Below are 140,267 nucleotides of genomic sequence, written 5' to 3'. Positions count from 1 at the left end.
GACAGCTATAATGGCAGGGCACTAATGACTTTGGAGAAGTGTTACTTGTGTAATTGGAAATGATACAAACACTGTCATTATAACAGATTGTTGATGCCACCTTTATTCTTTTCATAGACTTAGTTACAAGAATGGATGCACTCTAAGGAGATGATATCAGAATTTTTATGCTTCCCACAACTAGATGGGTAGATCATGACACTTTAAAATATGAAATGTTTTTCCAGAGCACCAGCTAAAGGAAGTATGGATTTGAATGACTGCATACTTTTCCTTCATTGGAACAGGAGCACTGGGAAGGTGAAATGTCATTGACATGTGATTCTGAAACATGGAGTAAGAGCTGAGAGCTCTGACTTGAGCTGTAATTTTCTTGCATTTTTTGATGCTAGCAGAAAATTTTTTATAGCTCAGTGTTCAGTATAAAATATAAGAAGACAAAATCCATCTCTCTTCCCTTCAAGAAACATCTCATTTTGCAAGTAACTGCTGTTTTAATCCTTTCAGTTTCCACTCATTCTGTCTTTTTTAGAATAAGTCCATACAAGAAGTTAGCAGCAGAAAGGGATGGTGATGCGGAGAGACTGCAGCACAGAAGGCCTCCTAGAATACTTCTAATGCAACACTATCAATTTTTTGCTTAATCCATCCTTTTATATTATTTTAAAAAAACTAATAGGTTTGTTAGGCCTACTGTCAGACCTCCACTGTTGGTGACTGCACACTCGTTGACACACTCAGCATCTGTTTTAGTATCTGTCTTACTTCATGAGAAGAAGGTAGCACCAGGGATATGTTCTCCTGGAATAAATGGCAAACAGGGGCAAGGGATGGTGTTTGTGTGTCTGTGTGTGTGTGTAACCCAGACTTGTATTCAAGACTTCCTATGTCCATTTTCTAAATGTTTCATCCACTGACGATTTGAATAGTCTGCCTCTGGCTGAGCAAGAGAGAGCATTCCTGGAAGTTCCTAGAAGTGAAGTGTTCCTGGAAGTTTCTTTCCAGAAATGGCAGAAAGCCTGAGTCTAGGCCAGACTAGAGACATGCAGATAGATACAAAACTAGAAATTTTGGACAGACCTAGTTACAGTTTTTGGCATCTGACTGCTGCTGTTTCTTTCCACAGCCCTGTGGAAAGAGCCATCTAGCAAGTCTGATAGATTGGCTTAAGTCAAATAAACAGCTGAGTTTTCAATGCTGAGAAACTGATATGGAATAGCTGATCAGAAAAAAATAAACCCTCAGTCTATCCCCTTCCATACTAAAATTCCGTTGAATCTGCTCTGAAAAGGATGAAGGATGCTGATAATCACAAACCATCTGAGCTGTGAGTACTGCAGATTTCTTGTCTTCATTCTAAACAATAAAAAACCTTTAATATTAATGCAACAAGGCAACTATTCATATGTGTCCGATAAAGTTTTCTGTTTGTTTCCCACACTGATACTCTGAGCAGGTGTCTTAACACAGTAGCAGAATTTTGGTTAAAATGTATGCCTTGTATTTTGTTTCTGGTTTAGGTGGGGAAATAAGACAACATTTCTATGTAAGCCTTATGTTACCCAGAGATCCCTGACTTGCTGCAGTGACTAGAGATAGGGCAGCAGCAAAATCCTGCTGGGAAGTCAGAAACTCACTGTAAGGGACTCCTGAACAGGGTTACAGCCACTTGCTGCTGGTGTTCTGTGAGCAATTTTCCAAACTGAGATGGAACCCATGCTTGCAGAGAGGCTTTTGTATTTTACACTCGGAAGGCTCCTGGATGCACTCTCAATAAATGTTCAGTATGTTTAAGTTCCTCAGGTGGTTACACTCTGCCGTGGCCAAACAGGCAGATTTTCGATGCTGGTGATGAACTGAATTCCCGTGTGTTCAGTCCATCCGGGCTGTGTGAATCAGCCGCATAGCGCTAGCTTCCCCTTCTGGCCAGAAGAGGTAAAGGAAGCCTCATGGCGACAGTCTCGGGAATTGTTTCTCAATTTTATTCCTCTGCACTCAGATTTTCAGACAACAAAATAATGGCTAATTTCCAGTGGGGGGAAGTGCAGGTGGAACATCTTTGATTCGTGCAGCATAATATAATGATATATTGAGATGGAGTTGCTGCTTGAATGTAGAATTCTTTTCTAAACCTGGACCTAGTTGGGAAAGCAATTAGATGACAATACCAACTTCTGAACAAAAAGATTCCAAATTTCCCTACTGGACCTCTATTAGCTGGTCCTCAAAATAAATATTTGACTTTTTTCCATATGCTCTATGCTAATTTTCCCCATGCAGCTGCATCAGTTATGACTGCAGTGGTGTTTGTTGTTTGGACATTGGAGTTTTTTGCTTCCCTTTTTGTCTTATTTAAGGATTCTTCTTTAATCTTAGTTCTGTGGTGCAATATTTTGTATCATTAGGCTAAGCTTTGTAAATGTAGGGTGTACTTACATGAAGGTGTTTGTTTACTTTGTGGTAAAGCAGTGACACACAGTATGATCCAACAGGCTTTTTAGCAAGCCCTTTCTGAGTCAGACAGCCTTTCAGAATGCTGTTGTGCTCTGTTTCTGGATGGGTTGATCATACAGCATTAAATCTTAGCAGAATCTACCCTTTTTGTCCTTTTCACACCCATCTGCTACAGCTGCCTGGAAAAATGGGACATTTAGCTTGCACACAATTTTGGATTGCAAGACCAAAGTCTTGCTTTTGTGGGCATTTTGGAGAGTAAGCAAGCAAATGTCCACCCAACAGAGACTTCTAGCATGAGTTTTTGGCAACTACAGAACTTAAAAACTGCAACCAATTAGGCCTTTCCTTAAGCAAAAAGTAGCTGGGAATGAGGGTGTCTCAGCAAAGTCAGGTGTCAGATTATATTATATTTTTTATGTTTACAAATATGCTTAGTACGGTTTAATTGCTGTATTAAAAAAAAAAAAAACAGGAAGAGGCAATTCATTATTTCCTTTTCAACTGTGTAATAATGAACTACATGAGAAATATTTTGATATCATGAGTCATTGGTGGCCATGGAGAAAAACATACTCTTTAAGCCAAGCTTTTAAATACTTTTTTAATTGAAAGAAAGAGAAATATTATTTTACTGGCAAGTGACTTGCTCTTCCAGGTTTATAATTTTAACAATGAACTGATCTTGGAGAACATTATTTAAACAGCTTTTACAACCAGCAGTAGTATAGGAATAATGTTTGGGGGTTTTGCCTATATAGTAAATGTCTTTCCTTTTTTTACAGAAAAGACAGTGGCTTTTGTAAGAAAAGATGGTTTTATCTGTCCCCTTTAAAAATCATTTCACATCAGGCAGTGCATCATTAACAATTAAAAAACTTGTGCATAAACAGTAGAAAACTTTCCTGTAATGGCTGATGTCATTTCTCACTAATGTGCAATCACTGCTCAGTTCATACCAACAAGGAAACACTGAAGTCACTGCTCTAAGATTTTGTCAAGAAGCTTCAGCTTCCTTGTTTATAAAATTGTTACACAAATAAAAACCATAATTATTTAAGATCATTTTTCCTTCTGCTTTCTTCAGATGCTCTCTTGTAGGTCTCAGCCAAAGCTCAAAGAGCAAATTTCCTTCTCCAGGCTTTCAGGCTCCAGCAGCCCTGACAACCTTATGGTTCCCCATCAGCACAGGTACAGAGAATCTGCTCAGCCATGGAGTTGTCCTCCTGTGTAGGTGGCTGGCCCTGGGAAGCTGTGGAAAGGCTGTTTTCTCCACACCTAGCCAGGCAGCTGTCCTGCTGCTCTGTCCTGGTCTTTGTAAAAACACCTTGGGATGCTCACAGTCAGCAAACACCTATTGGTGTAACAGTTGCAGAGCTTTTGGCCTTTTTTTCTGGTGTTTCCTTGCCTGAGGAAATCTTGTAACTGCAGATCTGAGGCCTGGGCTCAAGTTGCATTTCAACAGGCAAACTTTCAGCTGTGAATATGCTTTCTAGTGATTTCATTTCAGGTGTCCAATTATCTTCTAAGATAAGGTAGAAGGTATATTTTGTCTAGAGTGCTAAGACTGGCCTTGAAAAGCTTAGCCTTCATTCTTGAAAGGAAGGCTGTAATCAGTAGTTACCTTGCTTCCTGTTTTCTGTAAAGAGGTGGTTGGATCAAACTTCTCTGCTTCTGTGAAAACTGAAATGAATTGAAGGCTGCCTTCTGAAATAAAGGTCAAATGGTCTCACTTGGTCCCACTGTCTTTTCAGTTTGTACCATGGCAAGGACTGTGGTTTTGTATTGGCCTTTACAGCACATTGCTGTAGAGAAATGTCTGTGATGATATTAAGTATCATTGTATTAATTATGTGCACAAAGATTACTTTGGGTTTTCTTAAAGAGGAGGTGAACAGAGCAAGGAAATCAGCGTTGCCAGAGAAAGAAAGAATGAACTAATCCAACTAAAACTGCAAGGGGAAGCCAGTTAGACGGAATGTAAATTTGCATGGTTGAATTTGGCAGATTCTAGTGTTAATACTATTCCTGCTGTGAGAAGTTACAGAAGGGTCTTTTTCTATTCTTTTGTAACGATCTGGATTCGGTTGCACATTTTGCCTGAATGTCTGTGCCTCCCTGCACCTTTAGCTCATGGCACAATATTTATAACACTTTACAGGATGTTTGATTTAGTATTGGCTCAGAAGGAAGACTCCTATTTCATGAGTTACCAGCAGTACCCTTTTCTTTAACACTGGGATAAATTTGCAGCAAGGAGGTTAAACCAAATAATTTTCTTAAATCTTGGAGAAGTTTGCAGACTGTGATGGAATAACTATGCAGGGTGCATTTTTATTCTTCTGACACCCTTGGGGAAAAGAAGCAAAGAGAACACAGAATATGACTTAATTTTGAAATTAAAAAAAGCCCAAATCCACAAACATACTCTCCCCCCCCCCCCCCCCAATTTGAAAGATAATTTTTAAGAAAAAGGAGAAACAGAGCCTGATGCAGAAAGCTACTGAATTACTCTCCTGAATAGCTCAGCAACAATGTTATGTAAATTAATGATGAACAGATAAAGAATACAGAAGCCAAGAGAAATCTCTCTGTTGGAGAGTATAAAGCACAAATGCAGTGAGTCTGCCCAAAATTTATTGGGCTGTGTGTAATAACAACCAAACCCCCCCCTCTTTGGTTGCATGCATTACAAGACTATAGGAGAAACACAAGAATACTGTGTAGCATGGCAGGATGTAGATTAAGAAGACTCTAGATATGATCCAGCCTCTAAGAGAGTATTTTGCATATTTTGGATGAGGTTATAGTAAAAAGAAATCAGAGGTGGTAGAAGTGCATATAGTTCTAGCAGACCTATATAATCCCTGATATATGAGAGACTATGGAAAGAAAGGGTGTATATCATTGACAAGGCAATAGGAAGTCTTCCTCATATCTGGCATTTGGAGACTGTAGCCTCTGACTGGTGAAAAGCAAACTTGTTGAATAACAGAGCTGGGGGGAAAGGGGAACAAAAAAAGAGGATGACTTGAGCAAGTTGGAGTTCCAGACCTCATCAGTGTGCAAAGTCTTGAAAACAGTTCTCGCAGGGAGATGACTCTAGAGCACATTCATGCCTGTTTGTGGCCATATCAGATTGGCAGTACAGCTGGTGGGCTGTATAAAAGAGCAGCAGTTTTGTTCTGAACTGCTGAGTGCACACTTTAATCTCACTCCTATTATTCCGGTCCACAAGGTTATCATAGAGAACTGAACAATCCCCTCTCCTCTTCAGCATTGATGAAATGTGCACTTTTCCATGCCTGTTCACCAAGGTCACTGACAAAAGTATTCAATTTCAGAGAACACAAAGGGGCATAAACTGAAGGATAAATTAAGCAGTAGTAGAATGGTTTTTTTGTTGTTTCTGCTGCCATTAAAATAGTAGTGGGGATGTGCTACCTAGGTGTAAGTACAGCACTTGAAACAGAGAGCCTTAGAAAGCTTGTTAATGAAGAGATTATAGTGACCCAGGCTAACTCTGGTGAATAAAGACCTGGTTAAACAGAAAGACCTCATGAGGCTATTTCAAAATGGAACCTCTTGTCTCTTTCTGCTGTGGTTTCATCCCATGCTGATAGGCACACAAAATTGCATATTTTCTTAGCCCTGAAGTGTTCAGTTCTCTGTGTATCATCATCTTCTGGACCGGAATAACAGCAGCGAGATAAATTGTGCATTCAGCAGTTCAGAACAAAACTCCTGCTATTTAATAGTCTCTCACTTTCACTGCCCGTGTGATGGAACTGTGAAAAAGTCTTTGCGGGACAGTGCAAGGCACTGGGAACAGCTCAGCCACTGGATTCTGTGTGTTCACATTCACTGGAAATAGATCTGTGTACCTTAACAAGAAGACGGGCAGAAAAAGGGTTGTGAGATGACTGGAGAAATAACAATAGTTTAAAAAAAATAAGCAAAACAAACCCCGCCTCACGATAAACCAACATTCCACGACAGGAAACTAAATTTGAAGAGGAAGTTTAATAAGGCCAGAGCAGGGAGACTGTGACTCCCCGGCCATGGAAGTTTGCGTACACATGGAATGGCCAGATCCGAGGCCTGAGGCCTTGACCCCTCGCTCTGGGAGGCCCGGGCAATGGCGGGGTAGCTCCTTGCCCTTCGGCACCCTCCCTTCCCGGCCCTGTTCGGCCCTTTCCCAGCCCTTTCCCTGCGGGGCAGCGGGTTCCGGCTCAGCCTGAGGGCGTCACTTCCCGGGGCGGAGCGGGGCGGCTCCGGTAGGTGCCGGGAATGGCGGGTAGCGGCCGGGAATGTCGGGCATCGGCCGGGAATGGCGGCTTTTCCCTGCCCTCCTCCCCTCAGCGGCCGCCCTGGGCTGAGGCGGCGGGGCTGGGGCCGCCCGGGCGCCTCGGGGAGGCCTCAGCTCCTCCTGTTTATTTCTAAATGTTCTTGTGTCTGAACTCTCTCCCACTCCCCTTTATTCCTCTTTCTGGTGGAAATAAGTGCCAATGTGCCCTCGATCCTAATAATTGTTAAAAACACCCCTAAAAATAGTCCGTCAAACTAGAATGTGCCACCATTTCCGTAAGCATAAGGATTGATTGCTCCTGGATTTGTAGTGTGCTGCGTGTGCTCCCAGAGGCGTATTTAAAAGTACTTTTTTGATATTTTCATTTATGAAGTATGATAATAAAGAGATGCTGTGCTTTTGATTCTGTAGCGTGTTTTTATTGGGTCTGTTTGACGGGAAAAGGGGGTGGTCATTTTTTTATTTAAGGCAGAGGATACAGATAAAATCAAAGCTGAGGATCAGGGGTGTACATAAACTTAATTTGCGTCTTCACACGTGCTTTGAGGAAAGTAAAAATGTTTTTCCTTCTCTTTAGAGTGTCTGCAAACAGAGGTGAACTGACAACTCTGGTACTTTTTGGTCCCAGCCAAGATGAAGATCTCCTGTTTGCTGCTGAGATTCCCTCGTTGTTATTTCTCCAGAAGAACTTACTTCGTGACCTTTCGCTTCACTTCCCGAGCAGATTTCCTGGGCCTTGAGTCTCCTGGGCCGGCGCACGGCTGTCACACCAAATGGATTTGCTCATCAAACACTTTGAGGAGAGAGCTGTGCCAGCAAGCAGCCCCTGAGCAGCAAGCAGAGGAGCTTTCTGACCGGGAGCAGAGACTTGTAGACAGACTTTACCAGGGGCTAATCCAGGGCCACAGAGCCTGCTTAGCTGAATCCATTACACTCATAGAATCAACTCAGAGTAGGAAGAAGAAAGTAGCCCAGGTGCTCCTTCAGAAGGTATTATCCTACCACAGGGAACAAGAAAAGTTAAATCAAGGAAAGCCACTTGCCTTTAGAGTGGGTTAGTCCTTTTATGTCTTGTCTAGTAGTTGCTTACACATAATTACTGTCCTCACCTTTTATTATCACTGTTGTTTGTGGTCTGTGGTCTTGCATTGTTATATTTTTGTGGTTTATAACCAATCTAGATTACTTCTGTTGTCCAGTGGAATTATGGCTTGAGATGAAAAATGCTTTTGAAAATGCTTTAGAAATTATCATTGCTTCTTGGGAGTGTGTTATTCAGGGTCGGTTGTGTAACCATTATAAGGTGAAACATTAGTTACTTTGCAGATTGATGCAGATGTTATCTACACTTAGGGAAAGATGTGTTCAAGCACACCTGGTCTTTTCCTAAAGGTGTTTTTTGGACATTTCCTGAATCCCTTTTTTAGTCTACAGAAGGAAAAACATGCACCTTCCTGTTTTATGGCCCTCTGTTAAGCAGCCTGATTTTCAGCTGAAGGAGACTTGAACCTGCTTCTCCTGGAAGCTGTAAAATGTTTTTCCCTTAACAAAGAGAAGGACTGCTAACATGTGTCATGCCCAGCTGTCATCTCTCCTGTCTGTACAAAGGTAGTAAGAACAAGAACTGGGGCATGGGAGTGAGAAAAGTTTGGTGCTAATCTTAGTTTGTGAGCTTTGACATGCAAATAAATGGCCTCATTTTTTGGAAAGAACAGCTCTTCAAGGTACAGCCTTGCTTTTCCTTTTGGAATGTTTCTTTTGTAGTAAATCTGAAAAATCCAGTTGTAATAGATAACATTTTGAAAGTTCTGAAGGATAAGTCATACAGTACAAGTAATTTTATTTGGAAGGGAAGAAATAGATGTGGATAAACCCAGTGTTATGTTGGTGTCAATAGGAGGAGGGGTGGTGAAGTGCTGCTTTGTTGCCAAGCTCCTATTTTGTTTTGGCATAGCTTTTATTTGCTTTTATTTTATTTTGCTGTGTTAGAGTATGAATTGTTATCAACTAGATGTTGATGGTATTCATGAGATGTATTATTTATTTGACTAACAAAATGGTTTTTTCTTCCTAATGTGATTATTTAGGGTTGTCTGGTCCTCCTGGTGCTGGAAAGTCAACCTTCATAGAATGCTTTGGGAAGATGCTTACGGAAAGAAGCCACAAAGTGTCTGTGTTGGCTGTAGACCCTTCCTCTAGTACAAGTGGTGGTGAGTGGGAATTAAAGTTTGAGTCAAGTTTCTAATACCTTGTCAACTACTGAAGTATCCCTTTGGGCCAAGTGGAAGAAGATTTGGCGCCTATAACAGTAAAATGTAAAAGAAATTAAGTTTTCATATTTTTTTCCTATGTGATACAAAATTGGAAAATTTGTATCAGTGTTGTAATTCTTTCAGACTTCCTCTTTTCTAATATTTTACAATTTATTTTTCTAAATTTGAATTTTTTGAAGTTGTGCAGGATTACTGATGACAGGCTGTGATCTCTAACTCTCCAATAAAAAATTGTAGGGAAATTACAAGTTGAACATGCCTGATTCTTGATATCTCTGATACAAATAATACAGTCTTGATTTTGATCTTTCCATAAGGGGCAGCTGCCAAGCAGCATCATTAATTTTTCCAGCTTCTGTGCTGTTAGAGGTGTGTAACTATTTATAAAGAAATAACTAGAGCATTGCAATGAGATGGAGCTAAGATGGACTGTGTTCTTTGATGCATGCCTTCAGGATGCATGAGTAGAGTAGCAAAATGTGGAAGAAAATGTGTTGGAAGAATCGATCATCTCTCATCTTTTGGAGCGTGCATTGAGTGCGTAGATCTCGCTGAATCTGATTTGCAGTTTGTTTGAGTAGAAGGAAGGCAGGGACACGTGTCAGCTCTCCTAAAACAAAACATCCAGCATCAAGGTGTGTCAGAATTATGATGCAGAGATTTGTCCCTTTGGGCAGGAGCAGACACGAATCAGCTGTGTGGCCTGATGTGCGTAGGCTTCAAAAAGCCATTCAGGAGTTGTAGAATTCATTCTGACCTAGCACAAATTCTTCATATTTGGTAGCTGTAAGGTCTGCCTGTCAGGCCTTTCCAGCTTCTGGGAAGTAGAAGAACCAGACAGTAGCTTCCTAGTCCTCAGTTAAGTCTTGAGCAACTATAACTAGGATATTCTTATTTGACTGACTTTTTACGAGAGATCTGTCTTGTCTTTTCTCACTCATTTATTGGTGGGGAGGGGGGAGAAGGGGGACTTTGGCTGTGTTGCACTTCTGAAACAATTTAACATTAAGGTTCCCTGCTGGGTGATAAAACACGGATGACTGAGTTGTCAAGAGACATGAATGCATACATCAGACCATCTCCAACCAGTGGGACGCTGGGAGGTGTCACAAGGACCACAAATGAAGCCATTCTGCTCTGCGAGGGAGGAGGCTACGATGTTGTTCTTGTGGAAACAGTAGGTATGTGCTTAGGGATTGCTTTGATTGCCCTGTTGTGATATGGAAATAAGCTGTGCTAATAATTGCATATCCCTGCCTTGATTTTGCCCGTGTTTTCGTACATGGTCACTGCTTGAACACAAATGCTCATTCTGTCTTGTTTTCTAGTTCTGTATGTCTTTTACTAAACTGTTGTGTTTTCTGTTCTCTTTGTTTTGTTATAGTGGAATTTGTTTGTGGGGCAGTGCTGGGATATGTCACAATTACTGTTATTAATGGGACTGAAAGTTTGTAGTAAATGGTAAATTCTGAATTTAATTTTTTAGGTGTGGGCCAGTCAGAATTTGCTGTGGCTGATATGGTTGATATGTTTATATTACTGCTACCACCTGCGGGTGGAGATGAATTACAGGTATTTTTCAGTTTCTCTTATTGGTTACTGCCTGGGACTAGAAAGAGAAACTTAAATTCAGCATGTAGTAGCTGTGCAGAAAGTTCATATCAATAGTGTTTTGTCCATTACACTGTTATTATTAAGTATTTTCAGTGTCATCCACTTACTGCACAGCTAAGCTCCCTTTTTAATTTTAAAAGTATTAGGATGTAAACTTTTGATACTCTGTAGCTTAACTTTGACATGTTTACTACTTATATATATTTTTGGGGAGAAAACTAGAAACTACCAAATCATTTTGACCTGCTTTTTGTGCTGAATCAGCGTGTCGCAGCCCCTCTGGGTACTCCTGATTGCTGTCCCTGCTGCATTTAGGGCATCAAACGGGGCATCATTGAGATGGCAGACCTGGTTGCTATCAACAAGGCTGATGGTGATTTGGTTGTGCCTGCCCGGAGGATCCAGGCTGAGTACGTCAGTGCCATGAAGCTGCTCCGCAAGCGTTCCAAGGTTTGGAGGCCAAAGGTTTGTGGACTTCCCTGTGTTTTGTGGGGCTTTTTGGGTCTGGTTTGGTTTTGTTTGGGTATTGGAGATGTGTTTGGGGTTTTTTTTGTATTTTTTCCCCCCAGAAAACATGCTGAATGAGTTAAGATTGGTATCTTCTCACCTAGCTGTCCTAGTGTCCTTGGGCTCTTTTTAAAAACTGCAGATGGTTGTTCAGTCTCAGTGTGCTGGAGAGGTGATTGCTGCTGTCTATGCCTCACCTCTGATCCCAGGGTGTGCCACATGAAACACTGCAAAGCCAGTTCTCCTCCCCAGGATTTCTGCCCCGAGCTGCAATCTCTGCACTAGCAGAGCTATTACTGACATCAGAAGTGGTGCAAACTTCACTTGCTTTTTGTAAACTGTGCCTATCTAAAAATGTCCCTTAATCTGCTTCTCCCTCTCTTATAACTCTGAAGCCTGTGATTATCTTTGCTCTTTCACTAGTTCATGTGTTTCCTTTATGGCTTTAATTTTTTTTTAGTTTCTCACATAATAAAAATGGCTAGAAAATGGGAATTTTTATCCTGTAGGTCTTCAGTTTTAAAGCTATTTTTCTGTATTTTATCTATTAAAAGGTTTTGGTGGATTTTTAAGGAGAAGATTCAGTACTAGTTTTTAATATCTGTATATACAATAAGCACACACTCTCACTTCCTTTATAAATAAACTATCTGTAAAGGAGGTTTGTTCTACCCTGGTGTTGAAATTGACCCATTAAGCTGAGTTTAAATCAGCTGGGCTGCCTGAGGATTAGCCTTTCTTTTCTAAGTGTGGAAAAGGAGAGAAGCTTTTTTTTAAAAAAAAAGCAAAAAAAAAAAGCAAACAAAAAACAACCACCAGGTTGTTCTATTTGAAAGATTGTGCTGGATTTCTGGAATATTATTGGCAACATTAATTCCTGGTCTGGAAAGCAAAGATTAAAAAAAATAAAATTTAAAATACCTTGTTTCTGGCATATTTTAAGTGAAAGAATAGCTACCAGAATATGCACTTAACTCTACATTTAAGTAAAGGAGCACTAATGTGCTTCTTAGCTGAAGGACTTACTAAAAATGATTCTCATAACAAGCAGTTGGACAAATATCCCAAATAGTATGGGTCTCAGGGTCTGCTTCTAGTCAGTAGAATCCCAGATTTTTGGGGGGTTGGAGGGAAAGGCACAGAAATGCTTAGAGCCTCATGAAGCAGGTATTGAAGGAAGCTTCCCTCACACATGTCTTGATTTCCATGCAATCTGCCTGCTGCAGTCCTGGCAGCCTCGAGGCCAGCAGGTAACCTGGCTTTGGCCATTCCCTGAACCCCCCAGGTCATGCGCATCTCCGCCAAAACGGGCGAGGGCATCTCGGAGATGTGGGATAAAATGGCCGAGTTCCGCGACCTCATGCTCAGCAGCGGCGAGCTGCTGGCCAAGCGGCGCCGGCAGCAGAAGGTGTGGATGTGGAACCTCATCCAGGAGAACATGCTGCAGCACTTCCGCACTCACCTGGCCGTCAAGGATAAGATCCCACTTCTGGAGGAAAAAGTTCTTGCAGGGGTCTTGTCTCCTGGGCTGGCAGCTGACCTGCTGCTGAAGGCATTCAAAGATGGTCTCTAAGTGTTGTTTGTAGTCTGTTCTTGATGAATGCTTTATGTAAACATGAACATTAAATGCACTTTTCCTATGTGTGGATTCTGATGTTTTGCTGCAGCAGAAATGAATGGAAAACCTATCCAGTACTCTGCAGAAGAATTCTGTTGGATTCTGTATATGCAGTGATCATGATAAATCTAAACACTCACTAAGAGACTCCTACACGCTATTGGAAAAAAAATAAACTTCCAAATCTTCTATTTCTACATGCCTTAGATCTGTTGATAAAAACTGGATGCCCGTGTAAAATGATTGGGTTTGGGGAGGGCGGGAGAGCGAGGTTTGTGGTGGTGCAGGGTTGGACTCTGGTTGTGGGGTCATCTCAGAGCAGTTGACACTGCAGCTTTCCATTCTAATATAGCAGCAGCTGTTGCCAGAATGGATTGCATTTTCTTTCCTCACCTTGAGTGACAGCAAGAACATTGCACTGCCTGACAGCACCAGACCACAGCTTTAGTTTTAAATAAATTGTGTGCATATAAATAGAACATAGTGGTGTTTGGTCCCTCTTTGGAAGCTGTAGTTAGTTATTACACACTGTACAGTAGGAGAAGGGAATTTTAGCCATCTGGTTTCAAAATAGATGTTTTATTAAAAAGCAAAATGTAGTTAGACTTTTTTTTCATGCAGACGTCACATTAGACAAATGTTACCCATAATGTTTTAATAGCAAATGCCTTTATACTAGAATAATTTGTCTCTAAAAATAATGCTTTGTGGCTTTATGATCTGACTTACATTTTTTGGATTCAAACAAAATGGCCAGTTGTGTTTGGTATTTTTTTCTTTATCTCTTGCAGAAGACAGGACTGCTTCCAACCAAAAGCACTTTTATTTTCTATTTTCCCTTGAGAAAAATCTGGAGGAAACATTTTCCTGATCTATGATCTAGAAGGCAGAGCTCATCTGGTACCCACTAAATGTGAAGGATAAAGTGGAAAAGTGCTGATTTTTGGAGATCTGACAGTAAAACCATTAAAACAGGAGACTTTGTGAGCCTGTTGGTACTTAGGTAAATTAATTTTTAAAGAAATACATTGGAAGTGATAATTTTCACAGTTGTGATTTTCTAGACATGTGTGTAAAAGGTATGGTGACTTCAGCTCAATTTCACCTGTTTGGCTTCTGGCAACCCAATTCCAGTAAAGCAGTGAATTGGGTTACTTAAATCCTCTTTTTACCTTCATGGTGTTTGGTTTTGTTCAGGGTTTTTTCCCCCTCTAAATATTTTTTGCTCTTCATTCCCCTTGTCCCAGTTGTTACGCGGTGATCCCAACTTTTGCCTGCTAGGCCCTGTTTGCAGTGAAACACTAAGGAAGGGCATTGTGGTGTTTTGGGGGCCATACAGCTGTGGCATTTCTTTGGTAAGAAAGTTTGCACAGGGGTAGCTGGTGGTAGTGGTTTCCATCACCTAAATTGTCAGAACTCCTGACCACTTTCTCCTGTTTCTTAATCACTGCTTTGGGATTGTTGCAATGAGTTACAAAGAGGCATCTGAAGGAATGTATGGAGTGGCAGAAGCACAATGACTTTGTAATGACCATGCTGAATTGTGAGAGAAATGCAGTACTTACAGTTTCTTTTTTTATTTAAACAGCCTCTATTGAATATGACAGAGTGCCCTGAACCAAAAGCAACTTCTTGGGTCCTTTGAGTCCTTTCAGCTTTAAATACTGACTGTATTTTATAATACTGTATAGAAGAAATGACAGTCAGATGGGGAACGAATTAATGAGAGCAGCAGCGTTTTAACCAGTGAGTTCTCAATTTTTTGATAGTTCCTTTGTTTCAGGTGGCAGTTTTTGAGGTGACCTCATTTGTGTTTATCTGTTAGATCAAACCCTTATTATGGTCATTGCTTCTTCTGTCAGGACTGCTGTTTTCTTTGTCTGTCATACATGAGCTGCCAAGCAAGTAAAACAGAACCTGCAGCTTTGTTTAAATGACACCTGCTCAAGCAGAATATGTTTTACAGCTTCTTCAGTATTTATTTTCTGGATGCAGATCTACTGATCCACTCAAGCCATGGGCTATCATTATTTTCTCATTTTGTTGCTTCTTTTATAATATTGTTAATTTACAAATGAACTCTTAGCAGAAGTAGAATGGCTTAAGCAGGTTCTTCAAACTGCATTTTCCTTTTAAAGCAGAACATTAAATGAAAATCTGATTTGCCTTCTTTATGTGTTCAATTATGCCACATGCTTCAGTAGATGGAGAAATATCCTTATATTGAAAGGAGTCTTTGGAAATGAAAGAGTAAATGAGGGTCCCTGTTTTGTTTTTCAGTGATTTCCCTACCAAACTGAAAAGCTGTCCTGTGCAAACTATGAATTGAGCCTTCCATGTGGTAATGAAATAGTTTGTTTTACAGCCTGTAAAATTTTGCTGTGATGTGTTTTGGAGTCAGCTGCTGCTCAGTTTATTGTGCAGTTTTGTTCATGTTCTTGTGGGCTGGGCAGATGCATTGTCTTCAGAAGGGCTGCAGAGCTTCAGCTGGTCAGCTACAACTCCATAAACAATCCACTATGTCCCAAGATAGGGAGGAATGTTTCCAGCTCATAATTTTTAGCTCTGTGGGATTAACTTGGCTAAAATGCATTAAAATATTGTTATTCAAGTAAACAGGCTTCTGAAAAAAGATAGTAAACAAATCTGTTGAGTAGGATGTTGACATATTCTTAGTTTCTGGAGTTGTCAAACTGCTCTCATGTTAACGCTTAAACCCACAGCTATTGCGGAATAGTATGGGAAAATAATATAACTTCTTGAGAAGCCAATAGCAAAAGGGAGTTTGTAGCTGGAGGCATGACAAACTGAGACAACTGAGAGACAAATGAGTTAGGGAGGTAAGGAATAAACTGTTTAGATACACAAAGTCGTTTTCTACAAAGTCTTGCAGTTGTCTGTAAGTGTGAAACTTTTCCCCAGGTCCCTGTGTAATAGATGTTGCTGGTGTTTCACAGCTGGCAAAAACAAGTGTGGTGAGATCAAGTGATTTACCCAGGACTCTGAAATGGGTCAGAGAGGGTAAGGGTTACAGTTCAATAATCTTTACTCTGAGCCCCATGTATATTTACAGCCACGTTACTTAAGGTTGGAAAAATGCTCTTAGCAAGTTCATGCTCTTAGTGTGACTTATTCCTTTCATATCTAATCTCTCTGTTTTCAGTGACAGGACCCAGTGACCCCTTCTTGACTACTGTTCTGTTGTAATGTCCTGCTTTAAGTAATAAAAAACTTTCCTTTGATATCTAATCTGCCCTTGCCTTCTGCAAATGCATTACATCCTGTTGTGCATGCTGCTTCAGCCTTTATGTTCTCCTCACATATATTGCTTATTTGTGAAATCTGCAATGTGTTGGCTGTTTGAGATTTTGGGGCATGGGAGTTGAGTAAAGCTAAAGAATACAAAGAAACTTTTTTTTTTTTTAACTGTACGCAGTTCCCTTCCTAAAGTTTTCTTTCGTTACGTGGCAAGAGTCAATTACTGACTTGCTCTGTACTGGTACAAACATCCTTATTTCCTTTTTATTTTCCTTTTTCAGAGTGCTCTGTTGCTCCCCCTTGGATGCACAGTCAATAAGTAACATACTCCATGACTTAAAATCAGAAAAACGTTTTTACAGAGTTTAGTGCTTCTGTAACTATTCCTGCTAGACTGTTCTAAAACATTTATAATTTGATGAAAGATTGAACAAAAGTTGGTAAAGAATGTATTTAAGGAAACATTAGTGTGTTCTCCTGAGAAGTTGGACAGTCATCAGTGCACAGACTGACTAGCAACAGGATTCCTCTTCCAAAAACCAGTTCATCTACTCCACAGTCATATTCTTACAGTTTATTTAAAAGTAGCCCAACCCCCTCATAATGGAACATTTGAAAATTGAGAATAAAATTTCAAAATTAAAAACTCAGAAGCAATTAGAGTCCATTCTTAGAATGGAAGTATGACAGACATACTCTGTTCCCTCCTGTCATACTAAGGTATGGTTCAGCTTATGAACAAGGAAGGAGAAGAGGGCTGACATTCATGACATTGTATGGAGAAGGTACATTAGGGAGCAGCAAGAGGAATGTGTATTTTTCTCTATTTTTCCTCCCGTGGGAGCATAAGAATTATCTTGGATAATTCACTGTGAAGCCACGGAAACTGATGTGACTGACAGTGTTTGCTGTGTGAGGCTTACAAAAATTATAAATTCAATGCCTGTTCCTATCTTTTGGATTTGTGTGTTGCATGGGACCATGGGATGCTTGTCCTTTGGCACTAGGCGGGTTTGTTTGTAATTGTGCTTGAAGTGGGGAATAGTTAGAAGTTCTTGTAGTTTGAGTAAAAGATTGTTTACTTGTAAGAACTTAAAAGCTTCACCTTTCAGAATGCATTATAAGATTGCTGTATTCTTCCTTAAAATACTGTGGCAAAGTGAGTTCCTTCTCTGTGTCACTATGTCTTCATTTCCTCTTACATCTCTTCCACTGTTAGAGTAGCCTGTAAAAGCTTTAGTTATGCACCTTTTACCGTGACTCAAATATTCCTGAAGTTAATCAGGGGCTGACAACACTTCTGCTTTGTTTCTTCAACTGAAAGGGACCACTACAACCTAAAGATTACAACCTGTGAGAAGCCAAAGGCTATTACAGCTTCAGAGGCCTGGGCTGACCTGCCCTGTGCAGGCTGCAATGGCTGGGGATGCTGGCGTGTGTCTAATGAGAAGTTGCTGCACGGGCTGTGTGGCTGGGAGCAGTGCACACTCACACTGCTAAAGGTTTTCTCCCAGCCCTGAATCTGTGATCCTGTTTGTAGTTCCCTAATTGCAACCAGCAGAAGACAAGGGTGATGTTGGTTTTTATGACTTGTTGCTTAGCAGCGTTGTACAACCTTTTCTTTTGCTGTGACCTCGGTGAACCCGGGCTTGGACGGAGCTCACCAGCGGGGAACAAGGGTTTCTGAAGCTGTGTGAAACTCCTGTGCTGTGCCTTGTTAGTAGTGTCTGAGGGAAAGCATCTCTTCTTGACCTCTTTGTTGCCTTTGCCCTTTACTCCTCTTTCTCTCTCTCATCACATCTTAGAAGAAAGCAGGCACCGTCCTAGGAAGATTTGGAGGATGGGAAATACAGGGACAAGTCAACTATACTAAGATGTATCCTGCCTCTTTTCAGGAAAAGGAGCTAAGCTGGTTGCCAGACTGTGATGTCAGACCCTCCTCTCATGGAAGAAGTACTTCAGCCATCACAGTAAGGTCTATTCTTATTTAGAGAAGCTTTCCTAGTGTTTCAAAGTAGGCAAAATAATCCATAGAGGAAAGGGAAATTAGGGTGCTAAGAATTTCTTGGTTTACGTCTTTTAGAAAAGATTTCACAAACTGAACCAGAAGTGGTATTGAACGTGGTTGGAAATGATTGAGGGTTTGCACTGAATGTGTGCCTTTATCTGATCACATCTGGCAAAGCCTGTAAAATAAGAGCAAGGAGTAGGTTGCTTGTTTCACCTTAAGTCTAAACTGTAAATTGTTAGTTTGACTGGACAAAGGCTCTTTAGTGACACCAGAAGCTGCAACATTTAATGTGCCTTACCACATCAGAAGCTTAGAACCAGGAGCTTTTACTGTTGCTCAGATGCTTGTCTTTTACACCCAGGTCTGAGTAAGAAACAGCTGAGTATTTGTATACTTTTTCTGCCAGAAATGTTGTTATCCTGAGCCACTTTTATGCTCATGGACACTAGGTCACTGTACCTTGTCAGTGTGGTGGCTTTCTCCTTTCCAGCTTGTCACCTCCAGCACTGGCTTCTCTCCTCTATTCGTTGGTGGCTTTTCAGAGCACTACAGGCCAATGTGTTAAAAGGTCAGCATGTGTTGCACAAGCCTTTTATGCTCTGGTGTCCCTCCTCTTCTGAAGTTTAAAGAGAAGCTCTGCTGTTCAGCTATCCTGATCTTGTAAAATTCATGGAGGGGACAAATATTGCTGTAACTGCAAAACAGATCAGATAGATCAGGTGTTCATTCCAGAACAGGCAGCTACATAAGAAACTGGTTTCTGCCCTACATGCCATATCAAAAGCATGGCAAGTGCATGGTATCTGGCAGAGCTCAATCTAGTAAAATAATCAGCAAATGGGAATGGGAATTACATTGCAAATAGCGTTCCTTTTATTTTATTTATATTGCATGAATCTTAACAAAGTTATCTACCTGGAAATCCTGACTGCTATCTGAGGCTGAGAGGAATGACTTTTCATGCCCTTGCTTGATGAACAGAGCAAATTGTGTTCACCCAAACAGGATTTCTTTATTTTGAGCTGTGAGTATGATTTGTCTGTCTTCACTGAACAACAGCTGCTAATATCTGATATCTGCAGGACTCAAAACAAGAGGGTGAAGTAATGTTCTTAACTTCTGATTTACAGAAGTGGGGAACTCTGGTTAAGATCAATAAGCTTTTAGAAACAGTTTCAGAAAAAGTAAAAAAACCCTTTTTTGTTGTTTATGAGTGGTACAATGCAGCATTTATAACCTGATTGGTTCTTTCTGCGTGCAGTGGCAATAGAAACTGATTAGATTTGAAAATTAATGTTTCAAGCCTTCAAATATTGTTGTCCTTCACTTTTCACTATCCATTAGAGTGTGACATTCTTAGAAATGAAGGAGTCTTTAATGTCGGCCTCTTTAGTACTGTCATTTCCACACCTGCAGCAATGGAGCAGAGCATGGCTACTGTACAGCACTGAATGCTGTATTTATATAAAAGCCACTGAATGCTTTATTTCTGTACTGACATTAAAGAGTTATTTTGGATTATGATGTGTTGAAAGTCCCAGTTTTATGTCTTGCGCATTGCATGTGGCTTTCAGTTTAGCTGGAGACACTGCTCCAGACACTCATTTTCACCACTCACAATTCCTTCCATGTTAGAAATGCTGCTGCTTCTCCACACCCTGAGGTCAGGAGAGGTCAGCAGTGGAGCATGTGCCTACACGTGATGGAATAAGGTCCTAGAATAAAGGCTGCCTGAGGTCTGTCCTGCTAGGCAGGTCAGTTTTCCTTTTTTGGGGTGGTAAACTTCATATGCAACGAGACAGGAAATTTCAGAGGGAAACTGGGATAATTAAAATAATCTTGTTTGGCCCGTTGCCAATTCTTTCATCTCAGAAAACATAGCTGTGGAGACAGGCACAGATCTTGTAAACTAGTCCAGTCTGAATAGCTCTCATCTAACATTTTTGAACATTGAACCCTGGTGAACACCTAACATGCAAGGGCAGTTCTGTGGGACAGTTTGAATACTTTTACTTTCACAGGGTTTTTTTCCTTTATTGGGTGTTCCTTGAGATTAAGGCTGGACCAAGTGGATCTTCAGGTTAGTGTGGTATTTCCTTATGTAGATTGCATCACATAACCACTCCAGAAGAAGATATTTTTATGAGCAAGATTCGTATAAATTATGAAGAAAAAAAGATTGCCTGGAAATAGAAATTAGCTGAAATAGGGATTTAAATACTGCACAAGCTGGATAGAATTAAAGCTACTCTTGTTTTTCAGTTTCTAAATCTTGAAGCAATAATATTTTCTCATCCTGTGCTTAATCTAGAGTGTTTGTAGCAAACCACCTTGTCTGCATGCCAAGAGATTGCCACAGAGAGAAGCAAATTGCTGATGATGACAGAGGTAAATCTTGTTATTCTGAAAATTATTTCTTGGGCAGCTTCTCGGTAACTTCCTTTTCCAGATGATTCCTGATGAATCAGAGGCAGCGACTCAGAGGGGAAACAGTTGCTCAGAGTTGTGCTGTGGTGCCACTGCTGTGTGCTGGGAGCCTGGCAGCTGGCTGGGAGCATCCAGGAGCCAATCCATGGGTCTCATTCCATACATCCCCTCAGCAGTACTTATGGAGAGCCCTTAGATGGTGCTGTATGGCAGCGCTCGGCCCGCCGGCACCGCTGCTGCCTTAGGGATGCCTGTGCCCCACCTCAGCGCTCACATTTGGCCACGGTTCAGTCTGAGGAAGGTGAAACAGCAGTCTCTGGGCACTGTTAATTAGGATGAGTAAGTGAAATCTGTCAGAGGAGACATATTAAATATTAAATTCAAACATGGATTTCAATAGCTGCTGTAATTTAATCCTTATAAACTTGAATCATGTCGTGCTTAAACTTCCATGCCAAATGTATTGCTGTCTGTCCGTAAAACAAAGGGCTTTTAAATAATAGTTAAGGAATTTTTAAAGGGCATTTGAGGATCATCCTGATGGAAGAGTGGTGCTCACCCTGGGAACTTCCTAATGTAAATATGGGTGTGGTGGTGTGGCTTTCGGGTTAAATCTTCCAGGCTGTGAAAGTCTCTTCATTTCTGAAGAACTAGGGATGCAGATTTAGGAATTTGAGTTGTGATGTCAATTACAATGGAATTGAAATGGAATTTCCTCTAGCAGGATGGGTTTCAAGCCACAAAGTAAATTTTATTTGGAAACTGTTGGTTAAATTATTAAAGAGAGTTATTAGACAACTCTAAAATACTGATGGTATCTTTTGTAACAACACAGGAGAGAAGTGACGTGTGGAAAACGAATTGATCTCTGGCCCTTGGAAAAGAGTTATGTGACTGTTTTTTTTCCTAAGTTGAGAATGTAGACTTCCTATAGTTTCTCTGCGTGCTTATGCACGTTCCTGTATTCTGGTAGTGCTTTCCACCTGTTCCTGCAGCTTGAGGGGGTTAAGCCTGGGAATATTCTGCCAAAGCAAATGAAATATGAAATAATTCATGTTTTCAGAATGACTTCATTTAGTCATGACTTTTATTTATTTAGAGCGAGAGAGAAAGAGCTGGTGTTGTTACAGTCTCCACTCTCTCCACTCTCTCTGCTCTATTTTTTCAATCTCTGGAACTTCCTATAACCCAGCTTTTTTTTTTTTTTTTTGACATTTGAAATGTCCCAGGCTGCATAAACTGAGTATCTGCATAAACGAGAGTTCCTCTCGTCCCAGTAATTCTCATCCTGTGGTTCCTGTGTGCTGTTATTTTAGGTGTATCCTTTACCATCATGTGGGTTGTTAACATTACCCTGAATCCTGCTGCCATGTAGGTGGGACCAAGCACTGAGATTTTCTTTCTTGTGAGTTGAGAAAGAAACTCTGGCTTGAAAACACTGACAGGTTACTGGGTGGTGATTTGTAGCCTAAAGCTGGTGGCTATAAATTCTCACCTGCGAAAAGAGAACTTTGTGGCTCTGCACAATATGTTCTTCCAGCTGCAGCTGAATTTCTGCACTGTTAATATCCTTAAGCAGCTGCAGCAGTGTGTCACACTGATCTGGCATTTTGCATCCCCAAAGCTCTGCTCAAATATTTGGACTTAGTAAGGCACTCCACTGAGCCAAGAGGGAGGCCAGTGTCACTGCAGCTTTAGAGAAAAAGAAACAGCACCTGGGAGGTTAAAGCAGTTTTCCCTCACCATGCAGCAAGTCAATGGTAGAGCTGGAATTACAGCTCAGGAGGTTCCTGGCTCGTGCTACACCGGGCTGTGGAGAAAGGTCATTTCCCAAAATAGTGCAGGAGGTTTGTTATTGATAATAGGGCAACAAAGGGCTCTAGATGTATTAATAGATGACTGTGTGCCACTCTTAGTAATACATAATTTAGCAACATTGCAAAATGGGCTACATCATATTTTTCTGCAGCAGTATCACTTTCACAGTTAGCTTTGTCTGCTTTACTCTGGACAGGTATTTTTGTTTTGGCTCTTCTAACACAGTTTTATTTAAAGTAAATAGGGACATTTACTTAGTAGGCATGAAAAGCCTCCTGATTAGCAGCCACATTAAACTGCAATACCCAGCTCACCTTTCAGGTCAGCACAGCTCCTCTGCCCCTTGGAAGCCACTGAGCACAGCTCTGTCTGCCTGAGGGGAGCAGAGTGACAGAGGATTTTGGTGGCAGTCATACCTGGCAGTGCAGGAGCTGGGGTGCAAGGATGGGAGCCCACAGGGCTGCCAGGTTGGGTGATGCCTTGGGGAGGCAGGCAAACCCCATCCCCTCCCAGTGGGACAGGGTAGAGGGTGCTGATACTTGTGAAGGGGTTTTCATTGAGATTTGGTCCCAGCTGTTCCTCAAAAGACCTTGGGGATGGGGTATTTGGTAGCTATTGTTGGATCTTGTAGATTTCTATTTCATTTTGCCTTTTATAAAATGCTGTTGATCCCCTTTGAACTCTTTTACTTCAGCAGTTTACTTACTGAAGGATTTTATTTCTTCTCAAAATGAATTATTTGACCTGCTAGGTTATTCAGCAAATTCAGAAGTACTATGTAGGAAACAAGTTTATTTTTTCACCAAGCACCTGGATCTGTGTATCTGCAATTGAAAGAAGAACAAAATGGTATTTTGCCTTAGCCAGGTCTGAGGAATTGCAGTGAATAATGGTGGGAAGAATGACAAAGCAAATAGGTATTGAATCAATTTATTCAGTCTCATTATGGTTTGAGTTTGGGTGAAGAGTCTCCAAACAGGGAAACACTAGGGAAAGGAATGTGGAAACCAAAATGTGTAAGGAAAGTTAAGCAGAGCACAGCAGCATCCAGAGATGGCAAGGGTGCTGTTCTCTCCTCTTTGTGTCTGTGGATCCATGTATTGGAATTACCAGAGCAATGTCAGCTGTATGTGCTGCAGGTGCCTTTTAATGCTTGTTGGTTGAAGTAATTGGATCCATTGTTGTGGGCATTGGGAATGCCAGCTTGGCTCCAAGGTCACTGACTTGTGAACATGACCTGCTGGAGGTCCAAGCACTGGAGAGCTTGCTCTGTTTGATCCTCAGAGGTACCAGCCATAATAGTCACTGCTTTGAAAAAGCAATGTCAGTGTTCCCTGCCCTCTTCTAGTTTGCTGTTTGTGCTGAATTATGGTGTCTTTTGTTTTGTTCTTGTTTTACTAATTCATCTCTTAAACTATTTTCTGGTGGATTCAGAGTTTTTGAAGTTTGGTTGACTTTTTTTTTCTTTCCCCTGTGTGTGTTTTGGTTTTTTTGAACTACAGTTGAGTTTTCACAACTGAAACTGGTTGATCAGAAATTGAATTGTAAATGTTAGTGGTTTTGTTTGATACTTGATTGGGCATCCTGCTTTCATTCTTGCAGATGATGAAGTCAGCCAGATGTAGTCAAGCGGTGCCACACAGGAAAACCAGTACACTTTCTGGGAGAGACAAAAACCTCTTCTTGTGATTGAGCCAAATGATTCATGGCAAATGCTAAAGGATGCATAATTTCAGCCTTGACTACATCTGCCTTCCCTACGAGGGAACTCGAGAGAGACCCAGTAAAACATCCTGTACAAAAAGAGACAAATGATCTCTCTAGAGTGTCTCAGTTCATGCTCCTGGTCTGGAGCATGCTTGAGCTCTTATAGCAGAAAGGGAGGTTTCAAGGTCCGTGTGGTTTGTATTTTCTGGCATCAAATGGTTTTGTGGTTCTTCACAGTATGAATCCTTTCCAGGAGCTCGGGGAGTAGCTGTCAGTCCTCAACTTTCCTGTAAAAACCTGTCACAACATCCAGGATTCAAGTACCAAGCATGGCATGGAACAACCCATAGATTTTGTGGCCCATCTGGGTTGGCTGGACTTGGAGCAAAGCAATCATGGTGCTGGTGATTAGATTGCCCACCATCAAATTCCTGGATGGTTTACATGGGGACAGCTGTGCTTCCTCAGAGCCTCTTTAATTCTCCCTAAAAACTCACCAGGCTATAACTATCATGTTGCTCCTATCAAAGATTCTGTTTCAGCTGATTTGAATATGTTTTTTCCCAATCTTCAGCCTTCTTGCACCACACTGCTCCTTAAAAATGCTCACATTACCAGCTGAAATTTGCATCTGCTATAGGAATTCTGTTTGGGACAGAATTTTTCCCAATCTTTAGCCTTCTTGCACCACACTGCTCCTTAAAAATGCTCACATTACCAGCTGAAATTTCCATATGCTATAGGAATTCTGTTTGGGACTGTGGGTGGGCTTACTCTGTCTAGGAAGTGGTGTAGTTTTTCTGGAGTTAGGAGAGTTCAGACCTCCTTAAAACTGAACTCCTGCTTACAATGGATTTGAGTATTTTTATGTCTTGCTAGAGAGCCTTATTTTTTTATGCTGCTCTGTGGCGTGATCAGGGCAAGCAGCACGTTGTATATCTGCCTGCACTTGTTTGGAATTGATGCTGTGCCCTGGGTGTTGTGCACAGATTTACAGCTGAGGTAAAAAGAACAACCACTTGTTACCATCTTTTCTTTTTCCCCCCCTCCTCAATGTGTCAAACTGCTCCATGGTCCGTTGGAAGCCTATTGGGATATCCAGAACCAGGGGGAAAAAAAATGGTGAGCAGAGTCCTAAATCAGTTGTCTCAGGTCTCATTTTCTTCAGGGTTCTGCATTTCTGACTCTTTTGGCAAGGGGTTTTTCACTACTTTGCAATGGGCAAGAGCTACTGAAGATATAAAATGTTTTGTTGCTGGAGAAGAAGCAGGGCTGGGAAAGTTAGGAGTCACAACTGTTGTGTAAATAGCTTTAAGGGCATAACTTCTTTGAAAGAAGAGGCCTGTTTGTGGTTAAGTAGTTCAAGGCATTCTCTTAGTCAGGAAACCTGTTTTCTGTAGCCCAAACAGAATAAAATCCACTTGGATCATCTCACAAACACCTTTTTTTTTTTTTTTTTTTTTTCTGGATATCTTTTGTTTATGTGATATGGCCTTGCTAAAACTATCCATTTGTCAAAGCTTCCTTCTGCTCATACTTCTAGATTCTTAGGAAGGTGTATTGTATAATTCACACAATAAATTGTATTGTGTATTGTTCTCCTTTTCCTTATTTCTCCCTGTAGATGGAAAGCTGCTAGAGCTGGGGTGAAATCCATGCTACCTTTAATTACTAAGGGCAAAGTCCCACTTTTGCAAAGCACTTCTCTCTTCATTTCTTTCCACTCTGGATCTTTGCATCTCTGTCTTGTGAGTTGTTTGGCATTTCTAGCCTGACAGGGCAATGCTGGCAGGGCTACCTCACAGGTGCAGCCCTCTGCACCACTGTTAGATGAGGGAAAATGCATTTTTCATCTGGAGCTAGAAAATGATCCACACTATAGTCTCTTGCTCAAAATCCAGGCTGTTTCTCTTCAAGAGATGCTGAAGTTTTATCATGCATCTGACTGGCTGATGCCGCAGTATGGAGCCTTTATTTATAGATGTGTATAAATAAAATCAATCTTCCTCTACAAACTGTCAAATTGTATTGCCCAAAAGCTGAGGAATCTGCAGTTCATTAAATCTGGAGATAATGAATGACCCCAACTCTCTAGAAAGAGCACCTTCTGTTCAGAAAGACTGGTTTGTTTTAATCTGGCTGCTGACATGAGTTGTCTACAGTTTTTTTCCTGCAAAAAATGAAACTATTGTTTTTGATGTGTTAAAAAAGTTACTGCACGATGGTATTTAGTGTAATTATGTTAATTCATGTTATGAATTAAAGAGATCCTGAATAGTTGAAGGTGTGTGTGGTGATATGAGCACAGACAAACCAAGATGTGCAGGCAGATGAGGGAGGGGAATTACTTAAAGAACCTCTTCATCTTCTGACATTATTTGTTCAAGGGAGAGGGCAGATCATTGGCAGCAGGTGCCCTGAGCACTTGGTATGGCTGGCTGCTGCTCACCTTTTTGGGATCTAGGTTTGAATTACAGTGTTCTCTTTCATCTTTATCAGGAAAAAAGAACCACATTTTGAACTGAAGTACCTCAAGGTTAACTCCCATGCCTTATAAATTAAGAAAAAAACCAATTGCTTGTCTTCATGGCCAGCCTATGACATGGAGGATGCATTACCCATTTCCTAGTTAAGCTGCATTAATCTGTTTTCTGACTCCTCTCATGTCCAAAACAACCTGCAGGCCCTGTCAGGGCACAGCCATTTTGAGCTGGCTGGAGAAAGGGTTGGTTTCAGGACCCTCCAACAGGTTTTTAATTAGAGTCTGGAACTCCTGCCTCTCCATTCCTGGAGAGTTTTATTGCCAGGTCCTCCCTGTAATGAGCTGAAACTGGATGGGTTTTGGCATATGCCTGATTGTCCATTAGCAAGAGAACCTGTGCTAATTGCCTAGAACCCCCCAAGATCCATAGGGCTGAGCAGATGGATGGTGTGGGACAGGCTGCTGTCTCCTCTTGCCTCTGCCCAGGCTCCCAATTGCCTGCTGGGGTCAAAGAGGGTGAGACCTTTCCCTGCAGCCAGCAGCAGTCTCTGTGGCTGGAAGGTTCCCTGTGCTCTCTCACCTTGCTGGGAGACCTTCCAAAGGTCTTTGGAAGAGGTGGGAAAGTATCTTTCCTTGAGGGTGGCTTTCTTTGCTGGCTGTCCTCTTTATAGCCAGGAGGGAAAGGGTAAACAAGGATACTGTCAGAATTCAAGCTGAACACATCCTTGGGATGGTGTAAGATGTCAGATTTCACTTGGCTTGACTGACAATATTAATTGTGTTCTTGGGTAAGTGCTTTTTGCCTTTTTGTTTACAGGAAAAGAGTCTTCAGAAAGTCCCTCTCAGAAAGCTTGTGATGAGATGATGTGAGGGACATGGCAGTCTTACATTGGAAGCAAGATAATTGATTTGAGTTTATTCTGACACTGAGCTGGTTACAACAAGCAGTCTGCCCTCTGCAAAAGCAGAGCAACAGGAGAGCGGGTCTGAGCACTTCTGCTGGGGTGAAATTCTCTGGCTTTCAGTGTTTGCACAGTGAATTCAGTGTCAACATACACACAGACAGCAGATCTCAGAGGAGTCAGAGGTAAGTAGCCTGGCTTTTTGAGGTTTCTAGAAAGAGCTGCAGAGCTAAGGGATTTCTTCTGAGTTTTTGGTCTGTCATGAACTGGCAGATGACATGGGAGGAGGAAGTCCCTGGTCATTTGGCAGTGCCAAGAGCAAGCTTTGAACCATGCAAGCTTCTGGCGGGTTAGGAAACATTGCCACTGGACATTTCAGAATCCTGGCCTCTTGGCTGCCAGTGACAGTTTTGGGTGATCTTTTTGTTTATAAATGGTTGCTACTATTGAGTTGTCTCAGTTCCTGTCTTAGACTAGCCCAAGAAACTGAAAAAGTTCAATGGGGAACAGATTTTCTGAACAGTGCAAAACCATACCCCATGCGTTTTCTTGTGGCTCTCTAAATGTGGAGGATTCTTGAAGTCTCTACCACCAAATAAGAGCCTGGATCTTGACAAACTGTTGATTAGGTGACAGAAAAAACTATTGACAACACTCATGTGACTTGGGCTGAATGGCAAATACAAAAGTTGAGTGCAGTTATTAGTTTTAATAGAGCAGCCAGAGGAGAGTAATAGTGTGAAGATGGGGAAGAAGACTGACCTGGCTGAATAGGGATCTTTTGGTGAACTCAGGGAAGGAAAATAATTTCTGACCTTTAGAAGAAGAGGCAGACAACTCAGGAAAAGTACAAGGATGTCATTAGGTCATGTAGAGAGAAAATTAGAAAGGTGAAAGCTCAGCTGCAACTCCATCTGGCCTTCCCTGTGAACGATAATAAAGAAGTGTCTTAATAAATTCATTAATAACAAAAGGAGGGCCTTGGAGGTCTTTTCCCACCTTAGTGATTATAGGACTCTGTGAAATGCATTTATCCTTGAAACATGATACCCTAATTTTTGTGAAGTACTTAAATTCACCCTCAGTTATATTTTCCTGGTTGGAGTTGCTGGAGGACTGAATTTCCTGGCTCTGACTTTGAGAAATCTGTCACTTTGAGTAGGAATGAAACTTGACTGATGCAATCTTATCACAGTATCACCATATAAATGGATCTTATTTATTTTTAATTGAAATGTCAACTTAAAAGATGCAGTGCATATTTTTAAATCACACTGACATTATATTTAGATATTTTCATTAAGTTCTGGGTATGCAGTCCCATTAAAAATAGGGAGCTAAGTATAAAAACATGAAGTCTTAATGCTTGCTTACTAAATATTCAAGTGCAAGTGGGCATTGCTCTGGTAACACCTGTGAATAGAGCTATTCTGGTACATTTAAAAAGTGTCACTGCCATGAGTGACAGCCACCAATGTATTCATAGTACTTCAGAGCCCTGCTGATGGAAGGAGCTTTCCTGCAACCATTTATCTTCACTTACATTCCCATCCCATTTTAAATGTTTTTCTCTGTTTCAGGAAAGAGAGGTCCAGTGATATTTTTATTGTTAAAACAAGCACTGCTTCTAACTCTGCTGGAATGCAGCTGCACACTGTGTACTGGAAGTCTGGATGCCAGGGAAGTGTTAATCCCTGCAGTCGAGGGATACTTTAGTTTGTCTTCATTTGTTTTGCTGGTTCTTGCCCCAGGCAGGGCCTAGACCAGGCTCATGTGCTAATTTGTGGCAACTTGAGGCAGTGAGCAGTGAGAGCAAACTGGGAGAAACCTGCTCCCGTTCATGGATGCAGTCCAGCACCTATGGCTCCATGTGTGAGCACCTTAGTTAGGGCTTTGACCCTCCCACCTGGCTTCCTGGTAAATCTCTTAAAAAGCAAATTCTTCGGCCTGGTGTGTGAATGAACATTCCAGCCTTAAATAGCAGGGAAAGAATCAAGAAAGTATTTGATGCTTTGTTGATCAGCCAGGAAGCAAGGCCTATTTTTGGGTTTGGTCACTTTAGGCTGTGCTGCAAGCATTGGCATGAAGGTCTAGGGGCTCAGTGAGAGAACATTTTTCTCTTCTTTATTTAAACAGGCAAATTCCCAGAAAAGTAACAATCCAAAGTTTACACTTCCAGTGAAATGCTGTCTGAGAAGTGCTGGAAAAAGAAAGGTATGTGATAGAAAGTAGAGGTCTGAAAAGTAAAGTAGAGCAGAGCTAAATGCAAACAGAAGAGGAACTTCTACTACAGAAACTTGAAGTTTTTTTTAAATTAACTATAGCCTAAACTGGAAAAAAATGGGGTGGGTTTAACTTTTTTTAGAGTTGTACCATATGTTGATTTTAATCATGATTAAGGTGTCAAGAAATGAAACAATTACAAAGAAAACCAAAACAAAGCAAAACCAAGCAGGGAAAGCCCTTCCCATTTTAAATAGGGAAATAGGCTGCCACAGGCTGCAAAAATAGTGCCATGCTATCACTTGATGCTCTTCTCTTCTCCTGTACAGTTGTTGGGATTTTTTGGGGTGATGCTTTCTTTTTCTTTTTTTTGACTTAATGAAACATTTCCAGTCAGTGTGTTCCCCTACTCCTGCTACTGCTTAGTTCCAGCCATAAGTTTCCTTCCTTTCCCTTTCCCTTTCCCTTTCCCTTTCCCTTTCCCTTTCCCTTTCCCTTTCCCTTTCCCTTTCCCTGTCAGATATGTAAATCAAGCCCCTGCCAGGCTGCTCAAAGGCAGGTGTTGTGGAAGCCCAACAGCTGCATTCCTGATGTACTGCCTGGCATCCACCTGCATGGCTTTCTAGGATATGTTCCCAAGAACCCTGCAAGGAGCCCAGCAGCCAGGAAAAATCCCAGTATTTGGTTCAAATGGAACCTGTGGGTTCAGTCAAGGTGTGCCCCCATCCCTTTTCCAAGGGCTGTGCTGGGCACTGAGGCATTGGCTGCCCCATGTTCAAGGTTAGCTGTTAGTTCAGGGATTTTTTAATTGCATCTCAGGGAGTTTTTCAAAGTTTGGTGCAGGAGAAGATGCCTTTTTCCTTTGCAGACTCCTTGAGTGCTCTGCACTGGGGAGATGATGTTCCATTTGCTGCAGCTCCACAGACCCCGTGGTGGCTGGCAGACTCCAGGCAGGAGTGATTGCCCTGGTGTTTTATTAGCTCCCAGAAAATATATAGCAGGGAAAGAGGCCATGCAGGCTCCAGCACAGTCTGCCTGAGCTCTGACCCCTCGGGCAAGAGGCTACATTGCTTTTACAGCCAGCACTTAACCTTGCTGCTAAGACTTGTCAACAAGGAGGCCAATTAGCAGCAGATAAGATGGTGGATGATATAATGCAGATGTCTGTCTGGTAGGAGCATAACTGATGTATTTTTAACACAACAAGGATCTTAAAACCTGGCTCTGCATAAATGATGCCATCCCCTCCACTGTAGAGAAGCCCTCTCGACAGTGAAGAGTTACAGAAAATTGTAGGTTTGTTGTTTTAGTTTGGTTTGGCTTTTTTTTCCCTTCCCACAAATTCTCTCTTAAAGCCTTGTTCTGCTGGGCTCATGATGACTATGGCATGTGTAGGATTGTAAGAAATAGCTATGAAATGATGGCAATTTTAAGCTTATTTTTTTTAAACATAGATTAAAAATGTACGTAGATTCAGAATGAAAACAGGGCACTTCTTGTTTTCCTGAAAGAGTCAGTTCACAACTGGAGCTGTTTTCTGTAATCACACATGGATATTGGAATATTATCAGAAAATACAGACTAGGGAAATTTGAGCTAGTTGATTAAAGGTCGACAAGGCTGTTCTAGCCTCCTGCTGGAAAGGGCAGGGGCTCCTCATCACATCTCAGCATGTCACACTGACACCCCTGCTTGGGTGAACACAGGGCTTTCCTGTCACTCTAAAGCTACAGGGGCTGATTGCAGGCAGTTTATGTTTTGGTTGAGACTGGCAGCCAGGATAATTCAGTGATATAATTCAGGCCCCTCCCAGCTTATTTTAAGTAATTCTTCAGTCTGGTTTTAGTGGTTTAGAACTTATTTAAACAATTAAGCCACTTCTTCATAGAATCACAGAATGGTTTGCACTGGAAGGGACCTTAAAGCCATCCAGTTCCAATCCTCCTGCCATGAACAGGGACACCTTCTGCTGGCCCAGATTGCTCAGAGTCCCCTCCAGGCTGGCCTGGAACATTTACAGGGATGGGGCATCCACAGCTGCTCTGGGCATGATTTGCATGATTGCCTTTTAATTGCTAGGATAACTATTTATGTCTAGTGCAAAAATCTCCACAGAGAGTCTCACTGTATATTTTCTATTATAGTGTGGGCAGGAAGAGAGGGAGACACCACATCTTCTTGAGAGACACCATGACTTACCAACTTTGTGTCAAAGGTTTTCTTTCAGCTAAGGAGCCAGCAGCAGAAGAGGAGCAGTGAATTCCAACACCCAGCAACATGTACAAGGTACTGATAAAGGCCCTGAAAATTAGTATTCACACCTCAGGAGAGTAGAAATAACTGTAAGAAGTTTTTTTTCAGTTGAGTAGACATTAACACTGCCCTAACTGCAGGAAAAGGGCAGTCCAGATATATTTAATGTTAACATTAATATATGTGAGGGTAATTCTTATCTAATGAACAACCAGATTATTTTCTTTCCTCGGTTAGTGTTTAAGTAGTCTAACTTCCTTTTAGGATGTTGGGTATCTTTTCTTGTTCAGTGGAGTCAATTGTACCTTTGCTTCTTGGAAATTTGTCTGCTCTTAGGGTTTCCTTCTTTAGTGTGCTCTGTGCATTTTAATTGTTCCAATAATCTCTGGTAAAAAACCCCAGGTTTTTCTAAAATGCTGATGAAATGAGTACACAATATTTTTATAATTAAAAAGGAATTATTTTTGTGACAATGTTTTAGTGCACCATGTTCTTTCGTTCCCTGCTTAGTTTATCTTCAAGGAAATTTCCTTGACTTCACTTGGTTTACTTCCAAGCAAGAGCAAGTCCACCAAACTACTGCTTAAGGATCTAATTTGTTTGAAATGCTTGACTGAGCAGAGTGTGCAGAAGAGGAATTATCCCCCTTGCAGAACTGACCTGGAAGGTTGCTACAAGCACAGAGCCCACAGAGTAAAGTCCTGGAGCTGTCCTCGGACTATGTGCTGTATTTTCTCATTGGGAGTGAGAGACAGAGCTTTCCTTTTCAATTTCAAAATTAAAGATTAATATCATTGATAAGAAGAAAAAACGTGAAGACATTATCTTCTTGTCTTGTAGGAGAATCCTATACTCCTCCCTCCAAATCAACTCTAAATATATTTAAGGTGAAAAAAAAAGAGAGAAAGGAAAACCAAAAGAAACCAGAATATAGCCAACCTTTTTAATTAGAGTATATTGTACTTCCAAACTGGATACACTAGAAATTGGCAATGCAACATAAGATGCAAAGAAATATACCAGTTACTGTCAAAATGACCCTGTACAGCCTTATAATGCAAAAAGCTTTATACAATACAAATTTTTATTAATGTACACAAACCTTGACAGAATGATATTTGAACATAATACAACAAGTAAAAAAAAAAAAAAAAAAAAGAAGAAGAAAGAAAAAAGTGCTGAGAACTTTAACTGAATTACTGAATGGAAAAACACGCCAGCTTTCATTAAAGAATGCATAGTGAAAACCAGTATGAAATTACCTTTATGGCAGGGGGAATTTATCAGAACTGTTGGTCATTAATCAGTAGGGGGAACCTCTGGAGAACATTCCTGTCTTTAGTCTTGAACTGCAAACAAATTATTTTAATATGCAAGAGCTCTGATAAATAGGGTATTTTTTTTTTTCTTAAAAAAATAAAAACCTCCTAACACACTTTTCCTTACAGAGAAAACTTCTGTAACTTGCCAGAAAGGATGAATTTATCCTTTCCAAAGTGCTAAACAAATTTCCCAGGTACGCTAAACATTGCCAGGTCAGATACTGGTGCAGTGGAACATGCTCAAAACACGTGGCGGTCGCATGCGGGCAGCTCATTCTTGGAAGCTCCAGCCCCATTTATCTGCCATTTGGGTTTAGGTACAGTGGCCTACAAGTATAACATTCCTCCTTCTTCTTCCTCCTGGACAGCTGTACCTTACCTGGAGTTGGTGTGAAAAACAAGCTTCTTGATTTGGGAGTGTTTGGTTTTCAGTGGTGTGGTCAGAGATGCGCGTGTGGAGCGTGTTTTACAGAACTGGTAGAGCTGCTGGATACAGATTGCAGATTTCATGCTGTCAAGATAGCAACTATTTTATGCTCTGAGTACTTCCCAACACAGTATTTTCTATTTAGTCTGTGCTCCCAGGGAGGTGTGAGCAGGAGCTCTGATGGAGTAAAGCATGGTGAGCAGGGCCCTGAGTTAGGTAAGTTGTTTACAGAGGTTTACACGCAGTTTGGAGCAGCTGGGTTCTCTGCACTGCATAGACAGACCTGCCAAGTGCTCATCTGAACCAAAACTGTCTGCTGGAATGTAAACAAATGGTGAGACTTCTCTGTCCTGTAATTAATAATGCCAAAGGATAACCTGCTATGGTTTTGGATATTTCCCCCTTGTAACTAGCTTCCAGTATGGTAACAGGAGCGTGCAGATTAGGATGGGATGTCCTCCATATACAGGAAGAATTTGGTCATGACAGTGGAGAATGTTTGGCTATCTCAGTACAAAACAAATGTAGGAATCTTGCAAATAGGTTAAAGTGATGCAAGTTTTGCATCCAGAAAGTCTTTCTACACAAGCTTCATTTAAGAACTAATGAAGACTGAGTTACATTTCTACTTGTCCATATGGCTAAAAGCCCTTGTGGACAAGAAATGCCTTCCTGCACCGGGTCGTTGCTTTCCTGCTGGGGTGCTTGGATCCCCCCCATCCCACAACAACCTGCAGAGGAAGTTCCTTCAGGACAGCACAGGGTGGGCAGATAGCATGAAAGATGTGACTCAGGGCACCTCCTACAGTGGCTTGGCCAAGGGACAGGGAGGGGACTGTGGCAAAAGCTAGGTCAGACACTTCTAATAGCTGGTAAAAGACAGCCAGATCCAAATCCAAGAGACACCACGGGAAACAGTAATTCAGTATGAAGGCATTCCTGTACATCACATGATCATTTTGAAAGGCTTCGCATTTTATACTTCCAATTGTAAAACAGAGTGCTTTTAATCCCAGTCTTTCTTCCCACATATTAAGTTGTCTAAGGAACAGAAATCAATTAATGATCAGTTAGCTTCTCTTACATTAAGATCACTCTTGGCATTTTGAGATTAAGAAAGGTTATACAACCAATCTGCATTTGCTTCTTCCTGCAATAAAGTGCTACATATAACATGTCATTTTAATGACCACAAGTAGGAGCATTAAATAAGTACAAAGTTAGCTTCCTAGCAGGACACACTCTATCTGCCATCAACAGAAAGGAATAAAGTATTACTGATGACATGGAGGGGAGTGAGAGGACTGTCAAATTTTGCAAGTACAATTGAAATACTGAGGGTATAAAAGAGAACTTTATGGTTCCAAAAGCATCTTTTTATAGCTTTATATTTCAAAGAAGTTACTGGTACCTTTTCAAATAAACAGTCTTATTAACTTCAGCCCACAATTTGTTTTTGTTCTTTTTTTTTTTTGCAAGTGAGAAACAAACTAGTGCAAGACTAAAGCACTGTGCAAAACTGCCTTTTTTTTTAGTCTGAGTATTTATACCCAGAATTTATCCATACCCTTTTTTAAATCCCCTTGTTGGATTTTTTTTCCACCATAGAATTCTAGTTATACAAGTTGTTCCTGCAAAGTAAAAGGTAACCACTGCATAATACAGTATATATATATAATATTTATATGCCCTTTTAAAACAAAAGATGTATGCTGTGGCCCAGAGGCAGGTGTTTGTCACACCTGTGTAAGAGCTGAGAGTTGGGCCTGCTGTGTGGGTGTGTAGGCTGCACACACTGCATGTGTGTGGACATACACACTCTTTTCATTGTCATGCTCTCATCCTGCAGTGCTGAAAGCAACTTTTTTTTCCTCACCAGTTCTACCCCAAATCCTCAAACCTTGATGACTGAATACAAGGCATCAAACAAGTAAAGGAAGCTGCAAACAGCACTGAAATAAAACACCAGTTCTCGCCCTGCCCCGCCCCAAACATTGCTCCTGAACAGCTCCACGGTTCAGGGGGAGGCCGGGGGAAGGCAGGGAGCGAGTGTGTGGAAAGGGGAAAAGAAGGATGATTAAAGAAGCCAATCCAAGGGATGTGCAAAAGCAATGTCATGGCACACTACAGGCAGCCTCTCTTCCACGCACCCGCACGCACACAAAGCCCAAAAATAAAATGCATCAATATGTCATCTAACAAGTGCTGATTGCCAATAAGGACACTCTTTTTTTTTTTTTTTCTCAGCTTAACAAGACAAAATAGTTTCTTAGATAAAGAGTGCTGGGAACATGCCTCTGAAGGTAGAAGTATGCAGTAGGTCACCTCTTGGAGATTTAATAAAGCAGCTTTCATGTCAATGCAATAAGTATACACACAGAGCCATTTGCTAAACCTTACTAATGATATAGTACAAGTGTTTGTTACCTTTGCAGCAATGTATAACCTGCTGGGTTCCTCGGGGGATTTTTGGTACAGAATGCAACTGCCCTCAGACAGTTTCTGCCCTTTCTGTTAGTCCAAGGTAGGCAAGGAAGGAGTGTTTAGGTGAAGAGGCACCTCCCGGCGCAGTCTGAGGTCTGGGTGGATGGAATGTGAGATCGTAGTGGTTTTTGGGGAAAAACATTGTTAAAGGAATAAGGTGGGCAAACTCTGAGTTCCAGTATTTATCGAAGCACAGGGAAGTGCCGTTGATGGCCAAGGCTTTCACTGCCAGGTTTGGCTCTGCCCCGCTGCCGTGTGCAGCTGACATAGCTACTGTTTGCAGAGCCTGGGAGGCAGACATGACTGAGAGGGGTGACAGAAGGTTCCTGGAGCTGATCGCTGGCAGGAGCGGACCGGCTTCCTTGGAGGTTGAATACTGGCCCTTCTTCTCCTCTTCAGAGCAGTCCCCGTTCTGGTGCTTCTTCACGTGGCGGCTGAAGACAAAAGGGTGGGTAGTCTTGAACAGGCACTCGTCACAGCTGAAGGTCTGGCGTGGAGCGTGCTTCAGTTTCTTGTGCAAGTTGAGATTGTCTTTGCGTTTGCAGCTGTAGCTGCACTGGTCACAGTGAAAAGGGCGCTCGCCGGTGTGGACACGCACGTGCTCGATCAGCTTGTTGGCCGTCTTGGACAGGTAGCCACACTGGTCACACTTGTAATGGTTGCCAAGGCGGTGCTCTCGGATGTGCATCTCCAGCTCCAGCTGGTTGGCTTTCACTGTCTGGCAGATCCGGCACTTGTACTCCATCTTGTAGTGAGTCTTCAGGTGGCACTCCATGGCTGCGGGGCGGTTCGTGGAGTAGATGCAGAACGGGCACCTGGCAACACAGCAAGGAAGGGCGGGGACAAAGAAAAGAGGAGTCACTCAGCTGGCAGACCTGCCTTCCTTCCTGCTTCAACCCTGGCACTCAGCCCCTTTCTGACCTACTAAGGAGAAGAAAAAGGCACTCAGTTCTCCCTGTGAAGCCTCTTTCCGATATCTGGTTCACCTTGACATGTCTCTACTTAAAGGAGGTTTGCCCATTTAATGGCATTCCTAGGAAAACATTGATTCACTCTGAAGGAGCATCCCTTTAACCTTCTGGCTTACCTTGATGGGGTCTTCCCCCAAAGCAGGCCGGGGAGTGCAGGGTGGGTGACTGATGCACGGGTACTTTGTGTAACGATTCCTAGTGTTTGCACGAAGTCACTTGGGCCATTTTTTTCCATTAAGAAGTGGTTTAAAGTGAGTGTTTACAGATGAGTATGAAAACAGCTGTTTAAGTAAAGATGGAATAAACTTGTAATACCACACGTACAGCAAAAGCTTAGGAATTCCCTTTTATGTGACCATGAACAATAAGCTTGCTGGGTATCCTGCTAGGAGCAGCTGAAAGCCAGGCTGTTGGGATGATTTGTAGGGACTCCCATTTCTGGGAGATGAACTAGCCATGATGAAAGGGGTCTGTGCTTGGCAGTGTTTGCCTACAGCCGCCTCTGCCATGGTGGAAATTGCTCCTGTGTAGGAACAGGATGTGGCTTCTTCTTACTCACAGCAGCAAGCGTCCGGCCTGGGGTGGACATGGCAAAGGGCCTCACCCCGGTTCCTGAGCCAGGAGAGGCCAAGAAGGGTAGAGGAGGGAATCGTGGAAGTTTGGAAAGAAGCCTGAGCTGCATGCTGAACAAGCCTGGCCACCCACCAAACCCCAAACAAACCCAAACCAGTTGCTTGGTGCAGCTGAGAGGAAGTTGGTGGGGACAGCTCCCTGCCAGGGTCTCTGCTGTACTGAACCAAGCACGTACCTTCCACATGGAGCTGGTGAGCCCAGAGAGCCAGGCTGGGTAAACACTTACAGCTAAGGCAGCTGGCTGCTGTCTTCTAACATCCCTAGCTGCCACACATCTGTATTCACTGTTTAGCAGGTCTGCTAATTGTGTTCTGGCATTTTGGATAATTTCTAAGCTGAGATTCTCTCTATGTGTGTTTTCCTTGCTACATCTGGTTGCACCTACAGGTATAATAATGACCTACAAGTTAATCAAGAGATTTTTGAGGAAAGTGAGTAATAACAGGAGGACAAAGAGATACAAAAACACCTGGACACATTTCCTGGACACATCAAGTACTCTGATCCAGAGAGGGACCTGTCACTGAGGCTTCTAATGTGATTATCTCTTTCACCAGAGGACTTGGCTGTCAATGCACACATACCTCTCCTGGGCTGGGTGCTCTCTGGATCAGAATCTCAGATTTTGACCTGGAGCTGGAAGAATCATGTTTTTTTTCTCTTCCCCCACAGCAAACAGGAGACAGAAAAATACAATTTACTTAGATCTCTTCAGGCTCTTCTGGATGCCTTAAAAAAAAATAAATCAGAGCTTTTTCTTAGATGCAGCTTTCAAGGTACCTAATTATTACTTGAACTGGGCAGGAATATAGACTGAGAAACCCATTCTGTCGGGAAGACTTGAGTCATATTATGGTCATGGTTTTTCCTTGGTAAATAGAACAGATTTTACGCAGCTTAAACCAAATGTGCATTAGACAACTGGTCTGTATTCCAAGGCAGACATCCCGTCGTTCTGACACAGTGCTTGTTTCTCAATCTGGTCTTCTTTCCACATTCAGTCATCGCATCTCAAGTGACCACAGATCCCAGTCTGTGGAACTACTGAGCTGCAGACCAGAGGCTGCCTGGCAAACAGGACCAGTTTTCCAAAGCTGCACGCGGTAACGTTGGGCGCGGTGTGCTCCTCGTGTCCCAGCCACAGCACACCGACATCAGCCTGAGCAGCAGGAGCTGGGAGCCCTGTCCTGCACCCTAGCTGGGCTCCCAGTGCTTCCAGCCTTTATTCCTGCAGCAGCTGGACCAGACAGAGGCCAGGGTTGTGCCTCTTTCATAACATCTCACTGCCTGTCCAGAGACAAGCGTTTGGCCCCAGCAGCCCCTCCTTCTCTCAGGGGTCAGACTTTGACATAAGGGCACACTCATTCTCTAGAAACACTGCTCTGCACCAAAAGACCCTAAAGATACCACCACAGCCAAAACCAAAGGGCTTTTATCTTAAAAGACTGTATTACTCGTTACATGTTAATTTATACAATAGTGATTGTTGTGGGGCATGCAAACAAAGCAGGAAGCATCCAAGTTATTCATTCTTGGAGAGAAATGACTTTGGATTTGAGTATACAAAGGCTATAACCTTTAAGGTTGTAACTTCATACCTAGAGGCTGTACAGGATTTAGTTTCTTTGAGCCAGGTGCAGAATAGAGCCTGTGCTGGGAGCTTCTTTTGCTCGGATGCCTTGGAAAAAACCCTTATTTTGCCAAAAGCTCTTTGCAGTACTGCCTCATTCTCTGCAAGACCCATCACATACTGTCACCTCTTTGACTTGAATGGGGAAAGGACCACAGTTTGTTAGAGCTCCTCTGCTGCTAGGTTACCAATCTGCTGTAATGATGCAAGCCTGAAGGACAGGCCTTGGGTCATCTAAAGTCAAGGAAGCCCCAAATCTGGATTATTAGTTAACCAACCCTTTCTGACTGACTTCTTTTGTCCTATCCCCACAGTATTAAAGTGCTTAACACAGTAAAAGTTTGTGTACTTGCTTTCCTTACTTGAGCCCACCGGTGGGGACAGTGTGGCATTTCTTGTGCTCCAGTAATTGCTCAGGTGTCTTCATGAACTTGTGGCACACGTCACACTCGAACATCCGTGTGATCAGGTGGATTTGCAGGTGACGCTCAAACATATTTTTTGTTTTGCAGACAAAGTTACAGAAAACACATTCAAAGCCTGAAAAATAGAACAGCAGAACTTAGTCCTTACCCTGTGGCCAGACTTACTGCAGAGAGAGTGAGAGTTTGTATTTGTTAAACTAATTTTTTACCTTTCTCTGACTTCTCTTCAGTGTTCACTGAGGTCTGACTACCAGGCACTACAGAAATGACCAGTAGGTTGTTTGACCCCTTGGACTTTGGGGCTATATCTGCATCTTCTTTGCTGTTGGCAGAGTCACTCAGTGCTGACAGCGAAGATGAAGATGGACTGTTAGACTCACTGGGTGTCTTCCTCTCTTCAGCTGAAAAACAAAGAAAAATAGTTCAGCAGATCAGATGGAGTCTCCATGATTCTGTTTTAAACTTCAGGAAGTACTTATATTCAGAGTTAATTCAAAACAAGTCTGAAATTAATTGGGCTGATTAAAAAACATTGTTGGGCCTCCTTCCTTTTTATTAGTGTTTAACCAGAGTACATCTCTCAGTTTATCCTGCAACTGAGTGCTTCTGTGATGGTAGAGGGAAGGGATCATACAATTCTACCTCATTACTGGACTGAAAAGAATCCCAAGAAAACACTTTGATTACTCGGAGTTCAAAACCTTGTCACTCAGAAATGGAACTGAATTTCTGTACGTTTGAGAGGCAGAAACCAAAAGTACCTACTGGTCCAAGCTAAACTTCCCCCTCCTCTCCATTTATGTGGGTCCAGTGAGTAAATTTGAGATGAAGGGTAAAGGAGAATAATCTTCCTCATTCTACTGAAGAGTGTCCTCAGTAATCATTGCAGAGGTAACTATGTGGTCTCAAGATTTACATGTTTTTATTAGGATCTCCTTCAAAGATAATTGAAAAGCATGTTATTTAACTGGACTTAGAGCTTCTTTATGGAAGAAAGAAAGAAAGCATCAGAACTTCCTTATGTGTGCAGTAAATGTATGAAGTCCAAATCCCAAGTCCTATCACACACTAGAACTGAACAAGAGAGAGTTCCCATATGAGAACTGCCATGAGCAAACAAAGCAAGGATGGGCAAATTATTCCCTCCCACCATGTCCTGGTTCAATGAGAGCTGTGTTAAAAGCTGAGACTTCACTAAAACTTCAAATTCTCCATGTGATACAATCCCCTGATCAAGGCCTCTGCGAACACCAGCACCTGTGTACTTAACTTTAAACTGAGTGGCACCTTTAAGATAAAAATGTAGGAATGCACTAATGAAATCTGATGACCTGAGCTGCCAGTAGGGAGGATGACTGGATATCATACAGAAAGATTCACTGACCTTGGGGACAAGAGTAATACAAATGGAATGAAATTTAATAGCGCAGAGAACAAGGTTATGACCTGAAGGGCCAGTAACAAGAATTTTTGCTACAAATGAGAAGTGCTTAGGTTGGAAACAGTCAAGGAAAACAAAAGCAGAATTGGAGCAGAACAAGGGATGAATATGAGCAATCAGTGTTGGGGAGCCTTCAAGGAAGGTAAATGTGATCACAGAATGTTATTGTGTCACCTATTCCCAGTAGCTGCTGCTGGTTTGTACTGCCACCACTGCTTATTTCATTTCAGCTTGTACAGCTGTGATTGCATATGTCCAGAGCAGGGGGTCCAACAAGAACACGTGCAGTGAGGGATTGGTACAGCAGGAAAACTGTGTTCCATCTAGGAAAAGGCTCAGTGTACATTTAGAGGGCAGAGTGTTGTTCTCCAGAAATGCACTTAAGGAATAAATACTGTGGAAGGAGGGATGAAAGGTGGAAGGAGGAAAAGGAGGACTGCTGTTTCAGATAGAGGGCAGTTCTGGACACGAACAATGTTTGTGTACTCTAATTATCACTACAACACACACTAGAAATTTTAAAAAGGTCCCTAATCTTTAATGCAGAAGTCTACAGCTGCCTGTCCCTTGAAATAGTTCATTTAAAACAATGATACTTCTTTGAAGGCATATGCCATATCCTCACAAACAGCCCCTTTATGACCTGGCAACATCACAGGATAAGGAACTGGAGGCAAGTGACCCAGAAATCCATTCTATTTTTCACTCTGTATTTGCCATATGTGTGAACATTTGGCTGAATCCCCAGCTGAGGGGCTCGCTTGGGCAGGGTGAAGGAAGAACAAGGGGGTTTTGCCTATCATCAAAAGACAAGTAGCAGTTTCAATCTTTTAGCCACAATAGGAAAATACAGCAGAGCACAGCTCACTTTTGAGCTCTGAGGCTTTTCACATAGCTATGGGTGGTGTTTCTCATTTGCCTTGAACTCCTCTTTATGAAGTGAAGTAGTGCTGAGAGCTATGCTGGCATAAAATCCCTTGAGAGCTTTCCAGTAGTTCATATTTCTGTGGTTTCATTTAACTTATGTATCTGTGAACACAACCAATTGTATTCTTCTCTCCCCTCTTCTTCATCCCTCCTGTTTTCCCAATTTTATTCCTGGTAGGACAAGAAAAGCAATTTAGTGATGGAAAAGTTGTGCTGGATGCAATCAGGTTCTGTATTGTAAATACAACTGTGAGTAGTTTGTGGCAGCAAAAATGCTTCTGCCTGGTCTTATAAAAGAAATTAATTAAAAGATTCCAATTTTCTTCTCCTTAAATTATGCCAGACTTCATTAGTTGGACTAAGCATATGGAGCTTGTTTGAAAACTGCTATTGCTCTTATCCTTGGCTATTAAGTGAGCAGGACCAGGGAGCGAGCACGACTTGTTCTGCTATTTAATATAAAGTACATTTATGGTATTGCTGAATCACAGTGTCAACTAAACATCAGCATCAAATTCCAAACTGATAGACTGGGGGGCAAACACAGAGAGGAGCAAAGCTCAACATAATGTTTATTTCAGACTTAGAGCCAGGTATGCACAATTAGCCCTCAAAGTCACCTTATCATTGCTCAAGTCAAAGCAGGATTTTGATGAAATAGTAAACCAGAAAAACAAATGAAATATTTGACTGACTCCAGCAGGAGAGGGGATTTGGGGGATAAGGGGAATAGGAAGAAGGGCTAAGTAGTCCTTCATTTATTTCACTAAGCTTGAAAATTGATCTGCACTACCAGATTATTTGCCTGGCTGGAGTCCAATTCACTTCAACTTTGAGAGATCAGGCCTTAATTAGCAAGCATTTCAGTGAAAGCAGAGTGCTAATGGGAAGTGTGAAGGTTGCACCTAAAAAGCAAGGAAGAGAGAGATCACTGCAGCTGGGAGAGAGGGATCATCACCTGTGTGCTTGTTGTTGACATGAGCCTTCATATCTGCCTCTTCCATAGTGACAAAATCGCACGCCGTGCAGCAAATGGAGAACATCCACTGCTCCTTATCCACGTGGAGGGACATATGACTGACAAACTGGACATTCATCTCTGTCTCAAACCCACACACATGGCAGCTGCAGGCAGAAGAGAATTCAAGAGTAAAAGAAACATTCAAAACCAAATCACAAACAGCAGCCTATTGCCTTTCCCCAAATTTGTAAGAGGAAACTCACACCACAGTTTTCTGCTCTTCCTTGCTGCTCAGTGTTCACTGCAAAACTCTTTTGTCTGCTGAACTGCCTTTGAACTGATGGCCATGCCAATGTGATTAAGGGCAGGCACAATGCAACAATCCTGTACATGCTATAATGATGCTAAATAATCATAAAGTTAATTAAAAACTACAGATTCCAGATGCTGTGCATCACCTAACTGATTCCTTTGGGCAATAAGAGGCACTGCAGCTTTGCCAAGATGTTTAGTACAGCTGATACACTGACAAACAGAGAGCTTGCTGCACACTCCAGGAGTGATTTTCAAGCCCTGGAATGGTTCCCATGCCAAACTGGGATCTTGTGCAAAACTGCCTGGCAGTTTCAGTGTAAGCAAGTAAAAATGGGTTCAAACATTTCTTATGCTTGACTGGAAAACAGCAGTCTTCAGCTATGCAAATAATTAGCAGAGATACAGATTTTGCAGCCAGCACATAAACAGAGTGATACTGAGAGGCAGTGGAAAGGACCCTTTAATTTAACTTTCTTTGTAGAGTCCTCCTCTTGCTTTGATTAGGCCATTAACATTTAAAACAAGCCAGAAAGATTGGAAAAGGCATATACTCCAGGGCACTATTTTGCTTTCCCAAGGGGAAGCACTAGATAATCTAATCCAGCAGGTCTCATTTATTTCTTACTTCTATGATTTTGTAATTAAATCTGCTCTTGGCACTTTGACTAAAAGTAAGAGTGATTTGGTAATCTGCTTGGCCACTAGAGTGCACATCACAGTTTGCAGAGTGCACAACAGTGCATACAACAAGAAGAATGTCTAAATATCCATTTTATCTGGGCAATTCCTTTCAATTTTTCAGGCAAATTCTCCTGAAGGTTTTCTTACTTTCACCATGTTGGTCACAGAATGTATATACCTCTACCAAACAGAGGAAATGTGTAGATTGATATAACAATTCTTGATAACACTTTTAAACTACTTGATTTCATGGATTTGGCTGAAGACAATGGAACAATCAGAGGCAACTGGAAGCACTGGGTTTCAGATTTGCTGTGAATCCGTGTACACAACAGGATGTTTCCAAACACAAAACTTAAAGGAACACTGCTTAAAAAGTTAGAGGGGCTTCTAAGAGCCCAGCTGCCTCACAAAGCCACTCAAAAAAAACCAATTCCACAGCAATCCCCTGAGTCCTTCCCAATGGGCAGCCAAGTCAAACAGCACGAAGCAGCCAGCCGGGCTTCGCTGCTCATCCTGAGCCAGATCCGAGCAGGACCAATGCCGCAGCCATGGCTCCAAGCCGGCAGCACCACAAGGGTGGCCCTGTCCCACGCCCTCAGCAGGCACACGAGGCAGTGCCTGGTGCCCAGCCCCTGGCTGGGGGCTCACCTGTAGTAGTAAGGGTGCTTCTTTCCATCGCTGCCCTCGGCCGTGACGGCGCTGACGATGTCCTCGGTGTCGGTGCTCACCAGCTTCACCGAGTGCACGGTCAGGTGCTGGTTCAGGTTAGCGCGGCACTTAGCAGCATAGGGGCACAAGTGGCATTTGTATTTTCTCTCTTCTGAAAAAAGGAGCAGAGAGATGTGAGTGTGTACCTCAGGCTGAAGCCAGCTGCTTTGAAAGCTGCCAGTAACCAAGCGTGCATTCCTTTGGGTTTCTCCAAGCGGCTTTCAGGATGAGGCACTTTGGAAGCTCGACATTTTAGAAGTTTATAGGAGTCCACAGCAATTACTCAGAAAAAAACTCCAACTAATTTGAAAGTAGTTTAGGGCAAGCTTTTTTAATTTGCTCTACCATTTGTAGTCGGATAATAAAAACTTTATAAACTGGAAAACTGGGGCAACTGCTGTTCTGGGAGCTGCAGCAAAGCCAGTGGAGAAACAGGTCAATAGTCTACAACTCCTTCCTTTACCCAGCATCTTTTATTTGATTTTTGGACTTATTGTTGAGGTTGCCCATGAAATTGCTTGCAGAAAGCTGATAGTTGATGATTTTTTATTAAAATCCGATGGTAGGAGGAAGGGGAACACTGTATATCATCAGTCCAGCTCTAAAAATGAACAAATGAAAAAGCTCACTCAAAGAACAGTGGAAAAAAATAAACTAATTCATCATGAGTTTCTGATGCTTCACCATTTTAAATATTCCTCATTTTTATTTTAAATTAATAATTTCTAGATCCTGGCAGCACAGTTTTTGTGCATGTGCCAGGCTGCATTTTGTAAAGGGTTGATTAAAATAACCAAACATTATGTCTGCTTTTACAACCTGTTCCTTTGAAGGTCTGCTCCTCTAAAACTGAAATATAATGCTATAAATGTGAGGGGAAAGGCATTCCATAAAGCAGCTTAGGACTAAGGAAACCCCACTAGACCATGGAGCATCTGAGCCTTTTCAGGATGGATCTGCTGGGTGGCCCAACGTACACTGGCATTATACCAACAGGATTTCTCAGCACTACATTGGAAATTCTTGCTTCCAAGTGTTATGTTATGCACCTCAGCAGGCTGACAGAGACAATCTCCCATATAAAAACTCTGTCTCAGCTGATTTGAAGCAGATTCACTTCAAGAAAGTTGATATGGGTTAGAACAGCCCCTGTTCCTCTCAGAACTGTATGATGACAGCAAAGATGAATGAGTTATTCAATTCTTTCGCAGATCTAAAACACCAAAGCTAAATCTTTTGTTGTTCAGTGACACTTGAAAAGTTCATCAGGTGAATGATATTTCTGTCCAAAAAAACCCCAAATCCGTCCAAAAAACAAAAAAAGGCTGTGCCTTCTCTTCAGAGCTCCATTACCAAGCTTGATTATCAGTTAGTGTCTACAATCTGATCTGCTGGAACCTGGACAAACTTGAATCAACAGGAGAAATGTCACGTAGGCTGCAAAGAAATAAAATGTTCACTCCCTCAGCCTGCTCTGCCATTGTGTCCATTGTGTGCTGCTCCTGTGCTTGGCTCTGCCCCAGGTGAGCTGAGGATGGCTCACACACTCCTCTCCTTACGATCTTTCTCCTCCTGGAAGAAACCCCACAGAATTCCCAAGTGCTGTGACCAGCACAGGCAAGGCCTGCCTTACCTGTGTGCAACGAGAGGTGCCGGGACAGAGTCTGCTGGCGACCAAACACTTTTCCACACACGTCACAGGGAAACAGCTGGTCGTTAAATTTCCAAGATGGCAATCCATTTCCCACCTCCAGCCCCAGCTTTTCTGTTTCTGTGCCAAAAAACACAAAGCAATCTTCAGAACTCTGAAGACTTGCAGATTTCATTCAGTAGAGCCCTGTAGGCGTCATATAAAATGCAGCACTTTGGCGGCGTGCTGTGTGATCTGGCACATGAGTTCATTTAGAAAGGAAACTCCCATTGCTGGAAAGGAAATGAATCTTTCATACAGCATCTTTCATACACACCCCAAAGCAGAATGCTGAGCCAAAGTGTTCTGGACATAGGCACAGGCAAGGAGTTGAACCAGGTTATGTACAGAGAGAAAGTCAAGAGTGAGCAGGGCAAGCATTAACCTCTAATTATGGTTTTGTGGAACAGCCACTCCTTTGGCTTTTTCAGTCACCACCTTTCCCTGGTGCATGAAGAAGCCTGGTCTGAGATGGTCTATCTAACACTGGATTATTATTCAAAGCTGAATAAAGATTTTCAGATAATTTCTTTTCTCCTGAGGCAGGAATTCTTGCTACACAGAATGACAGAATTATTTAGGTTGGAAAGGACCTCTAAGATCAAGTCCACCCATTAACCTAACACTGCCAGGTTCATCACTAAGGCCATGTTCTAAAGTGCCACATCACACACACACGAGCAGTGTGACTCTGAAGACCAGAAGACTGCTCAGACAAACATTAAAACAAAAGGACACAGCACCCCAGTATATGGCTGACATCCAGGGTAAGCTCTACCCAGCACCGCTGTCCTCTGGCATCAAGATCCCCAGCAGCTTAGAGGGCCACAGAAAAACTGTGACCCAGAGTGATCTATTATCTTTTAATAAGTGGTTCTAATTGTTTCAGGAGCAGACAGAGTCTGCAATACAGAAAAAAAGAAACCCCACAGAGCATAGAGCACAGATATGAAAGCACTTTGTAAGGAAGTCGAGAGAACTGGGGATGAAGAAGAGGGAAAAAGGTTACACAATGCTTCAAGAGGTAGAAAGCATGGCCAGTTTTGATTTGGACAGAATGGAGCAAAAAGCAGGTAGAGGCTGGGGACAGCAGTGTACTGCTTAAAACAATAAGAGAAAGAGCATCAGCAAGTCTTGAGTGAAAAAATACCCTGTGCAAGGGTCCTGTTCCCTGAGGAGAAGGGACTGCTGTTGTAAGAGATGCATAGACCTCCAAGGGTACTTTTTAAACACAGCAGCCAGTAGTGAGGGGCTTGGTGTAATTGTTCTAGTTCCACTGGAAGGAAGGAAGGCACTGGCAGAGCACCTTTCCCCAAACCAACACCAGCTCTGGGATCACTGCCCAGAACAAGCTCCACCAGCACGTGTGAACACGGCCTGATGGAGGAAAACCACTTGGCTGGCATTTCCAGCTAAATGGGGGGAGAGGAGCTGGGGACAGGACTTCAAAAACATTATAGTGAGCATAAGTCAACATGGTGGAGTTTGGCACAAACAGCAAAATCTTCATCCCATGAAGCACTGAGGAATAAACACTCCCCCTGCACTGGCAGCCCCTCCCTGACAGTCAGCTACCACTGCAGATGTGACTACCATGGCTGAGAGAGTCTCTCCTTCAGAGAGAGATTTTCACACAACTCCACTGTGGTTTAGGCAAAGAGCTGTCAAATACTTGTATTTAATTTAAGCAATAATAAAAACAATGCCTCATTTGGGGCAGAGAGTCCACACAGCAATCACAGCAAATTTAGGGCTGGCCATACTTGCCAGTCCCTTCTCCACTGCTGTTTCATTCTCATGTGACCCTGTATTATGTACAATATTCACACCAGAGGAATTCTGAGCCACCTCTGAGTGCTGCCATCCAACAAAACATTTTTCTTAAAAAAATGTCTAGTTAGAAAACAAGTTCTGCCTATTCAAAATACTCGTTTTGTGAAATTAAAAAAGAAGACACCCCCCCTCCCCTAAGGGCTGTAAGTGACCCATAACCTCTAAGAACTTCAATAAAGAAGGACTCTTTTTTCTTGCTACTCTTGAGTTCCAAACAATGGAAAAATCTGACTCTGTGGTAGCACTACAGATGTTTCAGCAGAGCTTTTTGAGTACATAATCAAAACAGTGCTTCAAATGAGGAAAATAGTAATAATTATAAGAGAAGGTCACAAGGGTGAGGGTTGCTTCAATATGGTCCCAACAAAAAATGAATTAATTGGGACATGTACCAAACAAGCAGGCTCAATTAAGTAAATAAGTCTCTTAACAATTCATTTCAGTATTAGTCATCAGCTCTCTTTTATCTCTGAAGAAAAAGAAATATATCTTCTTCCCTATGAGGGATTGTCCTGGGAAGCTCATGGGAAGCTGGAAAAATAGCAGCTTTCTGATTATGTCAAACTGGTGACAGCCAGTCCCTTGCAAAGCAGCTGCATATTTTTCATTGATGCAAAAGAGGACACTGAGGTGTTTTGAAAAGTCCTTCTTTTACTTGAAAGATGCATTTGTGGAGTCATAACTACAGTGCTTCTTCCTTCTGACTGAATCTTCTCTCTGCAGCAAAGCGCTTTTTCTATTCAGCAGCCTCTTAGTTTGTTCATGGCAAACCAGAGCTGGTCTCTTGCAACAGGAGCCTCAGCACTCTGTGAAACATTTCTCAGCACCAATGAAAACCACCTATTTCCACCCATCCTACCCTCTGGGCAAGCTTTGACTGCGTGCTGGAAACTGCAGCTCTGTGTCCATGCAGTGGTCCAGAAATCTTCCCAGAACATGCCTGGCCCCTGAGCTCTCCAGGGAAGTCAGGTGAATCAACTTCTGCATTCATTCCTTGGGCTCTGGTTTTAATTAGTTAATTAATTAATTAATTAATGCCAAGGAATGGTGTTTTCTGGGAAGTGAGTCACTGTGCACAGCCCAGTGACTCCAGGACCACAACACTGGGCTGTGCACAGTGTTCCCTGTGCATGCCTAAGCCCTGCTCCCAGGCAGTCAGTGTTGTTAGCCCTAAAGAACACCTTACACAGGGGCCAGGAGAAAGATGGACGGAGACCAGCTAATGTTAAATAATAAATCACCATTGTGAATGATGTCTCACAGAAATCCATCATTCACCATGACATCCCCTATACTGAAATGAAAAGGAGAACAAAAAGAGAGGAGGAAAAAAAAAAGGACTTGCTACAAGATTTCTGCTTTAAATGTCCACAGCAAATTCCAAAACTCCTATGTTAGAAAGTCATACAAGACAAAGTTATATTGAAATGATTAAGCAATAGATTGCATTTCTGTGTGAGTTTTGGAGTTTAAAACAAAATATGCTCAGTAAAATGAAAGGCCTCCAACTTCTCCAGGACAAGATTAAAGAGAAACAGAAGGATTAAGACTCAGGATTTTGTAAAACTAATGATAAAATTATTTTGAAATAACTTTGCATAGAACACTTAAGAGCTAAGAATCTTATGCAAAGGTAAGACTTAATAAATATAGTGAAATACATCTTTATGGACACCTTTCCTGCCTCCTGCATCACCTGGTATTACTCCCCTTCTAGCCACAAGTCAGCTTCATGATGAGTAGCTGTGTAGAGCTGACCATCCAAGAAGGTTAGGAACTGCCACCATTTGTATTTCCTCTGAGATGAGGACATCAACTGCAGAAACATTGCTCTGTGCCTCCTCTTCCCCTTCCAAATAGATTTAATTTCTGGCAAACAAAGCACTGCAGCTCAAAAGAGTCACCATTTACCCCTTTCCTGAGGTGTTGGGCATAGTTCTGAACACACGTGTATTTTCAGTTCTCACATTTAGTAAGTAACCTTTTCGTCTTCCTCTCCAACTGGTGATATCAATACACAGAGTGTGTTAATCACCCCTTCTGAAAAGTCTTTATCCTGACTTTTGTCAGGATATGCTTGGAGAGAGGACACCATAGCTGGTGGAAGCTGTAACTGAAGAAGAGGACAAGGCATGACCTGAATACAAGCGACTGTCTGGAGTCACCCAATCAGCCTTGTGACTGCTGGTGGCTGTCAGGCTCAAGAGCTCCCCAGGGACTGCCTTTGGATTCTCATATTTTGATTATTTATTTTCTTTTACTTTGATGTACTTGTCAATTCTTCACAATGGTTTATGCTACATTATGTTTTAATATGCTGCCCAATGCCCTGCCCAACTTCATCACTTTATACAAACAATGGAAAGAATGAAACCACTATTTAAGTGAAAAAGACAAGCCTAAGAAGAGAAACAAAAAGTGTGCTGAGTGTAGTATATGGTAGAGGTAATTCATGCTATATATGTGTATAAAATATTGTAGAATCTAAGGCATGTCTGTGACCACCCCGGCTGGGAGCAGAGACTTATGTTTATTCAATTAGTTCCCAAACAACGCTGAGATAATATCAAGTCTATTAAGGTATGAAAGAAACCTTCCTGGGCCATGAGTGCTAGTTTCCTTGGAATGTCTGAATCACTCACAGGACCTGCACCTGGGAAGATTACATCTACTGTACCCAAGAACCGGGGTCACTCTGCTACATACGAATACAGGCTCTGCCGAGGGGCTCAGACCTCCCTCTGGACCTACCTTTGTCTGTTCCTGCACATGCATGGCCCCAGCTCTACATGTGAAGAGACACAAAGGAACGTTGGTCATCCCTGCCTCAGGCAGAACAAACTGTACATAAGCTGGCTGCTTGAGGCATTCTGGGTGAACCCCTGGGGAAACGCTGGCACTTTGTCAGCTGGATCTCCGTTCACCCAGCGCCTGCACCCGGGGCTGATGCTGTCTTGGCTGTGGTGGTTTTTCAAAATTCTATTTTTTGTTATCGATCTAATAAATCTTTGTTACATTTTTATTACAAATTTGGCTGCCGATTTGATCATTTATAACACTGAGGTTTCATTCAAAGAAGATAAATTCATGTTTATAACCGTTGTTGGTTTACTGTCTGCTCTCACATCCTGTAACTCACTTAAAACAGCTGCTTCTCTGTTTTATCCTCACACCTCCATAGACCTTGGGAGCAACCAAATCCACAAGGGTAGATCCTTATGGTCAGATGGAATCCCATGGGTATAAATGAAACAGATTGTTCTCTGCAATAAGGATTCCATGTAGAGATGGGATTGAGAGGTGCTGATAAGCCTTAACATGGAAGGTCAAAATTCCTTTTCTCTCCATTGTTCTGGAAATGTATGTCAGGGTTATATTTTGGGTTATTCAGACACTTTGACACCACACAAATGTTCAAGGAGAAGCTAGGCCAGTAATTTTGAAAATTAGGTGCACAGAAATCCTGTGAAAATAGAGAGTGGTTGTTAGAGTGTTTTCAGTAAATGCTGCTTGCAGGCCACCAAACTAGAAAATTAATAAACTGACTAAGAAAAGGTGGACAAGGTAACCAGGGTTCTGTGAGCTCATGGCAAGAGGATGAACACTCCTGTGCAGATGTCCAACAGCAAGGCATCTCACTTTGCTCAGAAGGATTTGGGACACTTAACAATCATTGGGTGACTTTTGGCTGCTCCCAGCCTGAGGTGAATTGCTGCTTTTTCCTTTGGGATCTGTCAAGTACCCCACATTTACCCAAGAGGTAAATCCACTGCATGCAGCTCTACAGGAATGTCAGAAAAGCTTGCTCCATTAGTAAGGTTATTTCTGTTTGGTTATGTCTAAAAGACAAAAACTTCAAGAAATTATTTATTCAGAAACAAGGTAATAAGGTCAGATAATCGTGCAAACATTGCTTTAAAAACATTTATTTGCTCAAAGAAATTTTCTTTCCTTCTTCTATCTGCATTTATCTATCCTATTATAGAGTCTTCCTATTTCTGCAGTGTTCCCATCATCAAAGATGCATTTTATTGCTTTGGAGTCTTCCCCTTACATGTTCATCCATCACCTCTGGCAAGCACACTGTATTTAAAAATTGAGAACTCCTTTTATGAAATATGTAATTATGGCTCTGTTGCAAGCTTGTTTGCCAAAAGCCTGTGAAAGGTTCCCAAGCTTAAAAATATATTGACTATACAGAATTGCAGTGCTCCAAATATTATATATCTTACTCCCTTTCCAACTTGCTTCCACCAAGGTTTTATTTGTAGGGCCAGAATCCTTATTTCTAGTAAGTCAGTTAAAATAAACAGTGGAATCCTTCCAGGTACTGTAGTTCCTGAGTAAGATATCTCTCAATTTATCTAAGCTATCAGAGATCCTGATTGGCCCTGCAGTCTTAATTTGTCCCCCCCTGCATCATTGCATCCTGTCTGCTCTTGGTTCAGGGTTATCTTTTACTGTGAGCTGACTCATCCACTATTAACTGAGATAAGCAGTTGCTTTCTAGGCATAACATTCTCCTATATTCCTCACAAAAATACAAAGAACACAGGAAACTCTAGTTCCACATGTGAGGGAGTCATGTCCTTTTTGTTTCATAAGCCCCAAAAATCTGCACGTAATCAATCTTAATGACAGAACAAATGCACAGAGGAAGCAGAAAAAGTCTACTTCCCAATACAAAAACTTTACCAATTAATGCTCTTATTTTTTTCCCCTCAAAAGCTTTGCAAATGTGTAATGTTACTGTGGAGTTGATAAAAAGCAGGAATGTTATGATAATTTAAAATCCTTGATATAGAAGAAAGTAGAACCCAAGTGATTTTATCTATCAGTAGCACAGTGCTTAAGCTGCTCTTTCTGAAAACAGCAACCATCAAAGTTGGAAATACTTCAGTGAAGTGCTTGCACAGCCCACCAAAAGAAACATTAATATTGTGCACAGAAGCAGTCCAAGTGCACAACAGACAGCAGCACTTGAAAAGGTTGCTGAGAAACAATAAAAATGCCAGGGTTTGGGAAAAGAATAAAAACAGGTAAAAGATGAACTTTAAAGTTGACTCCATAGAGAAACATGGAAAAAAAAGTTAAGCCCCCTTCACTGCTAAGACTTAGCCCATTGCTCAAAAATGGACAATCAGAAGCAGAGGAGAAAATCATGGCAAAGAAAAGATTGGGATGACAACATCTGACTTTAAAACACAAAGCCACTCCCACATTCTACCTTTGCATCAAATCTCACACCTATTTTCACTTCTCTTTTACTTCTGAGCAAACCATGAGATACCTTGTGATAACCTTCATCTGCATTACAAAGCTCTGGGATTTGCTTTTATTCTCTGCATTAAACTCAAAACTTAAGAAACAACCAAGAAGAGAGAAAAATATCCAGTCAATTCTGTGCAAGGTGGCTGAAGTTGCAGATTTTTAAGGAACCCTAAAGCTACAATAATGTGGCAGTCATTACTTGAAAATCACTTTTACAAGGTGTACATCATGGCCTCAATTTGAGGATAATGCTGGGCAACAATCTCTCTTTCCCCAGCTTGTATCACCACTGCCTTGCTAGAGCATAAAGCACAACCAGCACTGGCTTGTGGTAACTGCATCCATTAGACAACAAGACAGAATAGAACAATGTAAAATTCACAACAGATGCAAAGTCAGGCTCTCCCAAGCTGTGAATTTGCTGGCTGAGAAGCAGCAGTCCTGGGAGAATCCCTTTATCTCACTGCATGGCTCCTCCATGGTTCTATCACAAGGAACATCAGCTGTGTTATGTGGCTGCAGATGAAGCAATGCAATTTGGTCCAGATGAAATATGAAAAATGGCTTTTGTTTTTCACTGAGGGTGCTGAGACATTCCAAGAAGGGCAAAGGAAGCACCAACAAATCTGCTCCCCAAAAAGTGTTTTTCAAAGCTTCATCTGATCATTGTTGGCCAAGAAAAATAGAGCCTTTAAGTAGCAAAAGGCTCTATCACCATTACTAATTTTTTTTCTTGTTTAGAAATAACAGCTAAAGTTAAATCCTGCATCTATTGTCAGAGAAAAACCTGGTAATGTGCTCTCTTATCTTTGCATAATATATTTAATTTCATTTCCTCCTGAAAATATATTCATGACAACAGCTAGATGTACATAATAAACTTACATCACTTTCCTCTAACTCACTCCCAAGCAGGGGGCCCTCACATCTATCTCAAGCATTTACACTGCTTGCAACACTTCTTTTGGATGCTCCAACACTGAGCTCCTATGGACTTATGAAAGTATAATTTGCTCCTATTGCTATTTTTAAACCAAAATTAATTCATTTCCATAATGCCAACAGGTTTCTACCTTTTAAATTTTTTCCTTAGACTTCTGCTTAAGACCCGCTCCCAAGAAACACTTTTAAAAATCACTCAAACATTTGTGCACATTAGGACCATTAAGGAGCGTACAAATTTTCCTTTTTTGCTTTTGTTTTTGTCAATGTGACAATTTCTGCTTGCAAGTCCACAGGAAATATGGGTGTTTCTTTTCTATAGAGAAGATAATAGACACAGGTAGGGCATTTTGCAGAGCCTAACACTAGTAGTTCCCCATCCAGCATTCAGATACAAATAAAGACAAATTTGCCTTTAGATTGTATTTTTCTTTTCAGCTTTCTGCCTCTTTTGGGGTGAAGCAAAATCTTCTGTATTTGGAAGAAGCTGATAAGCAGAAACCTCAGTGAGGGATAAAAATAAAATAAAGTGCCAAATGCAGGTTGAATTCCTGAGCTGAGTGAATTAACACAAAATAATCAACACTGGATGAACAAGAAACTACAAACATTTGGCCAGAGCCACCTTTCCCAAGGTGCTTGTGATTGCTGCTGTGAAAGAAAATGTTTTTGCTGCTTTTATTGCAGAATCCCCAAGTGATAAACACTGAATCATTTTGCCATCACACTGCCATTTCCTTGAGGCCTTTAAGTCACTCTTTTTAAGATACTAACATCTCTCCTTGCTCTCTCTCCTATCACCAGCCCATACCTGTAAACCATCCCCTCCTTCTGCATAATTCTCCCATCTGCCTTCTGCTTTTGCAGGGCACCAGTAAACACCACAACTGCCCCAAACTCAACTAAAACACACAATAAAAAATTAGGGTAAATTTGTACTCAGATTGAAATCATCCTGTAGAAGAAAAAAACCCCAAACCTGTCTTCAGCTTGGCTTAGATTACTTTTAAACAATACTCTTAATGTCTCTCTATCCATCTGTCCAAACAGCTGATGAATTTTGCATTTAATTTACTCTTAGGCAGACAAATGTTATAGAAGACAAACTTGTACAAGGTAAGATAGGTGAGGACTGAAAGTCTCAAGGTAACTCTAAAAAGAAATGTCAGGAATGATGTGTTCCAATTCCTTTTGCAGAGCTAAAAAGTAATTTTAAAATCTGTCTTTCTATTTCAAGTTGAGCTCGTATTTGGAAAAGTTTCATCTTTAGGAAACAATTTGACTCAGTGCTGGTGCTCACATTTACAAAAGATCCTGATATTAGGAAAGACAAAAGAGGATATGAAACCAGAGATAGGTTTGAATGAGATGCAAATTCTAAACCACAGCATGCTGAGTATCAGTAAGCCAAATGCCTCATCTATCAAATCTTTTTCAGGAGGTTGTTCAATCACTGCTGCAGCTTTGTTACTGAATTTATATCCCAGAATTAGAGCAGGAAGGGACTCCAGAGGCCAGCTTGTCTCTCCCACACCCAGAGGCACATCAGTCACTCACCAAACTTACCCATCAGTCCCAACAGATGCTTTTCTTACTAATTTTTTAAAAAACCCTCCTGTGACAGAGGCTCCAGAGGCTCCTCTGACAGTTGTGCCAGTGCAAAAACACCCCACTGCTAGAAAGTTTCACTTGGTGTCTAGTTGCAATCTCCTCTGCTGTCATTTAAGCTGGTTATTCCTTATTCTGCTCACGTGAACATAGGCAAGGTTTATAATTTTCCTCTCAAAGCTGTCATTTTACATATCTGAATGCCATTATCATTATCACATATCATCTCCCCTCTTTTCTTCTCCAGACTAAATAAATTGGTAAAATTCTTCAACCTTCGTGCACAGCTCATGTGTTCTAAACCTCTGACCACTGCTGTCTCCTCCACATTGTTCTTGGATTAGAGCCCAAAACTGAACTCTGGGCTCCAGCTGCAGAGCAGAATCACCACATGTGCCTTACAGACAACATTCCCAACACCTCAGCCAGATGTTTGTCCTTTCTGCAATGCCACCTCTTAACACAGAGTCTGACCAACACTACTCCAGATCCCTGCCTTGAGCCGCACTGCCTGGCATTCATCCCTCCCCTTCCTTCATGGCACTCACCATTGCCCCAGGCACAGAACTCTGATCTCACTGCACTGGCTGCTATTTTCCACAGTTTCTTCAGTTCCTCAAGGCAAGTCTGGACTCTAGGTCTGTCCTCTGAAGTGCTTTTAGCATCTCCTTGCAAGGTGTGCTGCAGACATTCAGTAAACATCCTTTGTCCTCCATCATGCACAGCATTCATGAAATGAATGAATGCCAGAGCAAGCAGAGCCTCCTGCAGACCCCACATGCTCCCTGGGCTGTGACAGCCACACCTCAGCCTTGATCAGAGCTGCACCTACCCTGGCTTCCCCTGCTCACCATGGGCACTCTGTGGGAGGGCACAGCAGAAGCTTCACTCAAGCCCAGAGGTCATTAACTATTGTTAGGCTTTTTTCCATATGCATCTCCAAGTTGGTTCCAGTTGTCCTTCCTGAAGCCAACAGGCTTTATTTTGCTGTTTTCCCTTCTTCCTTTCCCAAAACCAATTCTACAACTTTGTGTCATTCTCCCCCAAGCTGTCTTCTATCACCTGCATCAGAAGACAGCTCCCAAGAACTTGCTGGGTAGCCCTGTGCTGTCTCAAATTCACTTCCTAGAATAATACATGGTAGACAAAGTCCCACATTTCTCACTAAATACTTCCAATTATTGTAGCTGCTCAAAAAACCCTTCTCAGATTTGACCTCCACTTGTGTTACCTGGTTAAAAATATTTATGGCAACAATGATTTTACTTTTTCAAAAATCACTTGCTATTGAGTAACTATTACTCAGCAAACTTATTATGGTAAGTTAAATAATAAGAGTTGCCAAAATAATAAGAGATGTCAATGAGTATTTTTGCCTGTATGAGAACACTGCATGGTATTGGAAAAGAAAATTTACCCTGTATAAAGGCAGCCTATAGTAAAACAAGAAACACAAGTTTTCAGATAGATGTCAAGTGCCTTTCAAGACAGCCATTAGACACAAACTCTTCTGCTTGTTTTAATTAACACCTTTCATCTTGAAGGTCCTGTAAACAACTGGCAAAATAATCAGTGCAGTGACTTCACAGGGAAAAGAAGTGGAGTCTATGTGGCCACATCAATTTGTGCAAAGTCCTGCTGTTTAGCCTGAGAGGCTGGCCAATTCACCAGGAGTTTCATGGGATGCTCATAAGGATATGATCACATTCCCTGCCCAGTAAATACTGATGGTTAAGAAAAACTAAGAGATGTACAACGATGCACATGCTGCACATTTCACTTGTCCTGCTTTAGCTAGAAAACACACCAAACACATGCTTGAGCATGTTTTTTTTCAAATTTGCTGATTTGAAATTGTTTGTTCTGCATAATAAATGATATTTTCAGCTCTGAAAGGGACTCTGCTACTAATGAAAACCATGTGGCTGCTCAGGAGACAGCCTCTGTTGCTGCACCACAGATCTGCACCACACGTGCAGGAGATGCAAACCTGCCTGGGAGCAGATCCAGAAAACTGCAATCAGTTGAAGCCACCCTGGCTATGATCCCATGGAAGGAACCAGAAATGTGGAAGGCTCTGCTGATGGCTGTGGTGCAAAGTGGTTGTCAAGGCAGCTGAGAGCACAGGGAGAAGGCTGCAGGCAGGCAGGGGGATCTAAGGCAGGATGTGATGGATGGAAAACGTGCCAGAGCCGCTATCAGGCACTTTAGCACTGAATGATGGAGAACAAATTCTGCAAAATCTGTCTTGCTTTGGAAAACTATGCCAAGTACAGCCCACTTCTATAGCAGTCCAAGTATCTCACCTTCCTAGAATGACTTCCACAAGTTGCCAGCTATCTGTCTCCTGCTATCAGAGTGCAGAGAGCCACTCCAGTGGCTGACAGTCCCTGGCCTTCCAGAGAGCTCCCACCAGGCACTTGTACCCACAGGACACTCTTTTTGTGGGAGGAATTAGCATGTTGGTGATAAGGAACTCAAATCAGTTACTAAAATCAATCTGCCACTCTGTCCCTAAAAAAAACATTCCTACCATCTATGAAGCTGTCCCACAGGTTGGATTTGTCAGAGGGACATCTCTGCTGGATCCTTTTGCATGCACCTGCATGGATTTTTACACAGCCATACACATGCACAGCCCTGTGTACACACACACACACACACACACACACACAAAGAAGAGTATTTGGTTGAATCTTACTCCCAGACAAGTACCAGAAGAAAAATAAAATTAAAAGGGTGCTTTTGAGGACTGAGGGAGGCAGCCTTTGCATGGCTTAGGGAGTACCTACAATTGTGCCCTGCAGGCAGCAATGACTGTGTGACACCTGCTTCCACCACCACTTTCCCCAAGCACATTTCACAGAAATTCTAAGACAGAAATGAACAGCAGGACCAAGTGCCTGATGGAACATGCCTTGGTAGTGAATTAAGTGCCACTCTCATTTTTCTACCCTGACAGGAAGCCAACAGGGGTAAGGGACAACCATCATCAGGAAACTGAAGGAGGTATCCAATGTCTTGGATGGGCAGAGCTCATAACTCAGACCAAAACTGAAAGCAGATAAAATGATCATAAGCACTGATAATGGGATAAAGCAAGGTGGGGAAAAGCACTGTGGAAGTTAATTCACATGTACATGCACTCCCCCCCTGCAATTACCCTGGCCATAAAAATTGCTGTTCTGTCACGGGGACAGAAACAGCTGCCAGGGGCTTGAAATATTCTCTTAGGCTTTCAAAAAAGTCTGAAGTCCAGCAAACATGATTAGGGGAATGGAGCAGCTGTCATACAAGGAGAGCCTGAGAGAACTAGGGCTGCTCAGTGTGGAGAAAAGGTGACTTGGTGGGATCTTTCCAACCTGGATAAATACCTGATGGGGTGAAATAAGATGAAGTCAGGCTCTTCTTAGTGATACCAGTGGAGAGGAGGCAAAGGCACAAATTGAAACACAGGAAAATCCATTTAAACATAAGAAAACAATTTTTCTTATGGTGAGCAAGGTCAAACATTGGCACAGCTGGCTCAGAGATTGTCTAGAGTCTCCATTCCTGGAGATATTCAGAACCTGATTGGACACAGCCTTGACAGCAAGATGACTCTGCTCTGAGGAAGGGACTGGAACTAGACTTCATACCTCAGCCATTCTGTGATTCTCTCAAAAATAATAATCCATGGGTTCTGCTGTCCTGAATAAATTCAAAATCAATTGCTGGTAATCATGCTCTTAAGCCCTGGCTTTCATTTACAAATTCTAACATTTGAACATTTTAAGAAAGCCTTCCTTCAGTAAATAGGATTACCCACAATGTGGAGTTAGAGGCCTTTTGGCAGATGTAAGCAAACAACAGTAAGAAGGTGTGAATCATTCTAATTAACTCCATGGGTACATAGCAGGGAAGCTACACAAGGGCAATTTAAATGCCAACATTTCACTGCTGGTCACTTCAGTGGAAATTCACAGGGTTTATGTGTTTCATAGTACCCTAAGGCCATTTTCCAGGGTGACAGAAGCAGCAGTGATCCCACACACAGAAATGAAACCCTCAAGGTGTCCCTTCATTTCTCAGTGTGCTTATAGTGGTCTCATGGTGATGACCCAAAATTCAGAGCTGGTGATGACCCAAAATTCAGAGCTGTAGAAGGTTGCAGAAGTTTAGGTTCCTGCAGAGCACAGGAAATCAGAACAGAGCATAAATACTGCCAGAAAATAGTGGATATGAGCACCTCTGCTGGTTGGACCAAAAGAGCTCTTGCTATCTACTTTCTAGATGCTTGGAGTCACAGGAAATTACAACATCAAGAGCTATATCAGCCTTAAAGCATCTTTTAAAAGGAATTAGGCAGGAAGATACATGCAAACTCATACTAAAGAAGGTGGTATCTGTACAACACCGCCACCATGATTATTTATCATATTCAAGCTAAAATTCTAAACCCTCAGGAGGTATTTTCCAGCTACAGTACCAGAAGAAAATAAACAAGATGAAGTGTGCTCATGGGCATGCCAGTCTCACCCAAATGCTGAAATTTCACATGGTTGAAGGATACAGTTCCCTTCACCCTGCTCACATCCCACCATTCCCACAAAGTACCAGTGAGAAAAGGAGATCAGCTCACTACTTGCCTGCTGTGGCCACACAGGGGTTAGTCAGTGCTGCTGTGAGCAGAGTGTGCCCTGGTGAGGCCCTGGGAGCAGGCAGGTTTTCACCTTTCAGTGTTACTGAAGTTACAGTGGAATTACTGCTCCAGAGAAAAGGCCAGAGTGAGTATGAACAGGAGCAGGAGAAACCTGCACATCTGCAGAATAGCCCTGCAGTTCCAAACATGCTGGAATCTTTCTTCCACATATTGCCTTAGAGCCATAAACATAAAAATGGGCTGATCCCATTAATTGCATTATCAATAAAAGAACAACTGACAGTGCCAAAATGCAAAATTTTTGCACTATGTTTCCGAATGTCTACTGAACTAAGCACCATGCTACTGATTCTGGACAATCCTGAAGAGAAAGCACATCCTGTCTGTCATCCTACAGGTCAGTGCAGAGTGTGGACACACATGGCAGAGGAGGCTCTGATGCATTTCAAAAGGGGACTGGAGCTTTACTGGCTTTATCTCACTGAAACAAACCAACAATCAGTAAATTAAGCTGTGACAAAATTTAAAAAAAAAAAGGACTATTCCTGGACTGCAACTCCCTAAGACCTACATCTTCCAGTTCCAAAAGTTTATTTTAGCCATGTGAAATTCATTTACCACCATTGAAATTACAATGCTGCAAGTGGTACTAAATTCTCACCAAAAAAATGGATTTAAAAAAAATTAATCCACTACAGATGGGATTATTTCAATATTTGGCATTGTCAATGGAACTGAAGAAGAATACCAGGTCCTTGATAAACAGAGAAAATAATGAAATATGATTATACTACACACAGATAGATATACATGGAGAAAAAAATCCCAAAAAGCCATGGTTGAGGTTTTCACCAATATTAATGAACCATCCAGAAAAGGAATAATGAATATCACTCATCTGGCTTCCATGAAGGCAGGTTTGATTTACAGAAAGAGTCAATGAGATGGTGGAAAACTATTAAAGTACATTAAAGACTGACTAAGGGTCAGGAAAAGCAGCATAAGATCAAGTTTTTAATTTATCCAGTGATCTGAACTGAACTCTATAGTCTGACATAAAGCTATTCTGTCAAAAGAAGAATCTTATAAAACAGAAGATGAAAATGTCCTTTTTTAAAGTGACTGACATAAAAATTTTAATTTCTTATCCCTACCTTTTGCTAGATTAAAAGAGGCCACATTCTTATAGGGAGCAGCTGAAATTATTGAATTGGTTTGGATATGACTTTGTAATAGATATTACTTTGATACATGGTAACTTTTGAGCAAAGTGTGTTTGGTTGATGTAGATATCAAAACTATTTTATTTCCATTTTGGAGTAAAAATGAAGTTATTTGGACAGTAAAACTAATACAGAAAAGTGCAATGTAATAATAAGGTTATTAACATAGAAAATACCTTAAAAGGTGAGAGAATCAATTCCCCAAATCTAACCAGTAAATTTGAACTATATACCCTAAAAAACTCTGTCTTCCCTTCTCAGAGCATTAGGAATTCACCACAGATTATCAGGGAGATACCATGACTTCTGTGGGTCTGATGAGTCCCTTTCTGACAGCTGGTGGAGATTTCATTGTTTGTACCTTGGATACCTGAATTAAAATCAACTCTCCTGCCTGTGATACTGCTGCTGATTAGGAATCCTCCACCCTTTTTCAGGCCAAATCCATCACAATATCATTATTTATTTAGGATTTTTTCCCCTCCACTAAATGCCCTGATCAGTGCATTGCATTCACACATCTTTTTATATTCTTTCCTAATTATTTCCTACTCCTTGGGGGATCTTATCTACTCAATGCCCTACAAAGAGTGCTCTGCCACTTAAAGACCCGAATTTGCAATTTTGTTATAAACTGGCACTAAAGTGAAGTGGTTTGTGCTGAGGGGGCCACTAAGCTTAAGTCTCAAGGACTGAACTTTGGACCCACTGTACTTAAAAAACCTCTTTAATAGCTTCAACACACACACTTACACAAAACCCCCAAACAAACCAGAACTGCATTAATGGAAGCAATATCAATATGCAGAAATTTCAGAGTACTAAAGAAATCATCTTGAGAGCTAGAATAACAAGGGAAACAATTCAAATTACAAGGTCATGTGCCTAAGAGTGTAGGAATGAGAATTTCTGTTGCATGCTGAAATCATCAGCTGAAATTATAAAGGAAAAGAAAAACATGTTACTATTTGACCAGCAAGAGAGACACCAGCATGTTCTAGTTACAAAGCTGTGATTAATCAGGAGAGGCATTTCCAATATGCACTCAGAAGATTGCAGGCTGCTGAAAAAGTCAGGGATAAAACCTCCTATGAAAGAGCACATATAGCTCTGACTACTCATATTTGCAGAAATTAATGCCCCTAAACAGAGGCAGAAAAGGGTTAGGAAATGGAAACCCTGTCGTTTCAAAAACCCAAAAGACTGGCTGGCTCACTTTCCCAAAATGAAGGCAGGATTAGAGGAATATAAGGAATGGCACATCAGATGGTGAACATCTCAAGGAAGAAGAATTATCAAAGTTGAAGGACAGCCCTGGTGAGATAACAGAAGTAGAACTTGCTGTGAATAAATTCAGGCTGGAAAGAGATTGGTCCCAGTTCTTCAAAGGGGTGAGCTTCTGAAACAGCATCCTCATAAAAATAATAAGGATGATGGGGTTTAAGATGGAGCTTGGTAATGAATAAGACTGCATAATGTTACCTAGTACAGAAAAGAATTGAATTTGACACATGAAATATCTTAGTGTCCTATGTTCCTGTCACTTTTCCCAATTCCTTTGCAGCTAGAGTGCCAAAAAGTCTGCAGACAGAAAGTTGGCAGGAGGCTGGGGACACAGCGCCCATTTTGGTGCTCACTTGAGCAGTGGCAACCGCGTACGTGGGGTCCCACCAGGGCCACTGGCCTGGGAGTTTCCTATCACTTTCTTGTGCTGCCCTTTTCTCCTTCTCACTGTCCTATTTCAGGGATGGAGTAACACAAAACAAATCCCAAGCAAAAGCATTTTTATATGGGAGACCACATACACAGTTCCACAGCGTTTTCTGTAATGCTTTCTGTAGGCCTTGCACAATGGTTTGTTTCTGTTCCTTAATGCTGCTCTTTGAAGGGATAAAAAAAAAATGTTTTCAGAGCTATACATAGCAGTACATAGGCTATTTCTTCTTGCAAGGCTGAAAATAATAGGAAATTTACCTGTGGGTATTCTGCTGCTCTTTTAAATGAATATAATATTTGTAATTGATTATGTTAATTATTTAAATCACATTATTGGTGCTACTGTGAAGTTGCACTTCAGGCCCCAGAATTTGTTGTGAAGCTGAGAAAAAACAACATATTTGGAATTGTAAGAGTTGTTCCAAAAATAAAAATGTAGCAGAAACTGGCATTTTAAAAATTTCAGCATACTTGCTACTATTATATATCACTCTTATAACCACAGAGCAATATGTACTATAATCAAGTTTCCACAAAACAGATTATGGAGCAGCACAAACTTATGAAAACCCTCAGTTACTCAGAGGCCTTTCTAACACTCCAGGATGACCTAACCAACAAGATACTTTACATCATTTAAGCACAAGATCAAACATGTCACCAAAACCCACTCATACTTCTGTGGCCTCACTGAAAGTGAAGTCTTAGACAGAATTGAAATTCTTCTGCATTTATCTCGGTATGATGTCAGACTCTTGCTGCTGGAGGCCGTGTCCTCTGAGGTATTGAGCCCTGCCTGAGGAGTCTGTGAATTCTCATCTTTCATCTGGGCATATGAATATTCCATGTTATGCCAAGGTCAAAAGCCAGGATTGAAAGTGCTAACCTGGTTTACATTTTAATACTTAAAAGCACCACACCTGATCTGGTTCTCCTCATCTGGAGGTACAGAATCCACTGCTTCCTAGCAGAAGCATGTCTGTGCACAGCCTGGAGACCCTTGTCCTTATCCTACAATTTTTTTTCTTCCTGCTATGCATATTTACCCTTAGACAGCATCTAGCTCTTACCCTCATCTGCCACTTTGCAAGCTGTCAAATGACTATTCAAGCATTAAAAAAAATGAAGGGTCTGTTAAGTTGTAAATTAAATGACAGTCTATAGCTGAAAATTAGCAGTAACGTGCCCAAAAGTTTATTGATTGCTAAGAAAAGGTGAATAACCCCCCCTACAGCTGACTGTGTAATTACTGACCTTTAGAACCCCAGAGCTATTAATTTAAGAACAGATAGCAGTGAACTAGCAAACGAGTTATTTTGCAGCAGAACAGTGAAGGCACATATCAAGTTTTTGCATGTGTTCAGTGCGACCTTGAATAGTATTATTACATGCCTGTATTTTCCATTTTAATACAGAATATAACCCAAGCTATATCTGGACATAAAATGCCTGTCAACTAGTTCGGAAAATCAGTGGGAAGGCACCCACAGACACTGTGGCCTTTCAGGACATTTGAAGAACTCCACATCCTTCCAGAAAGGTTCTAAATTACTGCTAAAGGCAGGAAAATTGTATAGCCAAGCTCAGCCACCCTGGTACATGTCCTGCAAATGTTTCATCTGTGCTCCAGAGATGGAGGTGGAAATGGCCAGGAACGGGAGAATAGCATACAGTAATTCAGCATCAGTACAGCAGCAGATATATACACACAAAAACCCCCTCAACTCTCTTGATATTGCTAAATTTAATCTGCTATAGACTATTGCACAATTCATAGAAACAGCAGCCCAAAGACTATTAACACAAATGCTCCAGCAATATTTAACTTTTCTCTTTTTCTTCTAAATTATCAGCACTTATTATAATGGAGAAATAGCTACCTTTTGGCAAAGCAAATCATATTTTAAGAGCATTGGTCGGGTGGTGGAGTTTACAGTAAGAAAATGTAAAAAATATCTGTTAACTGGAAGTAATGAAAGGAAAGGGTGTCTGACCTGGTGCAGACGTCCTTCCATGAAGAGCAGTCTCGTTGGGCAGGAGATCTTTTGAGTTGGAAGTGAATGGTGATTGTCTAAATGTGTCTTCAGAAAAGAAAGGGCTATAGGAAAAAACCAAGATGCCTTTTTTTAAAGAAAACAGCAGTTAACAGCAGAAGAAGTAAATAGGAATTTTAACCTCAACATCTTAATATTGTAAGAAATACCATCTTGTTAAAGAAACAGTTTCATTTACAGAATTCATGCTGAAAAATAGGCAGACCATGAGGCAGTGTGCTTTGGTAAAATTGCATTTCAGAGTGAAAAGTGAAGACCTCACAAAAGGCTTTTAGCTACATTTCAACATCTCACATTTGCTATATCACACTACAACATGGATCACTAAAACTAACACTTCAAAAATTTGCATTCCATTGTCATATCTGGAGATGGCAATCAGAAAAGGTAAAAATATTATTATTTAATAATCTGAAGCATACAATAGTTATCTTTAAAACAAAACTTTTCAAATATTAGATTAAGATGCTGAACAGTTCTATTCTGACATGGCCTTCCATGAATGAAACTGCCTCCATGAATTTGATTTTTAAAGAAGGAAACAATTCATAAATTGAACAGGTGTATCCCCAAGAGCACAAAGCACAAAAATTACCAGCTACGTGATTCCAAAAAAGAATATTTTGCTTTAGTTTTAATTAACAGGTAAAGTTAAAAAGTTAATTTCAACAGTGAAATGGGATCTCTGTCAAAGTATTTGATTTCTGCTCAATTAAAGGTCATAACAGAAATAAGAATTCCTTGTCTGCAGTACAGATAGACATCAGCAAGAGGTACATAAAAACAGTCAAAACTGAAAACTGCAGTCTTTCTTGGAAAAATGCTTTCTAAGGGAATGTATTCCACCTGCATGCAAACTATCAGTTTCTTCCAAGCAAAGCGAGAATCACTTTAAATCTGATCTCTCCCAGACTGAGAATCCTTAACAGGCTGTTGTACAGTGGGTGTTTTAAAGGTGCAGAACAGGAGGCCAGGCCATTGCTGCAGCCTTTTCTTACTCAGGAATAAAATCCAAGAATCTTTTCAGGATAAAGGACCTACTATGAGGCCTTACAAGGTGTTACACAGCAGGCAGTCCAGACTCAAAGTACGTGCCAGCTGCACCAAGCTGACCTCACCAGTCCAGATACCCCAAGTTTCTGTCCAAAAGTCATCACTTGCCTGTGCTTTCCTTCATGCAGTTTTTCTGCAGAGAGTGAACAAGGTGTCTCCACCAAGTCACTTGTATTCTTAGTCAGATCTCTTCTGCTTCAGGGAAACTTGTTGGTAATTAGTTGACTTGATTGCGAAACACTTTTGGCAACCACGTTGTTTTACTTTCCTATTAAGTTTTTTGGACACTATTCATTTTGTGCTGTTCCATATTTGACAGTTAATGGGATATTTTGGTATTTTTACAGAAGTCTGAACATCCATAAGCAGTCAGCGTTAGGCTGTGCCGAAGGGGAAGGCGTGAAGTTGCCCCAAACCCAAACAGTTTGGTGAATGCCAATATCTGAACAATGCAGGATACTCCAGAAAACAAGTGACCAGGATAAACTAAAACAGCTCCAACACACATGTGCAAAACTTAACTTCTTCCAAGACTCACACTCCCACTCAGGGGTGACATAATACAAAACAGACTGACACTGTATAAAAATACGCCATGATTTATTGCAACATTCCTCTCACTGGTTTAATAATGATCTGAAAGAAAAACAGCAATAAAAAATGTTTTATTACTATTGTAACTCTTCAAAATCTTGTAATCCACTCAGGTTTCCATGTTGGCCTTCCTGCTTGTGTCTTAGATTCAGTCACTGGGACACTGCTCACTGCTGCTTCTAAGCAAAACAGATGGTGCAGGGTTTATCTATTTCAGGTTAGGCCATAGATCATGAGCAGGTGCTGTTGAAGGCCACATCATGTCATATCCCAAGGCTTTCCCTCTCCTCCACTGACCTCTGGTGAATTACAGAACCATCCTTGGATACCTCTTCTCTGCCTTCCTCTAGAATGGCAGCAGTCTCTTCAGAAGAGGCCCTATTATTATTTCTATCTCAGCAGATCTGTCCTCTGATTCCCAGTGCAAAGTGTGAAGGGAGGAGCTCCCGCTTCTTAGCAAGAAATGACACATTGTCCTCAATCACTGTGCAATTCCTTTCTGATGAAGGATAAGCTTTAGGATATTTTTTATTTTTCCTCTGGCTGCACTTTTCCAGTTTCATGGCTACACAGTTCTCTAGATGAAAGAAACTTATCTTGGCATCTTATGCTGGCATACTCACTTCCAGATCACTTGCTTCTCCACTTTCTGTCTTCTCATCACAGATGGCAGGCTCTACCATCTCATTCAGCCACTGAACTGTGAGGAATCCTTGCCAGTTCTGGCTGCTTAAGCAAAGTCATATGGAAGTATATGCTGGCAAAGTCCAGGAATACTCACAGGAGGAACAGCAACAGATAGGGGACAGTTAGAAATGCTAATAAGGAATAAGGCAGCAAAAAGTGCTTGTGTACCCATCTTGCTGGGGTTTGCTGATTTAAGCCTCAGCAGTGACACAGCTAAATCTTTGTGCTTCCCAGCTACTCACAGGTGGACAACACTGACCCCACCTTGGCTCTCTGCAGCTGTCAGCACATTTCACACAGCAATTGTGATCCAAATGCCTTTCTGTCATTACTCCAGATGTGGGTTGGTGAGCCAAACTGCAACGCCACATGTTTTCTTAATGCAGTCCAAGTGCCTCTAGCCTCCACTGGCTGCTCCATCACATTCTATTTTTGAGAAGGCGTCATACCCTCACCAGTAAAGACTTCCAGCTGTTTATTTGGTTTGGGGTGGGTTGGTTTTTTTTTTTTTTGGCAAGGTCTTTCAAGTCAATCTGTTTGAACTCACAGGATTTAGTAGACTGACTCACTTCCCCTCTTTAAGAAGCTCTCCTCATTCATGTCTTCTTCTGCTGATAAATAGGCAAGATAAGAAAAGCACCCAAAGAAACTGAACCAGGCACTCAGCATTTCATGCCCTGATGGGTAGCAGCCACTGTAAGGACGTCTCAGTAAAGCTCAACACAAGTTTGACAACAGCCAACTGCGCTATCCTCTTAAAAGTTGGCAGCCAAAAGAAGGGCAAGTTATCTTTGAACTGTCCTCAACCTTTTCAATTGGGATTATCTTTGATAGATCCAAAAGTAGCTCTGGATTCTCACACCAGTCCTGCTGGTAACATCATGAGACACTGAAATCTATTTTCAACTATTTGTCAGCCTGTCCCTGCAGTGCACCCTAGATGGTTAATGAGTAGTTGGACAATATGTGCATTTCTCTTTGTTGGTGTCTCAGGCTTCTGCTTTTTAAGCAGCACAGAAAGGCTGAGCAGGCTGCATATCTGACAAATTCCCACACTAGCAAATATGGGAAGCATTTGCTGTAACCAGAAGCCAAAAGCTCAATTGAATTTTCTTTCAACTTGTAACATCAAAAAGTCCCTAATGTACATTTACTGAGCTGGTCAGTTTATTAAAAACAAGTTATTTATTGCAGCTACCATGAATGAATTGTTTAGGCCTAGAAATTTAAGTACAGTGTATTTCAGAGACCTTTTCTTTGCAACTGAAATGCTTTTCCATTCTGTCTGGGCAAAGTTGTTATAAGTTAGCACTGAGAACTTCTGTAAAGGGGCTGCAGAGGCAAGAAGCTCTTACTCTATCTTTGAACTCTTCATCACTTCAGTGTGCTCAGTCTCCAACTCATCCACAACAATTAGGGAGCTTTCAGGTAAGAAATATATCCTTGTCAATTCCTGCCTACTCCTTCTACCCTACCAAGGGCTCCTAAGTCTGTACCAATTGCAGATACCACTTACTGCACAAGGTTTTTAAATCTTCCCATAGGGACAGTCACCTTGCTGCTCACGGACACATAAACACCTTGTGGGCTTGTTCCCAGCCACAGTGCTGTAAACTGCACATTTCTTTAACAGCACAGGCCACAATAGGATCATGTACTCAACTCTTGATTAATTTAAATTATTGTAATAATGTAACTGTAATCTTTAACACATCTTGTTAGCACTGTCTTACAGTCTAACTTTTAAAAATTCATCTCTAGGATGTATTGAGATTACAGAAGTACTAAATTGAAATTTTTCTAAAGAAATCTAGCTAGACATAAAACAATCACAATCACCTCTTCTTACATTGGTCCATGTCTTAAAATCCAGTTGCTAGCCTGGTCTTCCCTCCAAGCACTGCATATACCATGCAGTTTCTTGTAAGTTTCAGTTTTTGTTGAAAAAAATAGAATAAATAATTCTTAAAATGATGTGTTGATCAGAGGAGAACAGACAAAAGCCCCTGGGCCTTTTTGACTTATGAGCCCTAAGCAATCAGATCTATAATTGTAGCTTTTCAGATATGGGCTCCATTACTCATGGAAATATCTTACATTTGTACTATCAGGTCACATTTGCAGGAGACAGGTTTGAGTTCACAAGGCAAAAGGAGGCAATGCTATTTACAGTGCAGCTGTAATCATGGGCTGTACTCACCTGGCTGTAGTTCTGATGGTGTTATCTTTATTGTGGTTGTGCTCTTTGCTCACCTTTTCTGCAGAGGAACACACATGAGTTTTGTGATTAGGGTATGCCATATGTTCTCTATCAAATTTTATTCAGCAGAACTATTTTAATGCTTTCAGGTAACAGCATAACCCAGGGTAATTTAGGGTAAATGGTTCCAGCATTATTAGAGAATGGGCATGACTTTATTTAAATTAACACCCAACAAGTTTTTCAGCTCCACATGTCAGTGTTAGAACTCCACGCAGAGTGTGCAATGCAAGTGTTCATTGAACACAGTGCTGGTCCCACTGCCTTTGTGTGACAGGTGAGGTTCACCTTCTTTGCCAAGGGAAGTGGGCAGTGCAGCCCCAGGAGTGCTGCATCCTGCAGCCATGGCCACTTAGGCCAGGAACTGCCATCTGCAGATTCCCCTCTACAGGGATCAAAGCAGTCATCACAAATTATTTAATTAGCTTTCAAAAATACAGGAGCTGAACTCTGGCTTTTCCAACTCAGCTGAAATACTGTGAGCCTGACCTGGCTGCCACAGTGCTTTAAAGCATATGCAGACTATGGGGGGCATTTGGCAAGGCCTATGTGTTTCAAGTGTGAGGGTTGGAAGGTTCCTATTAGCTTTCAGCCCCGGTGATCTCACAGTTTCATAGAACTTTGGGGTCACACAAAAAAAATCTGATTTTGCTCTTTAACTCCGGCTATGGAGCAGTTTGCACTGGATTTACCTGATAGCTGGAAGAGCAGCTCAGATGCCATCTTCACTGATATGTCCTGGCTGAAGAGGTTTCTCTCTGGCAGCACACGGCCCTCGGGTGCCTTCTGGTCACGCCCCAGCAAAGCGCTGTAGCCAACGCTCTGCCCGGGTGACACCGAAGCCCGCGAGTCCTGGATGTCAACTTCCATCGGTTCTTCCTTTATCTTTACCATCTGGGCTTCCTTGAAACTCTCAGCTGCAAATATGTATTCAAAAAAAAAAAAAAAAAGGAAAGAAAAAAGAATAAACAACCGCCATAATTATTTAATTAGGCTGTAATTTTTCAGAGTGCTCAAAGCAGAAATCACAATTACCGAGTTATAATTTGTGCACCGCATCCCCGCAAATGGGAAGGGAAGCAAGCAGCTGACAGCCTCAGTATTCTTCTGGCTGTTATAAATAGAAGCAAGCTCTTGAAAATAATTTTTCAAACTAGAAAGCAGAAAACAGTTGCATATTTGCAAATATGAGAGTTACATCACTTTCTATGAATACTGTGTGTGTGATGACACACTAGTTAGTGAAGCTTTGTTTCTATTTATTAAATGAAGTTGCAGCTCCACCCCAGCTCTCCTGAGGTGGGCACTGAAGGTCTCCTACAAACTCCAAATTACTCTGTTTCAACAGAAGTACCAGCACCAACAGTCAGAAGTACCAGTATGGGGATAGGGGCAGAGGAGGGAACCTCATCTTCTCCTCTCTCTTTCTCTTCTATGGAAAATTCCAGAAAACCATGTGAAGAACCTGTTCATTACACCTGCACAAGCTTTCTAGACAACAGGAATATTCTGAGGCTCATGCTTTTCTCAAGGCTGATAGATATTCCCTCATGCCTTACAAGGTCCATTAACTTTAGTGAACAGTTTTCTCAAGTCCATATCATCCCCTCCTTGCCTTCCTCTCCAGTGTCCCAGGTCTAGCAAACAAAACCATAGTCTAGAAGCCAATTTCTAGAAACTCCAGAGACAGCATAAAAAAGGCAATATGTCTGGAGAACCAAGAACATAAAGAAATGCATGAACAGAGTTAAATACCAGAAGGAACATCCCGATAAGGAATCATTCCAACAAAATTCAAAATTTGTTTGTTCTGGTTTTCCTATCCTCTCTAACTCACACGTGACTGTGTCAGCTTCACAGATTTTATTCCAAGTGTGAAAGATTCAGGCCTTTCATTTTCAATTACCCAATATTCCAATGGATCTCAGAGGCACCAAAACATGGTTTGGTTATCACCAAAAATGTTTTCAGCTTCCTCAGCTGGTTGGTGTCATGTTGTCACCTCCAGCAAAAGATGGACAGAACCCCTTTATCATGAATGCATCAGCATTCTACCTAAAATTAAACGAACATGTGTCACCAAGTCCTTTTACACTACTAGGTTTTGCCTCTCTCCACATTCATAGAGTAGAGAAAAAGTGGCTTTACTTCCTACAGCTCTTAAAAAAAAAAAAAAATCGAAACCAGGAGATAAACGCCACTTGGATATGTTCCAGGAACAATTTACATGAAGTGCTTTCAATCTCTTCTTGTAACATTTCTTGACCTTTAAAAGACACATCTAAATATTGATAAAAATCTTTACCCTCTACTATCCACAGATACATCTCAGACTTCAGAAATTTTTATAGTGAATTCTCAGCTGAAGACCAGTTAGAAATATCATAATGCCTTTTTTTTGCCCTGTTAAGAAGATTTTTCTCTTTCTAAAATTTTGTTTAAAGCTTCTATTACTCTCTTATTATAAAACCACAGAACCCTGCATCTGTGATAAAAAGTGTAAAAATAGCATGCTGTGCATTGAAAGTGAGCACGGAGCAGCAAAAGAACGCATCAGGTAACAGTGTCAATCAAGAGCTCAGGTAACTCCACAAACAAATGAGTTCTTCAGATGTCTGACAGACTGAGCTCTGCACCCAGCTGCCAAATTTAGGTGCAGAGTCAAGCTGACCTTTGCTGCTCTCTCTGCTTTTAAAATATTCTTTCTATTTCTGTTCCTGCTCCACACAGTTTAATTCCCTGTCCTGCAAGCGCTTTTGTATCAGACAAACTGACAGGACCCCAACTAAGGCAAGAGTCAAGCAATACCAGTGACCTTCTCTCCCTCACCATCGGCGAGCACTGCAATTGCCTTAACTACATCTACATATTTGATCATTTCCTTTGACCTTTATCCTTCCAGCTGCACCCTTTTGATCTGACAGAATGTCCCTGCCAAATGTGAATTCTGTCATACTCTAAATCCCCAAAGCAAACACACAAAGAGAAGACTGAAGGAGGGTTTCTGATAATTTTACAGGAGCTAATGAAAGGGAAACACAGTCAGTCTGTCCCACAAGAAGCAATCATAGGCATAAAACCCTCCTGTGCTAGATCTTGTGCTGGCAAAATACTGTAATTAAGGTTATGCCCATACCTGTCTCACCATATAGGCAGTCCAACTCCAGCTTCTTGAGGATTATTTTCCCTTCTGTGCTGTTCATTGTGGAGTAAGGTGATAGCCCTTATTTCTTTAGATAGGTATCTCACATGGTTATAGCACAGCTAAAGTTTTTCAAGTCAAGTACAGGCACACAAAAAGGTCTCTTGCTTTAAATAACAAAATCATTTTATCTTTGACTTTTATAGGAGACCTAGTAGGTGAGCTGGTTAAATAACCTGCTATGTATCAGAATATGAAGTTAGTATATGAGAGTCAGGTTTTATTCTTCAGGTCAGATTTCTATAATAGTACAGCAAAATCTGTGGGCTAAAGAGACTCAAACAACTCAGAAGTATCCAGACCATGATCTCCAAAACACAGTCTGCTATTCATTCAAAACTAACCTGGGTGAAGCTCAGAATAACAGCACAGCAGTGCTGAGACACTTCATAGGGCAAAAGATGAACTAAATCACCCAATATGTCTTTTTCTGCTATTAACTGTGTGATACAGAAACACCTTAACAAAATGAGAGGAAACTATTTTATACATGGATGTACTTTATCAAGCCACAGAGATGCTGTTTCTTTACAGAGCAGTGCAACTTTTAATCATCTTATCTACGAAAGCTTTAATGAACGTCATCCTATTCACATTGAGTGAGCCATTTTTCCACATCAGATATGAAAAATAGAGCACTGGACAGGCTTGTTCCAGGAGGAAGCAATTTCTTCCACAGTTTTCAGGTTCCACAGATGTAAGGAAACACAAAGTAGTGATACTTGCTAAAAACCCCTCCAAACCTAGAACAGCAGAAACGTAGAATAATACTTGTGCTGAGTAAGGCCCAAAAACCCTAAAAGCTCAGGGTAAAACATTTATACCTGAAAGCCTGACAGTGTCACCTCTATAAGGTGCAGCAGTAAGAGCAGTTCTGGAATTTAGTCTCAGACAACACCACTCTACAGCCTAGAACAGAAGCTTGCAAGTTCTACAAAGACCTTACTCAATCTCTCTGAAAGTTGGGACTATCACAATCCAGCTCCAATTGAGCTCAGGTCAACAAAGTGCCCTTGTGGCACCCAAGGCCAGCCCTATTTCGGGCCCCATTATCAGATGTGCAGCCATCAGGGAGAGGGAGGGGATTCTCACCCTCTGTTCTGCACTTAGAGGCTGCATTTAGGGTTTTGTGCCCTATCTGGGGCTCCCCAGTACAAAACAGACACTGACATCCCCAGGGCATGTTCAGTGGAAGGCAACCAAGGTTGTCAGAGGGCTGCTGCAAGACAGAAGAGGAGATCACCTGTGAGAACTGGGTTTGTTCAGCCTCAAGAAAACAACACTAAGGGGACACTTTATTGCTGTCAACAGCTCTCTAAGGAATAAAGGGAAGGTGCAGAGAAGCTCAAGTCAGACTTCTCTCATAAATGCACAGCGATTGTATGAGTCAACAGACAAGATAGAACATGGGGAATTCTGTTTATAGATACAGGAAAAAGAATTCCCATCAGGATGGGGAAATGCTGACACACATTGCTGAGAGAAGTTGGGTTCTCCCTCCCTGAACACATTCTAAACTTGGTAAGACCCTCAGCAGCCTGCCTGGCTTGACCTGCTCTAAGCAGAGGTCTGAAATAGATGACCCTGGAGGTGTCCTCCAAACAAAATTATTTCCTGAACCTTCAGCACTAGGCCAGCTGCAGGTTCATCCTGCAGAACTTTCAAAAGGAAGATTGTTCTAATGCACCACTAGAAACTTTTCTTAATGTCCACTCTGAACTTCCCAAACTGCAGCTGGCAGCTGTTACCCCTTCTTTTACCATCTGCCAGGAGGGAGAAAAGTTTAATTCCACCTCTTTTCCAAGTTTCCTTCAAGTAGGTGCAGGCTGCAATTAGATTGGTCTTTAGTTCTCCTGTGCCAGACTGAACAGGCTCAGCTCCCCCAACACCTCCCAGCCCAGGGAAGCCATGACCTGATGGACCTCATCAGAAGGTTGGAACAGTTTCCCTGTGGAGACAGGCTGAGAGAGCTGGGCTTGGTCAGCCGGGAGAAGGGAAAACTTCAGGGAGACCTTACAGCAGCCCTTCAGTACTTAAAGCAGGCTGAGTTCAGACTGTTTAGCCTATTGTGACATAAGAGACAGTGGTTTTAACCAAAAAGAAGGTAGATACAGACTATATATAAAGGAAGGATTTTTTACAATATGAGTGTTGAAACATGGGAACAGGTTGCCCAGAGAGGTGGTAAATGGCCCATTCCTGGAAACATTCAAGGTCAGGTAGGACGGGCTCTGAGCAACCTGATTTTGATGAAGATGTCCCTGCTTGTTGCTGAGGGGTTGGACTGGATGACCTTTAAAGGTCCCTTCCATCCCAGACCATTCTGTGATTCCATGCAGCACTCACATGCTCTGCAAGGGACACTGAACCCTTCCTAATGCAGCACACTGCTTTTCCCAATATTTGAGATAGAAGTCAAAAATAAGGGATAGGTTTCATAAAGAACACAAGTCATGCAGTAAATATTGCTTTGGCTGACAAAACAGCTGTCCAATAACGTTGCATTGCCAAAATCAAATGAATACTTATTAAATCACTCCTGTTTCTTCCCACCAATTTACTTAAAACTTCACCCTGTGACTAAAATTCGAAGTTGTTCGTATTTGCTGAAATGCCCATCAGCTTTACAAACCAACTTTATGAATCAACTTAGAGAAGAAAGCCTTCCCCATATGTCTCATAAATTGGACTCATGTACCAGTCTCCACAATGAAGTAGACAGGGGTAAATAGTGGGTCAACTTGTACCAACTTCAAAAGCTTTCAGCACGGAGAATCAGGCATTTTGTTATGCTAATTGTTCTGATTTGCTAGAAATAAACATGCCCTAAAACAGCTTAAATAAAACCTCAGAGGTAGGGAACAGTTGGCAAGCCCTGAAGGTTCTGCTACAGAGACACAACAAGGAACATCTGACGTTCCCTAGGGCGCTGTGCTTGATGCTTTATTTTGCTAGTATTTTTTTCAAACTGCTGTTTTATATAAGACAATGTCAATGAATCAATGTAACAGGATCCTGCATTAAAAAAAAAAAAAAATCATGAAATGGCTCATATTTATTAAAGTGGAACCTCTGAACTCCCATGTTACAGAATTTTGCAACTACAAGCTGCTTCACAGAAATGCGATCCAAGGAAAAAAATGGAGCAAATTAAAGCCATAAACTAATTAGAGTCCTGATAGACATCTGCTGCTCCTTCCATTTAAATGGTAGGATGATGGTGGTACCTGCAAGACCCTACTTGAACAATCTGGTTAAAATAAAAACGAAAACGAGAAAAAGCCCCAACAAAACCCACTTGGCTAGTAGCAGGGTTTAATCTGGGAATGTGACTTGCTATGGTTTGCCACTCCCCTACCTCCCACAAAGAAGAAGTCTTATTTTGAACCATACACTTCTCCATTTACGTTCTGGGCTCCTACAGAAGCCCCAAGGAACAAAAGACTTCCCTGTATTTTCCCTTCTCTGCCCGTTATTGAGGCTTTCCAAGCAAGGACGAAAGCCTTGACAGCTCTCTTGAATCAATCCAGGAGCAGGGACTCTCACGAGGTACCAGCAACAGAGATCTCCAGAGACAGCAGCCTAACTCCACATGGGCACTTCCCAGAGCAATCCACAATGTTGTGGAAAAGAAATATGCAGCAAGATTAATCTGGCCTTCACCTTATGCTAGAATTGTACTATTGCTCTCTTCTCCTTGTTTAACTCTTTTTAAATAGTTGCTCTAATCTATGTGATTTCAATTAAAAGTATGATACAGTGTCAAAAAATTAATGACAAGGCATGAAATACAAAATTACCATACACATTTTTAAGTGGATATAGGCTTAATAAAAAAAAACACCCAAAAACCCCATCACACCCCTCCCCTGTAATAACCAGTTGTTCCAAAAGAGGAAGTATCATATAATTAGCTGTAATAAATGGAGATGATCAGGAATGCTTTTGGACTCGGTTGTAGGCAGCACCTCACTTTGGGTGCTGAGGTCATGAAGTAAGTCTGCACTAATTGCATGTGCTGATAACCCAAAATTAAGACACTTTGCTGGTACTGGTGTATTACAAGAAAACACTGTGTGACCTGAGGGTTGAAGAACAAAAAATCCAAAGGAACCAAAGGGTACAAATGTCATGCACTTGCTTGGGCTAACAAGGAGATGTGCAATACATGGGGAACTGACTCACAGAAAAAAGAGGGGAGGAAAACAACCTGAGTTACATGCAAAATGAACACAGCTCAAAAATAGGATACATCTGAAATAAAGGTAAATGTGATTCAGACAACATTTCTGGGAAAGACAAGGACATACTAATGTCCCTGGGCAAAACATTACTTAAAAAGTGCTACAGCCTGGGATAGATTTTATACTCTTCCACCTATACACTCATTTCTGGACAAGAAGACAAAACATTGTATGCTTCTAAAAGCTAATACATGCCCCAAACATATCAGCAGCATGACTATTTCAGCAGAAAATGAGTTTTTCAGCTCTAACAATGGCATGTAAACGCAAATATTTATTTTTAATTTCAGTCTCCTCTGAAATGTACTTTTCAATTTACAAGACTGAGTGTATAAAATTGACCAGGAATCATTGAGGGTGCCACTTAATTAAATTAGCTTTTCCATGAAAGAGAACTGATAAAAAATGTAAAAAACAGGTGTATTTGAAACACGTTACTCCCATTTCTTCTAACTGATTTTGTACAATATTTTATGGTAATTTAAAACTTTGCAGGGATGGCACCCCACTCCACTATCTCCTCAAACCTGTTTGCTTACCACTGGACCTAGTCTCAGTCAAGACTCAGCAATGGAGAGAATTCCCAGCTCACCTTTGTGCACTCATACATATCACAATGGTAATTTTATTTTCTTCTGTAGAATGGAGGTTGAAAATCTGCTCAAACTTTGCCTGTTAACTTCCAAACACCATTTCTTTCAAATGGGTGTTTGATTTATTCTGAAATAGCAGCTTGATTGTTAGGAAGTTTTGTCCTGGCTGTTTGGGTGGAAGCGGGTTCTGCCCAGACGTGCCCAAGAGACATGAGCCCTCTGAGCCTGGATAATCCTTTGGAAGAGGTGTGAGTAGGAATCAAGTCTGTGAACTGTGGGGTAGGAGATCTGAATCCCAGGGGAACATGGAAGAGAAAGAACTGGTATAAAAGGTCAAATTCCACCACAGTAATGTGTGGGGCAAGGGCTTGATCCCAAATTCTGGTCATGTTGCTAGAAGCAAGTGTCCAAAGAGCCCTTCAGCTTGAAAGAGAGTGTTGTCTTGTAGAACTAAAATAGCTGTGTGCGATTTTCTCTTCTTTCTTTCCACCTGCTTCTACAATGACAGCTAACAAATGTTCTGTTAATGTTCTAGTACAGGAAAAGATGTTGATTCTTCTAACTTTTCCTAGCTCTAGAGTAATTTCTGAGTAGCTGAGAAACGGGGGCTGACAAAGGCCTGGTGATTTGGAGTAAACCTACCCTACAGTATGCACCAGACCAAACCAGGCTCCAGAGATGGCAGGGCCTTCCACAACCCTGTACAGCTAAGAGCTGCCAACACAGCACCTCTGTGTGGGAAAAGAGATTTCCCAGTGAAAAATAGAAACCAGTTTATCCCTTGCATGGAAGGAAATAGCAAGGTCTATGCCCAAATCCCAGTTGGCTCCCACCCATGAGGCTGAAACAATCAGCAGTACTCTTGCTCAGAGGATAACAGCAGCATGTATGTTCAGGAATGCAGGAAGCACAACACTGTTATGTTGGAAATTCCTTCCTGAATTTGTATGTGATGCAGGTTGTGGTAATTAGTGTTACACAGAAGAAAGGGAAAAGAACAAAGCAAGAATACAATCCATTCAGTCCTTACCAAGCATAGAGAGAATCTGAAGGGACTTGACTTAAACCCAATTATAAAATATATCAAATCTAACAAGGGCACTTGACTGAGGATTTCCCACAGAGAGTAAAACATCAAGACAGACTTGTTCCATTTTTTTTCTTTCCAGTACCATGAAAAAGTTTGTTCTTGTTCTCCTTTTAATCTCAAGACGTGGCTCAGGAAGAAACGTGGATGCCTCATCCCTAGAAATGTTCAAGGCCACATTGGATGAGCAATACCTTCTAGTGGAAGATGTTCCTGCCCATGGCAGGAGGGTTGGAACCAGATGATTGTTCTCTACAGCTCCCTGAAAGGAGGCTGTAGCTTGGGAAGTCTCTTCTCCCAGGCAGCTGGCAACAGGACAAGAGGAAATGGCCTCAAGCTGCACCAGGGGAGGTTCAGGCTGGACATCAGGAATAATTGTTTCACAGAAGGAGTTGCCAAGCATTGGAACAAGCTGCCCAGGGAGATGGTGAAGCCATCCCTGGAGGTGTTCAGGAAATGACTGGATGTGGCACTCAGTGCTGTGGCCCAGGACAAGGTGGTGATCAGTCAGCGGTTGGAGTGAATGACCTGGGTGGTCTTTTCCAGCCTAAATGATTTTGTCATCTTTAATGTCCCTTGATGCCTTGAGAGCAGAGTCTAGACAGTGTTAAAGGAATAAAGCAAGTATTTATTGAAAGGCCTTCAAAGGATACACATTGGGCAGCACAAGATCCTGGCTGAGGCTACACTCAAGATGGACAACAGGTCACATCTTTCCATGCTTTTGTAAGTTTTGGTCCATTTACGTATTGGGGTTAACTGTTCAAACACAGCTTCAGGTTATGAAGTCCCATCCTCCCAGATTGCTCTCCTCAATTTGCTGCTGTTTGTACTTTTTGGGTGCAAGATAGCAGCACTTTGGCTGCACTGAAGCTGCAATGGTACCCTTGGTTCTCAGGCTGGGAAAGGATTGTTTTGTCAAACTAGACTGTGAGGAGAACTTACTAACACCTTATATGAAGTTCAGAGTCATATACTAAGGCAGTACAGAATCTGGATAATACGAAAGCTAAAACTTAAGGCATCACCTTCTATGATTCTATGAAGTGGCTTAATTAAGTAAGTTCTAAGTCACCAAAACCAGGCTGCAAAATTGCTTACAGTAGGCTGTGAAGTCAACAGTGATATGGGAGTATTCTACCACATAATGTAAAGATTCAAAAAAACCCAAAATAAACCACTAAAGAGGCTAATCATCTTAAGATTTTCCTCTTGTTGTCCCACATTAAACTGTATCTCAGTGTTTTCTTCTCCAGTTTCTGCCTTAGATGGTAATTCAGGGAAGTGCAGGTTGAAAACTGTCTGTGACAAACTGGGTGTAACCCCACCACCCCCTGGCTGATGCAGGAACACCGACAGCAGCAACATCGACTCCATAAATCCCAGTCACTCTTCACATCCTAATCTATGCATTAGCCAAAAAGACCACTGTCAGCAAAAACTGCTCAGTCCCTAAGAGCTTGTAAGAGAAATGTTAGACTGCTGTATTTCTTTCTTTCTTGTGTTGGGATCTCCCTTTAAAGCCTTGGAGATCCCAACACAAGCTGAAGACTTGACCAAGATTTAATACACACTGGATTTCTCTCATAGAAACAGGTATTTAAGGGACAAATATTCTAACATAATAGGCAGCAATAGAACTATTTAAACACAGTCTGCCAGTGCTGAACTCCAGACTGACAATCCAGAACCCTCGTGTCTCTGAAGTACTTCACAAAACATTAAATTACAGAGCTCTTTCTTTATAAAAACAGTTACATGAATTTATATGCACCAAGAAAAATAGTCACAGCTTAGCATTCATTAGGCTGTAAAATTTTGTTACCAAAACACCTCACTCAAACCAGTTACCAGCAGCAACTGTGAATTACACCAATAACCAAGTGTTTTATATTTGGGAGTCTGAGGAAAAAAAATCTGGAAATTGGTGCTCTGGTCAGCTTTTGTACTTGGGAAACATTTTTGCACTATTAACATGGAAGGCTTGATTCAAATTCTTCTGCAAATTAGAATGTGAAGGTATGAACAGGAGTGAATTAATTACATGTTTTATGGGGGAGCTCCTAGTCAGCTCAAGTCTTTCAGATACAAGTTTGAGCTCAAGTTCACAGCTGACAGTGTCCAATCAAGACAACCGACTTCAGGTAGGTTTGACAGGGATCTCAGAAGTTACTAAACTTGTAAGCATTCCCACCAGCCCTTGTTGCATGACTTTGGCAAAATTAAAAAAATAAGTCTTATTCAGCTTTGGAGAAGACTTAAAATCTATCAGATCCAGTTCAGACGCAGAAGCACAAAACCCAGCCTGCCAGACCGACTTTAATGTCTTGGTCCTAAAAATTGGTCTGTTAGAAATTCAAAGTCCTTTCATCATTAACCTGATCCCAGTGGAAGAATTCAACCCTTTTACTTTCTCTTAAACCTTGATTCTGAAAGGTAGACAAATCATAATTAGCAGAACATACATTTTATTTGACTCCCTCCAGCTTAAACACTGCCTATGTGTGTACACTGCCTACTTGTCTGGCAGGAGAACCTATCACTGAGGCAGTTCAAGTGTTCTTGCTAAATGCAAAAAGCTGGCTCAGTTTACACAATTTTTTTAACAGTGTATCTTATAATTTTGAGTACAATGTATTGCCAGAAAAAAAGAAAAGCTTTAAAAGTCATATTCTATAAAGCTATGTCAGGTACAGTAAAGTACAGAAATGTTCTTATGATGTTAATGAAGAGACACCTGTGAATAAATTGGTATTAACATGGTTTTGTACATTTAAAAAATTATAGCACCTAAAAGCTTTAAGGCATCATTTCTTTTGACTTATTCCATAGTCATTAATTTGAAAATCAGAGCAGAGATAATTAGATAGTGTGGCTACAGACCAAACTGAGATATTTCACATATATTTCACATATATGACACTTTGTAGACAAGACTTTTCAATTGTTCCTTGGCTTGCTATAAAGCTGCTACCTTGCTTCTTGCAAGGTAACCTTGCTAGCATACACACACCAAAAAAAAAAAAAAAAAAAAAAAAAAAAATTCAGTATTATTAAATGAAATATCTACCTGAGAGCTTCATGAGGAGCTCAGATGCTGCCTTGACTGACATGTCCTGCCTCATCACATTTGCCTGTGCTTCTTGTGGCTTGAGTTTCTCTTCAGGGACATTTGGAGCTGAGGCTTCAGACTCTTGGCTGAACACGTAGCTGGGCTGAGACACGGCTGAACTTCCAGCTTCTTCATCCTTAGGCTCCTCTTTCACTTTAAAATTAGGAGTCAAGGGCTCTTTTTGATTTGCAGCTGTTAAGAGAAGGAAAGAAGTGAGACTTAGTGCAATACATAATCCTGGAACAGCTAGTAACAGGGAAAAACCATAACCTGAGAAATGCTAGAGGCAGGTACAGGCAGCAGACACATCCAACTGTGCTCAAAGATGCCTCAAGGGACAAACAAACTTCTGCACCTTTTCTACAAAGGGGCAGTTTTGAAACACAACAACTGCATGTACCAAAGCTCAGAAGAACATTCTCTCACTTGTTTCCCCCTACTCCTCCTAAAAGCTCCTCCCTTGTCATTGGTTTGTAGGTTTTCTACAGGCTTGGTGGAAGTTTAAAACATTTCACCCAAGGGAAAATTTGGCAAAGCCCATGGGTATGACATACTAAGGTTTTAATGCATGGAAGAGAGGCAAGATATGAAGGGTAGGAAGACAGAAAATATAAGAGGGGAGTCAAAGGGAAAAGATAGCGAATTCTTAGGTCCTAAAAGTTGCTGTATTAAGAAGAGAACTAAGGGATTGTCAGAAGAGAGCTCTGCACTCTTCCAAGCTCTAAATCCATAAAAAGAAAAAGTAAGTTTAAAATATTCCTTTTGAATACTCCTCCTAAGCAGCTGTATAGCCTCAGAGGAGGGTAAGGAGACTTTGGGGAGCTCCTTAAGATCTACAGACTGAGCAATGCTTGGAGGGCCTTTCTGATACCTCCTGACAGCAGCAGAACCTCTGCACAGTGTTTAGTCAAAAGGATAAAACCAGAACAGCTCTTAGACAATACTTCCATGCCCAGCCAACAGAAATTCATGGGCAGAGGCATAACAAGCAGAAGCAAAAGAAGTTACACTATTCTTCAAGTAAATCTTCTAATTTTTTTTTTAAATTTAACTATGAAGAGATAGTTCTCTCCCTGTCTCTTCGTGACCTTTTCTTGGCCAAAATGTCACTTTAAATTCCCAGTAACACACAGCAGATGATTTGTTGAGTGCCTTTAACTTTAGCAAGTTTACATTTTTCCCACCACTCTAAACTTCTGTCTCCACAAACACAAAAGACAAAATCTGGCAACATTTACCTACTTAAACCCTTGGTCTACTTTCTCCTCCAATTCAGCTTCTTACCTACTCTCAGTTTCCTCACTTTTTTGGCTTATTTCCTCAGACACTCTCCTTCTCAGCAACTCCCCCAAAACTCCTAGAGAACCCAAATTCCTGCATCCTACCATGAAGTGCTCACCATCTCCCAGATACCTGAACTCTAAAATATGGGGTACAATTTGGCAATTGTACCCCATGTGATGAGCACTTCATCATTATCAGAATGAAACACTTACATTTGCTACTCTGAGCCTTTCATTTCCACACAGGTCAAATCTTTTATGTTTGTCTTTGGGGGTGTGCTAATGATTTTTAAAGCTACTGCATTACCCTGTAACACACCACATCTTTCCAATCTATATTTCAGAGTTGTTTGATTTTCCTCCTTGTTGCCGGGCAAGGCATTACCAAAGAACAGGATTAAGGCAATTGGTATAAAGAGTGCACACATAAGCAATGTGCTCATACACATTAGTTCTAGTCACTTCAGGAATTACATTACCTTATATCTGGAATTTTTAACATACCCTATAGGAGCTTTTACCAGCATTAGGAATTGCTTTTGCATTTTTTATTTTTTAAAGAAGAGCAAAAGCAAAAATGTGAAACATTAAAACATGCTTTAAACCATAAAAATACAAGTTAGAGCTCTCAAGCCAATCTTAACTTTACTAAGGTACTAACAAAAAAATTCCATCTATCTTCTTTATCCTGGCCTCAGTCTATTCTGGGGTTTGACCTGGGGTGATGAATGGTCACAAAAACAAAGAGACCCAAACCTTCTCTGCTGAATTACCTTCTGCAGTCCTTTGCTTTTAAAACATGCCACTCCAGCTGCTATGCTGATATGAAAAATACCTCCACCAGGATCTGAGTGCAACTGAGAGTGAGCAGTCTGCCTGAACTTTCAGAGAACACCAGGGAAAGAAAAGGTCTTTTGAATTTATTAATTTCAAAAAGGTTCTAATTCAAATTTGTCCCAGAAAATAAAGGAAGCATGAGTCTGAGTGAAGAGGTAAAGATGACCCACTGAGAACAACCATTAACCTGGGGACCCAGCCTTGTCTCTGCCATCAACCAGGGCAGAAAATGAGCCAGGCAGAGCAAGCACTACAGGCTGGGTGAGCCTACCCTTCCACCACTTAAAATAGAGGTGATATTAAACTTGCATAGGTCAGCATAAGTTTGCAACCATATGCCATGGCAAAAACATCCATAAACAAACAGAATGGAACAGAATTCAGATAATATCACAGACTTAAGCAAGGTACTGATTACAAGAGTTAAGTGCTATAGTATGCAGTGACAGATGCTTATTGCATTACCTGACCACAAGAAAAAAGATCAAAAGGAATGCTTTTGGAAGTAATTAGCATTTTTTTAAACCCTCTTATCACCAAGTCAAAAGTCAGCAGCCAATGTGACCCAGTCTAAGGGTGGGTGTAAGGTGGTGCCTCAATGCTCTTCATCCCAGGGTATCCTCAAACCCTACTAAGATGAAGACAAGTTCTAATAGCTCAGAGGACCAAAATTTCAAGGTAGATCATGCCAGAGTTTAAAGAGTTTAGTGACAGTCCAGTTCTTGGCCCTTCAATTCAGGAAGAACATTGAGGTGCTGGAGTGATTCTAGAGAAGGGCAACAGAGCTGGTGAAGGGTCTGGAGCACAAGTTTTATGAGAAGTGGCTGAGGAAACTGGGGGAGAAAAGAAGGCTTGGGGGCTACTATCACATCAAAATTCCCTGAAAGGAGGCTGTAGCCACGTGGAGGTAAGACTCTTGTCCCAGAGAGCCAGTGACAGGATAAGAAGAAATAGCTCCAAGCTGCACCAAGGGAAGTTTAAGTTGGATGTCAGGAAGAATTTCTTCCAGAAAGGTTGGTGAGACATTGGAATGGGCTGCCCAGGGAGGTGCTGGAGTCACTTCCCTGGAGGTGTTGAAGGGAAGACTGGACATGGCACTCAGTGCTGTGGCCTGGCTGACAAGGGGGTGTTTGGTCATGCATTGGACTCGATGATCTCAGAGGTCTTTTCCAACCTGACTGATCCCATGAAGTGAAAGATCCAGAATGAATCAAGTCTCCCTCCTTTCCCTGGCACACCTTTTCCTTTCTGTCCCTACCCCACATGGGATCCCTCCTGCAGTGACAGCAGGTGCTGCTAGGAGCCACTGCCTCCTCACACTTCTGAGCCACCATCCAGGGTAACAATGATCAACAAAACCGTGTTGATAACAAATCTACCAGCACAGCATCAGACATAATCTAAATGAGCTCTTCATGAGATATTAATACTCTGTGTGTTTACAATACTTCACCAGTGAGAAAAATAAAACATAGTCAGGGTGCCCCAACCCGGAGGAAGCCCTGAAGGTGTGCCTTTGGCAGTATTACATGAAGGAAAAGAATCCCAGACTGTTGTTCTTACCCATGCCACTGATTCTGCCTACTCTACCTGCTTTGTTTTGGACAGAAGAGGAATTAATAAATAAGGAAAGAAGTAGAGTCTTATTTCTTTAATTAACTGGCAGCACATTCCTTGAACTGATGATGTGTTCTAAAAACCAAATATTTAAATGGTAGATAAATCACAAAAATAGAAGAGTTATTTGCCTCATTTTTCTTCCTCCAGAAAATAAAAACAAAATCAGAAAACTACTGGGTCAGTTTCAAGTCAATTGCTATAATTAATAGGGTTTTTACTCTTTCTTGAAATATACTAAAGCAGATTCTAATGTAAATGAAGCCTAAAACAGAAGGACAAATGAAAAAGGGCAGGTTGTCTCTATCATCAGATCCATACATAAAAGCTAGAGGGGGGGAAAAAATCCACAACACAAAAAAGACCCCCTAAACAACAAAAGTCCCCACCACTCTTGTCTCTGTCCCATCTTGAATCCACAACTATGGACAAAATTCCTAACACATGGGAATAGCAGGCGTGATGCATCCACCAGTCATTTTAGGGAAAACAATAAACAGATGTAAGAAAAAAATATTGCAAGTAAGGGAAATAAAATTTTACTATGACCAGTTTTTAAAAATCCCATGACTGGGGAATCCTTAAAAAAAATTAGAACTAGACAAGAATTAAAAAGAATAAGTTGAATGTTATTAAAGTATATTTGAATGACAAAATTATTACTCTCCAGAAGGAAGAGTATCTTCTATCTACATACAAAAATAGATACACACACATATCCTAATTTGTATTTAATTTACATTCATTCTGAACAGCAGTGAGAACAGAATGAAGGATGTGTTGTCTGCACACTGAATAAAAAAACCCCAGCAATTTAATTTTGAAATACAAAACGAGGAAAGAAAACAAACCCACAGAGCAAATGAAACCAACAGGCAGGAATCTCTCAAGCACAGTGGATAATGCTCCATTTGTTCTATTCCATATCCAGAAAAAACACAGATCAAAGAATATTCCAGACTGCTGATTTTTATCTTCCTGGCAACTGGAACCATTTGAGCCATTTGGCAAAAGTAGATGATGAAAGTTATAGCACTTTCCTGAAACTGCCAAATGCCACAAGAAAAGCTTTGGGCATCTGCCACTAATCTGAAACACTCTGGTAGAAGCTGCTAACTCCATCGGTCCACTTAAGAGGATTTCTAAATGCTCAAAATGTTTGTGACTGAAAGAGGAAAAATGGGCTGATTACTTCCAAGCCAAGCTCAGTGTTACAAGTCACAATCAGCAAGAAGCTGGTCACTTCTCCATCTGTCTGAGAGAAAACATGAAGAAAAAACCAAATCCACAACAAAAATTCTGCCACCAAAAAAGGCCATGAGAAACAGCATCCATAGAGTCTGGGTTGAAAGGAACTATGATGAAATTTCCATCCCAGACAGTAAGCTCTAAGCTGTGGTGGTTAAAATGAACCAAGAGCCTATGACAGGTCAGTTCTGCTGTATTTGGAGGACACAGTCCCATGACAGTGGGCATCACATCACCCTGAAGGCAGCTGTGGTCAATAAAGGGTGTGACTTGAGTCATCTACTATTTTATTCTCAAGCAGTTGAAATGTCCAGGTAGGAATTGGCATTATGCATGGAGACCATGGCTTATATTTGATAACATTCAAGAACTGGAAAGAGGCACAAACACTGCAGAAGCAACCTCCAGTGAGCTAATTGCTTTGCAAGAAAAATCTATGGTTTTGGAACCTGTTGGAGAACCTCCAGACTAAAATTCAATTGGGCTGATAAATTATGTTCATCTGATTAAACACAGAGGCTGCATGCACAGTAAGTGGCCCAAAAGGTGAAATACTGTTCTTCTGGCAGGACATTCTAGCTGGTCTAGCATTTCCTTTCAGTGCCTCTTGCCCTGGAGTATTAATATGTCCCAGAGCACTTCATGCTACCTAACCCTTCTAGGAATTCTCAGTCAATTACACCTGAATTTTAAAGTGCTCTACTCTGCCCTAAATAACCCATGGAGCTTTAAGGGACAGAATGGGCATTACCAATGAAAAAGCTACTTGTGGCTCAAGGGTGCTCAGCATGACAATATTTCTTTTTATCAAAACAGGGCAATGGCAGAATAGACAACCACAAATATGATGATGCCATGACTTGACACCCCTGAGCTTCAGGAGGTCACTCAAAATATGAGGTCTTCCAAACCATATTGGTTAAGTACATTAAAAACTGCAAGCCTAGGTCAAGAAAGGCCAGCTAAGTAAACTGATCTTCTTTAAAGCTGCTCTGTAAAAGAAAGCTGGAGTAAAGCACAATGAGACATAGCAAAGGAGAATGACCAGTCCAGCTACTGCTCCCTCAAAATCTCCCAAGTTCTAGTCCAAGTGGAATAAAGGAATCAGGCAAATTGCTGAGGCAGGAGCAGAACCACACACCCCTCCTGACACCCCAAGATTCTGCTGCTCAGCCAAAGTCCCACAGGGTAAACAAGGCTGTAGCATCTGTAAAGAACATTTCCTCCTTTCCAGGTGAAAACCAAAACAGCAGCAGAACAGGTAAGATTGCAAGGACACTGGAAAAAAGAGAAGAAGCAGTGAAAAGAGCAAGAAGGAATTTATTGCTGATAAGAAAGAATTACTTGCAATATTGGAATGTCTTCTCTCTACAAAGGAGCAAAAACAGGGGAGAGAAATATCACCAGACTGGCCTTTATATTTGTTTAAAAAAACAAAAAACAAAACAAACAATCAGAGATGATTGAACTAACAGTGTTTTCAAATCCCATTTTGGATAGATGAGAGAGAAAGGCTCATGAGCTCGGACCTCTGCCCAGAGTAATGGTGTATTCAGGGAAACAAAAGAGCCATTAGCCTAGTCCAGTCCTATACTCCTAATGTAAGAGTTTGTGTAGGCATTAAAATGAAATTGTAAGCACAGATCTGGTCCAGAATTATATTGCTGGCTTCTTTTAAGTTGTATTGGACTGAGTACACACAGAGAAAAGGTGTTTGTTATTCTGCATTTTAAATTGCTGGATTAGAACAGAGACTACACTGCTCTATCTTGCTAAATTCTACATGTTCCTTCAAGATGTAAAACACAATGGTGTGATTTTAAGGATGTTGGGAAATTGTGGATGCAAGACTAGAAATTGCTGAAAAGAGATTATAGGGGTGATGATGCATCAGTAGCAAAGATTAGAACAAGATTTCATTTGCCCAAGTTTTAAGTAGATGTGCTATTGCATATCAGAATTTTACTTCAAACTAAAGGTCTATGTGGAAACTAGGAAAATGGGAATCTGGAGAGACTTCAAAGAGAGAACTTGATGACATCAAGGGTATTTACACTGAGAGCAGCATTATGGAATTCACAGTATTTTTAAATTAAGGACATGGCTCAATAATTGCCAGTCCTGTGCACTTACATATTCTAATTTAAATTTTACATTCTGACATAAACTACGGCTCCCAAACATAGACAGCCTGGTCTTTTCTTTGGAACTTGCTACTCAAATACATAAATTATGGCAATTAAATTGGATAGGATTTTATTTCATTAAAAATAACTGTTTGAAGAGTTCAAGCCAGCCAGTTCAGCACAGTCAATGGCAAATGATAAAACATTTCAAATTACTTGTATTACCTTTAAGGAACATGGTAATTTTCAAGAGCCAAACAGAACAAATAATCTAAATTATTAGTTAGCTTTTCTACTAATATGCTGTATGTAGCTGTGTCTGATTATTTACTCTCTCATTATTCCATTAATGGAATCAGCTAATAAAACACGAATGAAAAGCCCAAATATTTTGGACAGTCACCAAAGTCCCATGGTGGCTTTATTTCCCAAAATAAAGACTTGACTCCTCACATGACAGTGACAGCAGAAATGACAAACTGAAAACAGTTTCTAATTGGTTTGACATGGCCACCCCAAACCCTCAGCATGTTAGCTCCTTCCTCCTGTCTTCTTTTAGGGTTTTCCATGCAAGTAACTTGGGGAACATAAAAAGAACAGCAGAGGCAGGGCACACTTGATACCATTCCACAAGATGAAGAGACCTGCTTGCTGGAGCAATGCACTTGTTTAAACCCAGAGAGGTGGGGGAGAGAGGCCAGCAATGAAGGATGTGTACCAATTACTGTTTCCACACAGAACCCCATGGAGAGCAATAGTGCAAGAATCCCATTCATTTTGTTGGGATTCATTTATTTCCAAATGTTAAAAGTTACTGCAGCACATAACGTAGGCACAGTAATAACATCACTAGGGTACACTGGCCATTGTAGTTTGGATCCTTGTGAAAGAAATTTTTATTGGGGAAAAAAAAAAGCTCAAGCCTGAAAAGTGGGTGGAAGGACACCAGTATTTAAAGAGATGTGTTGTATAATGTCTGCCACTGAAGCCTTTGAAACAGGAAAATCAAATACTCTTTAAATTAAGATATGAATGCTGTTATAAAGTTCCTACATGGGATTAATGGACTGGGGGAAGAAAACATTCTGACAAAGCACTGCTGCAGCAAAATACTGGAAACATTGAAAGTGTACAAGCAGACCTACTGAAATCAGAGGGGCAAGATTTGAAGGTAAAAACATGCCCGTGCTTAAATATTTCATGCGTTGAGTATCTGCTAATTGTCTTTACAAAAAACTCTGAATAAAGTTTCAGAGAACCCTTTTAAATTTCTTGTCAATTTAAAATCCTCTTCCACCTTAAACTAGGACTTAGAGAATTGAATTTAGGAAAAAAAAATCAAGATTTGTTCTAAGTTTTAGATTTACATTTGGAGATTTGTGTTATGCTTTATTTCATAAAACACATAACTAAAGATCTTTCTGGCAAGCAATGGCACAGAATTGGGCATGAAGTGGTCTTGAAAAGGTCACCCACACCAGTATTTCTCAATCTCTTTAAATCTAAAGCTCCCCTGAGCCTTTCTAAAAAAAACCTGAATGGCTGTTTTGGGCAGTGTCACCATAATTCATCTCTGGCCCACTCCAAATCAGGTCTAAACTTCAAACATCTGTAAATTTCCCCTCAATTTGCATCTCTGCATCTTGCTGCTTGTTTTTATTCAGACAACATTTCTTGCCACTGCTTATGACATCCTATGGTCCACTGATAGAGATACACAGATTTAGTCCATCTTACTGCTTCCTATGTGACCAGCCATACCTGACAGGCAGCTGTTTGTACATTTCCCCAGTGGCACAATCTCTCCAGCCAAACTATCTTAGAGGTATAAATGCCTCAGCTTGGGAAACATTTTCCTAATATGAACTTAAACCTTACAGCGAAACAATCCTTTTACCTTTTGTCCTAATGACAATGATTTTATGATTATTTACTCTGATCTCCACTCTCCTGGAAACTGTGCTAAGGCACATGGAAAACAAAGAAGTGGTTGGAGACAGCCAACGTGGCTTCATCAGGGCCAAATCATGCCTGACAAATTTGGTGGCTTTTTGTGGTGGAGCCACAGCACTGGTGGACAGGGGCAGAGCAGACTTGTGTGAAGCATTTGACACTGTCACATGTGACACCCTTGTCTCTAAACTGGAGAGACGTGGATATGATGGATGGACTTCAGCAGGTTTCCTATGAAACTGGAGGTATACAGATTGACACCAAGCAAGAAGAGGAACAATAAACATTGGCAAGCAAAAATAAATGTTCATTTAGAAGATCAATATTCAATAAGAATAAATGCCAAATTCTAAAAGTTGATATATCTATCTACTGCTTCTTTCCTAGCCACAAGGCCTGTCAGAGAAGAAAATTAGATTGTTTTGACATAATTTGGTCTCAGAAAATCTGTGTTGGCTGTTAAAATTGGCATATACAATTTGAGATGTCAAAAGATTTAGATCATTGGAAAGGTAGGGCAAATAATTGAAGCTCTGATGGGCCTAACAAGACTGTTGTAATAAAGAAATGACTCAAAGGAACTTTGTTCAGCAGAGCTGAACCATCAGAACTGCAGCTAATACTCAGCCAACTTGCTAAAAGAGAATTACTTCTACTCTAAATTTATGCACTCTGTATAGAGGAAAGCATGAACCAAATGTATGTAACACAACATAAATCTCAGAAGAAAAGAAATTCCCTTCATTCTGACATTGCTCTTCCTGCGCAGCAAACTTGGTGACTGGCAGTACATTTTAATCCAAATATGCACACATACAAAATTACAGATACATCTTGCTCCCCCAGCGACTTTATAACATGTTGCTAGGTAACAGTGCATACAAGTCAGGTTTCAAGACCTTTAGTAAGTCACCATAAAATAACTGCCTAGGCCTTTTGCATGAATAATGTACATTTGTATCCTTTCTCTGATGCCAATAGAGCAGACACTGAAAACATGACCGTCTGCCAAACTGTGAACAGCTACCCATCAACTGCTACATGAAAAGCCACACACCAAAATTGTTGCATGTTCTCTCAGCTTTCAGGCTTTCTCCCCTTCTCCTGCACTCTGCTCTCATTCCTGCTCCATGCAGCCATCAGGAGCAGCACCCTCCCCAGGCCAGCCCTGCTGATGTGCAGAGCCTCTTCGTGCTCAGCAGCCCGGATTTAAGATCGACATCGGCACAACAACATGTGGGGGACAGCTGTTGGACAGGGTCAGATGGATTGCATATCAAGCCCAAATTTGAAACTCAACTAAAGAAATGTACAAGCAAATCCAAACAGACTCACCCTGTCCACTTTTTATCAGTCAGAATAATCATTTATATTGACAGATTATTTAATATTTTTTTCAGGGGGAGGTCCTGTGGCTCCTTCCAACCAACACACCACGCCATTTGTGCCAGCCCAATTCCCCTCCTGCTTGCCCTCAGCTGTTTTCTCTTTTCCTGGCTGGCTCCATGAAGCCTCAGTCTTGATTTCTTGTATTAACCCATTCTACTCAATTCCTCACAGAACTGTGATCCCAGAGGTATAAAGATCTGGGAAGATGAGGAAAGAAAGATTTTCCTAAACAAATGGCTATGGTTCTACCAAGGCTGGGCATTAAGACAGAACTAACTCCTTTGTTTATCTGTCAATAAAATTTGTTCAGATACAACTTACTTTCCATTTAAAGGAGAAAGCTGACTAATTATTTTCTGTTGTAAAGGTTTTCTTCTATCTCCAAAGTCTAAAATGTCCCATGGGGACTGAGATCTCCTTGTGAAACAGAAGCTCCTTGAGTGACATTTCTCCCGACTTCTTTCTTTTCAAAAAATTCAAGGCCAATTTCAAAAACATTTGGCATAGAACACCTCCCCAGCATATCAACTGTTCTGAAGTAGTCAGTCAAATCAATAAAAGAGCACATAAAATATAACAGATCCACCCTAAACACATCCTACACTTCAGTCTAACACATGAATATCATTCTTACAGCAATATTCTGACAGTGAAAAAGCACTAAACACGTTTGGCATTAGATATGGATTTCAATTACAATAACAATAATTATTATTATTATTATTATTTTTAAAAGTTGTACATTAATCTCTAGGACTACTGTTCCTTTAAAAGTGTTAGCAACAAAGCCCAAAAGTAGTAACATTCACACTTCCCATGCATTTACTATATAGGCCTCAAATACTACTTGGAAAGGAAGGTGACCAATACTTTACCCCCGTGTTAAAAAGGACCAGTAAAGGCAGAAAACTTAAAAACTGAATTTTTGAACATGCTGGGCACTTGGGTGACCCTCAGTGATTTCAAACTGGAACTTCAGCATGCCTGGAAAATGCATCACAATAGATTTGCCAAGGTAAATGCTAATGAACATGAAAGCCTGGATAAACATTTCTCACTCCTAATCCCAGCAATTAAACAGCAAAACCCCTCTCTCCTCTCACTGTTTCCCCTCTGCCCTTCACCATACACCTCTGCTACCAACAGAAACAAGAAATTATAAGTTAAGAAGCTACAATGTTTTGCTCCTAGCAATTCCTTGACTTAGTAAAACCAAGACAAAGTGTCTCCTAGCCCACGAAAGAGCAGCCAGTGCTGCTGCTCAATTACCTGACAGCTTCATAAGAAAATCTGATGCCATCTTGACGGAGATGTCTTGGCTGAATAGTGCTGATGCTGTATTGGCCACGAAGTCAGAGGAGTCTTTCAGCTTTGTGTTGTTTGGGGCTCTGTCAACAGTGCTAAGAGCAAAAGGTGCAGCTGGGGCGCCAGTGTCGTCTTTGGGCTCTTCTTTCACCAGCAAAGGCGGAACGCCCCCAGCAGGCTGCCCAGCCACATCGGGTGTTTTGGAGACAGATGCTGATCCCGGGAGCTCAGGCCCCGCTCCTTCCCTCTGTGCTCCTGGGCAGGAGTCACTGTTTAGCTGTGGTGACCCCTTCACCTCAGTTTCTGGCATTTCCTCCTTCACTTTAGACTCTGTCCTGAGGAAATGCTGGTGGCAGCGCATGTGGAGTTTCAGGCTGAAGTGGCGGGAGGAGGTAAAAGGGCACAGCTGGCATTGGAAGGTCTCACCCCTGTCTTGGTGCTGATGAACCTGGTTCAAGAGGGGAAAGACAAAAGCTTGTATTAAGCCAAGCAGATTAATAGAATTGCAGAAATCTCAACTCTGTTTCTCACACTGTTTGAAAAAAAAAAAAGGAAATATTAACTGAGTGAACTCTTCATTCTGAGCACTGGGAAAGTGGTCAGACCCCAAGAACAGTAGGATTCTTTCACACAAGTCAAAGAACTTAAGCATCGGACTCAAGTGAAAACAGCAACAATAACAACAAACAAAAAACAAAAAAAAGGAAAAAGTCAGGAACATCTGTTTCTGCAGCTTGGAAAGGATGTTGTCTGCTTTGGATCAAACAGTCCTTACAATCAGATCCTGATGACCTGTCAGTGCATAAAGACTTCCAAGCTATAACTAATAGCTTTCTTGATTAAAAAACAAACATCACTCTGTGCAACCTAACTAATAAAAATTGTTCAGAGCAGCTAAAAAAACCCCAACCAACACAGCAATGTCCATCATTGATTTATGTATCATTAAAGTAAAAACACAGCACCTGACAATACCAAGGAGCTATTGAAACAGTTTGCTGCAAATTAATTCTACCAGAAAATAAACAGCTCTTTTATGATACAATAGAAATATGAGAGATGGTGTCTGCCATTTATTCTAGTTTATCAGTCAATTAAGGATCACAGTTAATCTTACTGGCCTCATATTTGGACTGCAGGCTCTTTGTCATGGAGCCTGCATGCTCCAGTGTGTATGCAATGCCTGCCATCCCCAGGCTCCATCCCGATTACCTTTAGAGGGAACTCCATCCATCCATGCACAATGGCTCACATATTACATGAACAGACACACTCATTAAACTATATAAGCTACAGACATATAATTATACAATTTCTTGCTTCATACAGTACTCATTAAAGAGAAGGAGCAACTGAGCCCAGCATAATAGCAGCAAGGCTGTTGAAAAATCTTTTCGCTATGGCTTCACTAATAAATTTTAAATCCTGACAGCAGCATTCCTGCAGGCTACTCCCTGCAAAAAGGCTGGCAAACACATACATTTGTTCCTTACTAATGGATGAACATGTGATCAGGACACACTGGCACCAGCTGAGCTCCACACATTCGCTTTCACTTGTGACTCAAGTTGGTTGGAAACATTTCAGTGAGACAGATTTTTGTTGGAAAATGGCAATTTGTTGAATGCAAAATATTTCACCTGAAACATGGAGAGGTTTGATGAACTCTTGGCAAACAAGGTGTGATTCCCTTACCCTACTGAGTAGACACTCTTCCTTCTCCCTGCTCCCTGGGCTTGGCTCAGAGGAAACCAGCTGTGCCAGGGATCTAGGGTTTGCTGCTACAGCCTGGGAGTCCAAAAGCCCTGAGGGCTGCAGATCTACACAAGGGAGCTTGGAAAACCTAGCTTTAGCTAAGGCTTTCAGCACTTTCCAGTCTCCTGCAGAGCTGAGATCCAGATCCTGAGGGTCCTGGTGCAGACACCACAGTGCTCCAGGGTAACAGCAGCATTTCCCAAGCAAGGCTCTGTCAGAATTCAGGCTGGAGTTACACATAGTGCTAGACTTGGCCTGATTAATTTCCTATATTGTAAGAGGAACTCAGTCACAAGCTCAGATCCAGGATTTCCAGTTCTACACAAGCCCTCAACTCAGGTCAGCTGAAATGTGAAGCTGGGCGATGTCCTGCTTTTCATACTTTTTGCATTCAGTGAAGACACATTTCACCAGTGCTGTGTAACTTTTCATTCAGTGGTTCTTTGGTGGCTCTGGAGGTGCAAGACAGATAGCAAGAGAGAATTTCTCTTGGCCAGAATGACATTCTCAATACTGTCTAAGCATGACATTTACAGACAAAGCAATTCTGCAATCCTATAATTGCACCTGACAAAGACAAAAAGAAAAAAAAAACCAAAGAAGCTAGTGCTAACCTAACACATATTTAAAGCAACCTTGCAGAAGAATAGCTGCACAATAAATTCTAAATATTAGCAGGTTACAATGAAAATGCCAACCAGATTGCCTGTGTACACTAGTGGAGACAGGATGGTCTGTGAGCACAGCAGTGTGTGAGCACTCTCCACAGAGAACACCGAGATGTACTCAGGGCAGCAAGCACCCTCACCATGGCAACTTTATCTCTTACACCCACAGATTCTGTGTGCCAGGGCTTCTCTCCAGGGTCCCCCCTTCAATCAGCATTTCCCTGCCTATGTGTTTAACCACATCTTCCAGAGTTCCTTATCACAGCATCAATCCCATGCCTTCAGAAGGCTGTCCCTGCAGCAGGCAGGTGACAGAGCCTGGGTGGGAGCCCACCTCCTCTCCCCAGGACTAGGGCATGCCACCTCTGCAATATCTTTTGAGAATGGAAGAAAATAAGAGCCCCTGACTCATTAGATTTTTTTTCTCCTGCCCAAAAACAGTGACTTCATCATCAATGGATTTCTCATAAAATAAAGAGCATTTCTAACTCACAGCCAAGGAATGACAGAGTTCAAACCCAAAATATTTGAGTATTGAAAGGAAAAATTTTAGACCAAGAAAAAATGAAAAAAACCATTAAGCCAAAGATTTAGCCCGCCAATATCCAGAGCCTGTTCCCACTAGAAGATTTTAAATTTTATTTTAAAAAATAAATAGAATTAATTTAAAAATTTGAACACTAAAGCTAAGCTAAAATCCCTCTAAAGGAAAATCTATCCCTTATTTTCTCATTCAGCAGCAGTTAAAAGAGCCAAGAATTGCCATTCTTTGCCATTTGGGGGAAAGAGTCAAGGCAGCAACTACTTGCTGCAGAATGAAATACAAGAAACCCCGTAGAGCTACACAGAAAGCCACAGGGGAGATTTAGGCCACGCAATATTACAGTCCAAAAAGCTGCCTGCTCCCTCCATGAGGCAGAGAATGGCTCTTATACTGTGCTAATGCTACCCAAACCATCAGATGTCTTCTTTAGACTCCAACAGGCTCTCCCTGCAAGAACCACAGGCAGGAGGAGACAAGAGTGCAGCTGGCAGGTTTTCCCCAAAGTGCCAGCCTGAGCCCAGCTGCTGCCAGATTTGGATCTCTCTGAATTACACTGCAACAAACCACAGTGCACAACCTGCTCATACACAATGCTTCTTTCAAAATCCCATAAAACTGCTGTTTGACTTATGCCAGAACCACTTAAGGGCTTCTGGCTTCAGAGTTTATTTCCTTTAACCAGGGATGTTCTCCTTGACTGGGCAAAGGACTTGTATCCTCTTGATGCTAACCTGCAGCCTGCCCAGTCTCAAATGATATTTTGTGGTTCTGCAGTTTTCCAGTGTGTGCTTGCTATGACACTTGCAGTAATTTTCAACAGAATTACAGCGTCCTTACAAACTTTAGGCTTTGTTTGAGGACTTGGGTACAAGTTCTCTTGGTCAAAATTTTAAATTTTTGTTTCTCTCAGTTTCTTTTGCTGCCTCCTCATTCTCAGATTACAAGAAAGAAAAAAAGAGGCCATTCAGTTCATTTTCTCTATCAAGCATTGTTCTGATCACACCTCTCTCACCCTCCTGGCAGTCCCATTCTTTTCAGCTCCTTTCTTCAAAGGCAGTCCTTTCTTGCCATCCCATTAATAATTTTCACTACCAGCTTTTAAAATCCCTTCTATTTCTCATGTCTTTTCTAATGCAGTGACCAGAAGTGGCAGCATACCATATGCTAATAGTAACATTGTTACATTTTCAGTGTTATTTCTGTTTTATTCTCCAGACACTAAAATATCTAATGTGCTTTTTAACCACTGCTGTGCATGCCAAGAAAAGGTTTTCATTGAACTGTCTATAACAATATCCAGATATTTTTCCTGAGCAGTTACAGTTCATTATATCCAACAGGCAGGTGCATTATTAGACTCTGGTTTCCAAGGTACAGTACCTTCTATTTGTCAACAATAACTTCATTTGCCCCCTTGTTTATCAGGCAGCCAGCCTCCTTTTGTTCCCTTTCAAGCTTTGCCTTTTTTAATCTCAATTCATGCACATAAGGTTGCACCATCTATAATTCTCTTACCCACAGTCATCACTCTGTGTAGATCATATTTGCTAAAATATGCACAATTTCACTTTTAGTAATGGAACACCCCTCTGTTAGCCTTTTGTCATGCTTAAAATTGCTAATTCCTTTCTACCCTTTGTTTTACTGTCTCTTGGTGAATTTCTAATTTGCCATAGTACATCACATTGCTTAATTTATTTGGCAGCTTCTCTGTGAGAAGCTTTGCCAAAGGCTTTTTTTATAGACCAAATAAATTTCAACTGATTTTAAAGTCCATGATTTTCCTGACATGCTCAAACCATCTTAGTAGAGGAACACATTATTTTCTTTTACAGAAACCACATGTTCCTATTGCATCACATCACTTGTATCAATGTGCTGCTTTTTCTGTTACTTTTGTTGGTTTGTTTTGGTTTTTTGTTTTTTGGTTTTTTTTTGTGGACATTGTAACTTTCCTGGTATCATAAGCCACTTCTTAAGTCATCTTTTCATACTTATAAGCAACATCCCTGCTGATTTACCTGCCATAGAGATGTACCACAGTTACAAGTACATCTGATCCCACCCAACAGGGTAAAACAGGAGTAGGGGTGAGGAAAAGGGTGACACAGGCACATCCTGCAATTTTGTGATGTTGCTGAGGTTGATCTTTTCCCTTCCCCTTCCCTAAAGCCAGGTAATGCTTTGCACAGACTCTGCTTTCTGGTTATGAGACACAGGCATTCTCGTTTCTTTTGTGGGATTATTTTAAAAATTGAGTATGCTTTTCATTTTAACATCTAGCATGTGCCCTCTGCTTTTTCATTTCATGCTCTTTTCCAACAATTCCCTCATTTTTAAAATATTGCATTTTCAAAAGTTTAGTTCTGTGTTGCTAGTTTTGATCTGATCCTTCCCCTCAAGACAGATGTTATTCATATAGTATTTTCCTTTTTAAAGTATTTCCTTGCTTTACTTGAAAACAAGGGACGGGGGGGGGGGGGTGGGGGGTGGGGGAAAGGCCTCTCTGCAGTGCTGGACTGGATTAGGTATTAAAAAAATATATTTTTAAAAGATTTAAGGTCCTGTCTTATCCTTGTCTCATATGCAAAAAGAAAGATTAAAAGGGAAATACTTGAAGTCATTTGTGGTGCCTGTCTGAGACTCTGGGCACAGATTTTATGTGTTGAAAAGCTGTGCAAGTTTGCATTAGCTCCCCTCAGCTGCTGGGGAGGTCATGGAATCACAGGTGCCTCCCAGGGCTCTTCAAGTTTAACTTAAAAATAAATAAAACTCCCTCCTATAAGGCACATTCAACCTCCCTCTCCCAAGAGGTGAAGATGCTTTGAAAAGAACCAGTCCTATACTTCACCAAAATGGATTAGGAAAGCTTATACAGTTATCTGGCACTAGCTGAGGAAGAAAGAAGAAAAAGCAAATCAGCAAGGGGAACTGAATACCTGGCCCCATTCCTCAGGACCTTTCCTGATTCCTGCTGTGATATCATTAATAGGCTCCCTAACTGCAAGGCTGACTATGACCCTCTTCGTATCAGACAAGACCATCAATCTGGATCTCACTGAGATGGTTGCTCTTCACAAGCAGGAAAATCCTGTGGCTGAGCATCACATGACCTGCCTACCACTGCACTGAACCTTCCTGCTAAGCCTCATCTTCCCTTCCCTCATTTTCTATCAAATCCTCATATTTCACCACATGTTCACAATGCCAAACTTCTTTTCCACTGCTACAGCTGATAGCTCACCCATTCCTGCCTTATGCCTATATAGCAGCACAAAGAACATTTATAGATATTGTTTTTGGCCATATGCTCCTCTTCCTCACTCCCCCTTCCAAGTGCTCAGCTAATATCCTGTTGCTTTCTTGGAACATAGCTGTATGATCTCACAGCCTATCTGTCCACCAATTGCTGAGGAAGATATGTGCATGATCCAAAGGCACCAATTGGCCAAAGTCTGACTGATGCTTGTGGTATTGCTCTGAGGAAAATGTAATCCCCACCAGGAAAAGCAGAAAAGCCTGACAACATCTTGCTGAATTACACCACAACTTTCCATTGCTTTCTGCAGAAGAAGTACATAGGATACTGTCTCTGGAAGAAAACATATTCCAACTGAACATATATTTTGAAAAACAGAGAGAAGGACTCAAGAATAATACTTGCTGCCTCCTTGGACAAGACCTCTCTCAGTTACCCATTCATTTTGTCCAGCTTCATTTTCAGTTCAGTGCTCTCAGCATCCCTGGAAACCATGCTGTGATACCAGAATCAGCTCCCCCCAGATTACTGGGAACAAAAGCCCAAACTTGTGGTTATGCATGCACTACAATTCACCTCCAAAAAAAACCCTAATAAAATTCTGCACTACATCTATTTTTAGATTTTTATAAGGTGCCTGTCACTGTGGAGTCTAAACACAATATAACAATTATAGTTAACACTCTGTGCCTTAAAAGGCAGGCTACTCAGCCTCCTTGTTTGTTGTGTGTCTGTGTGGAAACTTTCCTTCTGTTTCCCTTCTTGCTCCTTTCACTTCCTCGCCTCCAGTTGTGAGCTGGCCCTGGCAAAGTGCCCTTAGTGGAAGAAAGTTTCATCCATGTGGTGGGTAGCATATGCAGATCTGAATATGGGTCAGGGCTGGAATGATCCTCTATTAAGTTTTTCTCCATAGCAGGGGACAGGACACCAAAAAAGCTGGCAATTTTGAGTTCTGGGTCAGTCACTTAGACATGTTACAACTATAATAAAATTACATATACATATATATATATATATATATATATACACACACATATATGTGTATATATATGTATATATGTATAAAATATATGTGTATATATTATACAGTATATAGTATATATATAAAATATATATATAAAAAAATATATAAAATATATACTTATGGGTCATTAGCCTAAAGACACAGTAAGGAAGGCCCATATGGATACACACAGACCACTCATGAAAATGAAATCTCCAAATAACCAGTTTCAGTGGAGAATGTCTACAAAACCTAGGAAAAAAATAAATAAGGTGGTTCAAGCTCATGGCTATGTTGTCTAGAAGGATGCAAAAGCAAAATAATCAGATTTTGAGGACTGCAGCTGAACAAAACACATTTTGCCTCTTATCCTTATCAATAGAGAAAAAAACCCCCATGAAAACCAAAGAGCAGCATAAACAAAGATTTTAAGGTGATTTACCTGCCCTTGGAAAAAAGCTTGGTTTGTTACAGCCAATGCTGGAATAAAAGTTGGCTTGTCATGAATGACAAACACCAGCCCAGTACCTTAGCTCTGAGTGGCCTTTGAAAAAATCTGTCTTCACCTGTAGGCACAGCTGACACATGGGGAGAAATGGGTGGAGAAGCAGAAGCAGCTCTACCTTCATGGGCTGCCTGCCAGAAAGCAGACAAGCCCAGGTAGCTCCCAAGGGATACTAAGACAATGAGAAACCAACACACCCAGCTGGCATAACCAGAACACTGCACCCCAAGTAGCTCCCAGCTGTACTGTACCATTTCTGGTGTGCATTCAGTCCATTTTGAATGCTGTTGGCTTATATATGTTCCAGTTAAAGGCAGCACTGTTTATAATGAGAAAAGAAATCTCATTTTAAAAAATTTTTAATCTTGTTATCAATTTATACTTCCACCAAAAGGAATTCCAATTATGTCTGACACTTTTGGACACAAGACTAACATGCCCCTTCCTCATCCACCTGCTTCAGTTTTGATGTGATAGAAAATAATTTTATTAATTACTTAGTCACTTAAGAGAAGTGTATGAAACTGTTTGAAACTAAGGTAAGATATTATCTCTCAGATTGTTGTGCTTGTGATTCTTTGCATCTGTCTGTAAGACCAAAAAACAAATGCAAAAACCTGGTTTTATAAGACAATTGCTATCACCTCAAATAAGGGCAGCTCTGGCAGCAAAGATGCCCAAGTCCATCATGACCTTTATGACTGGACTGCAGTCTCCAGGTGGAGGAGACTTCAGACCATGCCTCCACAGTGAGGCTGAAGGTGGCTGTAATGTCTTGCATTGAGTCAAACAGGCCTGACTCTGACCTCAGGGGTTTCTAACTGAGCATTACCCAGTCATAGTCACAGTATCACCAAATAATTAACACTCCATGCTACTTGATTGTACAAGGAAGTATGTTTTAAGCAGATGCAGGCTCAGTTAATGAAAGCATTAATGTTGGGAGGGGAGCAGAAAAAAGCACAAGGGCCTCAGGAAGCCATCACTTTGAGAACACACAGAGACAGTGAAAAAGTCTCTGATTTTGTCCAACATCCTACCTGTGACCACCTGCAGAAATCACCATGCCAAAAAGGAAGGGATAGATCCTCAACCTTTAAACAACATTTTTTGCCAGTAAGGCAGAAAAACGCAGAGAACAATTTTTTTCTGCAGGGAACAATAGGAATGTCCTTTACAAAGCAGGGGACAACAACAGGTCTTTGCCAGGGAGCAGTGAGCTTCTAGGTGATGCACACTTCTGTGCAGGTTGTCAGCAGCTGACAACAAACAAACAAATACCCCCACACTTTCTTTCCATGCTGTGTTCCCATCCTATCTGTTCATCCTCTGCTTAGGTTGGCCATCTGTGCCCTTTAGTCAACATGGAACAGCAAGTCCTAAAAGAGAGAACCATACGCACTGAGCTGACTTGATAAGGATTAGCATGGACACTGAGGATGCCTGGGAATAGTGCAATGATCTACAGTAGAAGTGTTAAGGAATGAGCCTTCAGACTATAGGGGGGTGATTTAAGACCTAGCAACAACTTAAACCATAGCGAGATCTGATGTTGTGACAAGAGGAATCAGAATAATTTACACAGAAGGGAACAGCTTCTTGAGTGTAAGCAAGGCCATACTCTTGTCCAGTAAGCTCAGATTCTGCAATAGCATATTTGAAACCTGAACAGGCATTTCTGTTCCCCCTCACACCAGTCTGATCCCCTGTTACACACGTTCATCTAAAACAGACAAAATTGTAATTATAATAAAATATTTCACTATTATTATAAAACTCAACTGCATTAACAAGAAAAATGTTTTCACTTCAGCTTATCAATCAAAGTGCTAAGAGGACAGGTTCCATTTTAACTTCCTCAAGAATATTCTACAGCTTGCAACACTCAGCACTTTGTGTTGCACCCATGTAGTACTTCAGCTAAGCAGACAATCAGTTTCTTCTTTTTTTCATATTTTTCTGTATCAACACAGATGTTGCTTCCTTCAGAAGGTCATTTTCAGCTTAAGCCCAAAACTCAGGCTGAGTTAAAAACACACTTTAAACTTGAAAACAAAATATTACAGTATGATCTGTCATTCATTTTGATTTGGATGATTCACTCCTGAAATGCCCACAGCTAAAAGCTACAGCAAGAAAAAAGTTAAAACTGCAGGCCTGCCTGTAGCAAGTGATGGAGAGATCCCTGCTAGAGCCGGCCAAGTTGGTTTGCCCACTTACAGTGGGCATGCAGGGTTATTATCATGCACTGGCATCCTGGCAGTAGCACTGATAGGATTGTGTGGTGTCACATCCCAACCAGCATCCCTGCTTCTGGTGCTTCCAGCTCTGGAACTGAATCAGTCACACACAGCTTGTGCTGTACCAAATTGACATAAGCCAAAGCAGTTTCCACATTGCTTAAAATGGAAAGGCAAGCAATGCAATGAAGGTTATTTCTTTCTTTTTATGGCCTCTTTACTTAAGTACAGGCATCATTTGTAGTACAAATAGGGAAATTTTGTTCTTGCAAATGCAAATGAAATAGCTTTGTTGTACTATCAGTTTTTGACTAATGATTTGGGTATTTTGATTGTCAGTAAAGGTTTTCCTTACCTTCATGTGTGATTTGAGATTGTCCTTGCGTGCACAGCGGAAAGGACAGAGTGGGCACTGGTGGCTCTTCAAACCTGTGTGAATCACCATGTGCCGTTTCCAGTAACTCTTCCTCTTGATAACCAAACCACAGATGGGACACTGGAAAGGTTTTCCCCCTTCTTCTTCTGAGGCTTAGCAGGAAGAAAAAGAGAGGATCCTTTACAGCCACTTGCCAAATACTTTCCCCTTGTAAACATACTCAAGATGTATTTCTCAATGATTTCTCAAGTTTCATCTGTAGAGACATTGGTTAAACAACAACAGGTACTAGAAGCTTCCATTCCCCCCTGCATATACCTTTTCCCCTGGATCTAGTTATTATCCCTCTGAGAAAGGTCACCATAATTTATAAAGGTTAATGCTCCAAACTTCCTTTCACTAATCAGTAGAGGATGCTCCTCTCTCTCACCTGGGTCCTAATGTTCCTTATAATTGAACTGCACCAAGATGAATGCCTCTCATAATCATCACTTTTCAGCTTCATTTCCTATCAAAGGCTGGTTGTAGCAGAGTATGGGCAATATGCATAACTGTTAAAAAAATGATCCATTTCTACATGTGATGGTTAGCCAGCAGGGAAGCAGGATATAAAGCATGGAAGAACCCACAACTTAACTGAAAAGCATGCTGGTATTGCATGGCTGATATATTTAACACTAGAACTGAAAGACTTTGGAAGTCCTGCTGCTGAAATTGTTCAGTTATGGCTCAAGCAGATACTGCTGCAGTACCAGCCATCAAAGGTCATAGGTTTCCTTCTGCTCCTCTAATTGCCAGGGCTTTAAATCTACTGCCTTCCTAAATGTCTGCACTTTGCTTTACTGCTCAATTCACCTAAAAAAAGGATTTGGTGGCTTTGATCAGGAAAATATGGTTAGACTTCCAAGTGCAGAGCCATCACAAGGTTGAAGGAGAGAGGAGAAACTCCTTGCTGCTGACTTTGCACAACTAACCCTCCATCCATCCATCCTCTCACTACAATTTCCTCTCATTACTATAAAGGAAGGCCTACTATTACAGTGGAGCTGGATGTCCTTTTCCTCACTGTAAAAGACAAGACTGTTTTCAAATATCCAGAGCTCAGCAATGTGCATCTTGCTATTCAAAAATTCTTTCAGACTATTTAATCTCATTGCTATTACTGATAAGAATCTAGCAAACATCAAATTCCCTTGATGAGGAACTAAGTGATAAAAACCTCCAGAAAGATCTGTCTTGTCCCAAAATACAATTCTTGCAAGTAAGTAGGAAACAAACCCACTGTAATTCAACTGATTAGGCAGTCATTATGTAAGTACAGAAAGGGACACAATGTCAAAGCATGTACTATTGCAAGTTCAGAAATTCTCCTTGTAAAATATTCTATCACACTTAAAATATCAAATTGTTCCCCTCTCTGCCTCTCTAAAGAGTAGGCCAAAACCAATGTCATTACTGCTTATGTTTGTTTTAAAATATCTTTACTTTTTTCTTCACAAAAGGCAGGAGAGAGATAAACCACAGAAAAAATACATGGGTGGCTTTTTTACCTATCATGTCTTTTCCTTCTATCACATCTTTTCTTCAGCCTCTGGTTATCACCCAGAAGAGAAATGTGTAACAAGATATTCCCTGGTTTTGACCCCCTTAAAATAAATCTGCAATCAAGATGAATCAAGGGTGATCTAGCACATTAAAAAAATATGCAAACAAGTGGGATGAATGCATGTGACCTCACCAATAACAGTAACAATTAGTGTTACTCAGGAATTGTGCCAGTATGCTCCAGAGCTGAACCAGGTTAGCTCTGTACTACATGAAGCTCAGACTAAAAAGAAAATCAGGAGTTTCAGCTTTCCTTCATTTATACTGATATCTATCTTATATCACAATAGTTCTCCAGTGAGGAGAGAGTAAGCCAATGCTTCCCAAAGAAGTTTTGGGAACAAAATTCCAAGCATCACAGACATTAAGTTACACCAAATAAGTTTTCAGACAGTAAAAGAAAGGTCTGTCACCCACACTCTTTCAAAACAATGAGAACTTAACAGATATTTCAGGCTTCCTTTCCAACTTCATCCCAAATGTGAAAGCAGTTTATAAAACTGGCAGTAGTAACAGATTGATAGAAAAGTTAATCTCCTCTGTACCAATTTACTGTAATAAACAGGCAGGTCATGATTAGGTTGGCCAAACCTGACATGCCATTTCAGAGGCAACTACACTCTGACAAGCCATGGCTCCAGCTTCTTGCCTGAAATAATTCTGAGCAAATAGCTCAACGTGGTGGACAAAAGAGCAGCAGGCATGCTCTTGTTATTAACTTACTCCTCTTTAAATAGCCTCCATCCTTGCTGCTCCTTACTTACATCTAATTAATCTCACTGAGTATTGATCTCATAACCAAAGCTACACATTGCTGGTGGGGAAGTGAATCAGATTCGTAACAGCAAAGCAAACCCATCAGTGTAAAAGTTCAATGTGTGAGTGTGGGGGAAAAGACCTCTCAAGCTATACTTGAGATACTTCTCTCTGGGAACAAGACAAAAAGGGAAAAGATACTTCTCTCTGGGAACAAGACAAAAAAAGTCTGAAGGAACAACCAGACAGACACAACAAGATAAAGCATTATATAATTATATACTTTTTTCCCCCCAATATTTTAGTGCCATAAAGTACTCTGAGCAAAAGCAATCAGGAATATGTAACATTTATTTTCATGGCAAATGTACACATTCATCTTTTAGCTTATGTTACTCCAAGAAGGACTTAATCTAAACTAATGAAAAACTTAGGCCAGGCCCATGCCAAGAATAGTTTGCCACTTTAATTGCCTTGGCAAAACACAGCACTTAAGCATTTATAGAACACATGTATAACACAGAGCAAAAACTGGTACTGGCTGTTACTCATTGCATCCCTCTTCCTCCTCTCCCAAGGGAGGGATGAGCACTGCTGTCCATCCAATAGCTTCTAAGCTAAGAGTGTTGACCAGGAGCTGCACAGGGACTGACTGGGCCTCAGGATACCCCTAAACAAAGAGGTTAGGGCAGAAAACCAGCAGGGCAATTACACAGCATGCATGTCAGGCTTCATGTCTGTACACTGGCTTGCTACAGCTGTGCAGCTAGTACTCCTGATAAAACTCAGCCTGATAAAGCTGGAATATGCTAAACATCTTTGTGCATCTCATGAAGATATCTGCCATGCTTCCTTTTCCTCTGCAGCAGAACACTGACCACACCTGAAGCCATATGTTCTACCAGAAATTTGAATCAGTGATGTGAACTTTTTATAGAAAGAGATTAAAGAAATTATTTTTCCTTATTTTGAAGATGGATCATTTAAATTCCCCTGCATGGTTTGCCAGCTCTTTAAAGCTTTTGTTACCCAGTTTCTTCTTCCCTATAACCCTGATTCCTTGACTGTCAACTGGAACTGATGGAGGAAAGTCAGATGTGTAAAATGCTTCTTGTTGAGCAAATTAGAGAAACGCAGTTTAGTTGGATTTTTTTTTTTTTTTTTTTTTTTTTTTTTTTTTTTTTTTTTGTTAACAACAAAGGATTGTAAAAAAATTTTAATGAAAAGTGGCAACACAATAATATACTCTGGTAAATTAGGACAGGATAGTAAGCGATTACACAAAAGTCCATTTGTGACAAAGACAGCAGGAGGGAGAATTCTCCCTTGTCCAATATTTCAAAAGCACTAGTTTTGTACATGCTCACTGATACTGTGAGCTCCCTCACAGGGATTCTTTGATCTTCTCCATTAAATATTTTTGTGGACACATTCTAAACTTGGTAAGAGAGGAAAATACTATTGTATGGAATAAAAGGGGAAAAAAATGTACCAAACTGTACACTCACACCTTTAAAATAGGGAAGCATTTGTGACAGCTTGGTCTCAAAGTGGCACTTCAAAAAGCTTTTCTATTGTTCACCTAAAGTATCTATTTCTTATTTTCATAAGACATGGAATCAAACCAAATCTAGACCCACCGAAGAGATGTTATATAAGCCTATAGCAAAACAAATACATTCTATTTAGTGGTTCAAATTGTATCCATACCTGTACTGGTGGGTTTGGATGCTCTTCCCTTCGGGACTGGTAGTAACAGTAATTCCAAAGACTGCGGTGGAGTTGCTTTCTCTTGTTTCATCTCTGAAAGCTGCAGAGGATCCTCAGGAACCAGTGATTTCTTCTTCTCAGCCAGGAGGGTGCCTGCAGCCCTTGCAGCAACCTCCTTGAGAAGGGCAGCTGAAGAGGTCATGGAAGCCAGGGAAAGGAAAGAGCTGGCTGGAGGCGGGTGCTCCTGCCCAGGAGCCATGCTTCTCTCGCTCACTTTCTTAGATAAAGCTGCTAACGTGGAGCTGGCTGACTGAGAGCTAAAGGGTGAGGAAAAGGATTCGAATCGTATCGTGTCCTCAGTCCTGGAAAAAGATTTGTCCTGCAGAACGGCATTGGCTGCGGCTTTCAGCTTCAGGATAGCTGAATCAGGGGACAAACCACAGGTGGTGGTTGAGTTTGGCAACCACTTACCTTGATTCCATATAAAGTGACCGCCTGCATTGTATTGGTCACTTTGTTCCTGTTTCTCAGCAAGCTTTCTGGCAAGCACACTTAGCTGCTGGGCATGGTGAGCAGGTGGAGAGAAAGAGATGTTTGAGCCAAGATTTGCGGGGGACTCAACTCTGCCATTGACTGTAACAGCAGCATCCAGCTTGAGGGAGCCAGCCTCCAGAAGCCGCCTCAGGTTACTGCTCAGTGGCTTGTTTGGACCAGGAGGTTCCTCTTCACCCAGAGAGGACACATCTGGAGAAAGGTGCTCCTTGCTCTGCAGCGTGTCTCTTAGCGCCTCATTTTCAATGGACCCCAGCTCCGCTGCGTTGCTGCTCGGCGTTGCACTTCCCAAAGAGGTGTCGGGGGAGGTTGACTGCTCTTGAATTCTGTCCTCAAGAGACAACTTAAAGTTCTCCTGGACTTCTCCATATGATGCTTCCGAAGGAGTTTCTGAAGAATTCCCAAACCAGCGTTCTTCTTCACTGAGCTCACCTTCCGCTTCTTCCTGTCTGGTACCATCTGTGTGGAACCATGAACAACAGCATTATTCCCAAATCTGTGTAAAGCAGTTTCTTAGCATGAAGCATGCCTGACCTCTGCATGACCCTCCTGAATAGTCCTCTAGCACAGCCCCCTAAAATGCACAGGCTTGGAATCAGCCTGGATTCAATGACCAGAAAAAAGACCTTTTCAAAATGAATAAATCTTTCTTAGAAGACATAATGATGACAAACCTGTCATCTTTCAGTCTGCATAACTAAAGTGGCTAAAACTGCAACAATACATATAAACATAATATATATTAGTATATTGCAAACAATTCTTTATTGGCATAGTCTGTACATCCTACCAAATACTATGAACTCTCTGGTATAAGGCAGGGATTCAAGAGATCAGAAATTACTGGATACTTCTGTATTTGTACAGCCAGCACAGGTGTGCCTTCAAAGGCAGATCAGGTGTATAGCTACTTGAATCTCAGACCAATCCTGCAGTGACCCCTATCTAAAATAAAATAAAATAAAATAAATTAGTACTAATAATTCACAATTCATTCCTGAATAGCTGCAATGACTAATACACAAATCAGGCTAAACCTCTCATCTCTCCAACTACTTGGGAAAGAAGTATCATACACACAGTGTTGTCATATACAGACTCTAGCTACTCTTATTTATTTGTCACTGTTTAATAAAGTTTTAAAGATCATCCTAAACTGAACTTAGTTTAGCTGAAAAGGGAAAAAAAAGGAAAAGTGTTGGTTCCACTGCAGTTAAGTTACATTTTCTCCTTTCTGGTAACTGCAAAACACCTGAGTCTCTCCTGAGACCTGGCAGTGTTTAAAGCACTGTGACCCTGGATTGCTCCTCTTCCTGACAGGTATTCAAAGTCATACAGATGTGACCGAGACTTTTTTTTTTGGCAGATCTTCCTGCCCAATCAGAACACAGTAAAGAACAACAGCAATGCTAGAATTAAGTTCATATTATCTCCTCTTGCCAGATATATCCCACATTTCTTGCTTTTAGACAAAATGTCCCAAGCTGCAGAAGCATCTTTGTAATCACACTACAGCAAGACAAAAGTATTTAATACAACCCTCCACTGACATTCTGGAAATAAGCCTGCATGATATGCATTGTGTCTATGATCATGTATTATTCCCAGATTCCCAATTTAATTCCAGCAAATTACAAAACTTGGAGAGAAGTTAATGAATAAAACTTAGATTTCTATTATTGCTTTGATCCAAAGAATTTAAGGAGGAAAACCTCAGACAAATGTATCATGAGTATAGAGACACAAATGCACACTCTGAAAGCAAAGTCTTTGGAGTTTTTTATGTTATATAGAATATGAGGCACAGTCTCTCACAAAAAGTTTGTTTTATTCAAAACCCTTTGGAAAAATGTCACCAATATTTTAGAAGTTGGCAATAAACTCAGTTACCTTAGGTTTGTACTTCAAGCAGAAGAGGGTTATAGCATATTCCCTTTTCAAAACAAGCAAAAGCCAAACAAACATCCAAGTTCTTAGCTAGAATTACTTTGGTATTGTCAAAGTTAACAACACAGGCTCAGCAGTAACGCGCATAAAGGCCAAGTACCATGCACATTCAAATAAAGGAGAGAGATGCTAATCAGTTGAACCAGCACTTATGTAGGTTGAAGGAGAACTGAACGTATTCCCTCTTCACCCCATGAACATTAAAAAAGTAACTTGAGCATGTCTGTACAGCTGGGTGCACTCACATGAGAGATCCATTCACTCATCCCAGGTGCAAACAAGTTTGGAAGCCAAAAAAGCATCTTACTGGCACTTTGTCTGAACTCATACACCAAGTGCAGGGCACATCCTCTGGGACACAGCCTGGAGCTCACCCCACTACACAGCTCTGGAGCCAGAGCCAGCCTGCTCCCTACCACTCATCTGTCTGGTGAAACAATCTCTCCTCACCCCTCCTCACCCCACTCTCTCTGGCTCTGTACTTCCCATCCATTCATAGCAAAGGAGAATTGCATTTCCCTTCACCCAGAAAGCCACTCAAACATTACAGTCTGAGGCACATTTAAGTGTAAATGAATCTAAGAAGAAGTGGGCTTTTGTTTTAGAGAAATCTACAGCTTACTAAACCCCCAAACTTCTCTGTTCCTTGCCGTGTACCTCAATTTCTTTTTCCAGACATGCACATTCCCCATTGGTCTTGCCTACACAAAAGGGCAGCCACCACCATGTTATTGACAGGGAGCAGCAGGAGAGCAGGATTCTTCATTTAAAGGCTTGCTCCCAAGCTCAGGATTTCCCTCCTCTTTAGGTGACACACTGAGAGCTCCCTCTCCTGTTGCTAATCTACCTGTGACCACTCAAGGCCTCTCAAAGCTCCGTGCAGTTTCTATAATAAAGGGCAAATTTTCTCTCCGGTCTCACTATCCCAAAAGCCAGCAGGACACTTTTTTTTTCCACCAGTGCAGTTTCTTTCTGTAGCCAGAAATCAGACCTCTAACTGCTGACACTGTTCTAATTTTCCTCTTCTCAGTAATTCCCAGTTGCTGCAGCATCAAGCTCACTGTATTTGAAGGCTGTAAGGTTAATGCTGAAAAAGCCAGCATCAGTGTCTTATCACGAGCTCAGTCAAGCCTCCCTTTAAACACCAGTGAATTGGTTTAGGAACAGAACAGTGAAGCCTGGCAATTTCATTGCTAAGCAAAGTTGCCTTTCAAGGCCTTCAGGGCAGAATTTTAATTCACATTAACTTGTGAGCCTGTGAGTTTGAACAAGCTTGAGCACTCCAGGAGAAATCAACCCAATGACTTCTTTATGATTTCAAATTATATAAAAGCTTCCCTCAGAACCCAGGGGGTTCATGGGTCACCCAGATCAGGTTTTTCTGAAGCAGGACCCAACCTCCACATGTCTGTCAAGAAATTTCAGCTGTATTTCACATCTGTGGCAGAAATCTGCATGACGTGTTTTTCCTTTCTCTCACAACACAGTTATGGAGCTGTTCTCATCATGATTCAAGAGTCAAGACCTGTCATTACTGCTTCTTCCTGATTTCCAGAGCAATTCTGAAACTGCTTCCCAAGCCCTTTGCCACTGGCAGAGGCCAGTTGGGAATTACAGACAGCCTGCATGTTTCAGGACTATCACATTGCACACCACCCAGGAGCCTCAAAAAAATATTTTCCACTCTTGTCAGCAATGACAAAAGGCACCAAAGTACTGCTGGGTGACTGCTGCCACTGCTTAGCCCATGTATCCATCTCTGGCAAAGCCACAAATTTGTGCAGAAAGCACTGTTTGAAGAAGTGCCAGTTCCCTTGCTCGCCAACTCATCTGCTTGCTTTCAAATACAGAGAAGTTCATTTTCCTCTTCAAGAGATCAGTTTGACAGACAAATCTTATTGATCCCAAAGTGTGTTATTTCACTTTGTGACCATCTGCCCTTTTATTTAGAGTGCTGATTAGAATCTGACCCTGGTACCAATAGAAATGTAAATATTAACTTGCTCAAACTACTTATATCTGAAAACTGAAAAAGACAAACATGTTTGTTGATTTATACACTGAGTCACTCAGTTCAAATGCTGGAAACTTTAACTGTACCCACTGCAATGTACACATGCCATTCCAGAAAGTGGCAAGTGTGAGATGATCCACAGCTTTGCTTTGTAGGACTTGGAGGGGAGAAATATCAATGTAGTGAGTTGAATCTCCAGGAAAGGGAAGAGTCTCAAAGTTGTGTTACTGAGCAACAGACATGGGCAGCAAAAACACGATGGAAAAAACACCATTTGAAACACTAGAAATTATCTGAGAAGAGGCTACAGCTAAGGAACTCACCCCAGAGAATGATTTTTCATGCTAAGCGGGACAAAATTCTACTTTAATCATTCACTGAAATTAGTAAATTACAGAACTTCAATATAGAAATCCATATGCTGCGCAGTGATAGGAAACATACGGAAATTGTAATGATGGGATTACAGAATGAAAATAAAAGCAAATGCAAAAGTAGGTAGAAGTAAAATAATTTCAAATAAATGCATACAGGAAAATTGCTCATGAGATAAATTAATCAAAATTGCCCATTTTTCAGCACTTTCATTTAAAGGAAGAACCGGGAACCTACAGAACCAAGATTTAAAGATATAGGAGAGCCAAACCTCATCTTTATTATCTTGATATCAATTACCCTGATTTGCATAGGGATTTCAGATATGATCATTCAAGTTTGCATCAATCTAATAAAGTTACAATTACATTTGCTGTCCATTTGACACCCAGATCATCTTCCTAATTTGCTGCCCCAACAACTCTATCATTTCATCTCTAGCACCTACCATAAACCATCCTTTAGATTATTTTACACTGAACCCTGTAGGCCTACTGAAAGAGCTGGGATTAAGTGATAGCTTTACACCAGGGAACTGAGGAGCTCTGCAAAGATACCTAAAGAATTTAAAAGAACGCATTAAACTTAAATGAAGCAGGAAGCCATCCAAGAGGAGTGCTGCAGAAACACTGACTGGCTCGGTTGAGCAATCAGTTTAAGACCAAGTAAATAGGCAGATGCATCAAAAATAAGGCAGAGACAATACCTGAGCAAGCCAGGATTTAGCCTTGGGTGACTTTTACCAGTGACAGCAAGAAAAGTGGAATGAGCGAAGAGGAGAGACAGCTGACAACTAAGAAGGCAAAGATAACTGTAAAGGATTTAACCAGTCATGGACAAGTAGTGAACTGGAATGCTCATATCTGGCCTCCAGGAAGGGGTCTCTCATTCTAGTCCTTCCTGATTTTTTTCTTAGAACACTCAAAGGAGGACTAGGGAATCAGGCCACAGGCCAGAATTTGCTGTCCTGGCAGTCCAGTTCAGGATACCCTCTCCTGCTGTAACCCAGGTTCCATCATGACTTGTCATCACCATCATATCCAAACAAGACATGTTTGCCCATCACGTGGTGGCTGTTAATTCAAGATGAGTACAAGCTCTTCTTGTCCCCATCTTACCTCTGCAGACAGATAATATAGAGGAGAAAAGATTGAAGGAGCTAAAGATCAAATACAATGGATACCTTTAAGCGAACTAGGTAAACTGTGTAAGTGCCTCACTTTAGCAAGGGTAAAAAATAATTGCAAGAGACCACTTGCTAACATTACATCACTTTCTAATTCCCATTTTCTCTGAGTGTCAGCTTCACATAAGCCCTTGCTTATTTCACAGTCAGGTAGTACAGAAATCAGAAGGCACAAACCTAAAAATGAGAGTCATATCTGGAAAGTCTATTCTGTGGTATCCTACATAAATTACTCAGTCTAGCTGCCTGCCTACAAACTACTCTTTCGGCATTCAGGCTGATTTTTAAGTATTTCAAATTAAATTAAAAAAAAAAAGGGTGAATGTAATATCTTTGGGCTGAACAACTTTTATGGGTTCCCACACTCACCAAACCATGCAGATGTGTGTGCTGTAAAACTACCTCCAAGAAGTGGGGCACACTGTGCACTCACACCCCACAGTTTCCACCTCTAAAAAGCAATTACAGCCACATCTGATGAGGCTGTATATCCAGAGCAGCAGCTATGTTGATTTTCCCATAGGGACGCTTGCTAGAAAATCATGATTTTAATAAAAACACAAAGGCCTGCCTTAACTCCTTTTAATATATCTACAGCAGCAACTAAGACTTAAAAGTCACAGTTGCATAAATAGTCATGTGCTGGAGTGGCCTAGGTCCCCCATTTTCCCCTTCATGATTTCTGTGACCTATAATAAGTAAGCAGCACAGGAAGTCACCTCCTCTTTGAATGGAATTTCTGGCTCTCTCCTTATCAACGGGATGATTATTCAACTCTTGACCTCGTCACAAAATGGTTTAGTAGTGTTGCCGGTGCTTGAACCAAATTTCTCTACTGCAGGCTGACCTAAAGAGAGCAGCACAGCTGCAAGAAGGATCTGCCAAAAAGCCACAGCTCTTCTGTTCTGTCCTTCTCCCCTGTGTTTAGGTTATGTGAAAATACTCACACAATTAGACAGGGAAAGAAGCCCTAGGTAGGACTCTCTATTTCATCTCCACATCTTCCAAGATAATGATTTTCCTAACTGGAGGGAAGGAGGAAAGGGGAAAAAGGAAGGCACAGCTTTTAAAGACAGGGCATACATTCCCTACTTTTATCCCTAACTTAAAGTAACTTTGAAAAAAATCAACATGCAAGAAAACCCCAGAATATTCACCTAACAATTTCTCTAGTACTGCTTTTCTGAAAAAGGACTTGGAGCCAAAAAAGATTAGAGAATGTTAGTTATTTTGCAGGAACTAGAACTCTTCAAGATGCTTTGCCTATACACACAAACAACTGAATGTGCCCAAATATTGTAATATTGAGCACATTCGGGTTTGCCAACTGCTAGACAGCCATAGATTATCAAAATGCATGTACAATATCTCAGTTTTCTCTCAAAGGCAGAATCCAGGTGTGATGGACTCTCCCAAGGAAAAAAGGAATCAGGAAAAATTACTGAAAAAACTTGTCACAGACAACATAAAACTGCCTTTATTTCCTGTCCCTCAGAGGAGAGAGAAGTTGTGGTAGATGGGAAACAGAGGCAGTAGCCTTCTATTGTCAGCCACAAGCCCCAGAATGATTGTGCCAAGTGTGGTCCACCAACTGCCAAAAAGATCCACCTTTTACTAGCTAGCATCCATTGAAGAGAACAGAAACACATGGATTTTCTCCTGAAAAGAGCTGTCACTACGTGTCGAAGGTTCTATGGGATGGTTGACAGACCACAAGATAGGACCTTACAAAGACAAGTCCGATCTCCCCCAAAAGCAAGTTCAAAAGAGAACTCCTTGAATGATGGCTGTTTGACATCTTGCCTCCAAGAAAGATTAGCTATTCTTCTGTTCTAGGCAGGAGGTTATAGTGAGTAGCTGTGGGATTAGTGTTTGAGGAGGGTTACTTCCACTGGGACATGGATGTTTAAAGCTACAGAGAAACGGGCATCACCTTACAGTGCAGTGAGGTGATAAAAGCTCAAGGCCAACAGAAGTGGTGGTCCCGTGCCCTCCCTTAGACTTGCTCTGTTCTTTGACTGCTTCATGAGCCAATTTCAACTCACCAATTTGGCAGAAAACCACTCATTCTGTCAAGAAATCAACAACAACAAAAAAATTGATGAAAGGAGACAGGAATGAGAAAACAGGTGGAATCAACAATCTGAGGCACCTGTCTCCTCTAGTCTTGTGGGGTGCAAAGTACATCATGACTTGTCAGTGGAAAACCAACTGAGGATTCTCTGTCCCATCCCAAACCTCCACAACATACCACACCTCTCAGGGAAGAGCTGACCTGTGCAGTCAGAATGGCCACAGCAGTCAGCATCTTGTAGACTTCTCCAGAAGCCTAATCTGGGACATCTGTATCTGGCTTGGCCCTAAACTCTGATCCTAATTAAAAAACCCTCTTCTCTAAAACTGGTAGGCAGCATCTTTATGAGAGAAGAAGAGTTCTAAAGACCCAGAAATAATATCTTAACAGTCAGGCACAGTAACCAACAACCATGAAAGTAGGAGGGCAGAGCAGTATGTCTTATAAAGTAATCAATAACAACATATTATATATTGTACAATATGTACATTACATGTTACATATAAATAGCACACATGTATAATAATGCATGATGATATTTGATATTTGCTTACTATAATTTAGAATTAGTTGATCCTAGCTGGATTTTGCCAGTATTTCAGGCCCAGTGAGCTGAAGAACTTGAGGTGTGCATGCGAAACAGAACAAAATAGACACAGTCTTAGAGAAGGGGAATGTTTTTGAAGACCATCTCTCAAGAGGTGCACTACAAAAGAACAGCCTGCACAAAAAGCTGCCATCAGCTGACTTGGCCCAGCTTGATCACCAGGGAGATGGTCCTGACTTCTCTACTCAGCCCTGGTGAGGCAAATCTGGAAGGTTGTGTCCAGTTCTGGACTCCTTAGTACAAGACAGACATGGGGCTCTGGCCCAGCTACAAAGACATTTAAGGGACTGGAGCATCCTTCTTACAGGAATTGGCTAAGAAACTCAGGCCCATTCAGCCTTGAGTAGAGACAACTGAGAAGGGACCATCAGTGTATAAAAGTATCCAAAGGAGGGGAGGTCAAGAGGATGCACCAGGCTCTGCTCATTGGTGCTGGGCAATAGGACAAGAGGCACAGCAGAAACTGATGCCCAGGAAGTTCCACCTGGATACGAGGAAGAACTTCTGTACTGTGCAGTGACCACACACTGGAACTGATAGCCCAGAGAGGCTGTGGAGTCTCCCCTGCTGGAGATATTCAAGAACCACCTGGACACAATCCAGTGCCATCCTGTGCTCTGGGATGACCCTGCTTGGGCAGGGAGGTTGGAACAGATGACCCACCGTGGTTCCCTCCAACTTGACCCATTCTGTGGTTCTGTGATCAGCACACAGAATAACTGGAGAAAAGGTATACAAAGACAGTTGGTTTTTATGATGGAGGTTTTCAGAAGAAACAAATATTTCTGAGGTCAGCTTATGCTGCAAAGGCTGCCTAGTAGCCCCAAGACAGGTTCATAAAACACATGAAGTGTCAGTAAAACAATAGAAAATCATGTTCCTTGCAAAACCTATTTTATGTTACCAATGTGCTTGCAACAGTTTTATGGAGGCTGAGCAAAATACCACAACCAGACTTACTGAAAGCTTCTTCCACAGGCCCTTACAAGCATCCTGTAATAACCTGTAGTTGAGGCTGGGCACACATTTCATAGAGCACAAGATACTGCTCAGACTGACTTAGACACTACAGGAATATGGCCAACCTAAAACCTGGAGTCAGTACATTAACATATCCAAGGAATACACCTCTTCTTCCTGATGTAAACAGAGAAGATGATAAACCATTTCCTATAAAACCAAGCAATTTTTAGGCAGCAACTTCTGAGCCAGATTAAAGTTCCTTATCAGAATTTCAGGTTTCCCTGTGTCTTTTAAAACCAGCTATGATATCAGTTTTTGACTCTGATATATTATTACAAAGTAGAGAAAAAACTGTATGAGCAGGAGTTCCACTGTTATTCCCACAGCTCAGCTGGAAATGGGAAGCAGTATTAACAATCTGTGGTGGTATAAATGGTTCATGTGCAAGTCTATGCAGAGAGATTCCCTGCACCTGGAATGGCAGTGTATTCTTGACATCAGTGAACACTTGCCACCTACACATAAAGTTCAGCACAGCAATTAAAAATTCTACCTTTTGTTAGTTATAAAGAAGCTTTAAATCTCCTTAAAATTGTTTCTATTTTGCCAAAATTCACTTTGATTGCTTATTTGTTTTGCTCTAGAGAGATGTCTAACTCAATAGACTGCTGCAGTGAGAAAATATCAACTACCATATGATAATAGGGATGCTGGCACCTCCAAAATAAGAAGAGCTAAAGATTATTCTCAAGACTTCTCTTATCTTTAGCATGCAGAGACAAGACCTGTCATGTCAGCCTACCTCATAAAGGAGGGGAAATATTCCAAAATTTCATAACATGGGCCTTCAATGAAAATGAAACCTCAAACAATTTGCAAAAGCTGGCTACAACGAGAAAAGTCCCTAAAGGAGGAATTTTAGTTTCCACTCTAGGTCAAATTATTGTGGGAAAATCACATGAATGCCAAATATTCAATATAGTAATCCATAATATTTTAAAGTCATCCTTCAACAGCATGGAACTCCATGAATAAGAGTTTATATCCTTTGGCAGGTCATTAATGAAACCTTCTTTAAGTTGCTTGTGAAACACAGAACTGGTGTCTCTATTAGGAAATTCTAAGCAGAAACACAAAACTACCTTATCTTAAACATAGTCTAGCTGCAAAGCAAAGGCTCAGTTACTCATTTCCAAATGGCTACGTGCTTTCTGGTAGTTCAGTCCTGGGTCACAGGAGCCTCCACATCAAAGCTGAAGTAATTATGAATTCTACAGTTTCTTAGGTCACATTTTGTATCCTCTAGGTGCCAAAAAACAAAACAAAACCAAACCCCCACAAAAAAACAAAGGAAAGCTTTGCTTTCTAATCTTCATTTAACCTGGTAACAAAGAAAATTGGTGGTCTGCTGTATTTTGCATACCTGTGTTCTCTGGTCTTGAGCTACATCTGCAAACTGCCTGCTCTTACTGAGTGCTCTTACTCATCAGCCAACAATTCATCTTCATTAAAGCCTGCCCCTGACCTGCCACCTCCCCAGACCTGGGTGCAGTGACAGCTGTCTCAACTCTTTACTGTGACAAAATGCATCTTCATTGCCTGAAATGCACTGCAAACTTCAGCACTCACAACCCCAACAGATAAAAAAGGAGGCACGGGAATTCTCAAATATTCCCTGGCAATTTACAGCAGCCAAGAACAAAGTGATCCATTTGTGCTACAGATTATTGCACTGCTGATTAACCATCAATAGCTGTGACCCATTTTAGTGTGGCCTGTCATCTAAAACTGACAGGGTCACCACAGCAACATGATTTTTGTCACCCTTACAGGTAGAAAGGAAGCAGAGGAGAAGTTGCAAGCATCAATGCAGCTGGCAAAAGAAGTCAAAAAAGTGTTCAAACATATCACTTTGTTGCATACAGACAATTTGCAATGAAAATAAATAATTCCCTGATCACAACTGCAACTTGGCATCATGGTCTGGGAATGGCCATAAGTTTACAAAAGTTCTCAAGTTACCTGAAAGACTAAAATTGATCTAAAATCTCCACAAAAAAAAAAAAAAACAAAACAAAAAAAAAAAAACAAACAAAAAACAACTGTAAATCACCTATGTTCTGAGCTGTGCATAGCAATTCCCAACTTTCCTAGGAGACAAGCCATTGACCAAAAGGCTAATTGAGGCACCAAAACCAGGCTGGCTGATTACCTGCTCCTTCACCCATTCATTCCAAGGAGTTGCCCCCGTGTGTTGTACACACCATATAGGATCATGCCCTTAAGCAATCCAGAGTAAATTTACCATAGCCATCACCATGTATCAGAAAAAATTGTCTGCTAAGGTTGATAAATCAGTCAATTACCTGCTTCCTTGGCTTTTACTCTTGTGTAAATGTTTTCAACCTGACATTAGCAATACCTATAAGAAGATGACCCACACATTGCCAAAACCAACTATTTAAATTACTAGCAAATCCTTAATTACTATAAACAAGATTACAACAGGCTTGTTTAAAAAAAGGTTTCTAAATACCAAAGTGATAGCTCCAGAAAATGAAGCTCCCTTGCTGTCATTATTTGAGGCTGCAGGTTCCACATTAACTCTGGCTCTGTGTAGGACCCTCAGAGCTGCCTCAGCCCACCTGAACACCACAGCAGGAGCAGCTGCTGTCTCTCCATCACTACTCCTTGCCTGGCTGAGCACAAACATAGGGCAGGAGGTTCCCAATCCCTCAACTTCTCCTATGAGGTCTAAATCACCTTCCTCCCCAGGCCATGCACTCCCCTCATGTCTATAAAACAGGGAGAAATCTTGAACATACAGAGGAAGGTAAAGACAAACAAACACTACTGAAACACTGCAATTATTGATTTCATCTTCAAGGCAGAGCTGCTTCAGTGCCCCTAGTGGGAATCTAAAGAACAGTCCCCAGTGGCAGAAGAGTGTTGAAAATCTACAGGCCACGGTCCTTGCCAGTGAGCTAATTTGGGCTAAAAATTGAATGTTAAACTTATGGCAAGGTAGATGCACATGATTTCAGGAAAAATTTCCCTTTCATACCTCCTCTCTCACTGGCAATAGCAAGAGATTCCCAGAACAGAAAATAGCTAATGCACAGATGCTGAAACCAAAAGAATAATTATATGTATCATCCTTCTTCTTCTACACACAGAAGTTATTAAACACAACAGACTGTGCAATAGAACTGGTTTGCTGTATCTCTTCAAAGGCATAGTCAAGTTTGGAAATTGAGAGGTGACAAACTGTGACCAGGGTTTGTACAGCGACAGACTGATGTAGCCTAGCACAGCTGTGATACTCGAGGAAAACTCTGTTAGAAATTTTCAGCAGTGCTGCAAAACACACAGCAGCATCCAGAAGACATCTAGTCATTTAAAGAAGCATGTTTTCCAACTTTTTCCCCACTGCTCTTCTGAGGGATAGCTACTTTACAGACGCACAACCTCAATGGCTTAGCTCAGCTTGCCCAAGAAACTACTAAGTGTATCTTTCCTACAGGACCTAACTAGAAAACAGGCTGTCATTTAGGCTGAAATTATTTTTGTTTGGCCATATGTGCCTAGGACAGCAGGTTAACTCCCTGGCTTGTACTCCTATGCACTGTACACAACCAACAAAGGTGGAGGAAACAGAATTTCCTTGTCTCTCATGCACAAGGCAATCTTTGAGAGCACTTTCTGATGTCTTACTGCTACCACAGGAAATAGAAATTCAGGAGACATTTGTCTGAAAGAGTAATCAGAAGTCCTACAGAAGAACATGGTACTTCTGATCTGCCTTCTCCACAACTACTGTTGCTAATTTCCTAAGGCAGGCCAAAAATGTCAGGGATGATACAAATGGCAACCTTTACTTCTCCTCTCCAATGCTTAAAGGCATGTTGTATCTTCTCTTGAACCAGTTCCAAATAACTTCTCTTTCTATTAACTTCTGAAACCACCAATAGCACTCAGGGTGCGACACTGATAAAGTACTGCTATTGCCAAAATGAAAAATGGCTATTTCTTTCTCTACTTTCCTACCTTTTTCTGACCAATCTACTTCAGATGGCATAGAAAGCTTATCATAAATACTGACTGGCAAAGGGTGAAAAAGAGAAGAATTATCAGCAATAAAAGCAGTGATTACACCACAAGTGTTTTTGAAGAAAGAGAAAAAGAAAAAAATCTCATGAGTGCACTATTGCTATACAAGGATTAAAGCTGAAAAAAGCCATGTGTGAAGCTCTGCCCATAGGTGTGAAGATTCTCTAAAGAAAACTTCCTGTTGAGCCACAAGTTAAAAAACCCCAACCAAACAAGCAGACAAAAAGAGAGATCTGATGTCTGTATACTATCCTGCTGAGCCTCCAAACATGCCCACAATGATCACATACCCCAACAGCTCTGGCATTGCAATCTAGAACTCTCGGACCCAAAGCTGTTTAAGGAACACAGTTATAGCTTACAGCACCAGAAAAAATAGCAAGAGAAAAAAATCTTGCTTATGAAGGGAGGTTTTCATCTCCCAGGCACAAGGTTAACCCAGGTAGCTTCTGGAGAAGGCAGAAGAACACACTCTCTCTGTCTCTGTATTGCTGCAGGTGTCTGGCTGGCTGCTCTTCACAGAAAGGACATACTGGAATTTGAAAAACTGTCAAAGAACTGGTTGTGTTTGCCTATCTTGATAAGATGATGTGCTGTTGTACATCCTGACTATGCCTATTTGACTTTTTTGGCTAGCTCATTATTTCCTTCTCTGAGCATGAATAAGACATCTCAATTTCCCAGCAATCCCTGTGGCATCCTGGCAAAAGCAGCTCATTCCACTAAATTCAGAAGAACAGTTACCACTGCATATTCAATAATGCCAACACTTCTGCCTGATTTCCAGGCAGGGCCAGGTTCTCTCCTGTGACATACGTGGGTATGTGGCAAAGGAGGAATGCAGCAGGAGCTCAGATTGTCCCTTCTGTTTTCTAACCCAGCCTCAGCCTGGAGATCAGCTTAGCAGCAGCAGCTGGAAATGGCTCTTAACAAGCAGTAAGTAGATCAGAATGCATTCCAGCTGTGGTTTCATTTCTAACCCTTCCCATCTCTGATGCACAGCCTATTCCAAGATGCAGTGATATGAAGATGTATGAAATAATAGGATTATTCCTCTCCTAGAAACATCCCCATGCAATAAGAATCCTCATCTGGGGACACCAATGCAACTTCCATAGCATTTGCATCACCCTACAAGGGAGATCAGAAGAAGGCTGCAAGGAAGATCAGAAGAAGGCTGCAAAGATGGCCCGTTCCTGATAATAGACATTTAGTACAATTTAAAAAATAATGTTAAGGGAATTCACTGAAGTCATCTTAAATTATTCTAAATATGGAAGTCAGAAAGGTAGCAACAACAAACACTGGGAACTTTCTTTCACTTTTACTAACATACAGAAACAGAAAAGGCCACATTAAGCACTCAAAACATTAACTCTTGGAAAAGGACTTTTAAAATACATGAAATTGTTGCTTTAGAACACATTTATTAAAGATGTTCCAGGGATCAACAAAGTAAAAGAAACAACAAAGCCAGCTAGAAATCCCAGTCATCTTAATATGCAGGTGGCAATAAACAGAACATGGGAAGCCTCAGATCAAGGTGCTACAGTGCCTGTAATTATCCCTACCGTGCTCACAACCCCCATCAAGGGGTCACAAAGCAAAGGGAGGAGCTCACAAACTGTGTGGATGGCAATATTCAACCACAGCAGGTGGCAACAATCACAGCACCTGCTTTAACAAAAATCCCTTTTTGTTTTAACTAGTTTCTGTTTATTTTTGCTATAAGCAACTTCTCCTGCTCGATTTCTGGTAAATAATGGGCTCCTCATTTACCATTTTACTCTGCCCCATTACTCACCCAAGGTGTTTTGTTCTCATTAACCTTCCAACTGGTTCAGAAACAAAAAGTTTAGATTTCATATACTGAAATTATTCCCTCTTGTGCCTGTCACAGGAATCTAGTTGCCTATAATTTCATCTTTTCCTCTCTCCCAAAGTCAGATTAAAACATGGCAAATTATATTCCCTGAGTTTCTAATTCCTCCCCCAAGGATGACATTATGGTAAGGTATCTAAGAGAAGTTTCAAGAAGTGTTTGTTTTGTCGTGCTGTGTTTGCTACCAAAGACAGCTGCTTTCTCTGTCCCTGAGAGGATTGCTTGGGGTTAACAAGCAAAGCCAAAGAGGAGAGGATTAGAAAGCTACTCATAGTGGTAGGAGAGCACACAGCAGCAGACCACGTGGAACAGGCACTGCCCACTCCCAGACACATGGTTTTATGCACTACACCTCAGCCTTCAACCTTAACTCAGAGGTCAAGCACTCAATTAGAAGTGGACATTCCTCAAACCTTATCTTATTTTAAAGAAAGTTAGGATTCTGTGCCAAGCTCCAAGAACAAGAAGCCACTACTATGGCTACTTAGGACACAGGCACAGCAGAAATGAGAGCAACGTGTTTTGACATTCTGTGTAAAATCCACCTAAAATTTCAATCAAGGGGAATAGCTAGAAGTGAAGAGGAAGATTCATGTTCATGTCCAATCCAGTCCCAGATTTTCTGCTGAGCAAACAAGTGTGACAGTGGTAGTGGAATTTGATTTTACTTTTCCAAAGTGCATTTCTTGGCTGAGAACTCTGTGGGCTTTACCAAGAACTTTTATGAAGGCCAGTAAAAGCCTTCAAAGACAACAACTTTGATTCTCCTGAGAGTGTGTCCATACTAAATAACACAGTGCTATGTGGTGATATCTGAGCCAACTGGAATATACCCACAAGTAGTAGAGCTGAATTAACCTGGGCACACTGCTGTGATAACAGCCTCCTGTACACAAGGCAGCTTATTTAGAGCTTGCTTTGTTATCTCAGTGTGGCACAGCACTGTGCAGGAAGACAATATAAACAATTATGATGAAGCATATTTAGGTCTTATGGGCAATGTTCAAGTACCTCAAGGTGGGCAGAAGAGCTCCCTTCAGAGTTATTCACTGTGCAAAGAACTCCCTTTGGCAATGCAGAATTGACAAAAGGATTATGTCAGCCTTTCCTTTCCAGAAGAGGAGCAGGGTGAGAGCCTGGGGGCAGCAGAAATTGGAGCAGCTCTAGGCTGTTATACTTACTCTGGTGCCTGAGAAGGGCTCCTCATCAGCTCAAAGTGCCGGAAACAGAGGTAGGTAAGAGGAAGTTCTGCTCCAAACACATAAAGAAATGGGTCCTCAGTCATTAGTTGCCAGGTCTAGATTTGGCACAGTGGTTTATAAAGGGAGAGACTCTGGCTGTGCTTCAAGAAAGCACACAAACACAGCTACACCACCAGCTGCTGTCTAAATACACTTGTCTGCCACCCTCTCTGTTTCTTACTCTGCACTCCAGATAATGATCATCTAGTTGAGGAAGATCTGTTCGTATTTTAATTTTTGAGATGAGTAATTATTTGTCCTACTACACAAATCAAAGTGAAGTCTAGAAGCTTGCAAAGAATTTGTGTTCATTAAAGTCACACATGGGGATTATTCATTAAGCTAAAGACACACAGTAAAACCAGCAGTTCTTTTAATGCGTTTTTCTAAAAGTTACTTGCCCTGATACACAATGTAACAAGCACCAAGATTCAGGACATGTCCAAAATGAGAAGTTGTAACTTTAAAGCAAGCTTGTGCCAAGTCTTTTCCCTTTCAGAAACTTTCAGATAAAACTTGAGACCATGCTGGAAAGAATTATTTGCACCTGCATAGAAGGCCCTGCAACAGAGGAAAACCACATCCAAGCTGCAAACCCCAGATGAGGGTCAGCAGAGCTACAAACCCTTCTTGAGGGAGGGAGTTCTTAGAGTAGGGCCATGCAGAATTCAAAGAGATAAGGACGGTAGCTCAGCTTTGAATTTCTTCAAAAATGTTATTTCTACCCTAGTGAGAGCACCCCAAATAAAAGAAAAAAAAAACAGTGCAGATGTTTGGAACCTAATTTCATTTGCTGAAACTGCTGATTATACCACTCATTAAAAGACTGCTACCACTTGGTAACCCTTTAATTTTTAATGGGATTTATTCTAAACAGCAACTAAATCATCAGTCTCGCATGCAACCTTCCCTCTCCTGGTCTGCTGTGCTATCAGCACTAGCCACTCTTTCCCCTCTGCTCCCAGTCCTGTTGTCCAAGTACTGAAAAGAATGAGGAAAAGGACTGTTTATGCAGCCCAGTTTTTCTCTCTTCACTAAATTTCTCAGAAGAAAACCCCAAACATGACTTTTGTGTTATTCCAAATTACCCTAACTCAGACTCTGTGTGAATTCTTAACCTGCAAAATGGAACAGCCTTATCTTAGTGTTAGGCTTAACTTGGAACTCCAATACTCAGTATAATTATGCCCCAAACAAAGAAATCCCTTGAAAGGCAGAAGAAATTTCAAGGAATAGAGCTAACTCCTAAACTGTCAGGTTTAGACAGGACATTCAAACTGGACATTCAAAATATTTGGTGTCTAGACCAAGAAGGATACCAAGCAAGGAAAAGAGAAACTGTCTTTGGGAGAATAACAGTACCATAAAGGTGACTGTAAGTCTGCAAAAAAGAAAACCTAAAAGACAAGCTTTCAAGTGAGCTTATGGGTACAAGCTGCTGAATCCTCCACTGTAGTAGCCACAATGCAGTGTATAAGTGCAGCATTGATGCTGTCTGTACCCTAGAGCATGTATCCCTTCAAATGAAGTATTGGTCTGAGGTTTTTTATTCAACTACATTTAAAAAGGAAAATCCCTGGAGAAAGGGGTATCATCCACCTTTTTGAAAGTTTGGGGTTTTTTCCTTTACCCAAATATAATTTATTATTCTTCATGCCCATATCAATACATAACATGTACTGTTCAGAGAAAACATATAAGGTAGAACAAAAAAAAAGTTTTACTTTGGGGGGCAAAAAGAGAGAGGAAGAAAACTCCCCCCATCCCCATGAAAACTGGATTCTATTATATACTGGTGGCTACTTTGTAGTCCAGGTATTTTGTATATTATTATTATTATTATTATTATTATTATTATTATTATTTTTGAAAGGCATATGGTACTTTAGCTTCCAAACATCCTGGAGGGATTTGTATGCGTAAACCCAAATGATACAAATCATGTACCATGAACAGCAAACTAGGCAACAAAAAACTAGGGAAAAAACCCCAATTTTTATTTAGAAGATATACTCTTAAAGAGTATATGCTCCAGAGTCATGCTTGAAAAGCTGCAATAGTAAAAGGATTCTGGACACAAGACATATCAGCTCTCCTTAACCATCTGAACTCTTGTCTATATTATGATTTCTTTGCAATGTGAAAGGGAAAAAAAAAGTCCTCTATACAGTGCTTCATGACAAATCACATGCCTTGTGAAGCTTCATGTTAGAAACCCTTTTAACTTCCAAAAAGTCCTCTTTTGTAGGTCATGCTCTCATTATCTTGCTCTGGGATCTGGTCTGATTAAATTATAGGAAATTACTAATACTTCACTTTGAACAGCCAGCTCCTCCTGGCTCCTCTTCTTCCTTCTTTTTTTTCTAAACTTAATTCCTCCTACTCCTGCCTTCTTACATTTGAGAAAGACAACAATCACTCTGCTAGAAAGATTAAGTCATACTCATTCTTCATCCATTTTAAAAGTAAAAATGCATTCTTTCTGCATGCTCTTACATTTCCCATTCCACTGCTCTCCCTGCTGGTTTGCTGTTTGGCCAACTCTAAGGTTTGTGGTTTTGTTCTAAATCTTTGGCACCCCTACCCCCTCTAAAATCTCACTCATAAGATCCTAAAGACTTAATTAACTTAATGAGCACAACACTGACTCTTTGGTAGCCCAACCTATACTCCAGTGTGATTTATCCATATTTTGTACCATCAGACAACACTAAGACATAGCCTACCATTGATGTGCTTTAGATGTTTATCACTGAATGATCATGTAAAAGTGACTTAGTAACAAACAAACAAACAAAATAATAAGCATACAAATTTAAAGAGACAGATTTTACATGTCAGAAAGGGTCCCCATAAAGGGAAAAGGTATTTTTGAAAAATCTGTGAGGACTTCATTAGCATAAGATGGACAAAATGAGAGAAGTGTTTTCAGATGGAGTAATGGGGTTGTTACTCAATCCACCAAAAGGCTGCTGTTTATTTGAGAGGTGCATTACAGCACCACCAGCACAACCATAATGAGAGCATTGAAATTATTAACCTCATCAAAAATAATAATTTTCCCTATGTGGATTCTCTTGTGAATTATGTGCCATATCAAGATCCCTGCAGTGGTAAGAGGTCAAAAATAGTAAGCATGTTGGAAGAATAAATAAAACATGTTAGAAGAATAAATAAAAGGTTCCCCTTATACATGCCATGTGTGCTAGTAAAGTAAAAAATTCATCTGAAAGAGAAAGATTGCTGCTCCTGGCAAAAGTGTTTTGTTTTGGCGGCAACTCTTAACTACCAAATAACAGCAAAAGCACTCCTGACATTGGGAAGTCTTTTGACAAACCCATCCAATGCATCCTGTCTTGCTATCAGAAAGTATCAGATGAAGCAAGCTGCAGAAATAAAAAATGAAAGAAGCTCTAAATCATGGTTAATTTACTTGTTTGACAGCATTTTTTTTCCTGTGATGATATAATCAAGCAATAAAGACACAATATAATAAAAAGCTTCACAGAGCTCAAGTGTTTTTTACTGTATGGAAACAGCTGAACACTTCAACACAGTATCTGGAATATCCAACACTGTACCTGACTATGAAAGGAAGAAGAGTTAGACCTGCTCATAGTCAGATATCCAACTTTTGATATGGAAACTAGTACTGTATCAATTCTGCATCTCCTCCTTTAACAAAACAACTCCAGAAGAAACTGCCACTGCAGTTTGTCCTGCATTGAAAACATTCCTCAGAAACTAGCAGCAGTTCAAACTTCTCAATGTAGCATTTAATTCTGCCTGAGACAGTAATAAATGCAAGCTTTGAATAAATGGAATTGTGGCATTCATTCGCAAATTGCATTGCTGACAAGCCTCCGAGACAGAACCAAACCCCAAGGAGTATCGATTGCTGCACTTAAGGCAACGTGGTGCTCTAGATCTTAAACATTTACTCAAGTGCCTGAAGACTTCCCAAAACTTTTACTTTTCAGGCTGAGCTCTTCCGAGTCACATGAGAAGTTCAGAGGTAGCAGACTTTCAGGAATCCTCAGTAAAGAAAACAACAGCCTGAGGTAGAATGGGAAGCGAGGCAACTAGAAGACAGGGTTGTGTTTATATATACATTTTTAAAGATTCTTATGCTGAGTAAGTGAGAAACAAATATCGAACTGCTAAAGTAGCTGGAAAAAAACCCTCCTAATGCACATACACACAGAAATGAGCAAAATTCCTTAAAACATTCCAGTGGAAGTAAATTGACTTGCCAAGGTAGCCACATCCAAATGTAATCATAAGACACACATGAACTGGGCAAAAATTTAAGTTATAGACTTAATTCTGCCATTGTAAACTAAGTCCACACAGCTGCAGTGTTTTGGCTGGGTATGAACAAGCCATGGTCTGTCAAGGAACATCTAAAATCCTTTCCTCATTCATTTGTATCTTAAATTAAGAAGGATGCACTTTCTCTTTGTTTCACAGAGTGTGATTGAAGACATTCTGCTGGCATCTGCAACTCAACAGTTCCCCAAACTTGACTTCTTTGGACACAAAAACTCCACTTTACAATACGTCTAAATATACTGGAGCCTCAAAGGGCCCATCCATCTGAGTGAACTCTGAGGTTCATCCTGCTTTGAGCAGGGGGCTAGGCCAGACAACCTCCAAAGGACCTTTCCAAACTAAATTATGTTGTGAACAACTCCAGTCACTGAAAGCTCAACCTTAACTCTGCCATTTTAAGCAGATGCCACCCAAACACATTATTATTGTATCTAATAATATCAACCCCTCTCTTCCCTCAAACACTGAGATGTCAGTATCTAGCAGCTCCCTTGGAACTGAATTAAACTCTTGCAGCAGCCTGGTACATCTCCAGCAAAGTCTTGTCCAGAGCACTTCTTCACCATCACATGTTTTTTGGCAGGGCAGTCTCCTCAAGTGAAACTACCTGCAAATGTAGGTGAGGGCTGTCCAGGGGAGTCAGTGGGCAGAAGTACAAAATCAGGGTGCTAGTCAGCAGTGACAGCAATCCTCAGGTGCTCTGCAGGGTATGTAACAATGCATGAGGGATAATGAAGGCCCAGCAACCCTGAGAACAGGGTTCTTGCTACCCAAGCTGCACTAGAGCCAACAAGGACTTGCCAGGCTAAGTCACATTTGCTCAGTTACACTGTAACGCTCACAAATGATTCTGTGTATCGACATGTGACTATTTATTCCCAAACAACTGCAACAGAAGCCCAACTATCCCAGGGAGGTTTGGTAGGATGCTACATCACTTAGGTGTCCTGGAGAGCATTCGGGCACCAGCAGCAACCTGCAACATGACTTGGGAGTGAATCACAGCGCGGTGCCCGCAGTGGGGCAGAGTCAAGGTTGAGCACAGCAGCTGACAGCTCCTTCTGGGATGCGCATGGGGCACTTTACATTCTTCTGCCACCATTGATACTTCAACATGAAATACACCCTCTGTCCCGCTAAGAAATGTATTGCTGAAACCAGCGAGAATCAGAGAATAAAACGTATTTTACACTGAGTACCCATCAAAGCAACATGTTGCTTAAAAAAACCCCCAAAACAACAACAAAAATATCAAACAAAAAAACCATCCAAACCAAATCACTATTTACACCATCTGCACACTGAATTCCAAGATATTTTCTTAATCTAGAACACTATTATTCTGAGTTATCCAAAGTATTACTGCTATTGTCAGATAATAGCTCTTGATCCAGTGCAATCTAGTTGCAAAAGAAATTAAAATAAATAAATCCCACTAAAAGGTAGCATTCGAGTGGGACTAAGGTGGGTGCGCCTTTCACACACCAGGAAAAAAAAATCCCTCCTCCCATGAACTGAACTAAAAAATTAATCCGAAAGAAGTACAAATTAGGCCGTATTTAAAAAAAAATAATCAAAATAATAACACACGCCGAACTCTATGTGCACAATGAAGGCAATTGTTCCTCGGCCCAGAAAAAGCCGTGACTTCCCCCGGCGCGGCGGTCAGGAGGTCGGGGCCGCGGGCGGCCTCAGCCGCAACCCGGAGGCGGGGGCAGCGCAGGGCCGGGCCCGCGGAGCCGAGCCGAGCCGAGCCCCCGCCGCCGCGCTCGGCAGCGCCCGGCCGAGCTAAGATGGAGCCCAGGTTTGATGTCAGCCCCAGGGGCGGGCGGAGGGCAGCGCCGGGGCGGGGGCGAGGGCAAGGTCAGCCGCCAGCCCGGCGCGGCCCCGCCGCCTCCGCCCGCCCCGGGAGCCCCGCGGCGCTCCTGCCGAGCCGGGCCCCCCGCGGCCGCCCCCCAGAACGCCCCTGAGCGCCCGGGCTTGGCCCCTGCCCCCGCCCGCCGCGCCGGGGCCGGGGCGCTGCAGAGGCGGGCGCCGCGCTCCCGCCGCTCCCCACGAGCCGAGCCCGGCCGAGCCGAGCCGAGCCCGGCCACGCTCTGCGGGAGGAACGGGGGCTGCTGGCTCAGCTCTCCGGCGAGCGGACCCCAAAGGGCTGTGCGGGGGCAAACGGCAAGAGGAAGGGAGAAGGGGGGGGGGGGGGGGGGAACCCCCAAAACCAACCTCGAACATCAACCCCCCCCGAAGCAAAGCCCACCACAACTCATGCCCTTGCCTCGAGGCGGCAGGAAAGGAAAAGGGGAGACAAATCTTGCGGGGCTGAAAGCGCTTCCCCCTCGCCCCCAGCCTGCCGCCCCCCGCGCCCACATCTCCCATGCCGGCCCGTGTGCCGGTGCGGGAAGGGCGCGGGGAGCGCTGCCCCAGCCCCTCTGCCCGCAGAGCGGAGCGGGGGCCGGGCCGCGCTCCGCCCGCAGCGGCGCCCCGCGGGCAGGGGCAGGAGCCGCCCCGGTGAACTCCCGGTGACCGAGCCCGGCTCCGGCACCGGCGGCTCAGCTCTCGCCCTGCCCCGAGCTCGGCGCGGAGGGGCTGCAGGCACGCTCCGAGCAGATGTGCCGGGGACAGACAAATGACCCCTCCATCCACCCCACGCTCTCCTTAAAGCAGCCCTGGGGCCGTGCAGGGGCAGGGTATTTTTAGGTCCCTTCCCCTCCTCTCCGCCTCCCTCTCAATAGCTGCCGAGCGCTGAATACAAGGAGACGGGGGGAGAGGGAGCGGGAGAAAAGTTAACTGTTTTGCAAAGAGGGGAGAAACAGGCAGGGAGGGGGAGGGAGCGATCGGGAGCAGGGCAGGGTGAGCAGTGTCAGGGGATGTGTGTGTGCGTGTGTGTGTGCGAGCGCAGTGGGTGCCCGCGGGCGGAGGATCGGATGCACTTTAGCCCTGTGCTCTGCTGCTCTCGTCTGGGGCAGCGCCGCCGAAGCCTGAGTCTCGCCTGGCTCGCCTGACCCTTCATTTCACTGCGGCCAGGAGGAGCCCGGAGCCCGCCGCCGCCTCCTCTCCCTGCTCTGCAGGGACCTCGCCTGCCACGGTCTGCCTCCCCGCCGCCCCCTCCCACGCCGCCGGCGGCGGCCGCGGCCCCCTCCGGGGTGGCCCCGGGGTCGGCGTGGGGTGCCCCGCCGGCCCCCTCCGCTGCCGCTGCCCGCCTACCCCCCGCTCCCGGGCCGCCCAGCCCCTCCGCAACCTTTAGCCGGGGACAGACCTCTCGGCTGGTTCCGCACAAGACGCCAGCAGCCGCTTCCCCTCTCGCCGCCCTCCCCTCCCGTGCTTAGCCCCCCTCCCCACCCCAATAAAACAGACCCCCCTCCCTCCGGCCCCAAAGAGAAACCCACACCGCCCCCCCCCTCCACCCCCCCCTTAGCACAAATGCACAATCACGGGCGAGGGGAGGGAGAGGGAGGAAAGGGCGAGAGACGCGAAGAAAGAAGGGGGGAAAGGAGAGAGAGGAAAAATTAAAAGGGCACAAGGCTGTTCATCACCAACATGGCTGCCTTAGCTCAGACCTAAAAGAGGAATAACCCAGGCTGTGTCTTTGTCAGTTTCACCTCTGTAACCCTAAACTAATGCACGAAACGACGGAGGCGGCTGCAGAGGGGAAGGAGACGGGGAGAGGAGGAAGGAGAAAATGGCAAAAAGAGGGGGCACTTACGTGAAGAGAGGCGCTTGGGCTGCTCCTGCTTCCTCCTGGGCATTTTCCCCCTTTTTTCACATTCTCCTCCTTGGTTTAACGGGAGATCAAATAAGACCGGGAGGGGGGGGCACGGACAGGCACAAAGCCGGGGCCCCCGGGGGAGCCGCTAACCGGGGCGGGTTTTCCCTCTTCGCCGGGGGAAAGGGGGCTTGAAGCCGGTTTTCTCGGAGCCACCGCGAAGGGCTCCCTCTCCCCCTCTCTCTTTCTTTTCCTCTCCCCCCCACCCCCCACCCCCCCACCCCCCCGCAACCCGGTCGTGCACCTGGCTTGTCCCCGGTCGCAGTATCCCTCAGCGGCCGGGGATGTGTTCCCGGCGGGCGGGCGGGCGCCGGGCGCCGTGCCGGGGCGAGGGCTGGCGCGGCGGTGCCGAGGGCTGCGCCCCGCGCTCCTGCCGGCCCCTAACTAACACTAACGCCGGGATCAAAGGGCAGCGGCGGCGGCGGCGCTCCCGGCGCGCCCGCGGGCGGGCAGGGACACCGCACACACCCCCGCACAGCCCCGGCGGGCGGGCACACGCACGGACACACGCACAGACACACGCGCGCCCCGCTGGAGCACAGGGGACGGTGCCCCCGCTCCCCGCGGGCTCCGGGCGCGGCGCTGCGCGGCGGCGGAGGATGCGCTGCCCCGGTCCTGCACTCGCTGCCAATCCGCTCTTAAAAAAAAAAATTAAAAAAAATTTAAAAAATTAAAATTCAAAAACAAAAAAAGGTGTGTGTGTGAATTTGTGGGTCTTGACCATTGGCACTGTAATCCCCTCGTTTGTGGTGAGAACGAAAATAATAGCATCAACCTTTTTTTGTTTTTTTTTAATTACGGCGTTTTGTCTTCCTGTGTTAGAAAAGCAAAATTGTGGTGCACAGCTAACCCCATAGAATTTTTTGGATGGGCTCAGCTATCCCTTCACAAAGCACAGGGGCCGAAGGGGTTTATGCAGCCAAACTTCGGTGTGGGAGGGAGAGGCTGCTTTATACACAACTCCCTCCAGGCCAAAACAAGCACCCAAAATAAGCCAGAAAGAAAGGTGGGCAGGTTGGTATCCTGACAACTTCAGTGCAGGTTTTAAAAAGTGGAAAGAATACAAGGAGCATGAAAATCACAACTCCTTGAGAGGGGTGTGTGTGTGTGTGTGTGGAGGGGGGAGGAAATCAAGATTAGGTCACCCCTAATGGTTGATTTAACTGCTACATGATACGTCTACAGTGCACACAGCAATCTGGACTTCTGAAATTTACTTTTTTTTTTCCCTGCTGTAATGCAGGTATATGAAGCTTGATCCTGAAGCAATTCCAGTGTGCATTATGAAGCCAGGATAGCAGCTTTCATTAACTGATACATACTCTCATTACTTCACAAATCACACATCTTTCTTCAAAGACAGACATGAAGGTGGAGAAAAAAAATAGAAGAGGGATTGGGTCTCACTAAAGCACAAAAGGTACTCCGTGAAAGAGAAGTGCTCTCTTTGTGACTTGCAGTCATTTGGATAAAAGTTCACACAGAGGTTGTTAATGATTTAAACTCCAAAACCTGTTACAACAATTGAAGTAAAATTATTTGAAGCATAGTTGTTTCATATAGCTCTCTCTTTGTGTAAGAAAACTTTGAACTTAGCAGAATACATAATCAAGATTGTGAGTCAGATGTTGCAAAAATAAAAATACGCATTATTATAGCATGTATACCTGTTAGAATTTTTTGGCTTTTGACAACCTGACTCATCATTTTATCACACTATTTTTCATCCTAACTTCAATTTCTTAAAAATAAACAGCTGCCTAGGAAAACACAAAACACCAAATCTGCAACCTAAATATTTTTAAACAGTAAATTTAAACTCCTAATCACCTCAATTCAGAATGGTTTCACATAATCTTACACTCATTTCACAGCCACACTGAGCCTTTCAGAAGGAAAAAGAAATCTAAATAGTATTTAAAAGATTACACACATGACAATCTCAGGTTCACTACCATGCCTGTGCAATTCTGAGTTTCGAAACCACATGCAGAGGGTACACATCTACTGAAACAAAACAAATTCCTCCTGGCTTCAGGTGGTTTATAATTTCACAACACAGCTAAAATACTTCATTTTCATGGAGAGATTAATTTATTTTTAATCCAGAGGTAAAACCAAAGTGGGTAACTGTCAGTACTAGAGATTTTGGAGGTAGGGATGAGTCCAAACAGCTGCCTTACACTTACTCATGACCAAGAGTACCAGAGACGGGATTCCCTCAGAAGATTTAGGTCCTGTCTTTTCACTCAGTTCTCCAGTTTATACTGGTTTTGGCGATTTCCACCATGTTAGTAGTGATAACCAAAAATATCAGAGGCATTCTCCACTGTTGCTCACAAACCTCAATTTTGACATGCCTGGGACTAGCACCAGAACTTTCTTCACTGCAGGACTTGCAATGCCAGACCTCCTTACTTATTTTTGCAATACATTCTAATGGCAACTGTGCTGAACTAAGCCAGCTTTGTGAGCAGCAATCCTGTCTGTGCAGGAGGCCACAAAGTGGCCATTTCAGAGAGGGAGAGAGTGCTGGCTCTGTGCTGTGATCCACCACAGCTGTGGCAGCCCTTCCCCAGGTGCTCCAGGAGAGCAGGACACAGGAAATACTGTGTTCTTCACTACCACTCTTTCCACCCTCTATTCCTCATGCCTTTCTGGCATAAATTAATGTTGACATTGTCAGCATTAATTTACAATGTGCCGTGTGGGTTTTTTTTCCCCTCCATCATTTGAAACCCCCTTTAGGGGAGTTGAGGTGGCTGCAGCAAAAAGGCACCACGGGAACAGAGCTCTCTGAAAGGGCCATGGGGACTGGCACACAGCAGAGCAGCATTAAATCTCTCTGAGGGTGACCTTGGCTTCCATAGACATCCTAACAGTTTTCCTAGGAGTTTAGTGGGCCAAGCCTTAAGAGTGTTCTGCAGTGGAAGAAATCCCAATGCTTGAATGAATTATCAGGGAGAAACTTTATATACTCTAGCTTTGAAGAGTTTCTAGCCCCACACCTGGAAATACTCTCTTAGGGAACAACTTGGTTTTTCATCTCTATCCTGGCTAAGCGCATTACTCCAGGTCTTGTCCTGGTCAACAGATAGTATCCAGCCTTCCCACTGAAACCATAGGCACATCCTGTTTTCCCACTATTTTACACATTGATTTAAGGAAGGTGACTAAGGACAAAATGCCACTTTAAAAATAATCCCCAATAATGTGTTTGATGGTATAGCACAAAAAGAAATAATTAAGTCAGCTGACCACACTTTTGAACATTTTTAGTCCAAACACAAGAAAACAGTTGCAAGTCTTCCACAGATAACATAATATAAATAATGCATTGCTTCTGCAGGTCCTGCTATTAATAAGTAATGATTGTATGGCACCTTCCAAACACCAAACCTAGTTACACATATGAATTAAGTTCAGCTCCAGAAACCACTTTTCAACAAAGTAAATATTTTCTTCACTTACACATGAGAAAAATGAAACAAATTGAGTAAATAAAGTTTTAAACAGTAATAAATGATGTAACATTCCTAAAACCTTTGCAGCATATCTAGCATCCAAACTGTCTTTATGCAACGTACCAAATACTTGAAAATGTTGCTAAACAGAAACTTAAATTAGCTGGCATCCTTGTTTTATTCTTTGACACTTAAAAGAATTCTGCTCCCAGGGTTAGATTTTTTAAAAGAAGTGCATTGAGGGGAAAAATGAGACCATTTTAACCCTTTTTCTGGGCCTTCTCAAAACAAACTATGGCCGCCTCTGCTTTAAGTGTCACCTACCAAAAGGAAGGCCAGGTCAGTTCTGTGTGTCCCTGAGCATGCAGCCGAGAGTTATTCAGGCTCTTTTCAAAGTTACTCCTATATTTGGATTAATTTTTTGTTGAGAATAGGCAAATACCTTCTACAGCCTCTGTATCTTCAACATGTACAACAAGGCCCACTAGTTTTAATTGAAATTACCATCTCTCTCACATGTGTTGGCCATTACCCTTAACAGCATAAACTCCTCTGGCTTTAATTTATGCCAATATTTCCTTGCTCAGCAGTAACTATGAATCAGTCCTTCAAAGACCATTTGATTACAAACTTCTCTTTGCTCTTAAGCACTTGAAAGGCAAACATAAAGGGCTGAACAAGCCCATAGGACAACAGCTCATGGATACCATCATCCATGCTTGCAGTTCCTCTGCAAACAAAGAGCACTAAGTAACAGGTTTGTAAGAATAATTGATAATGATAAGTTAGTGACTGGCAAGGCCACCAACCAACCCCACAAAGGCCAATGAGCAATGATCAGAAGCCATTGCTGTCTGATGAGTCTCATCCTAGGGCAGATAACAAACAATTACCAAGTGGGAGATGCACTCACATACCAGCAGATCCTAAATGACACACAGGCTTCAGCTTTTTTAGAAGATTACGAAATTCTCCTTCCACAAAGTTTTTAACCTCTTCTTTCTTAAAATGAAAGGCCCACAGCCACTTCTAGGCAAGAACTCTTGCAGAGGGTATGTTGAATCACAAATGTTCTTGAAGACCAAGAATTCCACAAGAGAATTCCACTGGTCTCAAAGCCTCCAAATGGAGAGGCATCAAGGAGGAAGAGTGCAATATGACCTATGCCTCTTTGCTAAAACACAACCAGCTTTCTCTGAATCTTGTGTGAATCCTGGCAAACTAACTAGCCATCATCACTTTATAACAAACTTTAGCACAAGATGCTTCTAGTTGAGCTGCAAATTTAACACATTAATACTTCTTCAGAAAAGCCATGGTGTTCATAGTTTTCAGCTGTTAGAATAGCACACTGCCTGGGAAAGATGATATAGCTTCTAATTTCAATTTAAAAAACTCAACACTTTAAGGCTGGTGACCTTAAATCCATTCTGACAAAAAACTCTAGATTTCACAGGCCAGAAATACATTGTCTATGGGTCTGAAGAAGGTCCACATAATTTTGTTGCTACTTAAATATTATAGGATGCTTCTTCAGGGTTACCAAAGAGTTTCGTGATTCTTATTTTACCATAACTGCAGTTGGCTTTTCAATTTCATAATTCCATAATTTATGTATAATGTCATGCTATTACATATAATTTTATATATTATATATCACCTCTTCACATCCCTTTACTGTAAGCCTATTTTGCAAAAACCAAAACCCCCAAACCAACCAAACAAAATAAAAACAACCACTCACCTGACCCTAGGACTATTGGAGTTAGGCCTACAGATACCTGAAATGCAGAAGTTCTCCCCCAAGTCTGAGTGAGCAACCGCTTACCCAGTACAGATTAAATATAGAAAAAATAAATTAATATTTTACAACTTGAAATACTAAGCAATTTCTGAACTGATGAAAAGAATTTGTTTAGTCAACTGAGGACTGGAACACTTAGCTCAGGGCTACTGCAGTTACAAATGGGGAAATAAAAAAGGATAATTATCTGCTCCAATCCTGATCTTTTTGCATAATTTTATATTCTACATTTAAGTGCATTGAAATCAATAATTTTATCCCATCCTAAGAATTGTCTAAGGTAAATCAGAGTAAGACCCAGAGAACTCCCTCTCTCATTTTGCTTCTGCTTAATAGTTTGCTAGTCACTGGTTAACTGAAGATTTAGGCACAGCTTTATTAGCAAACACCAGTCATGGTTTAAGGCATTACCTCCTCCTGGAAAAAAACACTCCCCAAACTGGCAAAACAGAATGCATTTATCCTCCTGCCTACTTCAGTGAGTAGAAGTCTTGCAGCTTCGTTAAGTAGCAAGGCAACAGCATTTTAAGCCACAGCTGTTTGCTAAATGGAAGTGTGTCCAAGTTTTTAAACACCTTGTTACATTTACGTTGAAAGGCAGAGTCTCTGCTGCACCAGCAAGGTGGCAAATTCCTCAGGGAAATCAATTCTGGTTTCTCAATTAACTAGCTAGTTTTCTATTGTTAAAACACCAGAGTAGTGGTGAGACTGCACTGGACCATGAGAGCTGACAAGGCCCCAAGGAGCTCAGCTGCCATCTAGGACTGTGCTTTCACATCCCCTCTGACACGGGGGGAGGAAGGCAGGCACAGAGGGGCATGGCAGTGGCACTGATGCCAGCCATGCCCTCTTTGAATACCTAAAGAAGGGTGAGATAGAAGGGCATTTGGGAGACAAGAAAATACAGTGGTGCTGAGGCTTTACTTTCCCAAGGGAAAGAAATCCATTGGGATAAAGGAGGGAAGGACCATGCAGAGATCAAGTTTCTAGCAGAGTTCATCTGCCTGGTGTGATGAATTCACAGGGAATTCAGCTATGCTTGACCATGCTTCATGTTCTCAGTGATTAGCCATCACGTACTGGCAGGCAGAAGGGTTTGGGCTGCACGTCAGCCTGCTGAGCATGAAGGCATGCAGCCTGGAGGAAATCTCTCCTTGCATTGGCACTTCCCAATCGGGCTGT

The 140,267-nt window shown here is 41.7% G+C and overlaps 2 protein-coding genes across 4 annotated transcripts; one reads left to right on the top strand and one right to left on the bottom strand.

Annotated features, from left to right (window-relative positions):
* Positions 1 to 6,639: 6,639 nt before the first annotated feature.
* Positions 6,640 to 12,972, top strand: MMAA (metabolism of cobalamin associated A). 2 transcript variants are annotated; one of them, XM_071431495.1, is made up of 7 exons: positions 6,640 to 6,731; positions 7,341 to 7,817; positions 8,851 to 8,973; positions 10,047 to 10,217; positions 10,523 to 10,608; positions 10,966 to 11,115; positions 12,443 to 12,972. In XM_071431495.1, the coding sequence occupies exons 2-7, from the start codon at positions 7,397 to 7,399 to the stop codon at positions 12,728 to 12,730; spliced, it is 1,239 nt and encodes a 412-aa protein (XP_071287596.1). In that variant the 5' UTR covers positions 6,640 to 6,731; positions 7,341 to 7,396; the 3' UTR covers positions 12,731 to 12,972. The 2 variants fall into 2 exon arrangements, with proteins under 2 accessions (XP_071287596.1, XP_071287597.1); XM_071431496.1 differs by having other exon boundaries at positions 6,710 to 7,107.
* A 23,124-nt stretch (positions 12,973 to 36,096) lies between these two features.
* On the bottom strand, positions 36,097 to 134,676 carry ZNF827 (zinc finger protein 827). Of its 2 annotated transcripts, none has more exons than XM_071431487.1 (15): positions 134,062 to 134,676; positions 133,758 to 133,826; positions 108,775 to 109,785; positions 104,683 to 104,855; positions 94,318 to 94,801; positions 82,554 to 82,787; positions 71,050 to 71,274; positions 70,298 to 70,355; positions 65,704 to 65,807; positions 46,418 to 46,555; positions 44,725 to 44,896; positions 43,075 to 43,241; positions 39,958 to 40,149; positions 39,686 to 39,863; positions 36,097 to 36,904 (listed from the first exon to the last, which is right to left on the bottom strand). In XM_071431487.1, the coding sequence occupies exons 2-15, from the start codon at positions 133,798 to 133,800 to the stop codon at positions 36,097 to 36,099; spliced, it is 3,987 nt and encodes a 1,328-aa protein (XP_071287588.1). In that variant the 5' UTR covers positions 133,801 to 133,826; positions 134,062 to 134,676. The 2 variants fall into 2 exon arrangements, 1 of the variants encoding a protein (XP_071287588.1); XR_011679895.1 differs by lacking the exon at positions 134,062 to 134,676 and adding an exon at positions 38,278 to 38,422 and having other exon boundaries at positions 36,767 to 36,904; positions 133,758 to 134,012.
* Positions 134,677 to 140,267: the final 5,591 nt, after the last annotated feature.

The sequence above is a fragment of the Agelaius tricolor genome, unplaced genomic scaffold, assembly GCF_023055355.1.
Source record: "Agelaius tricolor isolate 1412-34295 unplaced genomic scaffold, bAgeTri1.0.p SCAF_8, whole genome shotgun sequence".
Lineage (NCBI taxonomy): Eukaryota > Metazoa > Chordata > Aves > Passeriformes > Icteridae > Agelaius > Agelaius tricolor.
The sequence above is the reverse complement of the archived record's forward strand: the minus strand, read 5'-3'. Positions and strand labels throughout refer to the sequence as shown.

Excerpts from the sequence above, each read along its gene's own strand:
- ZNF827 (XM_071431487.1), bottom strand. The coding sequence starts at position 133,800 with ATGCCCAGGAGGAAGCAGGAGCAGCCCAAGCGCCTCTCTTCAC. Across the intron at positions 104,856-108,774 it reads ATCCAAACCCACCAGTACAG|CCTCAGAAGAAGAAGGGGGA; the intron begins GTATGGATACAA and ends CTTCCTGCTAAG. Across the intron at positions 36,905-39,685 it reads GTCCCCACCGGTGGGCTCAA|GTGCCCGTTCTGCATCTACT; the intron begins GTAAGGAAAGCA and ends CTGTGTTGCCAG.
- MMAA (XM_071431495.1), top strand. The coding sequence starts at position 7,397 with ATGAAGATCTCCTGTTTGCTGCTGAGATTCCCTCGTTGTTATTTCTCC. Across the intron at positions 7,818-8,850 it reads GCCACTTGCCTTTAGAGTGG|GGTTGTCTGGTCCTCCTGGT; the intron begins GTTAGTCCTTTT and ends GTGATTATTTAG. Across the intron at positions 10,609-10,965 it reads CGGGTGGAGATGAATTACAG|GGCATCAAACGGGGCATCAT; the intron begins GTATTTTTCAGT and ends TGCTGCATTTAG.